The 144179-nt window shown below is 41.8% G+C and overlaps 7 protein-coding genes and 1 long non-coding RNA gene across 10 annotated transcripts; 2 read left to right on the plus strand and 6 right to left on the minus strand.

The window, feature by feature from the left end:
* The first annotated feature begins 458 nt into the window (after window positions 1-458).
* LOC118121880 (calcium uniporter protein, mitochondrial) lies at window positions 459-16585 on the plus strand. Its single transcript, XM_035178105.2, has 8 exons — window positions 459-1007; window positions 12638-12704; window positions 12811-12978; window positions 14653-14757; window positions 14875-15035; window positions 15174-15377; window positions 15673-15789; window positions 16280-16585. Exons 1-8 carry the CDS (start codon window positions 900-902, stop codon window positions 16355-16357), a joined length of 1008 nt encoding a protein of 335 aa, XP_035033996.1. The 5' UTR covers window positions 459-899; the 3' UTR covers window positions 16358-16585.
* A 125-nt stretch (window positions 16586-16710) lies between these two features.
* Window positions 16711-22999, minus strand: LOC118121887 (caspase-6). Its single transcript, XM_035178118.2, has 8 exons — window positions 22914-22999; window positions 22652-22693; window positions 20689-20731; window positions 20432-20581; window positions 20165-20241; window positions 19814-19989; window positions 19564-19714; window positions 16711-19002 (listed from the first exon to the last, which is right to left on the minus strand). The coding sequence occupies exons 1-8, from the start codon at window positions 22936-22938 to the stop codon at window positions 18767-18769; spliced, it is 900 nt and encodes a 299-aa protein (XP_035034009.1). The 5' UTR covers window positions 22939-22999; the 3' UTR covers window positions 16711-18766.
* A 1014-nt stretch (window positions 23000-24013) lies between these two features.
* pla2g12a (phospholipase A2, group XIIA) lies at window positions 24014-27443 on the minus strand. The gene is made up of 4 exons (XM_035144855.2): window positions 27021-27443; window positions 26261-26337; window positions 25701-25866; window positions 24014-24893 (listed from the first exon to the last, which is right to left on the minus strand). The coding sequence occupies exons 1-4, from the start codon at window positions 27241-27243 to the stop codon at window positions 24775-24777; spliced, it is 585 nt and encodes a 194-aa protein (XP_035000746.1). The 5' UTR covers window positions 27244-27443; the 3' UTR covers window positions 24014-24774.
* Window positions 27444-28507: 1064 nt separating this feature from the next.
* On the minus strand, window positions 28508-37111 carry dnajb14 (DnaJ heat shock protein family (Hsp40) member B14). Its single transcript, XM_035183947.2, has 8 exons — window positions 36925-37111; window positions 33247-33421; window positions 31525-31670; window positions 31066-31254; window positions 30463-30548; window positions 30181-30290; window positions 29546-29718; window positions 28508-29433 (listed from the first exon to the last, which is right to left on the minus strand). The coding sequence occupies exons 1-8, from the start codon at window positions 37055-37057 to the stop codon at window positions 29309-29311; spliced, it is 1137 nt and encodes a 378-aa protein (XP_035039838.1). The 5' UTR covers window positions 37058-37111; the 3' UTR covers window positions 28508-29308.
* A 1956-nt stretch (window positions 37112-39067) lies between these two features.
* Window positions 39068-44873, minus strand: LOC118121783 (tetratricopeptide repeat protein 39B). Its single transcript, XM_035177910.2, has 18 exons — window positions 44779-44873; window positions 44389-44420; window positions 43519-43623; window positions 43259-43390; window positions 42997-43073; window positions 42515-42644; window positions 42289-42394; window positions 42087-42152; window positions 41882-41990; window positions 41701-41768; window positions 41529-41588; window positions 41278-41439; window positions 40809-40900; window positions 40608-40728; window positions 40399-40510; window positions 40187-40304; window positions 39802-39918; window positions 39068-39551 (listed from the first exon to the last, which is right to left on the minus strand). The coding sequence occupies exons 1-18, from the start codon at window positions 44806-44808 to the stop codon at window positions 39437-39439; spliced, it is 1752 nt and encodes a 583-aa protein (XP_035033801.1). The 5' UTR covers window positions 44809-44873; the 3' UTR covers window positions 39068-39436.
* A 2870-nt stretch (window positions 44874-47743) lies between these two features.
* Window positions 47744-54143, plus strand: snapc3 (small nuclear RNA activating complex, polypeptide 3). Its single transcript, XM_035165788.2, has 9 exons — window positions 47744-48022; window positions 49756-49839; window positions 49938-50016; window positions 50148-50252; window positions 50392-50541; window positions 50659-50741; window positions 52815-52973; window positions 53652-53759; window positions 53844-54143. Exons 1-9 carry the CDS (start codon window positions 47790-47792, stop codon window positions 53989-53991), a joined length of 1149 nt encoding a protein of 382 aa, XP_035021679.1. The 5' UTR covers window positions 47744-47789; the 3' UTR covers window positions 53992-54143.
* A 1019-nt stretch (window positions 54144-55162) lies between these two features.
* psip1a (PC4 and SFRS1 interacting protein 1a) lies at window positions 55163-68014 on the minus strand. Of its 3 annotated transcripts, XM_035185227.2 has the most exons (18): window positions 67924-68014; window positions 67665-67735; window positions 67486-67565; window positions 66761-66837; window positions 65981-66119; window positions 65110-65199; window positions 64695-64832; window positions 63807-63866; window positions 63659-63719; window positions 63088-63184; window positions 62568-62751; window positions 62360-62436; window positions 62138-62193; window positions 61277-61347; window positions 60954-61055; window positions 60482-60683; window positions 58889-58979; window positions 55163-55909 (listed from the first exon to the last, which is right to left on the minus strand). In XM_035185227.2, exons 2-18 carry the CDS (start codon window positions 67681-67683, stop codon window positions 55879-55881), a joined length of 1575 nt encoding a protein of 524 aa, XP_035041118.1. In that variant the 5' UTR covers window positions 67684-67735; window positions 67924-68014; the 3' UTR covers window positions 55163-55878. The 3 variants fall into 3 exon arrangements, with proteins under 3 accessions (XP_035041118.1, XP_034997187.1, XP_035041127.1); XM_035141296.2 differs by lacking the exon at window positions 64695-64832; XM_035185236.2 differs by lacking the exon at window positions 67665-67735 and having other exon boundaries at window positions 67924-68011.
* A 17224-nt stretch (window positions 68015-85238) lies between these two features.
* On the minus strand, window positions 85239-93993 carry LOC118123393. Its single transcript, XR_004698577.2, has 2 exons — window positions 93815-93993; window positions 85239-87511 (listed from the first exon to the last, which is right to left on the minus strand). It is a non-coding gene; the product is annotated as an uncharacterized LOC118123393 (long non-coding RNA).
* Window positions 93994-144179: the final 50186 nt, after the last annotated feature.

A 144179-nucleotide genomic window follows, 5' to 3' on the forward strand; every position in this document is an offset into this window, starting at 1 on the left:
ACGTTGTAACTATAAGCTCATGAGTTACATTTGAAGGCAGCGAAAGATTTTATATATACTGCATTCAACCAATTAAATCTCACCACATCTGTGTAAACGTCAAGATGGCAGACATAGTTCTTTCTCCCCAGTGCAGTGTTTTCAATGAATGACTGGCTATGGCAGTTGAGGCTAACTGCTAAGAATATTTTTGTTTGTTTATTTTAGAGCTCAGACATTTACATTTCCGTGACTCATCCACAACTCACCCATCGCTCCAGGGCTCATTTGAAGAAGAAGAGGAACCAACAGTGGATTTGTGAGTGACATTGGCAGTACTTCCGGGTTCTTCGACGGAAGTTCCGCCCGTCGCCCGAAGGGTCCGCCAACCTCATGTTGTAGAGCAGCTGTCTGTGCATGGTTGCTGTGTAGTTGATGACACTTATTAAACTCGTTTAAATGAAACACCACACACACTAGCTGCTGTTTACACACGAGCACCTTTTAGCTAACTTGTGCTAATCGAGGTGCGGTGGTTGGGGACCCTGTAGTTTGAACTCCCCCGGTTGGGAGGGCTCATCCTGCTCAGCTGCTGCCCGGGCTCCCTGCCCTGCTGACGGGCCGCTTCATTGAACAGACCAGTGAGGAAACAGGGAGGGACGGACAAGGACAAATGAAACCGGAGTGAGGAGGCTCAGACGCGGCGCATGTTGTCAGTGAGGAGGAAGCGGACTGCGGCTCAGTCTCCGGGGCTACGCCTCCCTCTGTCCCGTCCCGTAGCTGCTAACACCGCATCTGTTGTTATTTACCCACCGGCCTGTTCTCCACCGGAGCACCGCGCTCTGGTTCCCTCGCCGTGGACGCGTTTTTCCACCCGGAATGCCCCCGAACCACTCGGCTGACACGGTGAACGGCTGACGATGGCTCCGGCGCGGATGGTTGGCAAAGTTATGGCGAGACTTTTGGGAAGTGTTCAGCCTCTTCGCTGCGGACTCACGGCCAAACGTCCGGCTGCATTTCTTCACACGGTAAAAGGCTCATTTGACTAATTATTGTAATTCGGCTTATGTTTTTTTTAATGTCCCTGTAAAACTATTCAAGTTGAACGACTTCCTGCTCTGGGAACAGTGGAGTTGGGGACACTTGGTCGCTTTGAACAGCGAAGTTATGTCTTTGTTTCGGGCTGGACGATAAAACGATATCGATAATTATCGCGATTTCATCAAAAACTAAATATCAAAGGTTGGATAAATATTGACGTAATACACCATGTCAGCACATTGAGGAGGGATGACACATATTTGATCTACCTCAAATTTGTTTATTGTTTAACGTGACATGTATTGATATAACTATTGTTTTGTATATATATTTTTATTTTCAGTGGTGAAAAGAAAAACATTATACATATTTTTCTCCATCCGTTATTTCTTTTCTCCAACACCTGGCCACGTTTATTTACATGTCTTGATGTAAACCTTATTTAAAAAGATCTAATTTTCACTTCATCCTTCTGTGTCCTGTTATTTTCATCCAGGACTTTCAGGAATCCCTCAGGTGCATTACCTACCTCCACAGGGGGGTTACATACAGTCTAAATGATCGATCAAGCCCATCTGCCCTGAAAAGTGAGCAGGACTCACCATTAACTAAACATTATCTCATCTCGAAAGCAGAGCTCATTCAATTACTCCCCTGAGAAAGCTGCTCAGTCAGCCGTTTAGAGAAAGAGACCATGAAAATGCTGCTAATTATACTCACAAACTTTAAGTAGAGACTTTCTTAAAGCCCAGTTCATGCTTCTGCATCGAATATACCTTCACATAGACGTGTACCCTATGCTGTACCCTGACATGCTTTTCCCGAAAAATGTAATTACGCATTGAAGAGCGAGCTGTGATTGGTCACCTTGGTAGTATAGACAGTACTTCCGTAATCTCCCGCTTCTCGTCACTAGGTTTAACGGTCGTACAGACTATCTCCTCCGACGTCTTTCTTTTCTTCGTTGCAGCTCTTCAACAAAAAGTAATTGCTCTTCAACATCCATCAGCTCCAACTCCAACATGATAACACTCGCCATTGTTCTGAAGTAAACAGATAACACATTTGTAAATAAGTGTAAACCAGAAGAAACTCTACACGGTAGCTTAGAAACTCTACGGCCACTAGAATTTCGGCTCCACGCCTACTAGCATTTCGGCGGTGTAATTGCAGAGCGACACACACACCTACGCACAACTATGGATGCTCACAATGGCCTAGGCCCCGTGTGTAGGCCACGTGCATAGGCTACGTGCGTACCTAGGGCCTAGCTTTGACTCAGAACCATGAATCAGCCTTTACACTACACAATCCCAGTAGGCATCACTAACATGGCTATGCTCTGCAGCATGCCCAGCAGAAGGGTCAATATCTCATTTTATCATATAGTGCATCATCAGGTGCAGGCCTGTATATATAGTCCACTATGAATCATAATAGGAGAGTCAAAGCTATGAGGAATATGTCTGTGTAAATCATCAAATGCAATCAGCTGTTAAGTGTAGTGCTGGACGGAGATGCTGCAGAAAGTGAAAACGCTCATTGCATCAAAGCATCAGCATGAGGTTTTTGTGGTGCAGATCTAACCACACTTGAATAGGCTGTTAAATTGGGCCACTTTCAATTAATTACATTTTATTATCCATGGTACCACCCCGCTGCAAAGAATTGCAGAGGTCAGCTGAGCCGTGAGCAGGCAGATCCCAACTGGACACTTCAAATCTCTGACAGTGCAGGGAGAACAGGGCAAATTGTGTTGCTACGCGCCACAACTGTCTTCCCACTGAGTGAAAATGGCAGCTTTCTGGGCTTGGGATAAAAACACAAACATTATATCTGGTCGGCAGGATGTCATGACTCACTCCCACATGCGAGGATGGCTAAGATGAGTTCTATTTTTAGACTTGAACATATGTAAAATCAGAGCTGCAGTTTGCCTATTTTCAAAGGACATAATAGCAGTGCTCTTACAGCTGCTAACACAACAGCAAAACCCATTTTGACCTCTAATGGTACAAACACACTCAACACATCAACTTAATAGTATGTCCCTTAAAAGTCATTTTTCACCAGAATTTGGTTAAGGTCATGTTGGGATCATATTGATGGATAGCAGATAAGTGGGTTATGCTGGAGACGTACTTTCATTTAGATTGTATACTGTAATGGTATAGACAATCTCTTGTTTTCTGCATTGAAAACTGCAGTCACCAGTGGAATCCATAGAAGCTGGATACAGGGTCTGTTCTCTGTGATGGATCCGACTTCAAAGCATTATTTTTGGGGGTATTTCTCTCCCTCTTTTGTAACCTATGCCGAGAAGGTTTTGTATTCACCACTGTCCATCGTTTTCTTTGCAAGTAAAATTACACAAATACAACTCAACGGAATTCCATGACCTGAAATCTTTGAGTGTGTGAAATTTGGTGCAGCTTGATTTAAATTAAGAGGACTGTTGGGCCTTGACAGAGTAATGTGCGCTCTAAGAGACAGTATAGACTACAGAGCAATTTCACAGTCTGCGTCTTTAACCCCTCCACAGCCTATGGGTGAGTGTTTAGTAATCAGAAGATAGATTTTAGGTGGAATATCAATTTAAAGCTAAAATGGGCGGATATTGTGCAGTTCCTAGAATCCAGGTGGAAATTTATAGGATTTTCCTCACAAAAAATGTAAGATTCAGATATTGAACATCATTTAAAACATCCAGGTCAAGTGTTTTATCAGAGTGGCGGTACTACAGTTAGTTTAAAATAGGCTGGCACAACATCTGTAGAAAACAGCCACAGACAAGTCGGAATTATACTACTATGTAGAAAATCAGTTTTCAGAATCCAGAGAGCAAATGACTACTTTTTTTATCAGGATCAAGTTTATTAACTGAGTAGGGTTTCCACATACGAGAAATTTGCTTTGGGCTTTTAGTGCATAGCACACTCAGAGAGTGAGGGGAAAGATGAAGCTAATTAAAGTAAAAGCTACAGTATCAAAATATTTTGTAAAATAATACGCCAGCTAGAGTTACATAGCTGTGCAGTTTATGAAGGAGTAAATGTGCAATGTAACCAAGTCTTTTTATTTCTAATAAGGTGTGTAGATTAGTGTTAGCAGAGATAATTTGATTGGTGTGTAGATGATGGTTCAAGTTACTCAGATACAATGTTTTGCTGCAGTTATTGTCATATCCTTTTTCACATTTCTTTGATAATATTGTAACAATAACCGAGTCCACAGAAGACATAATACTCTAACATCCGCACTGCCTCCAGGAAGAGAAAGAACCTTCAGGGATTTGGGCTTTTTATAACCAGTAACTTCTGGTTCTTTGAGATTATTTGTTTCTCTTCTGCAGACTGTACTACACAGATAAACATTGTATGATGCAGCTTGAAATACGACTTTGCAGAGCAGCAGCGCTTTGAGAAATTGAAATGACCTGCAGTGTTCTTAATGCAGATAAGTGAGATCGAGTTTGCAGCGACTGCAGATTTTTCATATCCTGTGTTAGCAGTAACACGTGAAAAACACAGTATAACATTCTGGGAAATTCTACCTTTGTTTGCAGTTTCCTTCCAGAGTCAGATGAAAGCATTAATATCAGCTTTTTATCTGAACATCCAGTTTTGAAAGTTTCAGGAAGCTAAACAAGATGAAGAAAGGAGATATTTTCCCTTTGAAACTTGTTGATTTGATGGCAATTCAACATATTTCCAAAGAAGTGACTCTGTTCCTCAGTGTGGAGTGACAACTCTGGTCTTTGTGAAAAGGCAAGAGTTCTACAGGTACAAATAAGGAGGAAACTGTTTTGTCGGTAGTTGGTGTTACAGGGTGTTACACTGCCGATGAGGTAATTGTCTTCACCCCTGTCAGTTGTTGGTTTGTGTGTTTGCTTGTAAGCCAGATTACACAAAAACAACTCTTTAACATTGTGAGATGGGCTATTTTCCAACATTTTCACAGATTTCCCAGTGAATAATTCATGGATCTGTTGGGCCTTGGAGGAGGTATACGCTCTACTGAGTGTCATTCTAGTTTTTTGTTCATTTTCGCATATAAACCAAAGTACGCTTGTTCATAAAATAGAGAAATCCAATTTGTAAAATGCTAATTGTCAATATTAGAGACTAAAGTCATAAAGGTAAAGCATTGCGAGTGTAGAACACAGTTGTGTCACAGAGAAGTAAAGTGATGCGAGGAGAGTTGGCCAGCAAGACAACAGCAGAGGATTTGGTGTCAAAGAAAATAACAAAAGTGCAGATTTGGCAACACTTCAGATTTAACCTGAATGCCAAAAGGAGCTTGATGAGGCAATGTGCCAATGTTGTGTGATGAAGGATTCTGCATCTGGAGATAACCCATCTAACCCACACACACACACACACACACACACACACACACACACACACACACACACACACACACACACACACACACACACACACACACACACACACACACACACACACACACACACACACACACACACACACACACACACACACACCTTCGGCACACCACAAGAGTGGAGCTGCCCACAGTGAAATCTGACATTAAGGATTAAAGTTAATGCACTGCAGATATTGAGCAGACTCTGTTTTTGTTAAATGTCAAGTGTAATCGGTCACAGCGATGTTGTCAAGAGTTTATGACCCAGTGAGCGTTAACACTGTGCCATCCCTACTCCCTACACCTTTATTGGCTTGCTGACATTTGAGTGTGATTAAATGAAAACTTGTTTTGCTGTAATCAAGACAAATATCTGTTAAACCTTTAACCCCACACAGACCTCTGGCTCCATATGCTGTCTGGTACCTTTCACCGTATGGACGGACAATTTGCTGTAAAGATGAACAATGTCATATTCCAGTAAACGTGACTGTTTTCTTAGTGTCAAGAAAAAGGACGTGCCCGCCACAGAGGCAGTTCTTTAATAGGACAGCTTCCCACAGAAATAGAAAAGGACTGGAATAAGCACGTGGACATGACCCACAGGGAGTTTGTCAGACATGTGTTTCAGAGTTGTGTAGATGTCAAGGACCAGTGCAGAGTAACACAGCGGCCAAGTTATCTTTGGTATTGACTGGGGCATCTGGTTGACCTAGTGGTTAAGCCTCATAATACCATATAACCACACCTATCTCAAATTTCAACCATAGTTTCATGTCATACCCCTCCCCACCCCTGTATTATCTTTCTACCGACAAAATCTGATGACTTTTTCTTTATCCGACAAACTAGTTCTGCAGCGTTTCCTGTCCTGATTCAACCTTGTGATGAAGCATAGCCTGCCGTTGTGTGAACAAAAGGGAAATATGATTCACAGAATCTGGCAGTGGAAAAGTTTTGTGTCTTTTTTTAATTCAGGGAAGTGGTTTTTTTGTCTTGCGGCGAGGCTGCAGATTGCAACCAGCTGAATCTCCCTTCCCTGAGTAGCAAAACCTGTGATGGCCTCCAGTTATTATAAATACGAGATAAAAGGCCCTCTCTAGAGCCAGTGTTTGTCCTTTCTAGGCTGCTGTAGAAACATAGTGGTGCAACATGGTGGACTCCAGGGAAGGGGCCCTTAGTTTGTAGATTACTGTATAGACTTAAATATCAGAGCGAGATCCAATACGGATTTTGACGATCTTAGCCAATCCCAATGTTGAGGAATAAAAAAGATCTGATACTGATATATCAGCTGATGGATATATATTTTAACTTAAGTTCACATCCTATCTGCATTGTATTGCATTCTGTAAAATAAAACTTTTCATAAATGCACTTTCATACCAAAATGCTCATATCGGCTGATATTATTGACAACCAATATATTCAGGCTCTATGATATACTGTATTTATTATATACACATTATATTCTATTTCTGCATACAGATCCCCTTAAACCTACATGCTGGTCCTTTTTAAATCTGTCTTTTTGTGGACCTTTGCAAACACCAAATCAATGTCCCCATCTTTTCTGCCAATCTTTTCAGCATTCAGCGCCGTCATTGTGTTCCTCTGGGCTTTAGAGTAACACACTTCAATTGGGGTCGAGTAGTGATTTACTGTGAACAAAAGTCCTGCTCTCAGGAAGCAAATAAAGAAATAAAAGTCCTGCCTCTGCTCGTCATCCTGCACCACACTCCACTTTCTGGCTGCAGTGAAGATGCAGATGAGAAGTTCTTGTTAGTGAGTAACTATTTGGAAAGTTGTCAGGGACTGAGAGGCCCGGCCTGTTGGACCTGCTTGACTAAAGTCCGTCTTCACACTCCTATTGTCTATCAAAGCAATTAAATCTGGCTTTGAATTTGCAGTAATTTTGTGTATACACAGTTTTACATCTTATTATCCTGTGTTATTTTTCCGTCTGCAAACATTTTCTTTCATTTTGACAGTTTTATAGTTTTGATTTTCAGTGTTTTCCAAACATTCATCAAATTGCAGGAGAGATTTTTCCTCTTCCTTTTTTCTCGATGTGCGATACAGAGACAAACCCTGTCTTTCTGTTCTCTTCATTCAGTCGTCAGCACCTCGCTCCGATTAACCTTTTGTCCTCCTAACCTGACTAGATCATTAACTGGATAACGAATGCTTCGTTGCAAATCTTTTTCATGGTAGAGGGCTGGCTGCTTCATTCATGATGTCAACGGGGGAATAAATCAATTTCTCCTCTTGGCAGCTGTCGTTTCTCACCCCAGCCTTAAGGCCAGTTTGTCGCAAGCATGTATACATTTTCCCGTTTCCTTCTTTTTCGAGCCGTGTCTGCAACAATGCAGGATCTAAATCATTCTGTTGTGATTACACGTGCATGCACAAAAACTCACTTTACCTTTGCATTGTGGCGTCAAACCTGTGATGAGGGGAGGAGGGGAAACAGTGCACACACAACAAGCCATAGCTCAGTTGTGACAGGATTCATAATGAAGTGACCTGCTGCGAGACTGCAGGGAAAATGAGGCTGCTTTTCACCGTGATAACCCTGATCATATCTCGAGCAGGAAGCAGAGACCTGCCCTGCTGCAGAAGAGGGACATGGCAGTTTGTCATTGCTCCGGATTTCACACCCCATCCTCTCTCCCTCCTCTGCCCTCCCTCCTCCGCCCTGTTGGCAGGTCATTAATAAGATATGTGTGTAAAGGGTGTAAATACACCTTCAGTGGATTGTATCGACGAAGAACGGTTGGGGGAAATTATGTGGCGCTGAGGAGCAGGTGTGCAGCGCTGTTCCCCCGCAGCGGCAAAATCGACTTCCCAAAAAATGTGCAAAGGACAATGAATAGCCTGCGACCACCCTGCACTCTGAATATTGAGCACTGCAGTAATGGGCTTTTGTTTCGATAAGCAGACAAACGCTCAATTGAGCAGTGAGGGGTGACGTTAGTCATCAAGTGTAGCAGAGTGTCCCGCTCCTCTCCACAGGCTCTTATGTGTCATGTGACGTGATGAGGGCGTGATGGCCTCTTACTCGTGGGTTCGCAATGTCGGCTTGTTCAGGCACTACAATGCTGTATGTGTTTAGAAAGGTGTGTCTGTCTTTCTCCATGAGAATAGCCACAATGAAAATTTTGATTATGTATGCAATTCTAGGGCTGGGCCATAGAACAATTTCAATGATTATCACAATAGGATTTTCATCTATCTAAGTATAAGGCTTATAGATGGTTTATATGTTTAAAACCAGAACCTTTGTTCAGGGGCAACAATTAGTCTTAAAACTTAAAATGAATAACAATGTAACATTTATCATGATGCCATAAATCCCAGCCTCTATTTATGGAAATGTATTTCATTCATTTGAGAAAAAAAATCTGCTCTGTTTTTCTGAATCCAAAAGATTATCTCAGGAGAAAAACTAGAAAGCACTTAGTAGAATGCAAACATCCACCGAGGCCCAGCAGTCTCCTCTTAAAACCACATTAAAGATCACTAGATCCAGATCTTCTTCTGGCTCTGCACCAGTTGAACACACTCTGACACAAATACCTGACCCCCAAACATGCTGGATTTAGCTAATCAAGATCCATGAATTATTGTTGTCATCTCGCAATGTTAAAGTGAATAAAAGAAATCCTGGATCCACACCAAAATGTAATGGGTTCTGTCCTGACCCATAACGCATCCTTCCACCTACTAACAATTGCAGATGAAAACATTACCTCCTTGGTGCATTTAAAAAAATCAGCTCTTGTTTTTTTTCCCCAAGAGAAACTCTCATTTAGCCAACTTTGAGAGCGTTGAAGCAAATATGTCCCTTAAGAGACATTGGGAGATGCTTGTGTACATATAGATGACATTGTTATTATTTTTTCGGCTTCGCTCTGGCACTGCAGGGATTGCTTGGACGGAAAGTACAAGATTTTGATCTCTCTGTTAATTCAGAAAAAGAAAATGTAGCAGAAGTTTTTTTCTCAAGTGAATGCAACCCTGAGATAGCTTCCATTTAATTGTGTTTGCTGCGATAAACAACATCTTTCTGCCGTGATGTGTGCGAGAGCATTTGTAACTGCCACACTTAGGTGAGGGAAGTAATAACACAGGGCAAGGCTTTGGAAAAATGACTATTATTCATCACGCAGCAGCATTGTCTGCCACACTGGCCATATTCAGTTGATTTAGAATGGGATTGGTATGTGTGCATCCAGCATATAAACTGCCTTGAGGCAATCAGTTGTGGAATTGACTCGAGTCACTGATCTTACACACACACACACACACACACACACACACACACACACACACACACACACACACACACACACACACACACACACTACACTCCCCTTCAGTAAAGAGACAAATAGCCTGGCTGTCCCCCTTGATGCTTAGCTCCATTTCTACTCTAGTCACATTTCCAGGACGAGAATGTGCAAATGTCGCTCAGCTCACTCCACTGCTAAACAATTCTAACCAGAGGTGTTTGCTTATGAGAGTGAGATTGTATACAAGCATTTTATGCCCATGCAGCTAATGTATAAGTCGACAGTCAGCACCTTTTTATAAGTCGACAGTCAGCTCCTGCGCCCACTATGGCTGGGGCAGTCGGGGGTGACCTATAAAATGCTGTGGCAGGTTGTTTATCATAAGCTGTTTTCATAAATGCACAAAGTCCGGACATTTTCCTGAGCTTTTCTTGAGTGAGCCCATGTGAGAATACAGCAGGAAAATCCACAGCCAGTGAGTGGGCTTGTTGATGACGTTTCTAATGTACGACAGAGGCAAAACTGAAAGAAGGGAAGAAATATCTCTGAATGCAAAAGACGCGCCAAACATGTAGAGGACGCCGGCAAAGATGTCAACATGGAAAGACAACAGGATTTGAGAGCTTTTGGCGATAAGGGCTGATACAGGTGATGATGTGCTGTAAACAATAAATACGTCATGTCCCGCCTCCTGCTTGGTCTCACCAGACGACACCCCCCACCTGAACGTTCCTGGGAAACGGTCCGGTTGTTGTGAACGCATCGGAAAAAGTCCAGGAATATGTCTGTACCTAAAAAATCACAGAAGATTTTCATGGGTGCTGTGATAAACACTGTGAGAAAGTACACATTTCTCAGTTGTCAGATATTTTCTGTACCATTTATATCGTGGCAGCTGTTACGGTTTTACATTCATGCCTCCCTCGGATTTCAGTCCTCACTGTTTTTTATTTAATGGGGGTCTGCACGGATTTAGTATTATACTTCAGTAAAGTCCGAGGCCTCACTGGAGACCGGGTGCACTGATGTGTAGGTGGTAAGGCTCTGACGGCTCTCAGCTGTAAAACAACATCTGCAGATCTCACACAAGCTGCTTGAATTTGTCTCTATGGGATCACTTGGTTTGGCTCTTGTTAGGATTTGCAGCATTCATAAAATCCCGTTTTTCCTCCACAGTGTGATGCATTACTTCATTAGCAAGCTCCCAAAACCATGCAGCTCAAAAATGCCTGTAATCCTCAGTAAACATCAAAAAAATATTTTCAGGCGTATATGCCCTTGTGATATTTCACCTCCTCGATCTCTGTCAGTGTGCGGTTCAGACCCGGGAGACAGAACCCTGTAGTCATGTGGACAGTTGCTCATTAAGAATGTGAATATTATTTTTCCTGCTCCAAACCATTGGAGTGTGAAGAACTGCACATCCGGCTTCTGCTTCGCCTCTGTGCCTTCAGGCTGGTCTGCTCTCTCACCACATGAAAATGGGCGGCTCTCTTCCTCCTCCTTAATGCGATATTGATCGAATAAACGGGGCAGGACGCAGGCCCCCACATCCCTGGTTGCTGGTTGGACTAAGACGTATTCAAATAGGTCCCTTCTGACCACTGTGGAGGAATCTGTTGTTGATGTTACTGTTGGTATATGTTAGTATATAACTGGAGGACGTATTATTGTGAATCATTACCCTGCTATGACTGGACCTACCATTTGAGATGTTACATCTGAAATGCCTCCGAAATGACTGGAAATTTGCATATTGGACATCGGCGATTATGCAGATCTATGTACTGATCCAATACCACGTCAGACATTAGTGCAGTGGCCATTCTAAACATGCCTGTTTGGAATGGGCTGTTTGCTTGGCCTGTGGTAATGCTGGTTACAGAAAACTGACGGTTTTCTCCTGTAGTGTAGTGTAGCGTCAGCCAGAGCTAGCTTAAATGGCAGCAATTTGGCAATATTAATTTATTAATATATAGACTTTAGTTGCGAGCTATTGATTGTTGTGTATTCCTATATTTATTTATTTGAGATCTTTTTCAGTTATGACTGTTAAACTAGATGATAAAAGATGTTCTCTGTTAATAATTCTGTGTATGTATTTGCTTTTCAAAGGGTTTAACCTGAGCCAGGCCAAACAGCAATAGTAGCAATCATCATCACTTCCATACAGGGTTAAAATACATTATATAGGCTGTTATTTTTTTAATGCATGGGCATAAGATTGGTGCTCGGTGTCAGCAGATGCACAAAGTCAAGGTCGGAATCTGCATTGGGAAGGGAAAAGCGGTCTTGGAACATCTTCAGCTCACATGCTTTGTGTCACGTCCCAGGGGCTTTAAATATTGAGTAGACGTATGCATTAGCGTTTAAAGTAAAAAAGGACGACGCCATAGGAATGAACAAGCACAAGACGGAGAATAAAGCTGTCTACAATAATCAAGTCTTCCTTATGAGTGGGTTCTCCATTACCTCCAGGAGTGTAGACACGCTCGAGGTCTTGGGGAGCGATAGCACTCGCACACCGGCACTTCATTAAATACGACGGCTTAAATTTAAATGAAAAATCGTGCATCAGCGAAAAAGAGCCGGTGTAATCTGCAGAGTAATACTCCCGGTTGATCAGGTTACTCACTGTTTGGAAAGGGAGTGAGAGGCATTTCAAAAGGCACAATTGTTGCAGTGGAAGAGAATCGTATAAAGGTAAAAGCTTTCTCAGAGCAGGGGCCAAAGCACAGAGAGCTTAATTGATGCTGCTTGCTGGCAGCGTGACCTCCTCTTCAAGAGGCGCTGCATCTATTTACTCTCCACTGTTTACTGAAGGAGAGGTTTACTGTTGAACTCTCATAACAAAGCTGGCAAAAGTCTTTTCACTGTGTTTTAATGTCCTCTTTGTCTCTGTCTTTCTTTCTGTCCCTCCCTCCTTCTCTTCTCAGGCTCAGCAGAGGTGGCCTCCACTTGGACATCAAGCTCTTTTCTACAGCACACTCCCGTCCTCCAGTGGTAATATACTGTTACTACATCCACATAAAGAACTGTTCCCTGACACACGGCTGTGGGACCAAACCCTCTAAAAGTACATTTCTTTTCCCTCCTCTTTGTGTTGCAGATGTGTCTGTGAGGTACAAATATGGCCGTTTGGTTCTGGAGGTCCCGTTGCCATCCAGGAACGAGAACTGTCTGTTCTTCCTCCGGCCCATGCTGATGAGCGTGGGAGACCTGATCACAGATCTGCAGAGAGAGGACCCTGGACTGACTGCTTCTATCATCTCCAAGGGTATGTATCGTAATGACGAGGCACGTGTTAGCTGCGCACACAATGGGCGGACCACATTCTTCAGGTGTAGTCAGTCTGGTCGTTTTTTCTGTTGCAGCCAGGTTCAGTGGGTCGTGTGTCGTTCACAAGAGTAAAGTGTAAAGGTTTTAAAAAGTTAATCAGTAAACAATAAAACAATAAAACCTGTAGTATTTTCATTTTATGCTACTTTATACTGATAATCTACTACTTACTCTACTACACCACTTCATTTATTCAAGATACAAGTTGCAAATATAAATCAATTAAGAAATGGTGATGTATTGTAATAGATTAAACTACCAGCCATATATAAAGTAGTGGAAATTAGCCCACTTCTACCAGCTGCTGCAACAAAGTCCTTTTATTGCATCAGAAATTATAATCCAGTGAAATATTCCGATCCTGTAAAAAGGCCACACTTTTGCTTTTGCTACTTGAAGCCTGTTTAATTCTATCCGTGTTCATCCTTTTACTTTTACAATGCGTGACATTTACTTCTAACAGTATTGTTCATACTGTGTGTATTTCTACCTTTTATTTAACTAAAAGACATGAATACTGCACTGCTGGTGAGTTGTTTCACTTTCTAGTACAAAAGGTCAGCACTGCTTTAACATGCAAACTTTATCATAGTCTGTTTGTGACCCCTAACACAGGTTAAAGGACAATTCCACTGATTCACATGTTTAAAGTCTGTTTACAGGTTTTGTGGGGAACTGCTGCGTATCAAAAAAAACGTTGTTAGAAGCCTTTTGTTCACGTGAAATCTGATAAACTTTTGGATCAGTCTTGGATCAGTGTTTGTCGAGGCTCAGGTTTGAAAATGAAAATGAAACTTAGGGTGTGGTGTGAGGAATATGCTGATCAGATCGCTGTCACCAGCTTTTTGTCTCTGCTTGTGCTTAGAGGCTTAAGGCTACGTGAGCTGCAAGAATAACAGTTTGGACAAAGAAGGATGGATTGAATAAACAAAATATAGCTCTTTCATTGGTTTTGATCCTTGTCCTTTACATGTAACCTCAACCTCTGTAATGTAGATGTGCTTTATTAACTTGAGTGATTTTCCATTTTGATGTGCTTTTATATGAAGTATTAAAAAGGTCAGATTATTTTACATTTCACAAGAAAAAACTACAGAAAAGGTGCAATACAGGCCAGATGTATAACATTGTGTTCAGTAAATGTTTACAACACAGTTCCAGGGGTGTTTGTCTTTGTCCGCAATGCAGGACAGTTTCTGGAAAGACTGGAAAAACGTGCTTTTAATTCTTTAGCACTCTGGCCATCGCCTCCACCTTACCAGTACAACATGCAGGAGCATTGTTCAGAAGCTGCTGAACCGTATTTTTAAGTAGATAAGGGAGGTTCATAGGTCGGGTTTTATTATTTCATGAAATGGGACGTGGTAGAACTGCACAGCATAAGTTTATTTTCGCCCATATATCAAATTTCTATACAGGTACCTTTATTGAAGCTGTAAATCACTGACTTTATGTCTGGCAGTTTAATGTCTGAGGTTAATGCTAGAGTGAACTATTGAGCATTCCATTGTGTTTGGTGTTAATGTGAGCAGTCTGTCTGAAAACTATTCCTACAGAAAGTTGTTTGATCGCAGTAAAAGGACTGAGTTCTCTATTTGTCTTCTGTCGACAGACGGAGAGCACATACCCAGCACCACGCTCATCGATGCTCTGCTGGAAAAGGAGTTCCAGCTCGTCATCAACGATGCCGTCTACGGTGTCAAAGCACCTGAAAAGGGTATGAAACACATTTCATCCCCACCATGAGATAATTTTGCCTGCCTCTCAATTACACATGATGATAAAAAGCAGGATTTATCTCTCCATTCCTGACTCCTTGTGCCCACTATCGCAGTGTGTGCATCCAGCGAGCTCGCCATGGAGCTGGAGGACATGAAGTACGTTGTGCACCTGCTGCACACAGCGCTCCACATGCCCGAGCACCAAATGCTGAAAGAGAGGGAGCTGCTGGAGAAACTGGACAACCTCAAACAAGAACTCTCGCCTCTAGAGCAGGTAGTACATGCACCTTTCTATCTGCCGCTACATGCATTTGTCAGTCTTTCTTTTTAGGACAGTGTTTGGAAATTGAAAGATTTCATCTCTGTCCCGAATCAGCCGTTAAACAGTCCCCCTTGTATAATTTCCTGACAGATGAAGGCTCAGCTGTCTCAATCAGCAGAGTTCCACAGCTCCAAGGTTCTCTGGACCGGCATGGCCCTGCTGTCTGTGCAGGGTGGAGCTCTGGCCTGGCTCACCTGGTGGGTCTACTCGTGGGACGTGATGGAGCCTGTCACTTACTTCATCACCTACGCCACCAGCATCGGAGTCTTTGCCTATTACGTCATGACCAAACAGGCAAGCCACAGGGACATATATCCCAAATATAACTCAAGGAATAGTTTGACATTTTGGGAAATGTGATTGTATCTTGCCAAGAGTTGGATGAGGAGATGGATACCAGACTCACACCTATCCGTTTAATGGGATAGGTGGTTCTCATCTATCACTAAGAAAGCAAATTATCACAATCCACAAAGTGTATTTCTTCAAAGTAGTTAAACCAAAAGTTCAGTTGTGCAAACTCGTGCATTTGTTTACAGATGTTTTCTTCTCCACATTAACAGCAAACATCATTTCTTCTCTCCCTCAGGATTATATCTACCCAGAGGCTAAAGACAGGCAGTTCCTTCATTACTTTTATAAAGGGGCCAGCAGGAAGAGATTCAGTGTGGAAAGATACAACGAACTGAAGGATGAAATGGCTCAGGTTAGTTGATGTGTCGAGTTTTTACTATCTCCCATTTAGCTAAATCTTTAGCTACAGATACACAATGAAGAGTCACATTTAAAAATTAAAAAAAATATGGATGTAGTCATGGCTGAGAAGCAAATACATTTTGCAGTTCAAACTGGAGGCGAGTTGGAGATTTATTGTTGTTTTTGGTCAGCTCTCACTGTCTCGCTCTCTCACTGTTGTGGGTTTCTGTCGGAGCCGATTATCGGGGAGGCTCCGACTCAATTGGTAGCATTAAGATTATATTGTAAACCCCCCCACACTTCAGGATTATTTGGGCACATAGTCGGCAAAATTGGGTTTAACATTGGCTCGATTATCCTCCAGTGATTATGCTCCAGCCTTAACATGTAACCTTCGAGAAAACAGTTTTCAAGAGGGTTCAACACTTGGATGTTTAAATCCCAGAGAAATAATGATTAGTAACGACAAGTGTTCTGTGTGCGATTGTTTTCTGTGTCAGGTGGAGGAGGATCTGAGACGCCTGAAATATCCAACTGAACTTCAGCTGCCACTCGAACAGATTCAGCCAAAGCCATGAACCAAAGTCAGGCCATGAAGAGTCACTGACACACACACACACACACACACACACTAAGGAGCAAAAACACATTTTCTTTTGATAATGGTCCCTTTTTAACCAGGAATCAATATCATTCTGCGTTTTGTTTACAATATTGATAATGATGCCATTAATATCTCTGAGAAAAATACTAACTCTGAAGACTGTTGAAATAAAGAGTATTTCCCCAGCACTGGGAGCATCTCCTGTCTGTCTCTGACGTCTGTTTATTGAAATCTCAGAGACTTTGATGCCAGTAGACACAATGACGCTGTTTTCTTTTAGTGGATGAAGATTTGCAAACAATTTCTAAAATAATCACATGAACAAAATTGATGTCACACAGATTTTATTGTAAAAAAAGAAAAAAAAAAGTCAAAAGATTCAGACCACAAAAATACAGAATTAGCGTTTGCTGGTAGTTATGTATTTCCTGAGTATTGGTCATGCAACACAGCTGAAAGTGTTTTAGGTCCACAGTACGTGTTTTAGAACAGGACACCCCTTCTCCCTGAGGTAGTTTTCCACATTGTCGTTTGTTGCTGTTTTGGGTGCAAATACGCAATATTAAAACGTAGTACTGTAAACTGCTACGCCACACAAAGAACAGCACAAACATGGATTCCCTTTTTGGTGGCGGGGGTTTGGACAAACAGCTTGTTAACGTTGTCCCTGGATAATGCGTTTACGTGATCATTGGTGCTTATAGAGACAGTTAAACCATGATGTGAACAATATCATCCGTATCATCAAGCACTGGTACCTGGTTGCTGTGCTGTGATGTCAACTGCCTCGCAAAAAACAGATTTTACAGCTTAAAAAAAACAAATGTCATTTGACATTTTCAGCAGAGACAAAAAGAGAATAAGACAATATTGTTGTGGCACCACAGTGGTTGAAACTGGATTAAACAAGGCAATGGAGACTCGCTAACACAGAAGGTGGTCCTTGGTCATCTTGCAGTTAAGTGTTACAGTGGTTGGATAAAATAACAGGAAGGAACATCTTACAACATGTAGCGATACAATACATGACGACCACGAATTAATATCTCAAGAGATTAACCATTGATTTCACATTTCTGGCATAAAAAAAAAGCCTCAAGCAAAATTGCATTCACTTCATTTTTGTCTTTATAAAGTTAAAATTAAATATGGAGTCACCCTGAGACTGGACATTTTGGGCCAGACAGCTTCTCAAAGGGTAGAAAATGAAATCATCTGGTAAAATACATTTACTATAAATATGTAAAGATGCATTCAGGGCTTCCACCAGGAAATAGCACAAGTGGAAATTTGCCCAGATCCTGAATTTAATCACTAAATAACAGCGTATATAACATATATAGCATTTGCTATATAAGATGCTTACTTGGCTCCTTTCCCTCCTTTTTAATATTTGATTTCTTAAAAATTATATTAACTTTAATGATGTTACACATGTGGCCTTTGCTAAAGGATAATCGAGTTCATACACTTTTACCAACTCATTAATCTGAGTGGCTGTGCTACAGTACGCTGAAAACACAGAGCTGTGCCGAGTATTAAAGTTGAGTTTGCAGGTAAGACTTGTTAAATATATCTATTGCACACATGTAGCTGTGATGAGTTTCCAATATACTGATTCAGCTTTAGAAGGCACTCAGGGAGAGCATACCTACACCAAGGCTAACGCTCCATCTCGCCCTGTGAGAAAAATACTAGATCCTCCCTTTTTGTCACGCCATGCCCCTGCACAATATAATGGAAATCTGTTCATTAGTGTTTGTATAATCCTGCTAAACAACAAACTCAGAAGAAAACATAACCTCCTCTGCCGAGGTAAATACTGCAGGGCTGCTGTATTGGATTACATTATAACCTCATCTTATCTACTTGTTTCATGTTCACATTAACACGAAAGAAACGGTAAAGTACAGTAGATAAGTCTGCAAATCATTCACTGATTTACAGGCACCTGGTCAGTAACCACATCGCCTCTACCTCTGATATTATCAGCATCTTGATCCTCCTGTCACGTTGATGCAAACCTTTAAAATCCCCTTCATAAACTGAGTCATGGTTCAACCCAGATATGAAGACTGATTTGTCAATGTGAAACTTGGGAAACAGGTTTCAGGTGCGATCGCCTGAGCCCGGGAGAAACTTCACATTTCACCTCTTCAGGGGAAATGCACATTCCTGTTATTTTATAACCACTGATTTGATTGGAAATTCTACACCTTTAAATTAGCTGATTGTTGAGTGCATCGTTCAATAATGGTGCTCAGCAACAACATACAGAAGTGGACCACAGGAAAAACATCATTTATATCTGGATTTAACAGAACCTGTTGCACAGGAAACAATAAAAAAAAACAGCTAATTGAATGACTGAGATCAGAGACTGTTACTTTTTGGGTCTGAAGTATAGTTTCTTGGTGAGCATTGAAGCAAAGCAAGGTACTTGCTTCTTCCCGATGGCGTTCCGGTCACTAGAGTTCCCAACGCTCCTCATTGACACTTTTCTGTTGACCAGCGTGAGAAGCTCTGTGAATTCGAGGGAATCCCCGAACTTCTGAAGCAGCTCACAGAGATCCTGGATATACCAGGATCCATTGATGGTCTCCCGGTGGGAATAGTAGCCTTAACAAAGGACACAGAAGAGGATGCTTACTGACTGGACAGAAATACAGTGACTTTAAAGCTGTTTCAGACACAAACTCTGGATGTTGTCCGGGTCAGACGTGTTCACAACAACAGGAAAATGTCCAAAACCTTATCACGAAAAGCTCTCAAATCTCTTTGTCTTTCCAAATTGACTTCTTCGATGGTGTCTTCTACGTGAGTGGCAACGCTTTTTCATCCTGAGATTTCCTGCTGTATTCTCACATGGGCTCACTCTGACATTTTCCAGATATTTTTCTAAGGGTTTGTCTGGCAGGAAAATGTCCTGAGCCACTGACTCAGATACTTGCGTTCTTTGTTATTTACGACACCTCTAATTAATTACGATATTTTTTCCACTTGTGCATCGTTCATTGTGTTAGAAACTTAATCAAAATGCCAACTAACCTGCTGTGAATTTGTATTTTCTTTTGATATTTTGACACAAATGTTCAGACTTCAGTGCATGTCTGAGGGCAGCTTTAGTGTGAATCCCCCCCCGCCCCAGAGCAGATTATGACTGTTAAACCCACAGCTCACCTTCAGCCACAGAATAGCACATGAGGAAATCAGCTCCAGCAGGGAGGGTGTAGACGGCGCTGGCATCCACCACCACCTCATTCGTCTTTATTTCACTGTCAACTGCATCGAAGGCCGTCACTGGGTCATCGTGCTTGTCTCCGCGGCACGCCTGGTGACACACACAGCCACGGTCACGTTTTAAGTTTGCGAAGATTTCAAAAATCAAGCTTGGTAATACTGCATGTTGTCATGTTCTTATATTAGTTACCTGCAGTATAAAGATCTTTGGTTTTCCTACAAGGCTCTTGCACTTGTCTCCTTTGAACATGGCTGTGATGTCCTGGATGGCGATCTTGCCGTCGAAGGTATAAACGTGGTTGTTCTCACCGTGGCTCAGGAAGATGAGCAAAAAGCAGTCTGCGTCTGAGTGATTGGCGCCGGCAGCTGGTGGGACGGACGGTAATTGTTAATTGTAGAACTGAATGAGACGAGTACTACAATACAGCAAGGAAACATGTCCGAATGAAAACTAGTAGTTTAGATAGTACTAGTAATAGTTAATTATTATACTACCTCATGAATATACACGAGTCATTGAGAGGCGATCGTGTGTGTTTACCTGAATTGATTATTTCTAAGACCTCCTCCTCTTTGTAGTTATCATAACTTTTCACGTCAAAGTCCAGAGCAATCAGCCTGAGGGAAGTGAAAACTGGTTTAGCAAGTGAGAAAAGACAAACACAAGAAGCACGGAAAACACTGGTAATTCAAGATGTTACCACAGACTCTTAAACGTAAAGCTGCAAAACAGGTGCAGACAGGTTGCTCTTAAGCACACAGTCATTCTAAACACAGTGTCCCCCCCCCCCCCGCAGCCAAGTGATACCTTCTCTCCAGGTTGTAGCGGTCAGCGTTAGTTCCGTGCCGGTCGTTTAAGCCCAGGCGCCAGAAGAAACGCTCCTGGTTGAAGATGAGCGCGAGGCCTCGTCGCTTGTTGGTCATCTTGTACTCCTCTGCAGGATCCAGAGCTAGAGAGCTGATTTCAAAATAAAGCAGTTGAGTATTACACGAGTACCGGACCGGAGTGAAGTGAGAATTTCATGACAGTGAACACACAGTAACAAACAGAAACCTTTATTTTACCTTCTGATAAAGGCATCTGTCTCCGTTAGGTTCTCCGTGCATGCTATAAGAAACATAACATATATGAATAGTCTACGTAACGAGGTAGAATACAAGTATAGTAACAAGACAAGTCTGGCTTTATACAGGGTTTCTACAGGTTTCAACGAGATAAATTAAAGACTTTATACGACCATAATGAATACAAATTCGAGATCTATGTCAAGTACGACAGATATAAATGAATACCGGAGTCCGAGAATTATTTATACTCGAGTGGAGTGGAGTGAAGAAATACATTAACATAATCAAGACCTACCTCAACATATTTAAAACCTATGCAGACCCCTGCATAATATTTTAACATATCTACGACTTTTTATAAGGCTTGAAATTTTGATTATTGAATTTTAGACTTTTAAAGAACCTGCGGAAAGCCCTTTAATAGTTATTGTTGAAAATACATTACGCTCATTGAAATCATTTTCCATAATTTTTATGGCAGACCAGGTGATAAATAAAGTATTATAATTATATTTTATGTCACATCATTAGAAGTGATTTATGTGATGATGAGGATTTGCAGCGTCAAGGCTGTAAACTGTTTGCAGACAAATTTAAATATGTGTACAGATGATTTAAAGTAGTACTTTTTAGAACCTTTTATGTATAAATGTATACAACCTTAACAGATACGACACTACTCTTCATGTGATGATTCTATTTCTGAATGTTTGCTCTGTGTTATGTTTATATTTTATACTGCTATGGACCTGAGATAAAGCTAAACCAACTAACATAGGATGATTGAGCCTTTTTCAGGCTGAAGTGAAACTGCAGGTGCGTGTGGTGCTCCACTGCTGCTGGGGTTGGGGTCAAGCAGCCATTGTTCCGTCCTCAATGGCTGGATGACAGGTGGAGAAAGTTGGCAAAGACCAGAGGCCAAAAGTGACACCTCCACACACACCACCCTACAAATATGTAAACTGTGTGTGTGTGGAGGCAGCAGCTCGGGCGGGTGTTTGACAAATTAGAAGGTTTTTATCCCCCGTCTGTTTGATTCTTGGTTTGTTTGATTACGCAAAAGATTTGGTGCAGCTTGTTAGAATTTAAGTGGACTTTTGGGCCTCGGTGGACGTATGTGCTCTACTGAACGCCATCCTAGTGTTTTGATCTGTCTGTTAGCAGGATTGCAGAAAAACTACTGAACTGATTTCCATGGAATCTTTTGGGGATGGGTGGGGCATGACCCAAAGAAGAACCCGTTAAATTCTTGGTGTGGAACCAGTTCAACGGGAGGATCCCACATTCCTTTTCACTTTATTTAACATTGCGGGATAGGGTGTTTTTTCAAAAAATGTTCCCTGACTTCACAGAGAATAATTCATGCGCAAATTCATTATGTAGATCTAGATCTAGTGAATTTAAATTGTAGGGCCTCGGTGGAGGTATGGGCTCTACTGAGTGATTTATACAGAGTTGCCAGTTTATTAGGAACACCTAGCTAACACATACACACGCACAATAACACAATATACCTCCGCCTTCATGAAAGTAGCTTTTGTTACATTTGACATACAATTCATAAACTCAAGATAATCAAAGCAAAACAATCAACAAAGCAGGACAGTGACAGTGTTCACTCCAAACTTTGTTGATTCCTGTTAAGTTTCTAGATGACAGGAAACGAAAGTGATATCCTGACATATCTTGACATGTCCTGACATATCCTTCTGCTCCTTTTCATTAAAAATGTGAGATTATGTGTTTGCATTTAAATTGTTTTGTTTGGTCGATGAATAAAATAAACTTATATGAATAAATAAGTAAACATGCAGGAATAGTAAAGTCTGGGTTGCTGATTGATCTCACTGTTTGAATTGACTGTACTTTGACCTTATGGGTAATACAACCTGCTTTCTCCAAACATTTACCTGGGCTTGTTTCACTTTTGTTTGGTTAATTGAATGTGGACTTTACTCACCAGCCCTGTCTGTTGCGGTGTGGCTGTCTCTGGCAACAGTTCCTGGTTAGATGACACAAAACACCAATCACATGCTGACACTGAAATGGTTTGGATGACATTAGAAACCATTGTCGTGGCTTTGAAGACTCTGATCTAAGGCGTCGCGGCGTTTGCAGGAGAAACAAGTCGGGAAAATGCAAAGTATTCACTCGTGTATTTTTAAAATGTCTCAAACAAGAGTCCAGAGAGGACGTGTTTACTAAACGTGTAGAGGTGTTACCTTCCAGTGAGTCTCCCGACGACATGATCCCAGCTCCTCTCTCCTTCCTCCGACAGAAAAATGAAGTCCCTTCGCCAAAAGAAACACCGACGAGCCAAAGGTTTAGCCCCTCCCCCCACACGCGATATCATTGGCCGACGGAGACCACCGGAGAACGCGGTTGGCTCTCGCCTCCGTCACTCCAAGGCGGACGGCCGGGACTTCCGTGTTTGCCACATTGCGACGTGAAACTCAGGTAGAGCGATTTAATAAATCAATTAAAGTGACCAGATGAGCAGAGATTAACATCTAATCCAGACAACTGAACTTCAGACCTTGGTATTATCACGTAGAATCCAGTTTAATGCCCGTTCACCAGCCGAAGTGTGGAAGACAATTAAAAAAAAACAGTGAGTTTAAGACAAGATCTACAACTAATGACATTTTAGGATTTACTTCCTGTTCTATTCCTAATAATTATCAATTATCATTATCAATAATAATACAGATTCAGTTTAATTTGATTAAGATCACGTTAAATGTAAGTTTCACTTCTCTACGAAACATCAAAAACATGCCACATATATTTTGTTTTATTATTAAACAGTTCAAAAGAAATATATTACTATTTTATTATGATTGTGGTTACTGTTATTTTACAAAATCTTTTATGACGAAGGAAAGTAGCAAATCCTCAGATTTCAGAGGCTGGACTTAATGTTTGGTATTTTTTAATAATTTTTTTGTGTGAAAAATACTGAAATGATTACTTAATTATTTTTAAAAAACAGCTGCTAATTATTTTTGGTTGAGCAACTTATTGGTTAATCGATTAACAAATCATTAAATCATCGATCATAAAAAATTACCTGGATAAGCATGGATGGGTGAATTAACTAATATCTGATTAATTTTAGATCAGAGGCCTGGAACATTGGGGATCGTAAAGGAAGTTTTGCTAAAATTCACATTTACGAACACTTTAACTTTAAATAAATGATAGCGAAATCCTGTTTAATTGTTCAGACCCCAAACTTCAAAACCATCTGTAATAACATGTGCTGCATAAAAGAAAAACAGTTTCTCCAAAAATGTCTATTAATGACTGTAGTACACAATGATATGTTTATTTATTTTAATGACATTTTAATCCAGTGCGTCTCCACAATGTTATCACATAGTGCGTTCCCCTTCATGCGATACTTTTTGATTTTATAAAAGTCAAAAACAAATACAAAATTGTTTTAGATGCTGTAGAGACACATTCTTTACTCACTTACCAATCACATGTTCCTATTAAGCCCATGGGTGATGTGGCTTGTTTTACATCATAACTTATTGAAAGTTTCCTGCACATAAAGTAAAGTGACGATAATTATAGGGGAAAATAAAGATATGGTGAGATCGTTAAATCAGTTTGTTGTGCTGAGTTGAAAATCCTTTGCTCATTCACAGAAACAAATGCTACATTTAAACCTCAGAAAACCTTATATATTATAATATTTCCTCTGTATTCTTACACCAACTCAAATCCTCCAGGTTAAACTGACTTAGCTTTGTTGGTCCTTCACATTCAAAACCCAGGAAAACCCACAAATATCTCAAAAGACAAAACACATCACACAGTTTTTAAAATATAAATAATTAACTGCACAGGAAATATATTAATTGACCAGAAAGATAAAGTAGTGTAATTTCACATTTACTTGTCAAACAGAAGGGTGTTTTTCAAATTCAGACAAAAAAAAGGGGCGGAGCAAGACTGTCCACACTCTGTCCCTGAGAAAATCTTCGAGTGTGAACCAGAAGGATATTGCTGGGGTCCCTCTCTCGGAGTTGTGCTTCTGAACCAGTCTTTTATAATCCTGTTTCTGTGGCGGTGTCACAGTTCCTTCTTCATTTCATACTGACACACACAGGAGTCTTTCTGGCTGTCCAGGTATGGTTTACATCCCAGGTGCATCACGGCATCGAACAGCAGATTCACCGTCGTCTCACAAGCTGCCGAAGTGGAGAGAAACAACGATGAAGGAGCGACGAGGAGAACAGGAGCATAAACACACGCACTGGGCGTCGAATACAGATTTTATTCTATTTTATTGTAGATTCAGATTTATCAAAGAACTATCTTCATTGAAAGCTAAATCAGATTTGCTAGATCAAATTTGGATTCTCAAATATAGATCTTGAGGCATTTTCAAAACCTTAATCCTGATCAGAATAATCCAGATGATTTAATCCAGTGTTTAAAACAAACGATTGGCAGGATGTCGCTGATTTCAGTCTAGATTTTAGGAGTAACTGCCAATCAGACTGTGATCAGTGTAATTCAGATGACAGATACCTGTGTCCAGATATGCAGGGTTTAAAATAAAGCCCTCTATTGCCCCCTGCTGGACAAAAATAAATTTCAACAGTTTGTACACTTGACCAGCATAAGCACACGTAAAATACAATCTGTAACTTTCCACAATTACTCATAAACGTACTTATGTGTACATTAATTTTATAAAGTGTAAATGTCAAACATGGTAATAAGTTCTGCATCTACAGAATCTTAATATCCAGTGGTGATTAAAAAGATGGTTGTGCTGACTAATTGCAAACACTGATACAGTACAGAGCTCTTTAAAAAGTAAAAAAAAAAACATCTCATAATCACCATCAGAAATAGAAATAAGTGAAATAAGTAAAATAAATAACAATGAACAGAAACTGCAAAAGCATAATCACAGACCTACAGATCGTTTGTAGGTCTGTAGGTCTAAATATGGAATTAGGTCACATGACGGTGCCTCAGCCTCTCACCTTGGACACTCTGCTCCAGTCCCAGAGTTTTTTGCACGTTCCTGCAGATGGTCTCCAGACAGTCCTGGAACTGCTCATCGCAGTCGTGCTTCTCTTGGCCGCATGTGTCGTAGCAGCGGTCATGCTTGTTACAGCATTTTGTCATGGACGGGATGCCTATGTCAAACTGGAAACAACAGCTCGGTTACTCTTTGAATTTATTTAGTGTGTTTTCAACCTGGTTCAGTTCAAAAAATGAAACTCAGGAGCTCATGAGCTTCAGAGACAATGAGAACATAGAGTCCTGAAACAGACTGTTTCATATTTCCTTACACTTAAGTATTATTATCCTCAGCTTAAGTACTTACTGATGCCTAATTAGACTCTTGCTGGTGTAATATTGCAAATTTCCCCATTGTGGGACTAATAAAGAATTATTTTATCTTAAATGCAAATGTTCTCTGTATCGTTCAATTTGTAAAATAAAAGATTGTCATATCTGCAATCATGAAAGCAGATAGAGATGCATCTGTGAAAGGCCCCACTTTTGTGTTGCAGCAGACACACAAACAACACACTACCTTGAATCCAAAGAGCGGGGAGCCACATCCGTTGGGTGGCGGCGGCTTGTACCCAGGACGAGGCACCGACTTGTAACCTGTGAGTCAGGAGCAAAGGTGAAGACGCGTTCTCTGGTTCTGCCACTGACAGTTATCTTGTTGTCAGAGATAAACACGTCAGGTACAGACAGTTGAATGTCTAACTGTGACACTCAAGGGAGGTAACACGTGTATCCTATAGCTCCCAATGGATAAATGAACTCAAATGTAATAAATATGTCTCATTATAATGATTACAAACTTATTTATTATTGAATTAACAGGTTATGAAAAACACAGGTGAATAATATCTCCAGCTGTGATGTCTGACACAAAGTCACTGTTAATGTTCTTAAAGGTCCAGTGTGTAAGATTTAGGTGAAAGGGTTCTATTGGCAGAAAATGAATATGAAATAATCCTAGTGATGTTTTCACTTGTGTGTTTCATCTTAATTGTACAAATTGTTGTTTTCTTTACCCTAGAATGGGCCCTTTATATTTAAATACTTTATATTTACATCAGGAGCAGGTCCTATCTACGGAGGCCGCCATGTTTTTTTACAGGAGCCCAAACTAGACAAACTAAACACCTTTTGAGTTTTTGTGACAACTGAAGTCTACCACAGGTTGTCTCTCATGCAACTCCACCACTAGATGTCACTCACTTCTACACCCTGAACCTTTAACAACAGCTAGGTTTTATAAATCACAGTTTTTCAGAGTAAGACAGAAGCTGGTTTACCATCACTACACCTGTAATGACACAGCCCGTCGTCTCCTCCGAACAGATCCAGCGCTGCGTTCAGGTACGTGTCGATCTTGTGAATCCCGTTGCGGATGGTTTTCAGGGTGGCCCTCCAGTCCGGAGTCTCCGGCTCCTGCTTCCAGGCGAACACACGTGGGAACCCCCCGCAGCAGAGCAGCCCCAGCAGGACAACATGGCCCAGGCCCCTGTGGCACAACATGGTCCACGTCACGTCCAGCTCACAGACCCGAACCCGACACGTTGGCTCGACTTCACGTTGTTTATTTGTCGGTGATTTGTCTCCGCGTCATCTCAAGTTCGACTTCAGCTTGTTTTCATGTCACCTCGGCTCGGAGTGATCTCACCTGACGCGGCCGGGCGGTTGACGTTTCCGGGTTTGACGCTGTCACGTGACCGCTGATAGGCCAATGGAGAAGACGTCAGCGGTTGCGACGTCAGCGGTTGCGACGTCAGCAAATAAATAACGACTTTATCTTAACATTCTGAGTCGATGACGTAATACCTTCTGATAGAAATGTTATTAACTGCCTACCTCTCTGTACTATTCGTAGTAGTAGTAGTAGTAGTGGTATTACTGTTATAATTAGTTTCATTAGGTCTATGTTTTGTTTTCAGTTTACTTAAATTTGTCATCATTTATTTATCTAGATTCTTTACACATTTACTTTATTGTGAAGACACTTATTTTTGCCCATGTGTTTGTAAGCAATTCAATAAAGTCGAATAAAGTTTTTCAAAAATATCTACATGTCTGTGATATTTTAATCAATTAATATAATTATATATTTTATTTGTATTTATTAACCACTGTTTTTATGTTATTACAGTTAGTTTATTATGGTCTTCTATTTATCTTTTAATTATAGTTAATATATACATATGTGCAAGTCTATTGCCATCAGACCTGAGATTATGCCTAGAATATATTTTATATTTATCCTATATGTTTTCATTTGTAAGTGAAACTGTTAAATAAAGATAAAAAAAATATTCAGATAGTTAAAATATTTATTAAGAGGTGTACAAAAATTACACTTGTTTTAATAGTTATAATAAATCAATATTCTGATCGCTTTGTCTTTAATTGTCTACATATTATGAAACTGTTTCCCGAAGCCCAACCCCCTGTTATCAACTGTTTATCTAAGGGTCTAAAAGTCAAATGTTTTCAGTTTATCATCATATATGAGAAAGAAATGCATCAAAATCACCATATTTGAAGAAGCTGTAATAAATAAAATTCATCATAAATTGCTAATTCATATTCTGTCGACAAACTAATCGATAATTGACATGTCACTGCAGCTTTATTTTGTAGTATAGAAATAGACCACAATCTACTGAAATGATCTGTCACAAAAATCTCATGACGCATTTTTCACCACTTGATAAACTCCAAGTAAGAAAAGAAATGATGAACTGAGGCTTTTACAACTGAATCAGAGAAACAAATACATCCAGTCTATGGTAATAATTTTACTTTATTTAAATGGTTAGGCGAGCATTAAAGAAAAACCCTTTTCTTCTATAGTTACTGAAATAACTGCATAAATTTCAAACATTCCAAAATGAAAATATACAACCATTTATGAACAACAGTTTCAGTGTCCTTCTGTGATAAGTCCCAACCATCTTCACATTGTCAAGCAGTCAACATAAAAAAGTTTTCAAGTGGCAAAAATCATACATAGCTCCTCATAATCCACCGATCTCCATCCGCACCTTGAATTAAGGAAGCTAAAAGATGCATTCAGTGTTCTTTATTTTCTTCTTTTGTTTCTGGGTTCTTCACAAGTGGACTTTCTCCGGAGGACACCACCAGCTGACGTACCTATAAAGTCTCCCATCTTATATTTATGTCACGCAGATGATGATGATGAAAGCTGTTGGTTGATTTTATAGACAGTGATTTTCTTATGAGTCACTACTCGAAGCTCATGCCTTTACACAATCAAGAGTCCTTGTCCTTCTTGTTTCCAGGAAAACACGAGAAAATGGTGAGTAAACAAAAGAATGTGTCTGGAGCGTTCTACGGTGGGTGTGTAGACTGGTTCATGAAGTCGTAACAAGGCGATTCCTGGGTCGGGCTGGAGTGATGAAGGAGCGTAGTTGGTGGAGGATACGAGGAGATCGACATTTTTAAATTTCTGACAACAGAGCTAAATTATATTAAGATTTTGCTCCTAGTGTAAAGACTCTTCCTTAAAAAAACATGAACATACACATCTATTCATATACATTTACATGACCTAAAAGCGTCCAGCTCATCCTCCTCTGAATAGGCTATTTAGTCTGTCCAGCTCCTTGCAGTTATCCATGGTCAGGAGCTCTGCCTTCTTGCGCATGCGGTCATCCCTGTACACCTTGGCAGCGTACAGCAGGTCTGTTTCTGGATGAGGCCACAAGGAAAACAACATGAGTGGTACGACAAAAGAGACACTGTTAGTGATGCCATTAGTGAATTCAGAAAGTTACTTCTGAGCGTGTGTTTAACCACTCACTTGTCTGTCTCTCCTTCCAACAGTTATTTCTGACATTAGCTACGTAATCCTCCTCCACATTTTTCTCGATCTGGTGCAGCGCTGAGCCTTTAAACTCAGACTTGAAATCTTTAGAGACATAATAGTCGACACGCAGGTTTTCTGTCTGTCGCTTTAAGGTCTGACCCGTGGACCTGGAAGAGATGGGGGGGATGAGGTGTGAAAATGTAAGTATTTCTAACATCCTGTTCTGTAAATTATAGATCACATTTTCTACAAAAAAAAAACAGAAAAGAGCATTTAATTGGGTACAATGAATGCAAATGTGAAAGAAAAGTTAAATAGAGGTAGGATAAGAACAACCTCTGATGAGTGCATGACACATGGTCCTGTTGAGACCTGGTATTAACATCCATCCTAAGAGATCTGATCACAAGTGGCTAATGAAATGATTGTTGTAATCAATTCTTAAGATCGGACAAGTGAATTTCACTTATAGGATTTGGGAATTTCAGCCTACAGTTGCAGGCATCAGTAAACAACTAACTCTCTGTGTGTGTGTGTGTGTGTGTGTGTGTGTGTGTGTGTGTGTGTGTGTGTGTGTGTGTGTGTGTGTGTGTGTGTGTGTGTGTGTGTGTGTGCGCGCGCGCACTTACGGTCTAGAATAGAGGCTGTAAGGTTGAGGGGAAACCATCATCTGGCTCAGTATCGATACTAATATCAGCACCACAATGGGCATCAACTGGATAAACATTGAGAAACCACCCTGGAGACAAACACAGTCCTTCATTTTCAACAGCACAGGCAATATATAGTGAAATTAACACATGTAGCTTTGCAGAGTTGTGTTATTTTTGTGTAGTATTACACGTGTGCTAATAACAATGCATGTATTTCTTAAAACATTCAAGATACAAGGACTGAAACCATCTACGCACATCTCCTCTTTCTTCTGTTCTCTCTTGTCGGTTATCTGTCTGTTGGCTGAAGGTCGTTCTGCCGTTGGTGAAGGTGTGTGTACTTGCTGCAGATAGAAATAATATTAATAAATAATACCGTACAAAAACAAGTTTAAATGATACGTCAACTTTATGTTCATGCTGGACACATTAGGCCAGGAGTGTAATCAGGGTAAACAAATTAGAACCGAACCTTAACGAAACAGAACACATTTATCGGTTTGATGTCAAACCAATTCTCAGAACCACGAGTTGTGGCAAAATTTAGCGTTATTGCCTAGGGCACTAGACTAGAGGTACTAGATCCTGTTAGTCACAAATTAAGCTCTACAGAGAGCTGCATTCAAGTGCTTTTGTCATGCGTGGCCATATAAAAGGAGTCCATTCATTTTTCCTTCTAAGTGTAGGTAGGGTGTGCACCAATAAAAGTGCAAAAAGTACTGAATTGATAACATGGCATCAAAAAGAATGATGATTCTCAGGGTCAAATTATTTATATAGTTAAAGGAAAAACAGCAAAAAGGTAATAACAATAAGTGGAAATGATGAGTTATGAAGCCCTTTATGTGTTCGAGCACTTACAAGAAGGGAAACCTCCTCCGAAGAACATGTTGAAGAGGTCCTCAGGAGTGATGTCGGCCTCAAAGCCCCTGTGGAAGTCGAAGCCTGCTCCGTGTGAGTGACCCGGGCTGCTTGGCTCCTCCCCTCCCGTCACGTCATACTGCCGTCGTTTGTCCGGGTTGCTCAGCACTGCATACGCATTACCAATCTCTGGAGGACAACATGGTTAAGATATAAATTCTTAGATAATGAAAGGACTAGGTCACATGTATACACTAACAAGGTTTTTAACCGGTCATGAAAATCTGTCTCTCTAGTGTTTTACAGGTGATGACGTCTTAGGTCCACAAAATAGTAGAAACTTTACTATAATAGACAGCTGTGAGTCAGGGGTCAAATCTATACTAAACAAGCTGACTCATTTTACATCACATACAGTATTTTCAATATCACATGCCAAAGATGCACCACTGCACCCACTTTTGAAGGCCTCTGTTGCTCCGGGTGCATGATTTTTGTCCGGATGGAACTTTAGCGCTAATTTCCTGTAGGCTTTCTTTAGCTCATCCTCACTGGCTTCTTTAGTGGCGCCGAGCACTTCATAGTAGTCCTTACACCGCTTTATTCTGAAAGAGAGAGACAGGAAATGTGAAAATAGAGGACTGTGGATTATATTTGAAATGTAGGTGCTCTCGTTGTTCTCCCTTTCTTTCTCCCTTTCTAAACAACAGTGTCAGTCAAAGAAACATGTTGATGGTTCTGATTGTACTCACAAAGACTCAAGAGACATTAAAACATATTTCCCAGAGAAAAATAGTTCACAGCATGACCAAGCTTTATATCCCCTGTGGTTTACTGATTTGAAGTTTCTACACTCAGAGATGACACTAAACATTTAGAAAAGCTGTTTGTCATGTAAATGTTGCACTGCTGCATTTTTAAAGACCCAGAGATCATCAGACATAAAAAATATTTTAGTTTGAATTTGGACACAATTTCATGGGAATTCTCCGACACAATATAAGGATATGACCAAATATTGCAAACGTTTAAAGTTATTACCAATCACAAAATAATGACAGCAGTAGGATGACTGATGAAGTCACAGGAGACTCTAATGAAAAAACAATAATTAACAAGTCTGTTTCTGTTGTTGTTTTTAATAAAGACATGATGCAATTTGTAACCCACTGAGTATTCCTTGAGGACTTCCTTTAAACACACCAGGGAAAGGTTCACTGACTAGGTTTAATAATAATTCACCGGCAGGACTGCGTAACAACCAGGAACATGTTCATCTTAGAGACAAACACAAATTGCTTCAGACACTCTTGTTACCATCAGCAATTTTCTGATGTAACTAGAGGGTATATGTGGGTGATATGCAGCAACTGCATTACACGTTCTAATTCTGGTCTAAAATTAGAGCATGTAGTGGTTACCTGCTATCTAGTTCACACCACTAAATGTCTGTAACTCCCCTCGTGGGCAACACACAACATTCCCATAGCAATAGCTGTGTGCAAAACACTGCAGCGACGACAGTGTCCTCCTTAAGCCCCAGATGAAAGGTTTAGTTGAGTGTGATAGAAACAGTGCTGCTTTCACAGGGCAGCAAAATGGCCGACTAAAGTGTAACAGACTCCAGTACCAATTATGCTGCACTCAGACATGCACTGAACTCGGGACATTTACCCGAATGTATCCGGAGGGGCTCTGTGTGGGAACGCAAAGGTCCCGAACTCCCAAGTCAGTTGCTACTGACATTTTCTAGGAATTTTCTTGCCAGAAAATGTGAGAGTACAGCAGGAAAATGTCCGAAGAACATGCAACGGAAAAAAGACAAAAAGAATACAAATGTCTTATGATGAAAAAGAGGAGCCATACATGTAGAAGAGACGCAGACCAAGATGTGAGCTTGGACAGACAATGAGATTCGAGAGCTTTTAGTGATACGAGCTAATCTTATCAGCAGGATTTATATATCATGTCCTGCCTGGTGCATGATAAACCCTGACGCCACGCCTGAATGGCCTGAATACGTTCCTGTTGTTGCGTCTTACTGTTTTCTTCATATGTTAAATGCAAACTGTCTGGACCCAATTTTCCAGACATTCTCGAGAGTTCACGTCTGAAAACAGCTTTATTGTGACTGAACTACATCATGAAAAGGGAGGACGTAGTAAATGCTTGAATTCTTACCTATGCACACCTTCCACCTGGTCTTTGGTGAAGCCTTTAGATGAATCACTTCCACCAGATTCATGGCCTTCCCTCTCTGGCCGGCCGCCGGTGCTTTCTGAGCTTTCTGCTGGTCTCCTTCTGTATGCGCCATTACCCGCCGAGCTCCCATTCTTCGTTAATGCATCCAACAAAGCTGAAGAAGAGAGGAAGAAGCCATGAGATGAAGATTAATAGCAAATCATTATGTTCAGTGTCTTATAAAGTACATGTCCAACAACTTCCTAAAGAAAAACCTGCCATATAAATTTACATCTGGAATAACCTTAACAGTACAGTAAGACTTCATCTAAGAACTCTCACTTTGATGCCACCAGGCACTTTGCTGGTTGAAAAAAATGTCAGTACAGGAGGTTCGATGACAAATGTTCATGTTAGATGCGATTCTGGGTTTTACGAACCAAAATTCAAAGCAATTCTAATACATCTCTCTAAATTAAATAGTAAGCACAGCTTTACTCAGGAAAATACAAAGTCCAAGTATTCACAGTTAAGATTTTCAAGTAGTAACTTTTTTGCGATAAGCTCCGGCTGGAACATCCAGACCTATAAATCTCGTAATTTTAAGCTTTATCAATAAAAGAAAAAAGGTCCGAGCCAAGAAAATAACCAGCAAAATCAATTTGGGAAAATTTGTACAAATAAGTGTGAGGGAGGCCCTGGCTCTGGTCACCCAATGGGGAAACTTGTGAATACAGAGTGGGAAAGAACAAAAAACCAAGAGGTCACAGAGTTTAGTTTATTCTAAAACTTAGCATCAGTCACCAGCTCCAGGTCACTGTGAATGAACGGCATGATATTTTTCAGCGGGCCATCCTGTGCAAACTGCTGACTACAAATCATTCATCATCCTCAACAGGATATCAATGATTAGCCAGTTAACATGTTAACATGTGGATTAAAACCTAACTTTATGGTGAATGGTCAACTGACAGCATTTATATCCCAGTTTTTTTAGTCTTGGCGACCACTTCACACTACAAGTCTCATTCACTAATTCAGACAGCACATCTATATGCTGCACTTCTTTATCACACACCATTCACCCTCACAGAGAAGCAGTCAGTGGCAATCTAAGGTTTGTGTCTTGGGCATGCGGATCGAACCACCGATGGTTAGTGGACGGCCCACTTTAACTCCTGAGCCACAGCCACGCTAATGGCAACTCCTAAGTAGAGCTTTCTAATTTTTTGTTCCAGTCAATGACTAAAAGGGTGAATACAGGAGGTTGTTGATACATATATATTTAATATGATATCCCTGGTCGTATACTGTATCATATACACTCTTCTTGATGCTCTATCTTTATATATTTTTGACAGACCTCCCTCTTTAATGTGAGCAAATCCACAGTAAAGCATAAGGGGGTTAACTGAGGCAGTTGGTAACCAGCCTACTGACAGTTTGACATACAGGAAAGCACTGCGTAACAGGTGGGTCGTCCCCGTGTAGCTGCTGTGCCGCCTTGAACTGCCTGTAAACCATCAGTGGATGTAATACACCACCATGTCACCCACAGCCAGACCTATCTACACTTTACATTCAGCTGTTTCAGTGCATATGTAAACCAGAAACCTTGTCAGGCCTTCTCAGTGGATGAAAACATCCCACAACAGGAGATACAGACACACATTGTCTGACCCTTAACACCCCTCCTAGGTGATGCACTGTTTAACACCTTTGGTTTCTCTTTTATACAACATCTTTTGGTACTGGACATGACTTGTTACTGGACTGCACAATCTTGTGATGTGAATTGCTTTACATTTCAATGCTCATCCTGTGGTGTGTGTGCATGGGACCTGTCAACACAAACACGCCACAACTCAATCTCTCTCCTTTGGCTGCAATTTCTCCTGTCCCTGGTCTGCCCCTGGTCTCTTGGAAGCCAATCAGGTTCATAATTATAACGTATATGTCGTATTATATGTATATAGATTTTTAACCTCTTCACTCTCAAAACTGCCATTGAGATCAATATTTGTTCAATGTAAACGCCATCTAATTTGTCCGGTTTATCGGTTTCAGATGAGGGAAGCACATTTCTCTCACAAAAAGAAGAAGTCAGATTAGTACAAATATAAGTATAATTTTGTGGGAAATCTAGTTTCAGCATCATTTTCCTAAACAAGCATTCACTTGCTAGCTATAAGCTGCTAGTAAACGCAGACACTAACAGTTCAAACTGAGGGTGCAGGCAAATATCTAGGTTGACGTGTAGTACAATGGTGCATCTCACTATTTTCCACCTCAACGGACAAGGTATGATGCAACAACCGATGAGCTGTAGATCCTCATCGTGGCGAAATGAGTGATTAACTCATTAACCATGTCACCAGGCTGCCAGACTGTCACTACTTATGCCTATGATTATCTTTATTTCACTTTATCTTGTATTTTAAGTTATACTCTTGCCCTGTTTTCACTTTTTTTTTTTTATTCACTCACATCTGCTGTACTGTAATTTTCACAGGCTATGTTAGTCCAATGCACAACTTTGTACAGCTTCAGTTATTCATCTTTAAATCTGAATTTATATCTGGCTTCAAACACTTGTGTCTTTAAACCACCTTATACTTGAAACATCTGTACTGTCACTGTCTCCAGGAGCACATACTTCCTTACAGTGACATCTTTAATAGTAGTTCTGGTGGCTGGCCTTTCATCTCACTGCAGGGAACTTCTTCTCGACTCATAAGATAAGAAGTCCTTTATTAGTCCCGCAATGGGGACATTTGCAATGTTACAGCGGCAGAAGACAACACATTAGTAGCATGCAGCACTTGGATGAAGGAATATAAGGAAATAGAAATATACAACCTTTTAATATTCCCATGCTCTTGTGTTTGACTGTTCTGTGTGATACTGGATGCCTACATCTCCCTCTGGATCAGTAAAGCATCCATCTATCTCACAATAACACACCATACTGAATATTAAAGAGCCTTTTGTGAGTCCCACCACAAACATCTGTGAGTCCTGGATTAACCCATCACATGGAGGCTCTCTCCGGGTCATTCAATTTAAAGATTGGCACCTGACTCGGTTGATCCCCCCCCCCCTCATCCTACATCCACCCCCGGGCTCCACAGGCCTGCTCTGCCCTCACCTGCACACCGAGCCTGCACAGCACCCGGCCTCTCCACTGCACCGTTACCAAGAACCAGCGAGTTAAAATGTAAGCTAGTCAAAGGTCAACCACTCTTCAAGATGCTAACACAAGCAGCGGCTAGCGTTAGCACTGCTAGAATTTGGTCTGACGCGAGCGTAGCCAACTATTTTTTTACCTCTTGCCCTAAAGAAGCATTATTGTGCGTCACTATTAAACACTCTCGTCGCCATATTCACTGACATTCACCTTTTGTAATGTCGGTGTACTGAGAGCAACGCTTTAGCTAGGTTAGCTAGCACAACACCGGAGGCCTCCCACTGAGCCCGGTGTGTGGCTCCGTTTCCTGTTTCCACGCCACAGTTCATTAGTAACTCGTGTTGACAGGTGAACACAGTATTTTGTTACTGCCACACAACGGACAGCCGCGGTTCTGGTGCGAGCCGAACCCGTCATGTTCACCGACGTTAGCTGCGTGCTAACACCTGGTGTTACTGACACTACATGCGGGAGCTGGGTTAGCTCTGTACCTTTGGCTCTGTCGGTCGGGAACAGCCTCTGCGCTTTGTTTAGAAACTTCACCGCCTGCTCCTTGTCTCCAGCTTCCAGGGCTGTGGTCGCTATGTTTAAACATCTCTCTGCCTCGTCCCTGTTCCCTTCCATCTTCTCTCTCCTCTTCCTCCTCCTCCTCCTCCTCCCCCGGCGGAGTCAGCTGATCGGCTCACACTCACTCACACACACCACGTGGTCTCCAGCAGCACTGACAGCTGTGTCACAGAAACCTGAAGGACTTCCCTGCACCATTACACTCTCATTTTATTCCCTGGTTCATGATCTTTAAAGATTGTTTTAATAAATGATTTTAGATCCATGTTAAATTGTCAGTAGTGTAAGATATTTCACTTTAAAGGGACAGTTCACCCCAAAATGAAAATGAACTCATCATCTACTCACCACTATGCAGATGGAGGAGGTGGGTGAAGTGTTTGAGTCCACAAAACATTTCTGGAGTTTCAGGGCTAAACAGTGTTGCAGTCAAATCCAATACAATTGAAGTAAATGGTGACCGATTCTTCAAACGTAAAATAAAAACAACAGAAAATAACATAAAATGCCTCCATACTGCTCCTGTGGTGTCATCCAAGTGTCCGTAAACCCCGATACTCATATTCGAATGTGAAATATGTTTTGGTACCAGCTTCTCAGATGAGATTATTTGCTAGTTTCACAGTTTTCTATTCAAGTTTCGAGTTGGTTCATTCATTTATGATGTAGTTTGGACTTTTTCTCAGTGCAACACAGCCATTTTAATATACCAGCTTGGGTTTAAGGGGAAAACTACATTTTTATACATAAAACAAATCAATCAAATCAAATCAGTTATTGGAAAAATGTATGTATTGATAATTTCAAAAAATGTTGGGGTACAGTTGTGATTCTTTTTTTATTCAACAGTACTACATTACTCTAAATTTTCTATTATTTATTTACTGTAATTTATTCAATCACTTCACAACCAAAAATATAAACTACAACATTAAAAGTTTTAAAACTAGATTGTGAAACAGGGTCCCTCCTCAAGACCAAGGGAAGATCTTCTAATGCAAATTATATAGACAAAAACTGAACACTGTAAAGGTACAGGTCTTTCAGGGCCACTGGACATTAGCCCACTTTGTCCATTACAGCTTTGACCTAAAGTGTCCAAAGTAAAAGTACTTTAACCACCTCCTGGAACTCAATTAAATTATTGATACTGGTTTATCAATGTGCTGGTCAATGTCATTTAAATTACTTTACATAAAGTTAGGTTGTTTGAGCCAGGAGTTCCCAAACGTCTTAGCCGACAACCCTCAAAATAACCAGTGCCAGATATTTGTGACCCTCATTACATGGCTGAAGCATACAGAGGATACTGATTTGAACTAGCAATTGGAAAATAATATAAATTACCAACGTGATTATATTTCCTGCGGTTCTGTAATTCGACTGACGCTGTCTCTAATCATCATCATCGTCGCCTCAGGGGTCATGTGGGTACAAAGAAAATCAGAGGCCTGACCACTTTAAACAAATATTTTCATATTTTGATTTTAAGCTATTTTGTCTTATGTAACAGTTGTGGCTAACATACACTTTCTGCTCATCCCTAAACAGTTTGCAACCCCCACCCCCCTTGGTGTCTTGCAACCCATGAGGTCCCGACCTCAACTGGGAACCAATGGTTTAGGGTTAGGGGTCGGTACCTCAGATCTCAACTTCAGGGTGATAGAGCCCCTTAAGAGCCCCCAGACAATCGGAGGGCTCTGAGATGATTGAACCCAGTGACTCCAAAAGACATTGGTGGTCTTTCAGTGTCAGAGTTGAGATTTAGCCAAGAGGCCAATCGTGGTTTTGTTTTGTAAACAAAGAAAAAAACCACAATCGTCTTCTGACCCAGTATTGACGAAATGACATAAGTCTTATTGATCTGTATGAACTTTTGTGCCACATTAGCACATATACATGGAGACCTCTTCTGAACATCTGGAAAGAATCTAAATTCCAGTGTGAGCGGTTGTTGATAAAAATCAAGAGGAAAGTCAGATACAAAGACAAACACTTTGCATATAGGCAACATGTCATTTAATTACAAGACTCACAAACAAATGAGTTACTAACAACAATATTTATTTTAACTTGGCTAAACTGTACTGGGACATGCACATTTATAAAAATAGCATCATCATCATAATCGCAAGCAAGCGTTGATATAATGTAAAAACAACTAAGACAAGTAAAATAGCATCAAACTGAATATCAAATTGTTGAAGTGCGATTCAATGGAAACAAAGACACTTTAGGGAAGTTCAGTAGATCAACATCTGAGGCTGCTTCTACTTCTATGTACTTTTTAGACATCGCTCTGTGATGGCTGCGTCGAGGCCCCATCTGGAGGAGGTCAAGTTCAGTCACAACACAGCTTAGGGAGGCACAGAGAGTTGAGAGAGCAAGAGTCTCAGGCTTTACCACCTTCTTTTCGTGAAGACTTTCCTGGGGTCTTTATGCAGGAGTACGTGAAGGGGGGAGTTTGGCCGAAAAGGAGCCCATTGTGTTGAGCGCCGCATGGATGCGGAAATGAAGCCTGGACTCCATGTTGTAGTCTTTGTAGTTCAGCCTACAAAGAAGAGCACATATTAGCACCTTGCGTAATACGTTAAAACCACAACAAACATGCATTTGGCCTCTTTGAACAAACATGTTAGGCAGGGTTCACAATAGTGCAGCTAAAATCTCCTGCTGCTTTCTTCATGTGTAAAAAGCAAACTGGAGAATGTCTGGCCTGAAAAAAGCTCCAGTGAAACGTGCGACAAACTTAATGCTGGATGCATGAAAAACAACCCACCAAACCTGGAACCAACACTTACTTGACATTTTCGATCACCGTGATGGCCTTCTTGATGTCGCCTTTCTGCTTGTGCACCAGGCCCAGCTCGTACATGCTGAACGGCACCAGATAGTTCTCATGCTTGATCTCAGTTTCACTGGAATAAAATAAAATGAAAAGTCACCTCAGAGTTTAAAAGTGCAGCGTTATGAAAAATATAATAAAATGTCATTGCAGTGATTCCACTGTCACATTCTAAAATGTTGTTTTGCTATCACCGTCAAGTCACTGACGACATTACATTGTGATCATTCCCAAGTAATTCAATTCAACTCTATTGCAGACACAAAAGGCCCATATCTATAAGTCTCTGTTTGTTGTGTGTTTGGATCAAATGTATGCAGTTGACTTTAAAAGGACCTCACCTGGAGATGACGTGGTTGAAGCACTTCTCAGCCTGGACCAGACGACCCAACTCTCTCAGACACAAGCCCTTCAGCAGCTGGACGACGCACTGGTCGTCTACGTGATACTCCGATGGGTCTACACGTTACACAAAACAAAATGCTTGTTAGTGTCACTTTAGTATGATAAAAGAAAATGTAAAACACCATTAAAGTTTAACAGTCTCTCTCACTTGGATCATCTCTGAGCTGCTGCTCTGCTCTTTGCAAGGTGTTCAAGATGCCTTCAGTCTGCTCAGGCCTTTTTCCAACTATTGTGAAGCCGTTCCACACGTACATCATTTCCTGTGAAAAACAACAAGGAAAAACATGGCTATGGTTTGAAATGGTGTCATGGTTTTGTTGATTTCCTGAAAGTAGCAGAGTCTGCGCATGTTCTTACCAACGCAGGGACGACCAGTTTCACAGGGCTGGAGGAAGAGTATCGCTGGGCCTTCTTGGCTGCAAACTTCTCTGTTGGAATCGATTTCCCAGCGATCCTAACTCTGAGACCCTCCACCTGCCTACGAGCCACACGTCTCACATTAACTGCATTGATAAACAAAAGAGTAGGGATAGATTTTGTCCTGTCCCCCAAACACACCTGAATAAGTCCGCCACGTTTTCTCCCAGTTTGGTCACTTCTTCCTCTGGGAGCATGCTCAAGATGGCAGCCTTCTGGTACACATACGTAGCCTACGAGAAAAAAGTAAACAACTCGTTATGAGGGTAAAACAAGAGACATCAGAAATTCCACCTTATGGTAAAGTGAGACTAGAATTACTGTTTTATTTGTTACCATTTGTTTTATGTGATAATAACTACTGTTACAGGACAGAAACCATCTTTGAGAAATCTGTATTCGATGTGTATTTTGACTTTTTAGTGTGGCTCATGCCCCAGCAGATAACATGGAGAAGCAGCTAGCCACCAGGGGGTGATGGAGAGACACTTTTGCCTCATTGTTGGACATTTGTGTCAGATCTGAGAAAATTCCATCAGATATCACATTCATGAGAAATACGCTGAGAACCGTTTCTGGCTCAGAGGCATAAAATAGTTCCGTGAGATACCTGGGACCACTTGCTCTCCTTGCAGAGGAGGTCAGCGTATCGATACGCCTCCTTCCAGTTCTGTTCAAAGGAGTAGGCCCACATCAGCTCCCAGTAGCAGAGGTGGTGAATCTGATGCCACTCCTGCTGTGCTGCGATACACGCCAGGAACTTCTCCTGGGCCTGCAGAGCAAACCAGACTCAATGAATTTCATGACTACAGCTACACAAGAGGAGCGTGCATCTTAAGTCAACACATTACAAATACTCACAAAGGTGAAGTTTCCTTTGAGCAATGCAATTCTTGCAATGTAGAAAAGAATGAGCGCCCCCTAAGGACCAAATACATAAAATGTATTCAAAATGATATGATTTCACTGGGCAGGGCAATAAAAACACAGTATGTGGCATCTTCAGTCAGAATCAGCAAAACAAACTGCTCACATTAGGGAACTTTTTAATGTAGGGTTCAAGCAAAGCTTCAGACTCGGTCAGGTCTCCTTCACCAGTACCTGATGGACAATAAGAGAGGAGGGGAATCAATTTATAATGAATCATTCCAAAATAATGAGAAAATTCTGTTTTATTTCATATATAATGAAATGAAAAAAGAAAATACACAAACCGAGTATGACTGTGATGTAGAGATGAAACATCAGCAGGGTCAGGGTGCTGAGGATGGAGCGCAGGCTATTGCTGGCTGCTCCTTCTCTCAACTCTGACAAGCCCAGCTCCTGTTAAATGATTAACAAATTAATCTTTGATTTAACATAAAAACATTATAAAAGCACTTATTCCATGAGGCCAAGACGTGATATCAGACGACCCACCCTGTCTCCTGAGAAGCCCAGATACTCCATCAGCCTGAGGACTCTGGCTGGAAGCAGAGACAGCATCTGATAACAAAAAGACATGGTTGGTTTGTTTATTACGAGATGACTTAACACAGCATGACAATGCTGTTTTAAGTCCACAGACAAGTTACTTAGGTTTTGCATTCCTGCATAACAGCATACTTTCTGGAGCCCTCACCAGGTTAAAGGATCCAATGCCCATGTTGACGCCTCCTCGAAAATGAACGTGTGTACTCTTCTGTTTTTCCAGTTCTTTTGCGACAGTGGCCATGGCCTGGCATTCCCTGTTTGAGGAAATGACACGTTAAGACCCATTGAAACTCACTTAAATATGATAAGAGCTTTAATTGTCTGTTAAGGACCTTTTCACCACAGAAGTCCCTCCCCCCCTCCGGGTGTCTTACTTGTAAATCTGATAACTGTTACGTATTCTCATTCCGCCCTTGATGAAGCCGATGATACTCTCATCCAGGAACGTGAGCGCTGCCTTCTGGAGCAGAACCTCAGCATAGCACAGCTCCGCATGCACCTGCTCTGTTGGATAAGAACAAATCATTCATCATTTTGAAAATAAAGAAATTAGTAGAGATTCATTTGAATGGAAGTGCTTCTAATAAATTATTTGGATCTGCTAATGAGGTTATATAATGTGGTGCAGATTTAGATAAAATGCAGACCTAGTAAATTTAAATGTAGTTTCGTAAGGGCCTCCGAGTGCCATTCTAATAATGTCATGCATTCAGATCTCGATGTGATAAGGTCCAGTTAAATGGGTGGAAGTATGTCATTAAGAAACGGCCATTGAAAGTTTCCGGTAATTCAACATTAGCAAATCTGTCATGCTTAATATCCAAGGTGAAGAGTCTGGAGACAGTGGTTCACTCACCCTCTGTCATACTGTCAGCTGGTTGTCTGTACCACATGCTGGTCAGAGTCTCCATGATTCCCGTTTTTTTCCGAAATCTACCAAAGTTAAGGAACACGCAACATTTTAACTAGAGACCAAGTGAAATGTAGCGGGACAGTGTTTCCATTTTCTAAATTACAATCTGCATTTAATATCTTACATATTGCCCAGTTGTCCCAGTATAGAATTATGAACTTACAAAATTACAAGCTTTTAACATTGTTGAACTATTTCTCCATACCCTTGACACGTCTGCAGGGATTCTCTCAGTGACGTCATGGCAGCATCCATGTCGGTTGGGTCAAAGGTCATGCCTGCCTGCATCACCAAGATGCTGCTGTAGCCCATGGCGTGGTACATGCTCTGGTGCTTCCTGACGGCGACAGATACAATGATATTTATTTTATTAAACGAAATGAGAATAATACCAGCAGTCTTTAGAATCAGCGGCATGTAGACATCAAAAGTCAGCTGGAGTGTGTTACACGTGCCAAAACTTACCAGGGTTTCAAAACAGCCAGTGCATCAGCAAACCTGTTGTTCAGAAAGAGGTCGAGGGCGGAGGCGCATTCCTTCAGAGCGGCATCCAGATCCATTTGAGGGGATCTGAATGAAAGGGAAATGGGTGTTAGGCTTCTAAATAACAACACATGTAAATCTGACCCGTTATTCATGAACATCAGGAGGCACAGTATCGCCAAAAACTTCCACCTCCGACTTTCGTGTTACCTCTGTGAAACTTTGGGTCATTTTTCTTATTTCGCAAACATTCTCCCTGGTACGACTCGTGTTAATCTGAAGATGTGAGAAGTGCATTATGTCGCTGAGCAGATTGTGAGCAGGGAGGTATGAGGAGGAGTCAGACAGCTCATCACTTCAATGATCCCGGCGTGTTTGGGTGTGTCAATAGAGCACACTGGTCAATGGGCTGCCTTGGAGCCTCCAGAGCTATTTCTCGCCATACACGGTGAAATGCATGCCCACAGGGGCCAATGTCAGCTTAAGGGCCCCAGTTTTCTACATATGTAGTGAAATAATTATTTAAAAAAAAAAATATAATAATCACTATGTGTTAGTTCTGCAAAGGTATTGTACAATGCTCAGATGATAAATCTCCTCATTTGACCAGAGGCAGCGTGTGAGATTACGTGGGGGGAGATCAAATGACCATGTCACAACTAAATCTTTGTTTAAGACAGTGGTTTCTTCTTAGGTTCGGTCAAGACTGAGAAATAGGATTCTCCACGTTTTCTCTTATATATGAAACATAATCTACTGCTTTAGAATAATCAGCAGTGTGTTGTTACACATTAAAAATACTTCACAAGTAAACATTAAGTAAATAACAGACAGCATTTAAATGTCACTTACATCGTTTCATCACTGGGAAGGTTTAGGTTCACCTGGAATAAAAGAGGAAAAAGATATACAGAGATTAATTTTCCTAAACCCTGACAAAGCCTGATTATTATCAATAAACCTCTTTCATTAATTCAAAGCAGAGTACAAAGCAGACATATGGTGTGCAGACAATAAAATACCATCACAGCCAAGCATCTGCGTCAGTTTATCCCTTGCTGATCAACTACACTACAGATGTTTTGCTTTGTAAAAAAAAAAATTCAAACCTGGCAACACTGTGGAATTTTGCATGTGATCAGTGAGTGGTGGGTGACGTTTGCACGCAGCTGCCTGATCAAATTAAACAAAAACGCCAAGTGGTCATGCACAGAGAGGACGCACCTCGCAAACGGAGCCTACCTGCGTCATTGAATTATCCATCATCTCCATTGGATGCGCAGTTTTTTGTAGAGTTGCGCAGAACTGAAAGTGCGACTTAAATAGAATAAAAGCGCTTGAACCACGCAGATAAACTGATAATTAGACCTCCCGCCGTATTTATGGGCTAAGAAAACGGGAGTGGCCACATCTGAAGTCCAGCCCACGTTTTTCTGGTCCTCCTCACGCCACAGAACATGAAGCAGGACGGCATCAGGATTTCTCTTCTCCTTAACAGCACTGAAAAGATTTATCTCACCACATCCAGAGTTGATCGTTTAAGGAACAGTGGCAATGCTGTAATATGAAATAGTCCATTTCCAGTTAAAGCTGCACTGGACATAATAATTAGATCATTTTCTGGCTTTAAAATATGAAATAAATATGAATATATGCTTATTAAATATTTTCGAAAACTCTGCAGACATCTGAATCATGATAAGAGGCTTCGACTACCAGCTGTTTACAAGCCAAAGAGTTCTCACAAAAATGTCATTGTTTTTCTAAAGCTTATAATATGTTGTTGTATTTAGGATTTTATTTTGTTAAGTAACAAGTAACCTCAGCTGTCAGATAAATGAACCTGAGTAAAAGCGCAGCGTTTCTTCCAGGAATAAATACATAACACGGAAATAGATATTCAAGGCACTCAAGCTACGTACTTGATAAACAGAGGCAAGGATATGAAGGCGTCTCCATCACAAATCACCACCACGTCATCAAGGGTCAAATTCCCCCAGTTGCTCCATGACCAGTCAATGGTTTTACTCATCTCTATCAGGACGGGGGCTGTTTTACTTTTTGATCACTATTTCGGAATATGTGCTTACATGTGATGTCCCTTCATAACTAATTCTCTCTGGTGGTTTTGTCATTTCTCCTGCTGCGCTGCTCTTTGCTCTTTGAAGACGATAATTTCAAGAATTTCATTAGGGGTTGAGGCCTGAAACAGTTTGCACAAGCAAAATAAACAGTTAGATGATTGATAAAAAATGTTAAACAAACTTTCCAGTGTATTCTCATTGTGTTAGATAAGAGGAAGTTTTGATTCAGTCTCACACATTTTAATACAGTTTCAGCTATTCTCTTGCAGTGGGATCCCCTCTCAGCAACACTGGCAACAGAAATATTGTATCTTAAACACATGCAGTTGTTTTATTGTCCTGATCATCACCAATAAAAAACTGACAAAAACCTCCTTGAATAAATGTGGCCGTGATATGCGTACACTACTGTACAGATTTGTTCCAGCCATTATTTAAACGTTTCTTATTCTACCACATAGAAACATCTTATATCTGGTGAGAGACCTACTGTTACTAATTCGTCATACTAAATACATATATAAACCATGATGGAACTAGTTTATTTAACTGGCAATGCACAGAGAGGAAGCTTGGATGAACTGGGACCGTACAGCTGACTTTAAGATCACCTGGACAGAGCTTTGGAAGTCAGAACCAGCCAGACTCAAGTTCCTGATCCAGGCAGAGTATGATGTCCTGCCAACCTGCATTGTTGGGGTCCAGCGGATAAACTGTGCCTGGGGAGAGGTTCTCTGGAGCATTATCTTAGCTGCTGCCCGAAAGCCCTGGGAGAGGGCAAGTACTGCAGGCAGTAGCTGACACCATCTCCACAGGGATCCAGCACAGAAGGCAGCGCCCATAGGCACAACATCACCTTTGTCAGCCTGGGAGAAAGACATCAGGTGATGCACAGGGCCTCAACTGCTAGTCACAGCCCGCGACCGGCAGCTGAAGGTCGACCTATAGGGAGGCCAGATGTAGTTCTAACATCAGAGTCGTCCAAGCAGGTGGTCATGATGGAGCTCACTGTCCGTATGGAGGAGGCCCACGAGCGTAACAGTGCTAAGTATCTCGATCTGCTGTGAGCCCATTGAGGTGGGCAGCAGGGGCTTCTGCACCGGACACTTAGTCGGGAGTCCGAGGGTTGCGGGAGAGAAGAGTCACCAAGAACATCATCACAGAAGCTGCAGTAAAACCTCCCAGGTGGCTGTGGAACCGGAAGGGAGAACCATGGTGCAGCGAGCCACTTGGACACACGCCAGGGGATGATCACCCCCGGCTGGGTCGCCACAGTGAGGGTGTATGATGATCATAGACCCGAAACACCTTGTGATCCTGGTGTGTCTAAGTTGCACCATCTGGTGTTGAATAAACTAGAAACTCTGTTCTACCCGCAAGGCAGCTTAATTCGAGGGATCTCTGTTTTGGCTGTTTAATACTCAGAAATAGTGTGTTTTCATGTTTGAATAAGTTAATTGGAGACAAATTGAGTCATATTTTACCTACATCAAGGAGGTTATGTTTTCACCCTGTCCAATAGTCTGTTTGTTGTTTAGTTTTTTTCTCAGCAGGGCTACGCAAAAGCTACTCAGCGTATAACCACAAAACCTCGGGGGAGGATATGACCTGAGCTAAGAAAGAATCCATTACATTTTTAAGCGGATCCAGACAGACATGCAGATCTAGATCTAGAACCTTCTCTGTCACATTGTGACACAGTTTTTTATTATTTAATTCATTTTTTTTTTTTACAATTTTGACACTTTTCCCTGGGAATTAACACATCGAGCTTGATGGAAACAATCTGTGAGTGTTTGAAATTTGGTGCAGTTTGATTGAATTTAAGTGAACTGTTGCCAGTTTTGACCGTATTCCAAAAGCCTTTTATATAATGTTTTGTATAATCTAATATTTGAAAAAGATTTAATCTCTACTCTCTGTAAACTTTCGATCAATTTCACTCAGTGATTTTACCACAATTTAAATTTGTATTTAATTTAATTGTTTTTATAGGTTTTTCTTACCCTTTTGTAAAACACTTTGTAACTTTGTGAGGCGTTTATAACGCGTATTATTATTATTATTATATCTGAACTCCAGACGCGCATATGAGCGCCGCAGCCGCTTCATCTCAACAACTACATTGCCCATAATCCCCCGCGCACTTCCCACTCTATCCGGGACAACATGGCGGCGTCCAGTCGGTCCACGAACAGCAACACAAACATACCAGAGTACGAATATTCCGAGGTCAACACCAACCCGTTTCACATCGGCGGCTTCAGGAGCGAGTGGCTGAGCAGACTGAAGCCCGAGGACTGCTCCTACGAGCCGGAGGAGGAGGACACGTTTGACGCTAACTTCGCCAAAGAGCATGGGGTCGGTGCGGAGACCATGGCGGAGCTGAAGTCCGTCTGCAGGTCCGTTACCTCACCGGGTCATCAACTGTACTCTGGGTTCATATTCACTTTATTCTCTCGTTCAGTTTGACTGGGATACGCAGCAGAGTTTATCGTGGTACCTTCCGGTTTTCAGGCCCATGGAGCTGCTTCACCTTCTGAGCGGGAGGAATCACCATGGTAACCCAGAGTTGGAGATAATTGATCAATCAATCAGATTTTGGTTGTGTAGCCTCATAGGACTTAAGAAGGTGTAACATCCTCTGTTCTTAACCCTCAACAAGAGTCATGAAAAAAACCCCAAAAACATAGTAAAAGAGGAAACATGTAGAAACCTCAGAGAGAGACATGTCACGTGTTCCTGAACACATCAACAAAATAACAACATTTACAACATTGATTACAAGAAACAGTTTTTAGCATAATGGAGAAGTGTGTTTAAAGTGTTAATACGTAAGGAAATGTCTGATGGAGATGAAGGGAGCCGCAATGACAAATGAATTGAGGAGTTCTTGTCAAGTAATGGTAAAATATGTGAGTGGGCGTATTGTATATCAGGCAGACTGGTTGTGATCATAGTCCATGTTTCCACAAGCGCGTTCATGTGGAAGAAGTTGAGTTGTTCATTTCAAGCAACATTGTCAGAACCATGAATAAAGCACCTTTAGAACCAGGGTTTACAAAGTGTGTTGACAGACAAAGCAGATACAGCAAATTTACATAAATAAAAACAATTTATAAGTAAAAGCAATAAGAATACAGGACCACCTGAAAGCAGTGAATACAAATAAGAAGAATAGGAACAATTAAAAGGAAAAATGAAATGTCAAAAATATCATGTAACTAGAATAAAAATAAGCACCAGAAATGATTTCCAATGATTAAAGTCAGGCTCAGAATATACTGTAAATAAGCAAAATAGGAAAACTCAGCGTGAGTATTATGAGACTGTTTCTGCTGACACAGTGTGGAGGATTTATCCTGGAAGACCATCAAAGTATCATGACTATCAGGAAGCTGTGGTTGTTTTGATGGATTTATTTATTCCCACCCGGTCGCTTGAAGTGCTCGATGACTCGATCAGTTCTTAGAAAGATCTTCAGTTGTGATAATCGATTAACGGTTCAAGTCATTCATCAAGCTCGAGACTGTTGGTTGAGTAAGACCTGGAAATCCAGTGACGTCAGCTGCTACTGAAGGATTTGTTAAGACGCACAAAGTGAACCATTGCATGTGTCACAGAGTTGGGACCAAATCTTTTTTTTTAAAACCATTGATAAACTAGAGCGTATACCTCCACCAAGGCCCAGCAACAGTCCCCTCAAATTCAATCCAGCCATGATTATTTTCAACAAGAGCCATGTTTTACTCTGTGGGAAATTGGTAAAAATAATAATAATCCAATAATTGGTGGATCTGCCCCTTTGTTTTGAAAATAATGGCTTCTTTCTTGGCCCATGTCTCATCCTTCAACCAAGTTTCATTGAAATCTGTTGTGTGTTATTTTTGCGTAATCCCACTGAAAATAAAACAAACCAACCAACAAACAGATGGGGGTAAAAACTTGATTTAAAAGAAGCCCTATTAACAAGTAAAGGTCCCTCATGAAGCAGAAGAACAATACAAATGTCAAAAACTTTCCTCCTCTCCAAAAACAATCCTTTAAAACAACTTGAATTTATATTTTTGTTCTACTTCCTTCAACGCTTTGCAAAAGTATCACAGGACTTTGTTTTACTTTCTGTCTCTTTCAGTATCGATTCACTCCGTTGCCATCCTGAGGATGAGGAGCCCGACCCAGAAGTGGTGCCTCCGAACCCGACGCTTCAAACACTGATGTAGGAACCTTTCTCCGCTGTCACAATGTACAGTATAATATGTCCCATCGGCGTGTAATCAAATCCATGTTAACCTATCTGTGTTTTGATTGTAATAGAGAGAGGAAAAAGAAACAAGATTATAAGGCTTCTCTGAAAATCACCAAGAACAGACATGACCTCTACGCCAATGAACTGGTGAGTCCACTGCCATAGATTACACAGAGGAGATTTGAACAGTCCTCTAGGCTGAGAAACAAATATTCCGTTTGACAGAGGAGGTGCCAGACATTCGTATCACTCGGCTTGGTTCCCTGTTTGATTTCCAGGAGCGTTTAACTTATGGTAGGAAACCAGAAGCAGTGGATGACATGTTGCCGGAAGGAGAAGTCATTCTGACCGTCAACGTCTACTATCCCGCCATTTATGATAAAGTGAGTGTTTGCCATTTTTTCCCTCAGGGCTTCAAAAAGCGTCAAACCTTCAAACGCCTGCATCTTCACACACACACACACAGTTTCTTGTATGTTACTCCTCACGGCCCTGAAAGGTTTTTGTCCATTTTCCTCTCAGTTTAACTACGTCAGACCCCACATGACTTTGCTGATGACGGGCTCCCACAGCTTGGCGGACTTTAGGGACGCAATTTGCTGCGTCAGCGACCTGCAAGTGTGCGGCGAGTTCAGCAACACGCCAAACATCGCTCCAGACTTCATCAGCAAAGTGAGTAAACACGTGCACTTCATCTGAAACTCCAAGCACTGTGCAAGATCCGTCCATATTTATTTTGTCTTACGCTGGATACACAGTGGTTAATATTTCCATGTGTTGTGTTTTCAGGATCACTACAAGTCAGCTTTCTTTTTCTTCGAAGGCGTTTTCTACAACGACATGCGGTTCCCGGAGTGTCAAGACATCAGCATGTAAGTTCTGTCTCTAACCCTAACCCTTTAAATGTGGGTGGGGTTAAAAAAAAATTAGGTCAATGGACGGCTAGTGCTGACATCCAAATATCTGTTCTCATATAGTTGAAAGGAATATTTCTTACCCTCCAGTATCTGAATGAAAATCACCCAAAATCCTCATCATTATCTGGATCTGTGCTAAATTTCACTTGTTCATAGATCTCTGAATTATTTCTTGATAGATTTACAAAAATATCGGGGGGAAAAACGCCCTCACCATAAGTTCCTCGCAATGTTAAAGAAAGAGGTGGAAAATAATACCTAGATCCATCACCTTTATCAAATCCACTCCAAAAGTTAGCAAGGTCCTGCTAAAAGTCAAACAAACCGCAACGGAAACTCTACTTCCTCTGTGGAGGGGATCATTTGGGGGTTAGCGTTGGGGGTGTGAGAAATTTCTCCTCCAAAAAAACCCATCACAGTCATTTTTAGTTGAGACACAACTGAAGCATCATGCTCCAGCTTTAAGGTCACTCCACTATTAATGTAAAGATAACAAATGATTGTCTCAGAAAGGTCGCTGTCACGCTGCTGTTAACGGTGCAGCTTATGCATTCAGCATGAACCAGGAGATCTCAGCTGGGATGTCTATATTTACTGACTCCTTGTGATTCCTGTTCGGATTAAAATGTCCCAGCCTGCTGCTCATATTATCTACAATAATCGCAGTCATAAGCAGACTGGAGACGGTATTTGGGGCAGAACATTGCTGTTGATCCGCATCAATTCTCACAATAAAATGCCGTAAAAACTTCAGTTGGGTAATTGTTGCAAGAGAAGCAATTTGCTTCTGTGCAGTCTCATATATGTCGGTCTGTGGCAATGTTACGTAAAAGCGCCTGATGGAGGTCATGTGCTCTGTTGTACATTTGCGGCTGATGCAGCTCAAGCGTTTGCAGGCGCCCATGTTCTCACTTCAATGTGGTCACAATGCGTCCCCGACCATCCCAGGAGGTAGTTTGGCTGATTAGATCACAACCTGTCCTCAATACGTCTTGGACGCATTTCCACCTGTACTTTCATGTGGTCAGGTGCTATCGGATTGAATCTGATTGCCAAAAACGCATGTTAATGCCAAGTGTGAATGGGGTGTGAGACTGATTTGCTTGGTGGGGTCGCACACAAATATGTGTATTTGCAAGATAAAGTCATGAGACAATATTCACTTCGATTTCCCTTGAGGATTAGATAGATGGCAGCGTTTCCGCTCAAATTTTTGCCCCCTCACCCAGGATCCTCAGAAATGGACTCACCAAGAGAAAATCGCAGGACAGACGGACAGTAGAGTGAGAACTGGTGCGTGTCCTGATATGAATGGACGTGCGCTACTATCAATTGCATACACATTTAACCCTGTGTACAAGTTTCCCCCTGACTCCATGTAATTGAACTGATAAGGGACCCGTCCCGACTCTGCATTAACTGATGATACAGCAATTAGAGTCATGTGCAGGTCAACTAATGATCTGAACTTGTTCGGTTTAGAATAATATAAAATGGAGACAAGAGGCAAATCAACTTTGAGGTGTAGGGTTCAGCACATTTTTGGAAAATGACCTAAATGATCAAAAAAGCTGTTTTCCTGTCGGCCTGCTTATGTAATGTTAATAGGCCAAGCACTCGTTCTCCGGTTCATGACTGTAAAGTCAAGGACAAATTAGCCACGTCAAAATGGAAGTGCAATGATTCAGGGTCATCTCAGCTTGTTGCAACGAATCATGAATTAGATGTGCTGCAGCAGAATACAAAAAATGCTCTAGGGCAAATTACTCTTCATTCATTTACTTTAAATCCAATATCACAGTATTCAAATGATCTGTTCCCTAGAGTCATATATCCCTTGAAAAATCATGAGTCTGACTGACACAGAAAAAAGTCTGACTGACACAGAAAAAAGCTTTGTCACTGAAAGACCATTTCATGAGAAAGAAATGAACATGATGCCAGCAGAACCTCTGGATTGAAACTGAGTATAATGTGATGCATAAATTCAAATGTCCATATCTGTGATCTACTTCCTTTTCACGACAGGACGACGATTGAATGGGCAAAGACCCGCAACTTCCCGTCCTACAGCCAGGCCAAGATGGAGGACACGCGCTTCGCGGATCTGAACGTGAAAGTGGGCTTCCCGTACCTCTACTGTCACCAGGGAGACTGCGAACATCTCGTCATCATCACAGACGTCAGGTCATTACTGCAACTAGTACTATGTTCTTCAGCTGAAGCCTGAGGTGTTATGTTTTCAGATGTCCTGTCTGTCCGACTGTCCCATGGCAGGAGACCAAACTGTGGGTGAAGAGAGTGTTGAGCGTCAGCCATAACAGCCCTTTCCCTCTGAGCGGCTCTAACTTCAAAAACATGGCGAGGGTTATTAAAGTTAGTGCAGACAGTGTTCTGTCAGAGTCGAACAGTCTTCTCCAGCTCTAATCCGATGTATTTCTTTAAAATGTTATTGTCAAAACAGCTGATTCAAGAACCCGTTGTCAGGTTTATGAACTTTGCAAAGTAGAAATTTGCCACTTCAAAATATGCAGATCATCTAGGATCAGTTTAGCCTGTTTGAACTAGGGTACCTTCATGAAATGTTAAACCCCTGATGTGAACAGGATACTGTCTGAATCTCCACAAGCATCTTAAAAAGGCACCTTGTGTTCAGACGGGATTCTTCTGTCACAAGACTTTATTGCTGATTCGGTGTCATCACACTAACGGATGCGTAAATGTCTACGAGTCGATTAGCTGGTGCGAAAAGGGCAACCACACAAGAAAGCAGCTCTTAATATTACAAATGTCAGACAAATCTATGTTCGCATCACTCACAACCTCTAAGAAATGGGCCTGGACCCTTTTTCCCCATGTTTGCAGGCTGACACACAAGAACGACTGTCTGGACAAGGAGCTGTATCCGCTCCTCACTCACAAACACAGAGTCACCACGCAGAAGTGTGCAGTTTGCCATGTCTTCATTGGAAGGTGTGTATTAAAACAAGAAAAGATACACGATATGACAGCTTTGGCCTTTTTTTAAACTGCATCTCACATCTTTGGTTTCTGCAGATGGTTTACTACCAACGACGAGTTCGCTCCCAGTCAACCATGTCTCTTCTGTGACAAGTGTTTCCGGATGCTTCACTACAACGACGACGGTTACAAGCTGGGAGACTTTCTGGCCTATCCCTACGTGGACCGAGGGGCCTTCAACTGAAGCTTCTCTTCAGTGACGTGGTCCAGTCACTGATTTATTGCTGTATAATACAGTTGAATCTCTGTTTTTCACAAAGAAATGTTCTTGTGTATATGTTTATTTATTTAATCTGTTTTTTTGATATTTCTGTTTGAAATAAATGGTAACATGTACTGCTTATTCTTTATTGCATTTCAAATATGGAATTGTTTAAACTTCTTCCCACTGATAGCACAATATCAATAATAATAGAGAACATAAGACTGAATAAAGAGACAAGGACATTCTTTTTATGTCTGCATTAAAAACATTTAACTTCCTTAGGAAATACAAACATTGCTTCTTACAAACTGCCTCAGCATTAACATTAAATTTCAGTTTGTCAATGACCCAATGCTTCTATGACTGGAAACTTAACGAGCTGTATCAAGTCAAACCAACAGCAACCATTTCACTGAGTGGTTCATTTAATGTAAAACATACTCAACATTGTTTACTCTTTTAAACAGCCCAGTAAACAGCGGTTTCGCCTTTTGGAGTACTTTACAAAGTTAGGCTGTGAATCTTGGTCCCACATTTGATCCTAAATGCCCTGAAAACTTTGTCTGAAAGCTGAAAGAGTAACTTCAGTCACACCCACTGGAAATCAAGGTTTTGCTGAAATCCGGTGGAAAAACCTCTGACCTTTGATGCAGTGATGTAAAGGTGTAATCCAGCACCCTGTGACATCACTGTTGGGTTTGAATATAGGGGCAACTAAACGCACACCTGTCCACACGGTCAGAGGTGAAATGGGCTCGAGACTCAAGAGATGGTGCTACACCACTTTTCAGCCTGGTGTTAGATCATATAAGAGGTTGTTTTAATTTCCATTTGTTTGTCCCCTTTCCGGGAGGATAACTCAGAAACTGAATTGATTTCCATGAAATCTTGTTGAGAGGATGTGTCGTGACCCAGAGAAGAACCCATTACACTTAGGAGTGGATTCAGTTAAATGAGTGACTTGTCCACTGAGGCCTACACAGAAAACTGCCACACATCCAAGTTGATCAAATTTAGTGTCATGGATGCAATAGAACTCCAGTATAGTAAGAGCAGCTCGAGCAGCAATAACTGCTACAGTCAGATTTAATTGAGAATCAAATGAATGAACTCTGAGATCCTGTCCAAAAAAATGATTACAGACAAAAAGTGTTAGTATATGTTCTACTTTATTAATGGAGGCTGAAACAGGTCGTCAGACAGGCACAAAAATACTCTTATTTACATCTACACTTTGTTAAAAGGAAACAAAAACAACAACTTTAAAACAGACACTTGGACATGTTTGAGAATAAAGCATTTTCTTGGCAAAAGAAACTTTGGCAAACTCGAGGATCTTCAGCGTGCGTATCTGAAGTGATGCTTCTATGAAACGATTATGCGGACGTGGCGACGGTGTCTGTGGCCTCCGTACTTCAATATAACTTAAGCTGAAGATGAGATTAAACTATTGATTGTGTAAATGTCAAAAAACATAATGAAATGTGAAAGAGAGAACATCTATTGGGTCGAAGGTCCTGCTGGTGCTGACCTGCTCTCTGTGAGCGTGCCCATTAAGTACTAAGTTCTCAGCGCTACAGATCTACAAGTGCTAACTCTTCACACCGTTAACCAGATTCAACAGATGCTTGTAAGACGAGGAGCCAGAAAGGTAAAGAAAACACAAAGTACAAAAATAAACCGTGTGGTCAGTCGTTATCAGGGCTGGAGGGTCACTGAAGCCTTAGAGCAGCAAATCCGACAGAAAGCAGTCAGGAATCTGGAAACCAGTGTTTGTCATTAGTCATCGAGAGGAGGTGGACAGGAGGAGATCCCAGTGGGTGAGCTCAGTGTGGACAGAGGAGCAGCAGCAGCAGCAGACCACACTCAGGTGGACTCTTCCTGAGCTTCCGGGGCACTGCAAAGAAAACAAACAGGTTTCAAATGTAGACAGTTTTAATGGAAGAACAAAGATACAGCAGGTAATATTTGATGGTTCTTTTTGTGAGTATGTCCCATTAAAAGACCAAAACCAAGAATTAAATATATACGTTTCCTGTGCAGTCAGTCGAACCACCAAAAACAAATCTAGAATTGTTATTTAACAAATATTAAAACATTTCCGCAGAACATTGTAGATTTAGCGTCGGTGCTCAACAGAAGACACGAGTCCGTGAGCGAGTGAGAAAACTGCAGGACGTACAGTGCATCCGGAAAGTATTCACAGCGCTTCACTTTTTCTACTTTTTGTTATGTTACAGCCTTATTCCAAAATGGATTCAATTCATTATTTTCCTCAAAATTCTACACACAATACCCCATAATGACAAAGTGTCTCTGTACATTGCTGCATTCCTCTTTCCCTCGATCCTGACTAGTCTCCCAGTTCCTGTCGCTGAAAAACATCCCCACAGCACGATGCTGCCACCACCATGCTTCACCGTAGGGATGGTATTGGCCAGGTGGTGAGCGGTGCCTGGTTTCCTCCAGACATGACGCTTGGCATCCAGGCCAATGAGTTCAATCTTTGTTTCATCAGACCAGAGAATTTTGTTTCTCATGGTCTGAGAGTCCTTCAGGTGCCTTTTGGCAAACTCCAGGTGGGCTGTCATGAGCCTTTTACTGAGGAGTGGCTTCCGTCTGGCCACTCTACCATACAGGCCTGATTGGTGGAGTGCTGCAGAGATGGTTGTCCTTCTGGAAGGTTCTCCTCTCTTCCCAGTGCAACGCTGGAGCTCTGTCAGAGTGACCATCGGGTTCTTGGTCACCTCCCTGACTAAGGCCCTTCTCCCCGATCGCACAGTTTGGCCGGGCGGCCAGCTCTAGGAAGAGTCCTGGTGGTTCCAAACTTCTTCCATTTACGGATGATGGAGGCCACTGTGCTCATTGGGACCTTCAATGCTCCAGAAATTATTCTGTACCCTTCCCCAGATCTGTGCCTCGATACGACCCTGTCTCGGAGGTCTACAGACAATTCCTTGGACTTCATGGCTTGGTTTGTGAATTTAATCCATTTTGGAATAAGGCTGTAACATAACAAAATGTAGAAAAAGTGAAGCGCTGTGAATACTTTCCGGATGCACTGTAGAAAACTGAACGCTGCTGAGTTAAAAACTGAGAGACAGAAAAATACACTCAACTCAAAAGTGTTGTTGAATTTTATGGACATGGAAATAAGTCTCAACACTTGTGCGTCGCTGTGCCGGTTAATTTCCATGGGAGCGATAGATCCTGTCCTCACAAACCACTCTACTTTATCATAATGACGAAGGTTTAATTGCTAGCGGATGTGCAGTGGAAGCTAATATATCTCAGGATATGAGGAACACACCCTCGGGACCCGTTTATATCCGCTAAGAAACCCTCAATGAGAGATTGCTTTGAAGGACAGGAGGCACAGAGCCCGGAGTCCTGACTCACACATTGTTGCTTCTGTGCTTTCTGTGAGTTTGGTTGACGTGCCGAGAAATAGACAGTGATTAAGCAGAATGTCTCCGAGCCAGCTGATGTGGACTTTCATTTTTACAGCTCTTCTTGTGTAACATGTGTGACACACTTACGTCATGTGGTACTTGAAGGGGAGCCGCAAACAAAAAAATGTGTATCCACTTTTATGGGCCAATTTGAAAACATCACGGAGCAGAAGCGTGATTCTGAAACCTACAGCAAATGGCCCGTCTATGATTATTATCCATATAAATGTCATGTGCATTTTTTTTTTTACAGAGCAACCACTGAGTCCATCCTGCATTATGGTATCTCCAGCTGGTTTGTGAACAGTCAAGTGTAGAGCTCAAATTCTCTGTCTGGTTAAAACAGCAGGCAAAATGATGTTAACGATCATTCCACTCTCTCCCCAAGACAATTTTTGAGCAGTCCACTATCCGGCAGGCCAGTTGTAGCCCTCTCGTGTGTTGTATTCTGAGTGTGTATTAATGAACTCTGGAAAGAGGTGCAGGGTCCCTCTGTGTGAACATAACCGTTCTTAACATATATTTGTGCTGCTGTCAGTTAAACTCATTCACGGGCAGCTCGAGGGGAACAGCAGAACAACAGCCTGTGGAAGGTGTAGTGTGTTGTTTCAATTTTATAAATTGAGATGTGTATGTCTTTGACAAGCACGCCTTAGAAATCTAGGAAATTGCTTGTGAATTTTCTCTAACGACTGAGTTGTTTTATAACAGGCAAATGTTCTGCCTTTATTTCATGGATTTGCTGTATGTTATGTTTTTACTCTGGTTCGATGGCGCAGGGAGACAATCAAGTTTTCAGACATGACTTCTGGTAAATGTCCTGAAAATTGGGTCCAGACATTTTCTGCAGATTGCCTTTCTCATATGAAGAACGTAGCACAGTCACAACAGGAAAATGTCTGGAACACTCCTCCAGCAGCAGCGACACCACCTCCGAGAGTCAGTTGCATTAGAGAATAGGCTACACGCTGCAATTACTTCTACTTTTAGAACTTTAGGTTTACTTAAAATTACTGACATTTACTCAAGTAGAAAAGTCAATATTACTCTTTTACTTTAGTACATTTTTGTTTATTTATTTGTACTTTTACTTAAGTAAAATGTTTGCGACGCCCACACACACCAGACCTTTTCCTACTGTATTCTCACATGGGCCCAGTGTGACATTTTTACCAGGGGACTGGCAGGAAAAGTTGCAGAAAACGTCCGGAGCAACTGAGTCGGACATTTCTTTTTCACGTACATCCCCTCTGGAAACTTCAGTGCATGCCTGAAAGCAGCTTAAGTGACTCTTGATGTACTGAATGCTCTCAATGCTCACTTCTTATGATATTAAACAGAACACATTATATTCACCTGCACCTCAGTGTTTGTTGAGACTAAGTTCATACAATGTGGTTTCTGTGTGTTTCTCGTTCGTCTACCTGTGATTTTCTCCCGCTGAGGCGTCTTCTAGCAGCTTCTCCGTCTCCTGCTTCTTCTCGTCGGGGCCCGTATCACCATTTGTCATCTTGTCTTTAGGGCAGAGCACGGAGACACACACAGGCTCAAGTCAGGCAAAAAACGTAACTGCATAACCTAAACCACCGCAGACGCGAGAACTCACACGGGCATGTGACGACACATGCCGAGCCCCAGACCCTACGGAGATAAATAGGATTTTCCGTCCATTTGTCATGCCTTGCTCTAGAAAGAGACCTTTCACTGAGGCAGTCATTTGGCTGGAAGAACAGCATGAGCAGCTGTTAAATGAGACATTAGGCGAGGATGTGGCTGCTCCGATTACTGCCCGTGTTTCTACTAAATGTGAATGTCAACCACATATGACGTCGACCTGGGGACAAGAGATGAAACGGACCAACAGCACATAAAGGTCTCCTTTCTCCGCTGGGGTCTCATATGTCACAACGGATTTACCAACATCCGAGCATCACTTGTACACTTCCTGTGTCGATCAAGAGCATTTGAAACATACATACAACAGTCGTCATTATCAATGACCATCAGCACCAAGATTTACACTAAGTGTGTTATTGGAATATACAGTAAGATTGTTGAAAGTTGAAATAGTGAGAATAAAATCGAACTAAATCAGCGGAAAGAATGATTTTGTATAATTTCCAATATAAATTTGTTTTTAGCATAAAGTCAACTCCTCCGGTAATAAATCCAGTTAGAGGAGCGAAGACAATCTCTTCACAGAACTAATACTGATTATCTCACTGCGTTTATGTGGTGAAAGATTAATAAGTTACTCGTTGTTTTCTTCACTGAGGAGGTTCTGTTTTCATCTGCGTTTGTTAGAAGGATTACGCAAAAGCTACTGAGCAGATTCTCACGAAACTTGGTGGAAGGACTTGTAATGAATCAGAGAAGAACTCATTACATTTAAGTGCTGATCTGGATCAGGGGGCAGATCCAGGAATTCTTTTTCACTTTCTTTAACATTACAAGATAAGACGTCTTTCACAATTTCACTGATTTCTCGGAGAATAATTAACAGATCATTACGTAAAAAAATCAGACATGTTTTTTACTGATTTATGAGTTTGTGCAATTTGGGGCAGATACAAATAAAAATCCAGATCTTGTGACTTTAAATGTGGTTTCATAAGCAGCTCTGATCTTCTCTACTGAGCAACATTCTAGTTAAAACTGATTCTGAACAACAGTTTTATTTTGTAGAAGCAGTCATGTATGTGTTAATAGTGTAGTTTAAATATATTCTTAAAATCTCGAAATTTCAATTTAACTCAGTCAAAATAAAAATAACCTCAGATTTAGTTCGACTTTATTCTTAAAATAAAATAGAAAATATGTTTTCCTTGTGTCTGGCCCTAAAACTCTTCTGTAGAATTCTAACATAGTGGCACCTTCATAGAACCCATTAGAGCTATCTTGTAATATTAAATCGGACCAAATGAAGTTATCTATAATTAATGGTTAGTCATGAACATCCCTGGTTGCAGCCAAATACAAGAGGCAGCATGAACGAGTGAATTTAAGAGGAGTAGTACCTGAGTTGTTTTCCTTGGCTTGTTCAACTCTCTTCATTGCTCCTTTCTTGGCATCTTCGTGCTGCCGTTGTTCAGCTAGGGACTTGTTCAGGACCTGGCTGAGCACACAGTCACCTTCTCCAACCAGGAACATGCTCTTAAACTTGTTATACAACATGGTGGCCTTGTCCATGATGTCCTGACTGGCCTTGAACCTGCGGATCTGGAACATGAAGTAAAACATGCATCACCACTCAATCAAGGACAGAACACAAAACGCAAAGCCACAGATTTAAGACATCTTGTGACTTAATTAAAGCCAAAACGCTGTTACACCAGATACAAAAATCTCAAAGTCAAAAGGCTTTTCTGAGACTGTGAATTGCTTTCGTTCATATCAGCCACATAAAAGCAAACCTCACATTGTCTAGTGTCTGTTTCCATTCATTTTGTTTTCTCGTGGTTCTACATTTATTGAGGGGAATCATCGTACCTTTTTGAGCGTGGCAATGAGTTCACTGTGTTTCTGCAGGTGCTGGGTTGTGACCTGAAGGGCGCCGATCTCATCTAATGCATCCAAGCACTTCTTCACATCCTGCAGAGGTGGACAGGAGATGAGAGGAAAACACATTTAGTGACATAAAGGAACCAACTAGGGAAAAATAATATAAAGCAGCATAAACAGAAACACAGCAAATGATCAAATAGCTGAGATGAAACCCTGCACAGCTTTGTCAGGTCACTTCAGACCGGACATATGGACAAACACCGTTTTATAGCAGTTGCGAGCAGCTGAATGATGCATGATGTACTTACAGGGTTGTCAATTTTCAGTGAAATCTTGATTTCACTGTGCAGTCTCTGGAGTTTCAAGTCAGTCGACAGCTCTGAGGGAAAAAGAGAAAAACAACGTCGTCATGGAAATGTTTCAGCTGACAGTATTATTGTTCATAGAACTAAGCAATGACACGTTGATTTAACAAATTACAGAGAAACACCTTTACACAGAAATTCTCTGAAATCAAGACTCCAAAAACCATGTGAGAGAATTATGAGTCATAACAAGGGTTCACATTAACTTTTTAACTAGTGCAGTGCCTGTTCTAAACCTGCCTGTCTGGAACGTTCTGTTTTCTTGTCCTGTGTAAATGCTCCAGAGCCACTTAAGAATTATTCCTCATCATTAGTGACTCCTCCTCATACAGTCCTACAATATAATGTCACTTTGTAATTGTTTGTGCGCTGGACGTTGTGCTAAACAGTCCATGGTTAGAAAACTTTGTGTTCATCCTACCTGGTTTATCTGCAGCGAAGATTATATAGTCAATGTTTTTCATGTGGTTTATATAAAAGTTTAATGGATTTACTTAACTGCAAATTTACAACTTTTCAAAAATAAAAGCACTCAATATAAAGCATTGCAGCAACAAAACAAACTTTACTTTGAAGAGATATTGCTAAAGAGGTGGTGATTCTATAAATGTTGCTGCCATTAAGGAGATCAGCACCTGTGACACCTGAGACTGTCTGAGTCGGTAAGATGTGGAGAAATAAGAAATAAAAAAAAATCGACTCCTCAAAATGATATGATGTGCCTGTTGATCCAGATCGGCTCCAAACAAACAAACAAACGACAATGAAAACATCACCTCCTTGGTAGCTCCAATGATTTATTACCTTTTTTCTTTACTCCCGTCTTCTCTTCATTTTTCTTCCCATCATCCTTGTTCGGCCTGTAAGACAACAACAACCGTCCTCTCCTGATCAGTGTGTTTGAATGCTGAGTCATAAATAGTACAGACACACGTAGGTGACAATTCATATTTAATAACGTTAATATTGAGCTTTTCTCTCCATATAATTGTAAATGTTAAGACTTTCACTCATTCGGTCACTCACTCTCTTATTTCATCTGCTTTCCGCCGCCGGGCGTCTTTGTCCGTCTCTGAGCTTTGTTTCTTTCTGCCTTTATTTTTCTGAAGTGGAAAATAAATCACATCACATGAACCAAAACCAGACACAGATTTCCTTAACATTTCCATCTAGTTAGAAAAAAAACAATGCTGGTGTTTCACTGCTGATGAATTCAAACTGTGAGGACACCTGCCTCTTCATCGTCAGAGCCAGACGAGCCGTCATCCTTGGACTGCTTCTTCTTCTTGGCTTCCGGCTCCTTCACTTCTGCCTCCTTTCCTTTGCTGTCCTCCCTCTTCTTTCTCTTCTCCTCCTCTCCGCTCTTGGACTTGTCCTCTGGTGCCCTCTTTCTCTTTCTCTCTGCCTCAGCAGTTTCCCTAAGTCAAGAGAGAAGGACATTTCTCTTAGAGGCTTAAAAGGCAAATGGAAAGCAGTTTAAATAAAGCTGCTCCATGAGAAAAGTCCACATCCACCAATATGTTTATGAAAGAAAGTTGAGAGCAAACTTAGTTTCAAGCAGAAATGTTATGCTTTGGGTGTCTATACCTCTTGTACTCTGCCTGTGCATCTTAGAAAGAAGCTGAATATGTTTAATTGTCTTTGACAAACTTGAAATTGCTATAAATATAAATTTCTTTCCTTCCAGAAGCGAAATGTTAGAACCTTGGTAAAGGTGTACGAATTTTGTGTGTTCAAAATATTCCAGCGTTTACATTTCACTTCCTGAGCCCTGCAGGTCGTTCTGCTGCTGGAGCAGAAGCATCTTCTCACTTTTGGGCTTCCTGCCTCTTCGTTTGGGACCCTCTGCACCTGATCACCACACACACGCACACACGCACACACACACACACACACACACACACACACACACACACACACACACACACAAAATTCAATTAATGTAATTAGATGAAGTAAATACTATGAAATCCACTCACATTTCTAATTAAAATCTGGTGCTGTGCTAATTTCCTTTCATTTTACAGAGCAACATGTTTGTCACAGAGACTGTATGTAGAGATGGCAACATGTGAAGTTGCAAGTGAAGCAAAATCCTGTTGATCGCCCCCTTGTGGATGGCTGCAGTATACATCATAAACCCTGCCTCCAACACATTTCTGGGTGAGACATGTACCAAACTATAAAGTCAAATTCCAAGTTAAATTAAAAGCTGTCTCACTGTTACTCTCACGCAATAAAACAAACACGAGATCATTCATCTTCTTCATGGCACAGAGTCATTAACAGTTTTATAAGTGCAGGATCAGAGGGGGCAGATTCTACCTGAAGGACTAACAGGGCTGACAGGAGCATCGTCCTTTTCAGGCTCCTGGTCAGGGTCAGTCTGGGGGAAAAAGAAACACCTTCATACAAAATGTTTCCTACATATTAAAACTTTTAATTGGCAAACATATTGAAAGTGTCTACCAACCTTTTTCTTTCTTCCTCTCTTGGGTTTAAGAACATCTGTGGGTTCTTTCGGAGCAGCTCCCTAAAGTGTGACACCTTCGTTAGTTTTGTCTACAAGCTCTTTTCAAAGATGCAAACAACAACTGCAACACTAAGAACTAAATAACATCTTGATACAGATGTTTACATCTATCCATCCCCTTAAACTGTAAACAAATCTAGTTTGAATTACATTTCTTTGTCATATGATTTTCTTTACTCTATAGTATAGTGTATTAGCATCAGTCCCCAAAAAACAAGGTCTAGCTCATTTGTTTTGTTATACTTCTTGAAATGCTCTGACTTGTTATAATATATTCAAAATATATATTTTTAAATAAACTGAGCCCCTGTCAACCTGCAGAAAACACATGGAGACAGTAAGTGATTTACAACTTACCTTAATCCAAAGCACAGAGAAAACCATGCAAAAATAAACTTCTGTCAACAAAATGCAAACAGTAGAATAGAGAAAAAGCAGGAAATGGAAAACGCCAACACAAGTTGTCAAGGTGGTAAAACAGAGAGACAAACACACACGTATCCTATTAGTCACACAGAGCTGTTGTACCACTGACATTAGCACAATTTCCAGTGAACTAGCATCTTACCTGGCGTTATTTAACCTTAATCATTTCACTGGAAACAACAGGGACTGATTTCTCACATCACTCAATCTGTAAAACATTCATCACCTCAGGCCCAGGCCAGACACTTTAATCCAAACACCAAGCACCAGAAAAAGTGTGGCCACCAACAAAGAGTTTAAATCCAAAACAGAAACAAACCAATTCAAAGAAACCACCAAGTGTCACATGCTTTCCAACGGGTTTCCACGGCTTTACAATAACCCAGCATGCAAAGTACGTACATCCTGGTCCTGAGGACCCTGCTCAGACATCAGAGACCCTTTCTCCTCCTCCTCCTCCTCCATCTCCATCTCCATCTCCTCCTCCTCCTCCTCATCATCATCATTCTCATTCTCCTGCTCAGCCTCACTTCCTGGAACCTGAATGCACCCGAGACACAGCATAGGACGCAGTGTGGTGGGGTAAGCCAGTCTTGAAAGGGAGAGAAGTTAGCGGGGTATCCTTCTCTCAATCTATCAGTATAAGGTGTCGTTTGTCTGCTGTGTAGTTCAGTAAGAAGCAGACACACATTAGAGAGAAAGATAGCAAAAGAAGAAAGAAGCTGACAACACAGGTACAAACCACTGGCAGCTCAACGCAGTGAAGCGACTGGGTTCACGTACACCGTTCTGAGAAATGAAAACAAAAATAACTTACTTTGGATTTTACCCCCTTGTCGTCAGCGTCCTCCTCTCCTTCAGGACCGCTGTCTGAGTTCTTCTCAAGAAAAGAACCAGGAGGAACCGGCTTCAAACGAGAGGGAAATAAAGTTGATTAAAAATGGAAGCTGCTGTCAGACCGACACTTAACTCCAGATAGTCTCCTGATATTCTCCGTAGGGGCTGAATGTGAGAACGCAAATGTCAGAGTGAGAGGGATCGGACATTCTCCAGAGTTTCTCCTGTCAGTCCCCTGGGTCTAAACTCCTGAGACTGTCCGGATGAGCCTGGAGATCCTCCAGAGGTTTCACAAGTGGGGATGTTGATGACGTTTCAAACACACGACAGACGCAAACATTAAAAAACAAAAAGGATACAAACATCTCAGGATGAAACAAGCTGAGGCACACACGTAGAAGACGCAGACGAAGATGTCAAGAGCGTGTCTGGTGATAAGGGCAGACGCCAAAAACAGGTAGCAGCAGAATTTATAAAAATATAGAGAATCTCCTGCTGCTTCGTTCATGTGTGAAAGGCAAACTCTGGAGAAAGTCCAGACTCAATTCTGCAGACGTTCTCTGGAGTCTGTGTCTGAAAACTGCTTTTTCATCGCATGTTCAAGTTATTTTACCCCAAACTTCTCCCAAGCAGCTGAAAATAATCTCTTTGGTTTCCTTTCAATATTCAGGGAAAGGAACCCCGGGTCAGAAAGTGATGATAAAAGCAAAAACAAAATCCACAAATCGTCTCAAAAGAAAACAAATCGGGAACGTAAATCGACATCGGAGCTGCAGCCGAGCTTTAGACTGACTTCTGGGGGATGAATATCAAAACTTATTTTGGTGGAAACAAAGAGGAGGCAGACAAACCTTGGGCGCGGTGAGCTCAACTTTTGGGTTGTTCTCGATCTCCCACAGTCCTTCGTTGAAGCCTTTCCTCTTGTTGGGCTTGGCGTACTTCTCTTTGTTGAGCTGGTAGGGGAAGACGTCTTTCGGGCCGAGGAAGGCTCTGGTGGAGGGAAGATCATTTTGAGGGTGTTTGTCCATTTAATACTTTCTGAGGCATTAAAAATGTAGCGTGTTTACTGCGAGACGGCGGAGCGGCACAGACAGAACAGACAAGGTAACTCTATTCAGACACTCATCAAACATTGATGGCGTTAAAGAAACACATTCAAAACGCCACAATAAAAGCTGAAGAGACAAAATCAGATAAAAGACTCTTTTGAACGTGGTCATTTACCAGTTAAATTCATGTGGATAATGTGGCTTCATTTATCACCAGTGCTTATAGTCTAAAAACTTTTAATTTACACTTGAAATAATAAAACAAAACTTCATCAGCCTCCATAGAACTACTCACTGCTTATTTATTCTCATGAGGATGTATTCACATGCATCAAGATGAGACAGACTTCTGGTGATTTATCTTTACTTCCACATGCAAATCCTGTGGTAGAAGCAGTTTATTGTGTGAACTATCTATATGGAAAACTCAAATTTAATACATAATTTAAATAGCGACATGGTTTTCTTGATTAGTTCACCGGATGTTTCCTGACCCCTCAGACTAATCAACATATTAAAAACTACTTCTCCTGATCAGATACAATGAAAACTCATCAACCACAGGAGAGGAGCTGTACTGACGTTTCATGGGTGCCGAAGAAGAAGATGGGGAACTTGATGTTGGCCGGCTTCACAGCTCCGTCTGGGACTTCATCGATCTGATGAGGAAGAAACAAGATCTTCTCTTACAGCCATAAACAACACACAGAAAAATAATACGTTTTCTCAGGCGTTTGATGTGTTAACTGCATTTATGATTTTTGCACCAGTGTTTCAATGGAAAGTAAAAGCAGCTTCCTTCTGATGGAATGTCGTGATACAAAAAAACTATTATTTCCACTTTCTGCAGATTATTTTCACGAAAAATCAATGAATCATTCTATCCATTAAAGTCATAATATCATTTCCAACAGAACAACCAACAGTGTGAAATCCAAAAATTGGTTTCTTGTCATGCGTTTTCATAGTTTGATATTTTACAGTTTAACCATAAAATTTATTATAAATAACTACAAATATAAGGGAAATACAAACACAGCTAAATATGTGGAACTTTTGTTATTTACATTAAACATTTTGGGATGATTTAAAGCTGTGTCGATTATCAATGTAAAGAAAAACAATGGGCAAATAACAAGTTTAAAGAAAGTATTTGATATGATATTAAACTGAATATCTCTGAGGTTTGGACGAACCCTTGATTGTTGTAACTCTTGATTAATCGAACACTGATTATTTTGGAAGTTACTCGACTAATGTAGAAGTGCTGTGATCTGATTTGACCCGTGACCGAGCCGCAGACTTACTCTCGCGGGCCAGTGGGGGTAACCCTTCATCTTGGCGAAGATCAGATCACCTGATTTCCAATCTCGAGTCATTTCTGCAGCTGGAGGAGAAAAGACGAGAGGAGATGAGGATGAGCAACGTGCAGTGCCCCTCCCCCTGAACCCCCCCCTGACCCCACCACCACCACCATCATCATCACCTTCATCTGGTGACTTCATTTAACACAACTGATGCTGCTGAGCAAACACACAGTGTCTCACCCGGATCTCACTGAAACACACACACACAGACACACACACAGAGTTAAGCATCGTGACCAAGAAGAGAGCACAGCCCCCCCACACACCCACACACACGTCGCCAACAGCTGTGAGAAGCAACACAAACCTCAACAACAACTTCTACTGTGACACAGAACCGAAAATAAATCTGAAGAATATAGATCAGCACGTTTTTACCTGAAAACACACGATTCCTTTTCCGCACAGTCGGGCGCACGTTTTCCGCTCCCGCGCAGGACGTCAGCGGACTGTACCATTACGTGGCACAGGGGGGGGTTATCTGTATTAATTGATATCGTTTCTTATGTTTTATTTCAGTCAAACAGAATATCCTCATACACACCTCGCATATAATTCCTAAAAATATGTTACGGCTATAAAAATATCGATAATTGTTTTTTATGAAGTAAATATATTCGTGAAAATAACCAGGCTGAGCATCTCGCCGCTACATAGATCGTCTATGTTGGACTTCGCCTTCAGAAAAAAGTGGGCGTCAACTTCCACGCATGCGCACACTCACCCTACACTTAAATACATGTAGCCACGCATGTAGCCGTTACCATAGACATCGATGGGGTCGGGCACACCCCCACAACACATGCGCAAATTACAACAAATATATATTTTAGTAAATTTTGTATTTGTTACTATTTTCTTTTGTTCCCTGAAAATTGGATCAGAGTGGGAGGTCTGCAGCTGCTCCTCACATCTATGTGACGCAGGGTGCATCATCCTTTATTCTAACACCTGGATTTAGGTTTGAACAGTGAAAGTACTTCTTCCAAACTTTAACAATACTGCAAGTAGAAAGTCCTGCATTCGAAACCTCACTCAAGGAAAAATATGTTAGTAGTATCTGTTTTGAACCATGTGATGATGTTGTAAAATTTACAAATAAAGAACTTTTAAATGTCTTGATTCTGACAGTTAATAATTATATTGTTTCAGCGTTGTGTAGTAATTTTATTATCATATATGAAAATATAAAAAATGTATGACAGTATAATAATATATGGTTCTGAAATCAACTATTATGAAATCCTGCATCCTTGTAGGTTATGGATGAAGTCTGAGTTGATGAAAATGAAATAAATAAATAAATAAAAAATACAGAAACTAAAATCCTGATCTGGGCTGACAAGTCAAGATTTATATTTATATTATATTTATTATATTTATATAAGACACTACTGCTGCGAGGTAGGAACTTCAACCACTAGAGGTCAGCAAAAACATGTTCTGCTTGAGTTGTTCTTTGAAAGGTCTGTTCACCCAAAATTACATCTTCTCACATCCAGATAGATTTGGTTTATATACATAGGTTTTAAAAGTACACACATTATTACTCAAGTAGAAGTATAGATACTTGTGTTAAAAAGTAGTACAAAGTACTGAACTAAACTTCTTTTCTCAATGAAAATCTGCCCATGAGGAAATGTGAACAATGTATTGAATGAAGTTTTCACAATTAGTTTATTCTCTATTCTGTAAAGTAACAGTATATCAACATTTGATGTCAAGTCCAATTCATCAGGAAGTTACATAGATGTAAGTTCATAGCTTTTAAGACATATTATATAATACATATATATTATATAATATATGTATATATATTCAAGATAACACATATTTTCTACAAGGCCTCTTGGTAAATATGTGAATCTTCTGAAGTCTTGTTCTTCCTCTGATTTCCTGACTCTGTTTCATTGTCATTCAGTGACCTCTAGTGGCAAAATCAGACTTTACACATGAAGTGAAGGCACATGTGGTTTTCATTTTTTTTCTTTTACTAAATCTGTGTCAATTCGCACCATATCTGATCCACTAAACTCATTTAACCTTTTATTGTTCGCACAAAATTACTTTAAATTGTAGTTGGGCTACAGCTAGTGCTCATTTAATTGTCGATTAAACTGATATTGAGATTTATTAAGTCTTAAATGTCTGAAAGATGCCAAACATTATTTTATAAATCATAAGGTGACATCCTCCATTGTCACATTTCGTCAAACCAACAACCCAACACCTGGAGATATTACATTTACAATGATATAAACACAGGAAAGTGTAAATCCTTAATAACATTGAAATTTTTGCCTGAAACATTCATTCAATTATTAATCAATAATTGTATCTATCATTTTTTAAATAGTTCGGGAATGCATTTATGTTCATTATAATTTAAATATTATTTATTGTATTTATTTATTGAGATTATTAAAATTTATAAAACTAAAAATGTATCTTTACATATGCAGGTTCTGAAGTGCTTTATATAGATAAAACACTGTAGATGTACATGAAGAAGTATGTAAAGGTGACCTCAGCATTTATGGCCACACACCTACACAAGTAAGCTTTTGTCCAATGTGTGTGTGTGTGTGTGTGTGTGTGTGTGTGTGTGTGTGTGTGTGTGTGTGTGTGTGTGTGTGTGTGTGTGTGTGTGTGTGTGAGTGTGTTACAGACAATAGAAGATGCTGATGGTTGAAGGACAGGCTGATCAGCCACAGGGTCCCAGAGAGGGGGATAGGGGAGAAGAGGAGGCCAGGATGGGCCGGAGGAGGGTGGACTTGACAAAAGGAGAAGAGAGAAGAGGAACCCAGGAATAACTCACAGGAGCTACCCGGCCCCCTGCCCAGCCTGCGAGGTGAGAGACCTTGGTGTTGGACCCCAGCCAGCTTGGTGGGGTTCCTGCTCAGACACACGGCTCTGACGGAGGCCGGGGATGGAGCTACAGAGAGACGACAGTGTGTGTGTGTGTGTGTGTGTGTGTGTGTGTGTGTGTGTGTGTGTGTGTGTGTGTGTGTGTGTGTGTGTGTGTGTGTGAGTGTGAGTATCCTTCACCCTGGCAGACGATATGTTGGCAGAACATCCCGGCCCACTCTGTCTCCGAGGGCCACACAGTCCTGCTATCCTTCCTCACTCATTTGTTAACCTGCCTTTCTTCTTTGCAGCGTCCTCGCTCACCTGCTGGGGGAGGCTCCTTTATATATGACCTGTGCCACTCAAAATCACCTCGCCACTCTAACACTGCACCCATTCATGTAATTTTATACTTCTACTCCACAGGGAAGGTACAGCACTTTTTACGCCACTGCAGTTTCTGTTATAAGGTATTTTACAGATTAAGATAATGGCCGCTGAAGAAATAATTATTGTAAATTGAATTAACCAAAAAAATATAAAATAGCTAATCACTTACACGTTGACCAGCTCCGACACTAAAATGCTATTTACACGTGAAGTCTTCATAGGACTTCAACAACGATTAACAGATAATTTCTCAGTAATTCTGAGTCAAAATGCCAAATACTTGCTGGTTTCAGTTTTTTCTAAGCAGAGATTTGAGGCAATACTTTATCATTTATGATCTGGTAATTGATGGGTTTTCTGCATTGTGAAATATAGCCCCAAATCACAAATGGGCCACAAGGGGGCTTCACAGTCTGTATAGGAATCAACGTCTTCTTTTCTTTAAAAAATAACAAACAACTGCTTTTGGAATAAGAATAAGAATGTAAGAAATATAAACAGAACAAATATAAGAATGTTTTTTATGTGTAAAAAATGGAAGAAACCTCCTCCTCAGTAACATCTTCTGATATTTCTCAGCCTGAATATGAGTGATGATGAAAATAGATGAAGGATTTTCTTCTTCAGACTTTGTGCAGAATCATTGATTTGTTTTTTTTCCTTGTACACACTGACTCCTGTGTGGCATCATCTGAAGGGCACCTTTCCTCGACTTGAATGAGCGATGGTGTCCTTGAGCTTGTGTGTGTGTGTGTGTGTGTGTTTTATGTGTGTGTGTCATACACATAGATTGGCATCTTTCCCCTTTCTGCTGGCAAACCTTCAGCATGTTCGGGGAATGGACGGGGGTGCCACTGGAGAATGATAAAGTAGTCACAAGACAGGTCAGTACATTCATTAACACTACTGCAGTATTTGTTAATGTAGCACAGACAAAGGAGAATAAAGTAAAACATTCCTCTTCACATGATGTGCCATAAGATGCATGAAAACACATGTTTCAACCTTTTGTTTGAGATAAATTAAAACCAAAAAATCATATAAATTCACCAGCATAAATCATGTCTTTTTTAATAGAGATATGCATGTTAGTTTCTGTAGAGCCGGCACCGACAGCTGTAATTCACTGATGGTGAATGTGGGAGAAAAGTACAGTGTGTGTGATTTCTACAGGAGGCGTCCAAGAGCTTCACACAACCACCAAGAAAACCTCAGGGAGGGAGGAGAGAAAGTGGGAGGGAGCAGAAAAGGGGGAAGACAGTACGAGTCCGGCCCTCGGACAGCAGGTGAGTGTGTGAAAGCAGGGGATGACAGATGCTTCTGTCAGCGTTCCAACAGTCGCCGCTTTGTGGGAGCAGTGCAGATGCCTCCTTCCACCCCCTCCGCCCTCCATCCCTCCTTCCTCTCGACAGGCCGTGATGTGGGGATAACAAGACAGGAGCAGTCCTCTCAGCAGTAAAGTGACCACACTGGCACGGTACTACACGAGGACAGGGGAGGGGGTGAAGTGATGGAGAGGTCCAGGCCGGGGCCCAAGGCTTGAGGAGGTCTCGGTGGCGACGGGGGTGGGTTTATAAATGTGGGGGTCAGCAAGCGAGGACAGGGGAAGGGCTCTCTCGCTGGGCTGTGGGAACCAGCTGCGACGTGGGGTCCGTGGCGGTCCTGCCTGTGAGGAAAGCAGATGTTTTCACTCGGGGGTGTGCCAAGTTTGCAGAGCAACCTTCAGCTGCTTGGAGGTCAGGTCTTTAATAAGGGGGCTGGGCGCGGGACATTTCCGAGGCAAATGCTTCAACTTTGATACAACAACATATTAATTATGACGGCAGACCATAGGGCAGAGGGTTGTAGCGGAACATCCCACCCCACTGGTTTGGAGCCTCCGTCAGGCCGACATTAGCCAAGGCTGGCTGGCAGATTTAGTGCTGTCCCAGCACTGGCCCTCTTTTTCAGCTAGACCTCACTGATGCAGAGGCAGCAGTTTGGACCTGTGTAACCACAACTGACTAACTGTTATGTCTGAGCTGATATCCAAAAGCAACACATTGTATTTGCATTAAAAACCATATTATAGTGTTGAAAGCTGCTCTTATAAGTATGTTTATGGTATAAATTGATCAAATGACGATATATAGCATTTAAAGGAGTTACTGACCCACAGAGAGAAACCTAAACTCACATTTTTTGGCCATTTTATGCATTGATTGTACAGCTGACAGGAAATCGGGAGAGGGAGAAATTGGTGAAGATATGTAACTGAGATCCTTGTCAGATGTGAACTGGAAACATTGTGGTTCATGGTCGGTGCTTTGACCTTCAGGCCACCGGGTCACTCCTCTTTGGAGCTTTTAGCATGTTTCTCTTACCTCTGATAAACTGTCTGCTACCTTGGCAGACAAAGCTGGTTCAAATAATGGAGCTTTTATCTGCTAAATAGTCAGATTTTTCCTTCAAGAGGTGTAAGAGCCCCAAAAAGCTAAAAGGAAAGTGGATGTTGAACTCAAATTCACCCGGTGGCCAGAAACACACCTTCAAACAAGACATGCAAACATTACAGCCCAGTTGGCTTACACAGTTATTGCAGATTCAGGCTTGCGACTCAGAAAAAAAAAAAAAAGTTAAGCTATTAGTTAAGCTAATATTTGGCTAATGATTGACAGGTGGTGAGAAAGACGACTCCAGTGATATATACTATTGTTGCTCTGTTAATAAGATAAGTAACCGTTTACCGTCACATTTGCCAATGACATCTCAGTGTGTTGTCCTCCGTTTGTTTTGGAGACTTTATTCTGCTTGTTTATCTAAAATCCCTTAATTCGGCCGTAGTATCAGTAACTTATTCATCAAAGCACCAGCATGTTCTCCACTTGTTTTTCTGCGTGTTGATAAAGGACAGTTTGAAGCTGCATGAAATAGGACAATTAGTTTCATCATGGAGCCACAACGATTACAAAAAAAAGTGTTCCTAAGACTTTATCACTTCCCAGCCCGATGAGTTAAGAAGGGAGTTTCACCTCGTCTCAACCTTTGCATTGATTTTCGAGAGAGTGGGAGATCTGGGGATTACTTTGGAGAGCAGCGATGAAGACCTAGCTTACTGGGCCTTTTTTGTATTTGGCAAATGGGCTTGACAAAGATGGAGGAGACAAAATCTAGGGCTTACAGCCGCGGCACCCAATCGGGGGGAACTTGAAAGCAGCGCCGGGATGGGAAGCTGGGAGAGAGGGTGCCTCATTTAGGAGCGGTGAATTTGGACAGGGGGCATGGGGAAATGCTTAAAGTAAACCACAGAGGCCCCAACAATCATCAGGAATTGAGACGTTTTAAACCTTTAACGGGGGACTGTGATCAAAGCGCCAACGGATCCTCACTTGAGTGTGAAAGCGGAACCGGAGGGAAAAGAGGGGATTGTGGGGGGATCATGGCAGGTTGAAAACGTAAAATCAGCACATTAGCTTTATAAGGGCGTCAGAATATAGGATGATCTGGGGATCATTGCACCCATGGGGAACCGAAGAGAATCGGGTATGTACCAAGCTGAGCGGAGGAGAAACCAGGCCACTGCTGACGAAAAAACCTCCCTCATCAAAGATGCGTTCAGAGGAGGAATAATGTTGCTTAATCCCCGAAGAAAACGACTTCATACACACACGTTTGTTTTGAAAACTGGAAAAAGTAACTGTATTTATACGTTGCCGTTTGCAAAGACATCTGATGCGACCGTGCACGCTGCGGCTGATCTCAGTGTCTCGCTCATCAAATCAAACTTTCCTGTCTAAAAGTTCAGTTTCAAAGTCATTTCATCTCATTAGAAAGAGAGAGACCCTACGAAATACTGCTTCCCCAAACCTCGCTACGCCATCTTCTATGATCTATTGCCGACCAAGTCCAGGTATGGACCTCACGTCTCCATCCCTTTTTAAAACTCACCTCAAACAGAGCACAAATTAGTCCAGTTTCCCCCTCTCTCTTTGCTGCAGCCTCTCCCAGTCGCAGATGTAATGCGGAGGAGCACTAGCCTTGGGTAAGCAGGGGTTCTCGCTGTTGCTGAATTATAAATCAAACAGCACTTACATGAAACCACTTGCTAATTACATGTTCAACCTGGCTCCGTCTTCTCCTTACCGTGTCACTTTGTACTGGCTGTGATCACCGGGGAAGGTACAGGAACCTGTATCCGACTTTGGAATAATCACGTCTAAGTGACCCAGCAGAGATGACAGCAATTATTTTCCTGTGATTACCGTGCGCCTCATTGATGTTAATGCTCGCGCTTTGGGCTCCGTCCTTGAGTGTGTGCTCGTGTGCCCAGGAGAGAGGCCAAACTGCGCGGTTACCAAACCACCTCCTGCATCCCTGCCCTCCTGTACCTTCCGCTTTAGATATTTTTATCCTCAAAATCCCTCCTCTCCTGCACTGTATTTGTGACTTCCTCATCCCCTTCATGTCCTCTGAGTGTCATTCTCCAACCCCCCCCCCCACCGCCTGCGAGGCGAACCAATTTATCACCAGCCAAAGGAGGGCCTTCAGCGTGTCTGTTTTCACGGCTCTCCCTCCATAAGTTGCTCTCCTAATGAAAGGAGGTGCTGCGTCCCAGCCGGTCCGCAGAGATTTGAGGGGGCAAGAAGTCCAGTTCCAAGCCCAACTTGGGGAGGTAATTACCCCTCTGGTGGACCGCGGTGAGGAGCCCTGCCAGCCGGCCAGAGCAACTCACTCTGTGGACTTTCACTTCCAGGCCTGCGGCCCAGCCCCCATCGTTAGGAGGCCCCTGAAGCTGGATGTCACATGACCCGGACAGGGGTGAGGCGAAGGGGTCGACTCAGCACGCCTTGGCCTGGGCAGCCTGCATTGGCGGAAGGACCAGAGGACCGGTGCCAAACTCAGCAGAGGAGAGGGGAAAGTGGGAAGATGGAAGAGGAGGGGCTTTGACAGGAAGAGGAATGTGCTGTCAGGGTGAGATAAATAATGAGCGGAGAGTGGGCAGCAGGTGACCCGCGGCAGGGCTGCCTCGTAGGGACAGTGACTGGCTGACCTCTGGTCCGGCCCTCGCAGGGGCCACCCACTGGTCACCTGCATCTACGCTGTCACATCACACCAGAGGCTGGAGGTGGATCCCCAACACAACCACAGAAAAGAAAAGAGAGATCGTGGTCACCAGCAGAAAGACTTGAAAAAAGGATAAATGCAATGGTGAAAAGTTTGGCCAGCACGCTGGCGTGCACAAACACACACAACAACACACACACACACACACACACACACACACACACACACACACACACACACATAAACTAACACACCCTCTAGACAGGTTTATTTGAGGTTCTTTAAACTACTTTAACAGGATTGAGAAGAACTTATTTGCTTAACATTTCCATGAGCAGTAAAGACTTGAGGTACTTTTACTTTTGGGTATTTCCATTTAATGCCTTTGCCTTGACTTTAGTTACTTTAAAGATACTTAACATTTTTAAATAAAGAACATATGATGATATCTTTTCCACAGTCATTCACTGTAGATATATTGTTTTAAAAGCATGAGGTAAATATGAAATTGTGTTTCATAACCAGTTACAAGAAGTTCTTGATGGATTCAGTTTTGGGATTCAGAGAGTCAGCTAGATTTGTCACATTATTGGGTGGTTGTGGCTCAGGAGGTAGAGCGGGTTGTCCCTGGCAGTTCGATACCAATCACCCCCAGTCCATGTGCCGAAGTGCCCTTGGGCAAAAATCTAAATGTGCCGGTCCCATGCTGTGCCAGCAGTGTGTGAGTGATGTGTAATAAAGATAACACTGTATAAATGGGTGTATATGGAATAATTTACCATTATTATGTATTTCAAACAAAACAATGACAACAAATATAATTTTTAAATCTCTTTACATAAAGATCCTCACACATGGATAATCTGACATGGAAGAATTACACCGACTTTATATAAACACTGAGGGTCCGTACATTTAAGAGCAAAACTAAGGCTGATAAAAAAAAAAACTCCTCCCTCTGGCTGTTTTTTTCCCTTGTCTACTTTTTTCATCGTGAATCAGTGTCTGAGTTTCTAATGTAATTTACTTCAGTGAGATGCCCGGGATGCCCATCACTCTCTCGATCTGTTCCTGGTGTTATTGATCCTCCTCTCTGACCAGTTTGAGATCTGCCTCCACAGGAGCTGTTGCCTCCATATCTGCACCACTGGACCAAACCCAGCGTCCGTCCAGCTCTTCTTCACTTACGCTGTAAAATGAAGTGTGTCTTCTGGAAACGCTGGACCCTGGATCATCCAAAATCACATGACATTTGTATCCATGAATTCACTAGGTGTGAGTTTTATTTCTACATGATACCACTATATTATTGTTCTTGTTGTATAATGTTTCTTTGAGTTTTTTGCAAACTATCAATCTTCAATGTTTTGCTTTGCTTTTTTAAAAATTTAATTTTTCATTTGCCTGTCACGATCACTTCCACATTTCCAATGTGGGATGCCCTCTACTATTTAAGGGATAAGGATGGTGATGCTGTGCTGTAAGTATGGTGTGATAATCTAATCATTCTTCTGTGTGATAGAGTTTGTCCACAAACTATTAAAAACACTTCAGTGAGGAATACGGTTACATTGGCTGATATGTTACTTATCAATAAAAATACACTCTTTACTTTTGTTTGAGTTACTTTTGCTGAAAACTACATTTTTCTAGTGTTGTTTTAGGAAATAACTGATGTGTTAAAAATGTGTTAGTTTCAGGCTGAGTGGCACAAACTGGAAACGAAAGCAGGAAAGTTTGGAAGACAATGATCTGTTGGTTTTGGTTCATGGACGATCACAGCAACCATTAATTACCCTTTTAGAATAATGCAGAAATGTTTCATGACATGATACTTATAGGAAATTTAATGAATTCGACTTCAGGTGGAGAGAAACTGGGGAAGACAGAAAGAAAAAAAAAAGATGAACACTGATCATTTTGTCTTTTCATTAAATTTCTTCAAAAATAAAAAAGTATGGAAGACCACCAGCTTAATTCCTAAACAGTAAGCCCACTATTAAAGTCATTCCGTTTTGAGAGGCACTTCCATTACTGAACAACGTTGCTGCTATTTCTGTTGTTTTGATTCTTAATATTTTCCTACTGCATTTTGGAAGGATCCTGGAATTTCTTTATCGTAAAAGGTGTCGGCGAAGAAGTGATTTAAAAAGCGGCAGATTGGCGATTAATTAAATCTGATGGGTCACAGTGAGTAATCTGATGGCCTGTTGGATCAATGCAATAGGATCCGGGAGAGTTGCAGCATTAGTTTGGCTCACAATCATAGTCTTGATTAGACTGTAGTGTGTGGTCTGAGGGGGCCCCTGGGAAACAGTGGCTCACTACCGTAAGACAAGAGGGCCCAGTTGAGAAGTTTATGATTGTGTGTGTGTGTGTGTGTGTGTGTGTGTGTGTGTGTGTGTGTGTGTGTGTGTGTGTGTGTGTGTGTGTGTGTGTGTGTGTGAATGGGGTTCTGTGCAGCTCCTCCAAACACATCTTCTTTGCCCAAGGCAGTCAAATGAACCCTATCCCATAATAGTCATGGTTCTGCCCTGAGGAGAGGTGACAGCAGGCCAGGCCCAAGTCGTCATGGCGATGGCCCGTGCAGAAAGTCGATACTTGGAGAGTCGGGGAATTGAGGGGAGGGAGCGGAGCAAGGGTTGAAGCGAGAGCAGATCAATTTTGCTGTTTGATCTCGCACAGGCTCTGAATAAATGTATATTTTAAGACGTCTTTTTTTCCCCCTCTCTCTGCGCAAACATTGACATTCTTCATGTTGATTCTTGACTTTTGTGGATAGAGACTTGATTTTATCCAACATCTTGGACTTGTTATTCCTGCAGTGGTTTTCCTGTACTTCTGCAGCCACAGGCTAAGGTGGCCGGGCATGGGCAGGGCACTGGAGGCTGTGGCCGCGACGCATTGCACGCTCTTCTTGCACAAACACAGGCAGCGACTATTCTGGCCACCGTCCACACACACCCACCCACACACACACCCACCCACCCACCCACCCACACACACACACACACACACACACACACACACACACACACACACACACACACACACACACACACACACACACACACACACACACACACACACACACACACATCAACCACTCCACACCCAGCCAAAGTCATCCGGACCCACACTAGACGAGCTATCAAATAACAGTTTCCTCTCCATCAGTGACTCCACTTCACTCCCGACCACACAGCCGTGGATTCCTTAAGCCTCATTGTGTCTGGTCAGGAGTGCACACTTCACCTTCTCCTTGCTTACACTTGAAGCCCAAGACACACGCAGGAGAAAAGACAAATATTATTTTTTTATTCAAAGCACGGTGATGCAAGGGTGATGCAAAATGCTCCAATGTTTGGATGGTGCCAAATACCGAGGCACAAACGGTAAACAGTGTTGCGTTGGGCTGGTGCTTGGCTCCAGCGGCGCTATCGGACAAACTGAAATGAATGTTGACGTTACAGTGAAACACAAAAGGGCCTGAGAGCCTCACAGGGGCCCAGATTTACTTTTGTACTTTCTCCTGTCAGGCCATTAGAAGGTTAGATTTTTAGTCCGTAGACACATTGATGGTCCGTGGGTTTAAAATACACCCTCCACCTTGAGCCAAAGGTCTTGGAGGATTTGGCCCATTTACAGCCGCCCCCACCTCCACCTCACTCCTCCAACTACATGGCTATCCATGCCACCTCCCTCCAGCCCCGAAGTCCTTTTTGTCCTTGATCTGGTTTAAATAACAGCCACTGCTGCCATAATTACGCTTTTATCTCATTTAACATCGCTGGATTAAAGTGTTTCAAGGTTTTACAGATTGGAAATAAAGAGGGATTTGAGCGAGAGTTAATGAATTATGCCGACTGGACACGTGTCTAAATAATTCATAGGTCTGTATGATATTAAAGCTATGTGGTGATTACCAATTTAAATGTCTTGAGAGGCAGTTTTATAATGTGCTATGTAGGGTATATAAAAGAAAAAAACTGCTACTTGACAGGCCGTGCCTCTGTAATGTGTGTTCAAAAGGCATATTTATTGCCTCATTGCTTCAGATGCATAAATTATGAAATTGACTCAGTGTTTATTTTTGTGAAATACATCACAAGCAAAGCTCCAATGAAATCACGTGAGTGAAAGGGACACAAGGTCCCAGCTGCCTCGACTACGGTGCATCTCGTCAGGTTATTGTCATTCACATATTTTTAAAGGTTTGAAAATAATATAAAAACTGTAACAACTGATCAGCAACAAAGATCGGACGTCTACATAAATAATGCTGTTTATAATAATGCACAAGTTCTCTTTTTACTGGGACATTAAAGATACTCAAAAGTGAGGGAGAGAACTGATGCTAATAAAACAGCAGCTAAAATGGACATTGCGTTGAGGCTGTTATCTCCAAATTCAAGAGTGAACTTTGTGACTCGTTTCTATTTTGAACCAAACAACTGACTTTAAATTGGCGACGAAGCTTTTTGCTTTAATGCTCCAAGTCGCTGGAACCAAGTCGCTGGAACCAAGTCGCTGGAACCCTCACCTGAGGATCTGAGAGCAGCCGGAAAAGAGTTGAAATCTTTGAACGCAAACTTAAAACCTCTCTCTTTAGCCTGACTTTCGATCAAGTCTGGTTTATAGATAATTTTACTACATATATGTTTTAAATATATTCTATTTGTTATTATCACTAGTATGTGTTTTCATCCCATTTTACTGACTCTTATGATGATATGATATTATGATATGATACATGATATTATTTACTGATTATTACATTTTTTATTGATTGATTACTGTGACTGATGTATTTGTATATAGCATCTTAATGTGGAAGTGTACTGTGAAGTGGCCTAATCTCTGCATCATAAGATATATTTTACAAGTATTTTTGTTGTAAAGAAGCTAATATTAGTGTGGAAATGTAAAATAACATGAAATATAAAGACTGAAGTAAAGTACAAGCACCTGAAAACTTCAGTATCATGTTTGAGTATTACTAACATCAATCACATCTCTGACGCAGCTCTGTATTTTCACTTACCATCATCTGAACAACACACAAAGGTATATTTTCTCATCTGTAAGTCAAACTCCTGAAATAAACTGTGAGTGGATTTACCTTAAATTTATATGGACTCAAAAACTGGGAATTGTTCCTTTAATCTCTGTTTCCCTTTGTCAGTAGGGAGGCCTCCAGAGAACGTGGGTAAGTATGTATGTGTGTGTGTCGTATTCCACCAAAAGACTTAAATCTCTCGAGCAATTGAATTTTAAAGCAAGGTAATAAAACTGAATGATCCGCACCTAGAGGAATATTTGACATACGGAGAGAAGCGGGGTACTTATGGGATTCCGCTCTGTCAATATAGATCTTAATACCACTCAGCCTTTCCATTTTATGTAGGCTATATGTGTGTGTGTGAGTGTGTGATTCGGAGTGTGAGTGCATGCAAGTTTTCCCTCTTTCTGGGAAGTACTCTCTATGAGTGTATACATTTTGTATTCTAGAGTTCACAGCTTTGTGTGAGTGTGTGTGTGAGTGTGTATAGGATCCTCCCAGGAGCTGCAGTGGACCATAGTGTGCGACCTGCACCGGCCCCGGCAGCAGACTGTGAGCTAATAACACAGCAGCGGGGCCTGCAGGACTGCCTGCGTGTCGGCCCCTGTGCACCGCGGTGCCGGCGTGCTGCAGCTCTCCCCTGCCTGACCCCCTGACCTCCTCCTGAGCTAATGAGCAGGTAGGATGGCTGAGCTGGGGCCTTGCAGCAGCTGAGCTTTACTCCGGGTTCCAGATGATGACATTCGTCCTCATCGCTAAAAGAATGTGAAGGAGGCAGCGCAGATGAGGCTGCAGGTACACATGCAAAATCACCTTGTGGCCTTGTGCACGTACACACACACACACACACACACACACACACACACACACACACACACACACACACACACACACACAAGTAGAACAGCTGCATTAATAATTCACTAACATTAATTATGACATGCCTGTATCTCAGTTTGGTGCCATTGCTGAGGGCATGTTAATGTGACTGTGTCTGTGAGGACCCCCCCTTCCCTTTCTTTTTCTCTTCATCCTTTTCCCCCTTCACGGGACCAGCCACTGCTACAAGCCAGCCTGAGCCACAGGGACCTAATTAACACAACATAAATTATGGGATGCTGATAAAGCAGTCACTGGTGCCATCGCAGGGCAGCACGCCGCTGCGCTGGCTTTCACTGTCCACACAGCACACCGACGTGGCCGACTGTGTTTACTTGGTAGAGTGAATCTGTTTTGCTTGCCTGCAGAGCTGGGGGAAAGAGATGTGTGTGTGTGTGTGTGTGTGTGTGTGTGTGTGTGTGTGTGTGTGTGTGTGTGTGTGTGTGTGTGTGTGTGTGTGTTCATCTACATCAGGCCAATGCCACCTCAGTGAGGGTGTGATTAACTGTAGCCTGGCAGTTCAATGTGCTAATTACTGCCCCACACATTTGAATAATTTCACTGCAGACTTCAGGGTTCTACTCCAACTGAACAATAAGCTTTATTCACATCACAAGTTTACTTTTACTTTTACTTAACAAAGTTGCAAAGGATAAAACAGCAGTAAAATTAATTGTAAATCAAATTCATACAGAGGTGAAAGCTTTCGTAAAAGAAGAAAAATTTTTTACAAGCGATTTAAAAGACGAGCTTCTTGTAACTACTCTACTGTGTGCCGTTGACTGGTTTGTTTGTTTGTCAGCAGGATTATGCAAAACCTACTCAACAGATTGCCACAAAATTTTGTAGGAGGATGAGACATGGGCCAAGAAAGAATCCATTAAATTCGCCGTAGATCCGGAAAAAAGGGACGGATCAGGGATTTTTTTTTTTATATCCCTTCATCAAACATTTGGGCATATTGTGACATTCTCCCCAATTTCTCAGAGAATAATTTATGGATCTCGATGAAAAAAGTCCGGCATGTTTAGGGGATTGATATTTGAGTGTGTGCAATTTGGTGCAGATCCACATAAAAATCCAGATCTAGCAGTTTTGAATGGGTTTCATAAGGGGACTGTTGAGCCTTGGCGGTGGTCCGCGCTCCATTGAGTGCCATAGTCCTGTAAGATAATAAACAGTGAATATCTGTATTTGTGTACAAAGACACACTGACCTACGCAGTCAGAAAGGCTTGTTCTCCTGGACGGTGAACAAGGGGTGACTCTAAAACACTGCGACAACAGGGAGGCCCTCAGCGAATACACTCCAATAAACTCCTCAGTGAAGCCCCATATGTTTGAATGTATCACTAAACAAACACATCAATCCACACTGGAACACGGTGGCTGCTGTGCTCCTCTGTGGGTTTACTGCACACCCCCTCACACCCTGCTATTGTTGGTAATTTCCTGTGAAGCTTGTCTTACTGTTGGAAATGTAATATCTAAGAAGAAACCTCCCTGGTGGTGTGTTTGCACAAGCCTTTGCATCCTCTTCGGCTTGATCCCGAAAACAAAAGGCCATTTCACCCACGAAAATATATTAACATTGCATGACCAACCGAGGAGGGGAGGGGGGAGGAGGGGAGGGGAGGATTCACTGTAAAATCTGAACGGCCCAAACAACTCAGTGTGCCCTCCCTTGAAAATACTTCTAAATTGATGTTGAACAGTTCAGCTCCAGAGGAAACATGTTAGATTATTGCATTACTGCAGGTTAGAATTCCCCCCACTGTGGAAGAAATGGGATTCACTGACCGGTAAAATGATGTCTCCAGAAAGTCTCTTCACTCCTCAGCAGAACGACTGTTAAACCTGGGCCATGCACATCTCATGTCTGTCAGGCAGGTGAAGATTCAGCTCAGGATACAAACACACGGGGACTGGGCCTGTAATGTATTTCAAGTATTGTAGGGAAGTGGTGGTGAGGAACTGTCTGGAGAGCCGGTTGACATCAGATGAGCTGTCATAACCTCGCAGTACAAATACATTAAAGGGAGCGTGTTGTAAACACAACACACTTTGAAAGACATTCAACGAAAACAACATGTTATATTTTGAAAGTGGCAAATATATATTAAATAAAATAAATTATATAATAAAATATTTTACAAAATATTTGAGTGAAATTACATCCACAAAGGTTATTCTTTCATCTGCGTTTGTTTATTTGTTATTTTTTAATTGCAAAAACTACTTTAACGATTCTCATGAAATGTTTTGAGGGGTGTGGCATGACCCAAAGAAGAACCTGTTTACTTTTGATGCGAATCTGGATCAGGAGCCAGTCCAGGAATTGAGAGATTTGGCGTTTTTCAACATTGGATATAGTGAATTTAAATGTGGTTTCATTAGGGTACAAAGCGACTTACAATAAGTGCATTCAACCATGAGGGTACAAAGCCAGAACAACAACAATCAAGTAAGTACAATTTGCTTAAAAAAAAGCCAAACTACAAACTGACCAGCTCTACACACACATGCACATGTGGCAGCTTTAAAAAAAACTGCTGGTGATGTGGCTTCGCAGTCCTCCCAAGCATGTGGGCAGCTGTCCCAGAATCCATTGTACCTGGGGCAGACCCGATGCTGACCCATCTGTGCCCCCTGTCAGCGACGGCAGGGAGCCAATCAGAGAGGTGGGTTAAATTGCTGACCCTTGGGTGAGAGTGGCCATGAATCAGGGCTTTGAGGATACAGAGACGCCTAACAGGCCACGAGAAGAGTGGAGTCTTTTTAAGGAAATATAACATTTTAATTTTAAGTACACACGGTATCTACAGGTTATCTTGAATGTATGTTATTCTTTAATGTTTGGTATTTGAAGAGAAACGTGCCAGGCCTCTGAACTGCTGCCCACAGCTTTTAAATATAATATTTATTTAACCTCCAAAACCACCTGGAAAGACACAAAGTTACAAACAACATTAGACATAATACTGTAATGTAAAATGTTTCATGATTAAAACAACAAAACAAAAAGAGAAACAAGTATTAAAACAACCTTTTTGCAGTAATTCAAGTAGTTTCCTTGATGGGAAGATCAGCTTAATGAGGGCATTTACATGAACAGAAATTTTCTGATTCTGATAACGATGTTTACATGATTTGTTAATAGAATATTTCATTAATATTCCTGCTTAATTGTTACAGAGAACAGAGTGATTATGAGATCAAGCAGTTGGCAACATCAATGCTGTGAAAACTCCAAAAAGATGTTATAACGTGATAAAGACGTATACATATATACATAATTAGACTAATAGTCCACGTTAAATTATTGCTGATTCTGAGTATGACCTTATTAGGGCACTAGGTAATCAGAAAATGAGCGCATACCTTGACCTAAGGTCGAACAATCCTACACACGACCATCTAGTTCTCAGTAAAAACATAAAAGTAAAGGAGGTAAAGAAAAAAAGGAAGTAATCTGACAGTTTAAATTATTTATTTGCCATAAAACATAGTTACAGAGTGTTCAAAACTGCAATCCTTAGTCTGTCCGTTAATCCACGTCCGCACCAAACTCCCTCCAGCACGTTGTAGTGGAAATTGGTTCAGTAGTTTTTGTGAAATCCTATAAATAATCCAACAATCAAACAAAGAAACAGACACGGACGAAAACATAACCTCTTTGGTGAAGGTAACAGGTTGGATTTATAGGTTCTACTCATTAGTTATGGTAAAATAAGACCCCTCCAAACACAACATTTCTCAAATGAGCACAATATCAGGCTAAATGATGATGTGAAAACAAAATGTCGATTTAGTTGTTAGTTATCAAGCTATTTTAAGACAGTATGACACACGCATCATTGAATATGTGACTACAGCACAATTAAAGCAGAGCCAAAAAGGCTTGAAGTATTTCTTGTCTGATTAGCTGCAGTTCCCGGTGCTGGATGTTTTTTTGGAGCCTTGACAAATACAATAATAATATTGAAAAAAGTCTGCATTAGTGTTGGGAGAAAGCCTGGGAGTGCATGGACAGACGGAGCAGACGGAGCAGACAGCCAGGCAGCGGTCGATAAACTAAGACAAGATGAGAATGGAAGTGTGGAGCCATATTTTTAACCTCCAGCACGCGAGGAGACAAACCTCAGCCGTAGTTAATGTTGACATGTTGGGGACCAGTGCCGAGCGGCGGCGGACTTAAACAACATTACGAGCATGAAAGCTCGGTTGCGAGAAATAAAGTGAACGAAACAATGGGCTAATGAGCCATGAAAAGATGGAACCCACGGGCGCCGACACCGCTGCCAAAAGAGAAGTGAGTAAATAAAGTGGGTGGGGTGTGGGGAGAAAAACAAACAAACAAAGACTATTTCAGCAGCTCTTGGCTCTTGAGGAGAATCAGGCAGTGCTCAGGTAGCCTTGTTCTCTGTTTATCCGAGAACAACAGAGAAATGGGCCGAGGTGTGTTCCTCCAGGTGCATTGTGGGCATTGCCCACGGATGCGCTGTTTGATTTGCGCTCGGCCTTGCTGTTGTGCTTGTCTGTGAGCTCTTGACATGTGCACTGCCGCATGAATAATTGAGGCCTCGCACACAGTCAGGGTCCAGCAAGCACTGCGCCCTCTCTCTCTCTCTCTCTCTCTCTCTCTCCCTCAGTCCTCCTCTCTTCTGTCTCCCCCTCTCTCGACCCTCCCGAAGTCTCTTTGTCTCCCTTTCCTTTCATCTGGACTCAGCCAGTCCTTGACAGATGTGTCTTGAAGACGTTGTGGCATCATAGTTTTAGTGAGATTATAACTGAGCCAAATAGTGTGTTGACCCTCTGTCATTCATTACTTCTTTCTTCGCCGTTTCTTTTCCTCATGTGAAAACCTGACTCGATCATCAACTCAACTAATGTCTGACACTTATTAAAAATGAACAGACACACTAACATAGATTTTTTATCTCCCGGGTTATCTTTTGCTTAAAAAATATCCTGGGATTTTACTATGGAGTCCAAATGTCCCTTTAAATTGTGTCCTTGGCTTGGTTGAGTCAATTTTCCAGCTGCTTTGACTGACACGTGCTTGGCAGGTCCTCCCTTTGAGTCCATACCAGAGGTCTGAGCCGGAGTGTGAGATAAAGAAAAAAAAAAAGGCGTACCTGGGTCAGACTGTTGATGAAGACATGCTAAATCAATGAGAAAAGACTGGAGGAGATGAGAATATATGAGTGGTGTGTCTCTCTGTATCTCCCTCCCACTCTCTGTCTCCCTCCCCTCGCTTTCTGCTTCACACTCAGGCCAGTACAGTTATCAGCCCCAGCAGATAAACAAGTCTGGCTGCCAGATATAACTCCAATATGTGAAACTCAATCATAACTCCGGAAACCGGCTGGGAATATGAACGGAGGAAAGAGGAAAATGAAAGCTGCCATGCCCACAGGGCAAAACCCAAGGTCCCTTTTGGCAAAGTAAAGCACCCTCACTTCCCTCTTTTCTATCACTTATTTATCTTAGGAAGTCAAAAAAAATCACCATGCAGCAAACCTTTTTGTCTAGCCCCCCTCTAAATTTTTTGTGAACATGTTCTCACAGGTTTTTATAGTATATAGTGGAGGAGATGCGCTTGGTGTCTTCATTCTGGAGTTCAGGACACTGATAGCTGTAGGGTACACGTTTCTGAAGTCTTCTTCACTCTCCTTCTTTTGCCAGTAGGATCTCTGTGATTTCCACTTGTCAGTGAGGGCCAGTCATGCAGAGGGGATGGGACCTGTGCATCAGAGGGAAAGAGAAAACTTAAAGGGAGGAAGGAAAAAAAACAACAAGTGTGAGTGTGTAGAAGGAGAGGAGGGAGGGGGACTAGCTTTGACTGGACTCACTCAAGCTTTGACATTGACGGCCCTGGGAGAGGAGAATAGGACCGGCTACCCCAGAGGACCGTAGATAGAGGGAGAGAGGGAGGGAGATAGAGGAGGGGGTGAACTGCCAGAGGCTGCGCTCGGCTTTGAAGCGGGGACTAGAAAGGGCTGAGGGCACTGTTAGCCCCCTTGAAGTGGTTTCAGCACTTGTCACTCTTTCGGGCATCGCCTAGAGCTGTGGACAGCTCGGCTTTCAGGATGCGGTTCCACAATGGACTGTGCAGCACTGATGCTCACCTTGATGTGGTGACTTGGATCAATAGTCAGACCAGTGAGCCACTGGCACCAACATGTTGTGATGTTAAAAAGTAGCTGAAGTGCCTCTCAATGCCGGGGCGCTGGGCGAGGGAGAGGAAGCGGTTCCTGTCAAGAACATCTCAGCAGGCTACAAAGTACTGAGGAGCCACAATGGATCCAGCTATAAATAAGGTTTCTGTAAAGGGATGAAGGTGACGGAGACTTGGAAACAAAACATATTAAATAACTTGTTATATTAACAACAGGTCATATGATTCTAATCATGACAAAAACACCGATAATTACCTCTGTCAACAAGGAGGTAACGTTTTCACCCCAGTGTATTGGTTTGTCAGCAGGATTTCACAAAAACTACCAAATGGATTTCTACAAAACGTGGTGATAGTGTGGGACGTAGGCAAAGCAATGAGAAAATACATTTTGGCGCAGATGCAGACAAAGGCATGGATGCTAAAATTATTTTACTTTCTTTAACATTGCAGTATAGGGCTTTTTGAAAAGAAAAAAGTTCCCACAGAGTATAGAGAGAATAGTTCATGGACCTTGATGAAAAAAAGAATCAGGTATATTTAGGGATCTGATCTAATTGCATGTGCGATGGGGAGCGGCTTGGTTGAATTTAAGGGGACTGTTGGGCCTTGGTGGAGGAATGTGCTCCACTGAGTGCCACTCCTGTTTGTTTGTTGGTTTCTTCGTTTGTCAGCAGGATTACACAAAAACTACTGGAAGGACAAGACGGACGTGGATCCGGAAAAAAAAAAGAGATCCAGGATTTGCAAGATAGGGCCTTTTTCAACATTTTTGTTGATTTAGCAGGGAATAATTCATGGATCTTGTTGAAAGAAATCAGATACATTTAGGGAACTGTGGGCAATTTGGTTTAAAAGGACTGAAAAGGCCTTGGCAGAGGTGTGTGCTCTACTGAGTGCTACTCCCTGGACTCTGCAGTTTTGGGGCATTTAAATGTCATTTAACTGATTTATTTCTGTTTAATGGTCCATAAATGCACTATTTTCTTTCACTCTGACCGCTCTCATCAGTGTCTAATCAGTCACTAGAATGTCAACATAGTGGAGCATCCTATTTCTGCTGCCCTCAAGTTAAAAAGTAATAATTCATAAGATATACAGTCATTATTCTCTTTATTAGGTACACCTGTAAAAGCTTGTAATATTTAATCAGTAAGAATTTGTCTCACACGCAGCACGGGATGTTTTCCATTTTGGAGGACAGTCTTATTTATCATATATCTATAAAAGCCTGTATCTTTGCTTTAGTAGCCCAGCTCAATAAATAGCCTGAAATACTCCTGCTCCCAAAGTACCCACTAAGTACTATTAGTATTTACTGCCTGTGTTTCCTCTGGCCCCTCTTTCGGCCTCTTCTCTCCCCAAAGATAGATTACATCCAAGACAGCCTATGACCGATGGATGGGGGCACAATGCCTGGGCCTTTGGAGAAATATGTGCTTATGAAATCATAAATATTATCTCAAACACTAATTAGCATTAAGAGCACTGGTGATTTTATTTATCAACTTTAGCCACAATTAATAACCACAGCCTTGAGAAGAGGCACGAGGCAGATAGGCAGGACATGTTTGCCGCGTCAAGGCCATAAACCCATTACACACATAGACTGATTGAGGCGGCCCCACTGGGGGAATAAGTAATTGTGCCTGAGAAATTTTAATTGCCCTGAAATGCATTCTAAATTACACTACCTTGTTCTCAGACAGAAGTAACATGGCTGAAGGGCTGGGATAATGGTGGAGTGCTGTGGGCTGCGAAACATCAGACTACCTTGCTTTCTTTTTCCTACAGATTTTATCCTGTTTCCGAGACTGAAGGTTCACTGTTCCGTGTCGTCTTGTAAACTCTTTTATATCAAGATTAAACCCGCATTAACTAATTATTTTAGCCAATTGGGGACAGAGAAAAAAAATGTTTGGCATAACATCCATCCATTTTAAGTTGAAATGGCAAACTCGTTGGCATCATTTGCTTATTTACACAATATTATCATTATTTGCTAAATTACGCAAAACCTACTGGGTGGAACAACACGAAACTTGGAGGAAGGATGTGGAATGGGTCGGGGCAGAATCCATTAAATCTTGGTTCAGCTCCGCATCATGGGACGGATCCAGGTATTCTTTTCCACCTCCTTAAACACTGTGAGATAAGGAATTTTTCAACATTTTCGTAAATGTTTAAGAGAATAATTAATGGTTCTTGCTCTATACAAAACGTAAAAGATTTTCCAAAATGGTTAACTACTCCAAGAGTAACCCGTTCATTGCTTCACCAGCTGAAGACATAAGCGCTCTGCATGCATGAGACGCTTATTGGTCCGACAGATCGTGCACACAAACGGGGGGGAACGGCGTTGACTGGAGGAGCGGAGATGAAGGGGATGAGTTAAGCGCAGTTTGAGGAGGAAGGGGGTGAGACATCCAGGGGATACCGAGCTGGCGGTGGTGGGTGGTGGGTCGGTGGGGGCAGGGGGGGGACTACGGGCGGCTAGTGGTCTCATCGCTAATTATCTTTATTGTGCTTCCCTGGCAGTTTTTCTGTGCAGGGCCTGTCACTGCAGGCTCCTGTGTGGGAAGCTCCACAGAGCCCTCCTCAGTGGCCCTTGGCTAATAACCTCTTAAGGAATCACGATGGGGTCACAAGGCTGGGCTCCGTGGTGTTTTAATTCCTGTTGGATTCATCGCACTGCCAGGAATATGTGAGCGAGGACAGGTTGTACCCTTATGCTCAATGCTTGACTAACAGTAATTTGTAGCTTATAGGCTCGCAGTCGGAGGCGGACACCCAAAACGTGCACTCCAGATTGGCCCTGGGCCGGTAGAAAGTCCTGCCTGGGAGCGATTTCTGGGTTAGGTGAAAAAAATTCAGGCCCTGCAGGTGAACCTCTACCTCACCTGCTTCACAAGGCTGAACCGCCTGTGCCCTGGTGCTCACCCGCACTGTGTGTGTGTGTGTGTGTGTGTTGGGGGGGTGAATGAGTGAGGTGGGGCTTCTGGACGAGCCCTCCGCCTTGAAAAGTGAAGTGACTACTGGGCAAAAACACAAAAACAGTCTCTGACAGCTGCGATGCTGTAGGAGGCAACAGCTAGATGTTGTTTTTCTTTGCGATCCGTGACAAGCGCTGTGTTGAATTACCTTTCATTCAAATGCTCACATGCGCGCCCGCTCTTTGTCTGCTACTCAGAGCGCTCAGAGAGATTTTTGATGATTTGTGTTTCCATGAGATCTCACAACCCTGTTTTGACCCAGCGCTTGTTGCTGGGGTTTGCATCACCTCCAAATATTTTGGTGAAATTCAAGAGGGGAAACCTTTCAGATGGATGGAGATTGGACTGATGTGTTTGCAGAAAATCAGTAAACAACATTAATTTCATATGAATTAATAAGAAAGTATAAAGTGGCAATTCTCACAAGGGCTTTTTTTTTTTTCAAGTGATACTTTTAACAAGCTGATGAACTTCTGAGGTAAATGTAGGATGTAAATCAAAGTCTTGAACTGATGACTCAAAAGTCATTTGACATTAGGAGCTTTTCCAATGCTTACTTCTTTTCCTTATTTTTATCCATTTCATTCATTCTCTGGCTTTTGAGAGACCTCACTGAGGCTACGTGCGGAGCGGTTAAATGCCGAAGGAGCGGGGGGGGGAGGGGTTTGCCTGCCAACTCTGTAGCGGAGACTTTTGTTCTGTACACTTCTGCAGAATTAACACAGGAGTCAGTTGATCTTTGTCGCTTCAGGGGGAAAACAGACACCAGAAGTAAAGCCAGATACAGTTTGAAAGCACCCCGAGATCATACACTGTCTTTAACATCAAAAAAGTGTCCACACGGATATTCTTAATGGGTTCTACTGGCATGAATTATTCAAATCTCCCCCCAATGCCTCTTTCTGGCAAGTAAATCCACAACGCACAAATGGTCATAGCTAAATGCTATCACTCCTCTAAATCTTTTTTATATTTTATTAATCAGAGTAATCTGTCTTCAAAAACTTGGTCCAGAATTTTCTAAAACTAATTGGACTGTTGAGAGTCAATAGAAATGCAGAATGTTGCAAACTGTTTTCCTTATTGGGAAGTAATGTAAAATCGAAACGATGTCGTGAAATTAAAAGTCCACTTGATGGTGGGATTATTCAGTGCGTCTTAAACATGGTCACAGTTCGATTATCACACAAATATCAAAATATCACACAATTACTGTTTGCTCCTGAGTGAAGGTTGTGGTTTTCAACTCTTCTTTATGGACAGAGAATGACAAACACACAACATTTCACAAGTCTGAGGTATCTGCACTTATTGCTATTGATACAAATGATATTGGAATAATTGTTGATATTTATCGTCCGGCCCTAGTTCACATAATATCTCAAAACTTTCCAATCTAAACTCAACGATGAGCCACACATGTAATAGATGCTGCATTTATATATACGCCAGTGTCTTTAACTCACTGATAAGGGTCATATCTTATTCCCTTTATCACTCAACATCACACAGTGTATAGCACATACTAAGAATTTGGGGCTCGGATTATTACATCATTAATATCTTCGTCTGCTAGTTGGCAAATTCAATTTGAAGCTGAAAACTCTGCAAAATGGTGGAGAATCGACGAAGAATTGGTCTCAGAAATGAGCAACACTCTCGCCCGCTGTGAACCGTCAAATCACCCTGATTGCTTGACTTTTTGAAGATCGTGCCACATGGGGTCTGCTTTACCAGGCCAATAAAGACGGAGCTCCGCTAAAGCTCGGTGGGGCACCCACTTTGATAGCCAACCCAACATGGCTTACTGTGACAACGCGTCACAGGGGGTCTCTGCGAAGCTAATCTCTAATAAGGGATTCAAAGCTGGCTTCTGATGAGGCGGCTGAATGCCAGGTTGCTCAATGCACAAGTGCTTTAAGATCGACTGTTAATGATGTATTAAGATGGTTGAAGTAGAAATGTTAATGATGGGGCCACTCGGCTCTGCTCCTGTTCAATGAAATCCTGCATGTAATTGTTTTTTCCATGACACACATGGATTCACTGATATATTTATAGAAAAAAACTAATATGAGCTGGTCTCACACACGTATAAGAAACGTTCTCATGACACATCATGAGATATTGAAACAATAATCCATAATCATTAGGCGGGTGAATTAATTAAATATGTTTCTGCTGTAGCGTAGATGAGTGGACAACAAACTGGTCACTAGAGTAAATTGTTATTGGCAATAAAACAGACTTTGGAAGAACTTATAAAGACAACTGGTAACAGCTGGTATCAAATGAAATAGCAGGATAAAATAACATATTTATACATAATACAAAGTTCTTTGGACTCTTTTTGGTTATATTTTAGAATTGCCATACGAGACAAACCAGACAATGCCCATGAGAACAAAAATGCCTTAAATACTTTGTGTTCCTATAATTTGTTTATTTTGAATATTTTACTAGGGAATGTCCATAATCATTCCCTGAAGTCCACATTAACATATTGTAATATCTTATTTTGTTTGACTAGCAGACGAAAAGCCAAAGATTTTGAGATTTACTATCATGGACTATAAAAATGAATAAAGAAAGTATTTTAGGAATATTGATTAAAAGTCAGTCATCAACTACGACCACCATTTGATTAATCAGCGGATTAATCCAGCTCTTCAGTCTCCTGATGGTTTCTGTGGGGTTTCCTCAGGGGGTTGGTCGAGTTTTACGAAATCATTTAACTGTTTATTTGACAAGTTTTCACAATGGATGAATTAATAATGGTTGCTAGGGAACCAGTCCAAAGTGAAGCTCTGTCAGTAAAAGCAGAAGATTCCCTCGTGTTTGACTTTAAAGGAAGAAGAAGAAGAACATTACTGACCTGATATAAACTTGAGGCTCAGTTTTGCCGCCATCTTTTGTCCGTCCATTATCAGGGTCCCCCTGCAGGTCCTGGGGCTGTGCTGCCACTTTGTGAGGTCACTGGATCCTGGATCACTTCCGGTAACACAAGGACCCAATGGGAAGTTTTCAAGACGTTTTCAAACTGTGTGGTCGACTTCCAGCGGAGGAGCAGCAGAAACCAGAGGAAAGATACTGTGTGAGGTGACAGACCAACTGTGGCTGTCAGAGGACGAAGGTAGGCTAATAAAACAGTCATAACTCCGCCAATATTAAACACATAAACACGGTTCACACGTCCTTAGATTCAACACAATCTACACTTTCCGACGGTATGTGTACCTTCAGTGTCCGTTTCCAATTCGGGTCCATAAAGCCGATTAGAAAACAGAAAGAAAAACGTACCTCGCAGCTGCAGAACTTGCCCGGGAATTATCAGGTTTTTAAGTTTTCACAAGTTTTTAAGAAATTCGGTAGAAGTTACCAGCACATATGACATTTCATTTCAAAGAATAAGCGTTAATAGCAAATTCGGCGTATATATTTTTGAAATGTATAAAAAGAATATAGGTTAAAAACGGGATTTGGTGCACAGCATTACTTTAAGCACCCATGACCATTATTGTGTACTTCCTGGTTCTCTTGTGTGACAAATAGAAGCAGCTTTGATTGTGTTTAATAGTTTTTGGATCCATAAACGAAGTTGGAATTATATTTACTTGACAGGTAAGAAACCTATAATCTACATTCCAGCCAATATATATGGTTACAAGTTAAAGTGAACCTGCCTTATTGTCCATAACCAGAAAACAAGCTCGCACAAACATATTTTAAAGACACTTAACACTACGTTCATTCTTAGCTGATGTTACACGGATGAAGTTAACTTTATATTTTACTCTTAGCAGATTTTAGACAATTATTAATGAATCATATCGTGAGGTAATATATCAGCAGCGGTGAAAAGCAGTTTACTGTACTAAAATGCAATTAAGAGACGCTTTCGTATAGTTCCATTTTCTTTTTATACTGGTTATCCTTTTTTTACTTTACACTCCACAATGTTTCAGAGACAACTACTCTATTATATATTTGACAGCTTGAGTTACTTTCCAGATTTTATATATGAAACATGATGAGCTTGAAATATGACGTGGGCCTCCTGTCATACTCTAAACTACCAAACAGTAAATAAATCAGACCTTTAATATAACCAGATGATCGTGAAGACCAAGTTCTATTTATTGTGATGGTGATGGTTGCTGTATTTATATTATTTATCATTGTTGACTGTATGAAAAGCCTGAATTTGACAACTCCGGTTGGTAACTTTATTTCCTTTCTTGTTACGAGTGCCAGTTGTATGTGTTTATCTGATTGATATTAAAGATTGAATATTAGCAATATGACTACCACTATCAGCCTGTAAAACAACTGTAAGTCCAAAACTCCACGATATTCAGCTTTATTTTTGTACACGACAAAGACGGACAACAAATGATATAATATAATATAATTTTTGAATTATTTTACATGTCAAAGCAGATAATGATAACAATAATCTGAACAATGGCTGCATTCCTTTCAGGGGAACATACAGCATCCTAATATTGTACATGACGGCTCCCTGGAATATTTTATTGGGACAATGATTGTTTGTCCAGTGCTCTTACTGCTGTCAGAATAAGAAACTTTTAACCACTTAAACTTCAGTTGTCAGATTCAAAAACGGCTTATCTGCACGCAAACAGCTAATTATTCTTAAAGCTACATTCATCCATCAACTCATTTTCATTATATTTTATAATAAACTAGAACAATAGCGATGGCAGTCTCTTCAGCATGATAACTTCTTTTTGTGTTTAGCTGAAATGTGGATCAAACCGACAATAAACGCTGCTGATGATCTTGCTTTCAGAGCCTGCCATTTCCTATGTAACAGATCAAATTATGAGAGACCTTGCAGTGCAGTGCCGGGGCTCAGCACGGGATTAGGGGGCAACTATCTCAAGGCTGTGCTTCTCAGATAAACGTACCTACAGCAACCTTTTCTCAAACACACAATTACCCGTCCGCTCCCTCCCCCAATCCCCTTCACCACCTCCCTTTTGAATTTCATCAGGGGCTTAATTAGTATACAAATAAAACTTCCCTTATCTCCCTCTCGCCCTAATTGGCCTGTCTTTAGTTATGCCTGGTGAGTGTGTGTTGGTGTGTGAGAGAGCTGGGGCCCCTGTAATTAGGGTGACCGTGTTCACCTTTCCTCTCAGACGCACGGGTGCTCAGGCAGCCTATGGGGAAGGTGGGGCTCACATGAGTGTGTGTGTGTGTGTGTGTGTTTGTGCATCTGAGTGAGTGTGTGTTTGTACGGGGGTGTTGGGGAGGTGCGCTTTGGATTATTGCTCTGCAATCATTCTTGGACAGTCTCAGCGGCGTTCTCATGAGCCAGGAGGGCTTTGGGTGCTGCCGGTTCCCACTGAATGGAAGGGGCATCTTACTTTTTTCATTCTCTCCTTTCTCTCTCCCCCGCTCCACAGCGAAAGTATTTATCGATCATCTCGGCCTGCTTTTCAACAACTTAATATTGGGCGACAGTGCTCTGTGTTCTGACTGTAATTAGAGTTCAGCTTTGGGCTGGGTGGGGGGGTTGCAGGGTTGTGGGGGGGCAATTAGAAGCCTTTGTTATTAAACTTGATTCATCTTCCTCCTGCACAGCTCTTCCCCGCTCCGCTCGGCTCTTGGATGCTTACCAAGGGTATCGGGCCATCCGGCCTCTTGAAATTGGCTAACCGACAAATTATCACGTTTGCTGCTAGACACCCCCCAATATGCCCCCTCCCTCCACCCTTAACCCTTCCTCCCAGGTCTGCTCCCCTCACGATGCCAATAACACACAGTAATAACTGTAAAGATCCCCAGTCAAATTCACTCAGATGCCTGCACTCATACGATCACAATAGACGTCCTCAAGAGCCACCCAGAGCACATCTTTCCCTCTCTGACTGAGAACCACTCCAGATGAAAGTGTTCTTATGTTTGATCCGGTTATTCGTGACCGCTCAGGTTTTACTTTCAGTCTAAATATGAGACCTACGTTTCTTGTAGCCTCTTTTGTTACCACCGTCAAGGAGGTTTTGTTTTCACCCCTGTCAATTAATTTGTTGGTTGTATGTTTGCTTGTTTTTTTTAGACAGATTACAGGGAAAGCATGGAACGGATTTCCACAAAACTTGGTGGAAGGATGTGTTATAGGTTAGGGAGGAACACAGGATTTGTTTCACTTTTTTAACATTGCAAGACAGGGCGTTTTTCAACATTTCCCCAGTTTTCCCAGAGAATAATTCATGAATCTTGATGTGAAAAAGTCAGGCTATTTAGAGAACTGATATCCATGAGTGTGCAAGTGAGTGCCGTTTGATTGAATTCAGTGGGACTGTTGGATGCACTTCACTGAGTGACATTGTAGTTGTTTTGATGTGATCTGTGTTTTGATGAAAGATGCAGATGGAGGCAAAAACATTGGAAAACTTTTATATAAGAATAACATTAAAGTAATTGTAGTTGTTAGTTCGTGCCTTGGTGGATATATGCTAAGTTTTTTATTTCCCTCGTATCATAAATCTGAGAGCAACCTTACTCAACCTTTACTCAAATTGGGTCAAATCTGTTTCTATGAGCAGCTGCTGTGCTTTCAAGCATAATCAACATTATGTCAACTATTTAGTTTATATCACAGTTCATTATACATGGATTTCATCATCAGTCCAAAGAACAAAAACAACACAGAAATCAAGGATCGCAGCAGCAAAACCAGACTCACTGGATGTAGACTATGTTTGGCTATGTGAGACTAAGAGAGTCTACAGCTGCAGTTACCTCTCAAATATTAAATATGTACAGAATTCATAATTTTTTTGTGAACATTGCATTAAGTACTATACTGAGAGGAGTGATGTGTAGGGCTCATCTTTGTGCATTTAAAATGAATTACAGCTCTTCAAAATTGGAAGTGATACTGTCACAGATACAATCTGTTCATATACTTGATTGGCCAGTGTTTCTTTCTATGGTTGTGTCGGGACCTTCATATTTCATAATGTGAGTTGAACTATGTTTTACTTACACTTAAAAGCTTTTATTTGTTTTGTTCCACTTACAGTAAATAATGGACTAACTGTACTTTGCACAATCCAGTCTCTAGTGTTTACTTACAACTATTGCAAAATCCCTCCCCTGGTGCTTTTAGTATTTTTTTTTAATTTAATTATGTTTCCTATTTTTATATGTTTCATACTTTTTATATTTATACTTGCACAAATGCACCACAGCAAATTCCTTGTATGTGTAAACCTGCTGAGTCTGATTCTGATGCACATGATCTGTGTACGCACCAGACACACGACCTTCCAGCAGTAAAGCTGGAAGACTATTAAATTACTATTAAAAGCTTCACTGGTTATTATGCCCATTATGCTAAAGACTTAACAAGTTACAGTTTAGTTAGACATTAGTTTTTTTTCTGCCTAATTAAAAGATTTCATTAAGATAATGAACATTTACCATAAGAAGAAATCAATACCAAATAAGTTAAATTTAAACTAACGAAACAACCCTGAAAGTAATAAAATAAATAGTAGAGCATCTGCAAATTATTGATGAAACGTAGCTGCTGCTGGTGGCTTGAAGAAATCTCTCTGCTTGTGTTGTGGTGTCACTGGGAGCAATAATTCAGCAAAAAAGAGTGAACTTCCTTCTACCACCACCAATAAAACTGTCAACTTTGTGTTGTCTCCGTTTCTTTGCTGCACCAAACGTTGTTAGTTTGAAGAGGTGATGTGAGTTGACAATATTCTCCCTCTTCTCCCTTCCACTCCGGCCGCTTCCCGACCCCCACCTCTCCCCCCTCATCCCTCCACCCATTCTTTGTCTCCTCCAGAGTCTCCAGGAGCTTGATATGGAGCTTATGGGGAAAAGGAGGAAGATCAATCCTGGTGTCAGCAGCTCAGCACACATCTCTCCCAGTAACGGCAGGACAAGTGTCAGCTGGAGGAGAGGCAGCCGCCATGCAGAGACGGGAGGAGAGAGAGAGAGAGAGAGAGAGAGAGAGAGAGGAGAGGGAGAGGGAGAGAGCAAGTGAGTGAGTGAACGAGCGGAGGGGGGGGGGAGAAGAGGGGATGGTGCTGCGGGGAGGATGAGAAAGAGAGCCCTCTGCATGGCAGCCAAGCGAGTGAGCAAGCGAGCGGCGCAGCCCAAGGGAGTGCACCTCCAGTAGACAAAAGATCAATTCTCTCCATTTCACTCTCAGCTCCTGATAACAAGCAAAAGTTCAGCAAGCCCAGGAGCTGTCTTGCCTTTGAAATGTGCATTGTGGTGTGTTACACACATGCCGTTGCACAGTTACGCTCTCATACAAGTGGCCTGCACACACAAACAATCACTTACTCATACGTTTAAATTGAGAGGCCCAGTGGTTTTGGTCGTGATTAGAAATGACTGTTGGGTATTTGTTTTCTAGACACGAGAATCAATTAGGAGCAAAATCCACGATGGAACAACAACATCTTGATTTTCATTGGGTTAAATGAACACAACTCTTCATGTGTTTGAAAGAGTCTGGATACAGTCATTGTTTCCTTGATGAGGATACATGTTGGAGTTTGTCATCAGCAGCGTCCGGCACTTTTGATATGTTACCAAATGTCCTTGTTGCTGAAAAACAGCAACCTCGTCGCATTCGGTTGAAGATAATACAACCGACAGCAAGAGAAAACATCACCAGACAGGAAGCTGTTGCATTTGGTCACAATCAAAACATAATTTGTGAAAGCGTGCCGTGCCAAGGGAGTGCGGTTTGGATCGTGATTGCGGGTAACATTGTTATTGGTGGAGGGCTACGGTCAGTCAAACCAGAAACATGCATTCTGAAGAGCTTCAGTTTGTTTTTCCTGCAGACACAAGTGTTATTGATAACGCTCTCATTTGGGGGAGTTTATGGAATATATTGTTTCCTTCCTGTTTGTGCTGGTACTCAAGTCACAGCACCAGATTTTAAATAGCTCTCCCAAAACCACATGTTTGTGGGTGAGCCCTTACATGTTCCTCATTAAAAGCAACAACTTTTTCAAACTTCCAAATTCTTGAAATAAATATGCAATGAGATGTCACTTTTATATCAAACACTAACACGCTCGCTTTAAATTCGGTATTTCACAATCTGAGCATCTAAAGCTTTTGTATCTTTTTCAGTTCCCCTAAAACTCACATTTATCTAGGTCAAGTGAGAAAAAAAGCTCTCGTACATGTTGCCAAAATTCTCGTAACTTGAAAATCAACAACCAAACCGAGTGGCCGGTTTATTTCGTTTCCCCTGTTTTGTGTTACCTGATGAGTCGTCATTGTCTGTTTTGATTGTTGCTCTGTCTATGAAGGTCCATAAATCTCTGCTGAATTCCAGGGAGGCTGATGATGTGTGACAGCTCCGTAGCTGGTTCTGTTTAAGACAACCACAAACAGAGAGCAATCCTGTGGAGGTTAGAGCCTTGCCACTTCTCATCAGAGTGAAACCCAGAGGGAGGGTCACTCTCCGTCGGTATTCAGGACAGCCACTGACCCTCTGTACCAGAGCACACTCTTTTCTCAGAGGCTGCTCGGCCTGCTATCCAGCCAAGCTGATAGAGTTTGGAATTAGTGTTATTTCCAACCGCTTTCGTCTGGAGTCCAAATGTCATAACAGTGTCAGCGTAATGTACCCAATGATTAGGTTTCTCTCTGGGATCCCTGTCCGTGGCCTCCAACAGATGGCCTGAACCTCTTTGCATATGCAGATTTCTTCACTGGAAATGTTTACAGATATCGTCATTATGTCCACATCCATAGCTAAATAAGAGCCAATTTAAGCAAACGCTGTTAACCAGTCAGGGTTGTTTTTGTCATGTTCTGGCTGAAAGGTACAACTTGCAGAGAGGGACAGCCAGTATCACACAATTGACCTTTTACATGATTTTCAATTACTGGGGAGAGGAGAGAAGCGGAGGGGTCCCTGTAGTGCAGCTGTCTCTGCTGTCTCCTCTCCAGAACATCTGCCCATCGAACGTGGCAGCGGCTCCTCTTCCTCCCCGTGAGGTCGCCTGCCCTGCCCAGGACGGGCAGGTGTGTGCTGGGCCTGGCCCCTCTGTCATTAAGCGGCCCAGCTGTGCTGTCACGTCTGGCATGGAGGCAGGTGTCATCCATGACCCTGTCTCAGCTCCCTCAGAGGGGCATACACAGACCTTGACAGGGCAGCTGAGGGTAAAGCCACGCATGGAATATCTATGAAGGACGACCACATCGTCCCCTCCTTGCACCCTGGTGGGCGCCACCTCCGCATGCTTGCCTACCCTCCTGCCAAAGTGCAGGATGGGCCCTCATCAGCTGTGTCAGTCAATAAAAAGAGACAGCATCACACCTCCCCTCCTGCTGTGTCCTGTGTGTCTTTTCAAAGGAGAGGTGCACACTTGGAAAGAAGGACAGAATGCTGGTAGGCATTCCCCAATGCACTGAGGACATGGAAAGATATTCAGTACAAACCAAACTGCAAGTTTTATGTGATAAAAACAGAGGGGATCACAGTAAATGATTCAAATTGCAACTGTGCAGGGCTTAATTTGTTCATATGTTCTTGATCAAATTTATATATTTTATGATGTATGTTTTCATGGAAAACAATGTAATCAGTGACCCCCTTCCCACCGATTTCAGACAAACTACACCTCAGTCAATTGCAGAGCATCGTCTGGCATATTTCCCCACTTGAAAAAGACATTGACCACGAAAGCTGTTTGTTTCCTGTTTCCTGTTTCCTAAGGACGAGTAAACTGTAACTTAAAGGTTAAAAAACGTACACTTGCAGCAGTGGGGTTTGGATAATTCTTTTTTTTTTCTTCTTTAGGCTGCACCAGATTTATCAGCAGCTCAGTACTTCATGATATCATTTAGATTCAATGCCATATTTCATATGTTTTGAAGTATTTGATTTTGCTGGGACAAACACGTTACTGACCACAGAGATACTGACAGTCCTCTATCTCCTCTCTTTAGTTTCCACACAAGCCATGGAAGAACCCATGCATCCTCAATGAGAAGCAGTTTGACTCGGTCCTGGGAGTTGATGGCCCAGATGCCTCCCTGCATGTGAATGTAAGGAACTGTTTCACCTCTGGCCAGTATATTTATTTACTCCATGTTACCGACTGCTTCTTATCCAGCTGCAGAATGGTAATTCCACTCAATGACTTCATGGCAGATAAGGCAGAGGAAGGGACAGATATTCAGGGAGACGGGAGGGAAAACAGAGTGTGGGATTGAGTTGGACACAGCTGAACGCAAAGGTCAGCAAAACAGAGCTGAGAAGTCTGTACATTAAGTGACCATCATTCGTTTAGTTCAGGTCAGATTGAGGGAAGTGTGTGAAAGCAGTTGTCTCACTGAAACACAACAAAGCGTCTTGGTTGGAGCTGTGACAGCAGCAGGAAAAGAGATCAGAAGTAAATCAGTGACTGATTCTTAGAAGAGAGGAGGTGGATTTTTATTTAGACTGGTTATGTTGCATGGATGCAGCTGTGCCAAAAGCTGATTCAGAGTCCTCAGGTTTAAAAAAAGAAGGTAATTTTGTGCCAAATGAGGTGCAAACAAAATCACTTTTTATATACATCTTTATCAATTAAAGGGAGAACATATAACCAAGGATTTGTGACAGAAAAACAACAATTTGTTGATCAATTGTTGGTTTATGCCCTCACATTGATAAAAGAAATTACCATGTGGAAGAATAATCCTGTGTATATAATGGCGTCTGATTTTACGCACAGTATATCTGCAAACATCTCTTCTTAAAGCAAAATTTGCAAAATGAAAGAGTCGCATTCATCAGTGTGAATGCGTGTGAAAGGCGGTCCCTGTCTCTGTGTAGTGGAGCTTGTGATCGACCACATGCTGCCATTTGCTTGGTCCTGGAGGTTCAGTCATGAATGTTTAGCTCCAGGTGTTTTGATTTCTGTGAACTGGTGGATGTGGTTGAGAGGTTCATCGGAGGTAGCTGCTGCTCTGCCCTTTCTGGTCGGCTCTCGTCAGTGTTTCCAAAGGCAGCCGCAGCTATCTACAGTGAGTGAGAGCCAACGTGGCCAAAAGTCAAATCATCATTATGAAGAATGTTTTTCTTCCCTTTTAAAGTTTAATCTTGAATAATGATTGAAGTGAAATGGGTGCGAGATGCTGCAGGTCCACACTATATTTAAGTGTCAAAGGGAAACGGCCTAATCACCCCTGTGAGCAGGCCTGCGGGATAGATGAGGAAAGAACAAACTCAATTTGTTATTCATTGTACTTACAATACATTATTAATATCTTCACACAAAACATTTTGTGTGAAGATGTTATGGATACTGCAGCTTTTCTATGTAATCATACTTTTAGATGTTGCCCATTGATACCGAATATGCAATTCCACAGATTCAACAAGTTGCAAAGGTTGTATGTGTTTCTGTCACAGAGTTTCTACATATCCCGCCATCTCCAAAGTGTTGCTTACAGCTGTCAAGTCTTCCTTGTCTGTTTTTTTTTTTTTTGCAGGTCAGGCAAAATACATTTTTACACTTCATAAATGTTTAATTGCTGTGGTTAGTCCGTCAGCTGATATTAAGGAAGTTGCCAGAAATGTAGGAGTTATTGTGGATGGCAGTTTAAAGCTTGAATAACTCATGACAAGGATAAGACGGCTGCTGTGTCCTTAAAGATATAATGTCTTTGTTTGTTTGTGTCATATTGCGTATATCTTCAGCGATGTTAGAAACCCAGGGTAAATCCCCAGTTTTATTCAAGTTAATGGAACGTTTCATTTTGGTTGCATTTTAATTGCGTCATATCTGTTTTATAAGTGGCTTTGCGTGTCTCTGCTATAACTTCTGGGGGAAACAATGTAGATTTAAAAAAACGAACTAGTGTTAGCATTGGTAACTCATAATGAGTTATGAGTTACCGTTTGCTGTGTAGCGTGAATAAAGCTTTAATACATTACCTCATCCTGCACAGGATTTGGCGAAGACGACTCCCATCATCCCACGCTGCTTCAAATTGCACGTTAACTCCATATCGTCCCAAAATATCAATTGTGTCGTTAGCTTGTTGAGAAAACAATTTGCTGCAATCACTTCAATCCCACTTGTTATGTTTGTGTCGGGCTTGCAAAGTGAGCTGATCATTTTCAAGCCATGTTTGGTAAAGTTACACCTGCAGCACAGAATGTCTTAAAGTTTATCCTCGGACTTACAGTTACTTGGTGACTAGATAGGAAAATCCACCTCAAGATAGAACTTCTTCCCCAAAACAGTCCGTACTCAATAAGTAAACAGCTCTTTCTCCATCGTGACAGGACACGTGACAGCTTGTGATTAACACTGGGGATTCCTACTATCACAGAAGTCTCATATGACTTCATGGATGCTCAATGAAATAGAGAAACACCTTCTATTTGGAGAGGCCCCCCCACGAAGCTAGATAATTAACTTCATGAATCTGTCATGCATTCCAAAAATCCAAACCCCCTCATGTCCACGCTGCTGCATCCAAACCAGAATGCACACTGCATATTCTTTTGACCGGCAAGAAATCAAGAATGTGATGTTTGTTTGGTCATTTTTGAGTTATTGGATTTTTTTTTTTGCCAGTGTCAGTAGTGTAATTCCCAGCCTCACCTACAGTGTATACACACACACGTCTTGTGTTATTGGCAGCGCGCCTTCATCCACCGACACCTCCAGCGTCCCTGGTGGCCTTTGTCACAGAAGAAAGAGAATGATCAATATCCCAGTTAAACTAGACTTTCAAAGCTGATCGCAGGGCCTCGTTCTGGGGCCTTCTTCTTTAATGAATTTTCTTTCATTCCGCACAAGTTTTTAAACATCAAACAATAAATCGGCCAGGGCACAGTAAAATATTTAGATCTATTGACTGTGTTTGAAAAATGTAGAGGGCAAAAACTCTAGTGGTTTGATGCTGATACATTCTGAACACTTTAATCCACCCGAGTGTTTCCTTTTATCTGCCTGGGTTTCTCTAAAAGAGGGGGAAAGGGCCTCAAGAATGTTCTCAAAGATCCAGCAACTCTTTCTTAAAAGCTCCTTACCTTCAATTGCTCTTGTCTAACACAGTGATTCTCAGTGTTCCTGGTACCAAGGCACAGGTTAAAGAAAAATAAAATAAAACGTCCACGCCACACAAAATCATTTATTCTGTGGGAAGATCAGACAAATTCTCGAGGTTTTCTTTCACCTTAAATGACAGGACCTGTGTCGGGGGAAGAAAAAAAAAAAATTGGATTTGAGTTAAGTGTAATTTTTGTTGTTGTTTAATGATTATTTCCCCTTTGACATTAAAATCTTGCATGCGGAAATGTGTTGTGTTGTGCACGGCAGTGTGACTTTACAAAGGTGGAACACATCTGTTTTACGGCATTGATAGTTTTATTGTAATAGCGTTGCATTTCGTCATCTTTACCTCAAAACAAACCCAGAAACAACGAGGTGATAAAAATTACATCTGTGGCAAGAACACAGGTTTGTTTTTTTTGGGTGGAAACAAGTTTTGACAAAAAACATATTTATGAAATGTCCCTTGAAGAAAAGCACCTTCTGTCTATCAATATTGACAGGTTGTTGTCAGATGGTACGAGCAAGAGATCAAAAAGAGTCTGAAGATATATGATGCTGTAGAAACATTTCATTAGTCAGCGAGTTTCACTCAGTGTTGAGTGTATTTAAAAAAAAACTTATGTGTAGGTTGAGTAAATCTATTTTGTTATTTTTGGTCAAAGTCACATCAAGGTGACCATTGGCCTGACCCCTTGTGGAGCCAATCTTCCCAATGTAGTAATAAATTGTACTTTGTGTGTGTGTGCATGTCTTTGCATGGCTGGTGTATCCGTGTGTGTGTGTGTGTTTGGCTGGCGTGACAGCCTGGCCTTGACGTTAAACATCTGTTGGGTGATTCATTCCGCTGCGGATGTGGAATGACACCAAGGCACATCTGCCGAGGCGCGGGCGATCCCTGCAACCTGCCCCTCGCAAGGCCCCAGCTTCACCACCCAGACCACTGCTCTGAGGATTGCGTCATTCTCCCTCCTGTCCACCGCGGCTAGTTCACAGAAGTGACATCTTGCCTCTCTCTCCAGTTGCGCATGTGGAGCGCAGCAGATGCATAGCTTTGGGGAGATTTAGAAATGGCAAACACCATGAAGCTCAAGAACCTGGGAGGAAAGCGATCCCAGATAAACCTCACTTTGTCCACTACGTTTCCCATGGCAGAATCAACCTAGTACTAAAAATACTCTTTGCCCTTTGCAGTTTTAATGGACTTAAAACATAAGAAAATAGTGAAGCAGACTAGTGCTTAATTAATCAATTACTTAATAAACAAAAAATAAATGTTGATCAATGAAGAGTTCTAAATATTTACTGTTACAAGCTTCTCAAGTGGGACGATTTGCTACATTTCTCTGTTATATATCATTGTAAATAATAAGGGGTGTAGGTCTTGTAGGACAAAACAAGCGATTTCATATTTTATCATAGAAGTTTTTATTTTACTATTTTTTAGACTAAACAATTATTTGACTATAAACAAAAAGACAGTCTGCTTTAAGATAAGACTTTTTTTTTTTTGGTCTAATAAATTCCAACCACCGAACGGAAAAGATTGAGAAATCATTTGAGTTTAAGTGACAGATGCTTCTCTTCACTACTGTGCGGCGCATTGTAATCACTTGAATGAATACAGCTTGACTAATTAAGGTTATGTAGTTGGCTGGCTCTCTCCAAACAAAGCCCAAGTAATGTGGATTGTGTTGTGGAACAGCCCCCATCGTATACAGCGCAGATGAGAGTGGAGCTGATGTGCTGTTCAGTCGGATGTGTCACGGAGAAAACTGCAGGAGAGATCAATCAGTCCAACACTTGATTGTCAACATCACATTCATGTTTCCACTTAGCCTAAGATATAATTCTGTTGTGGGATAATAAGCTCGTAAATGGATTTACTGTATTGCGTAGCCGCACCGCTCTCTGCCCTGCTGTTACCATGACGAAAACATGCAGGAATATGACTGTAACGAATTAAGCAGAAATAGCTGATGACTAACAAACGCAGCCAGTGCAGATGATGATCGCTGAAATGTGCTGTGCTCGAGCATGTTTGGCACAGATAGAGTCCAAGGACGCACAAGGCTTTTGATCCGGTCTCCGGGGCGTCCCAAATGTTCCGAACGCACGGCAGTGTAAACTCTGGTTTATTTGCAGAGGTATTGCCCAGCTATTATATGTGCAACCCATCCATCAAACAAAAGAACATTTCAGGAACACTTTTTTTCCTCTTTTGCACGACTGAGCAGTTGGGGTTTGTCAGTAAAGGGAGTCTTGATAGACCATAACCACATCTTCAGCTCCGTGTGCCTTCAAGGGCCAAGGACACGATGTGTAGTGAGGGCACCCGTGGGACATTCCCTCTCCTCGTCGATGCAGATGTCTGAGGATATTATCTATCATCTGATGTAAAACTAAACGTGATATTTAATTTCCGTGGATGTCATAGAAGTTGTCCGTCCTGAATTCCTGAGTAATTTTAATCATAAGGAACTCATTTGAGTGCACTCTGACTGATTGAACATCTTTTGAAAAAGAATCTCAACCAGTAGGTGGCAGTATGATACTTGGGTCTACAACTTTCCAAATCAAGACTCCTCAATCTTCACTAAGAATAAGAGCTCTAAATATTTCAATTGACTACTTGAAATAAACAATAATAATGATCCAGTTATTATATACAAAGTGATATTTGATATTATAAATACAATTTTTTTTTTATCATTATTGTTACGTGCTATTACAGATGAAACATTTATATTCAAATACAAAATTGGATTTGTTTCTTTTATCACATTATGGAATAAAAGCATGTTCTGTATATAAAGCTTTATTATTCTGCTGAAGAAAGATTTTGACTTAAGTAATACATTTTTAAAAACAAAGGGGAAAACATATTTTTTATATAAAATAAAATCGCGTTGCGTCTGTATAAAAAAATCTGCCTGAATTTCAGTCTGATCTATTGAATAAACTGTGAACGACAAACTCTGTGTTACCAATCTGCTTTATATAGTATGATCTATGCTAATATCTGCATAAAAACCACTACATGTTAAATTACTTTAAAATATTACTTGATGAACTACACTTTTTTTGATTGGACATTTGTCTTTTAATTTTTAAAAGGTTCCACAATTATGAAAAGAAATTGTTTTTATAGAAACATTTGGTTTTGTTCTTGTTCTGGTGGAAAGAAAAACAGTAAGGCGGCTTTCTTGAGCTTCTAAATATAAAAAAAAGGTCACTTATCTGAAATGATTTTTTTCTTTATTAATTTAAATAAGGTCAGCCTCGTGATATTCATCGTCTTTCACTTTTCAACCCCAGTGCAGTATTTACACTTAATGCTTGGAATCTTTTTATAAGTGTTTTTTCCTATATTGACTGTATCACTCTTCTAACTGCCAGGGTGAAGGGATCGGGAGCTCTGGTAAATGCATGTGCGACACCATTTCCCCTCCAACTATAGCTCCAATCCCCACTGAAAGCAATTAAAAGGTAGCTGAAATCCACAGGACCTAATGGGTTAATTTCTGGGCTTGTTGCTTCTGCAATCCGAACAGAGTGAATTCTCTTTGTTTGTTTAGCAGCTGAGATAAAGGTGGACTTTTTTATCGACTCTCCTCGAGTCACACGATGATGAAACCTGTGGCTTCACTGAAAACAACAGGTCTCCTGGTTCAGGCAGAATGAGAGGACTCTGAAAATGTTTGCAGCTTTATTAAGTGAGTTCTCTGAGTGAATTTCCTTTGCTTTTTAAAACAGGGAAGGTGCTTGTACAATCCACAACATTCACCGCCTCTACTCAGAATTAGAGATTTATTTTCTGAGGAGGAAAAAAAAAATCAATTAGTGCTAAATTTATTCATGGATTTCTGCGATCAATGCGAGTCCACTCAGAGGGGCTCGCTGGGACCCAGTTCATCCCAGTTAATGTGTTTGAAGGGGAATTACCATTGATGTTGTTTTCCCTTCCTCTCAGGTCAAAGAGCATCTCGGAGCTGTCACGGCCCGCCCGCCACACGGGAGGAACTTCCCTTCAGTCCTCGCCGTTACCCACAAGGCACCTGGACAGGACAGCATCGCGAGGAGGCAGCGGTTGATGTGAGGGAAAGACAATCAGGTCGGTTGGCCGTGCTGAATCTAACATGCCCACTGTCAGGGAGTCTCTCGCTAGAGCTAATTGTGAATCCAATCAAGGCTGGGAATACAGCCTATTGATTTACCCCACTAAACACACACAATAAACAAATACAGGGGGGATAAATTATGTGTGGATTCACTCACAAATGGCTTTTATGTCTGCGGAATATTCATATAATCTAAACTCACACTCCTGATTATCATGAGCTGCCAGGTGAAAAGCAGCTGCTCCTCACACTCTCCTAATTGGCCGCAACCACTGTAATCTTAATTCACATGACCTATTATGACTTCTTGATTGTTTTCATAATTCTTGCATACTTCACAACGCCGCTGCGAAACACATGCAGGGTTGATCCTGTGAAATGTTCCTTCAAGGATATTCTTTTCTCTCCGTATTGATTTCAAACAGTTCCTGCACACAGGCTATATTTCAGGTCAATTAGACATATTTGGGCATTTGCAAATCATTTTTTTCTCTCTGATCCTGGGGCTCTAAAACTGCACTTTTGGCCCAAACAGCACTGCACAGATTCTCTGTGGAGCTTGACATTTTGATCTGCAACAGAGACTAAATGATAACCGTTTCCTTGTAAATACTGTTGCCTGCGGGGGAGGGTTTAAATAGACCAAGAAGGACTTTTCACTCACTCACTTGTTTATATTCACAACTCATCTAAATGTGAACAGCTAAAGCATTTAGAACATAGTGTGCGTTGCATGAAGCAGTGTGAGGCTGCGGAGTAAGTAGTGCGAGGGGAGACCCGTAATTACAGCAAATTATTGTCCGTAATTTCCTAAATTCCTCTGCTTTTACACTCTCAATTATGCAATTATGACCTTTTCCCAGAAAGATAGCAAATATGTTGTGATTGTTCAGCTCGGACTTTCCTCATCAGACGCTCTTTTCTGTCACTCTCTTTGTTTTGTTTTTCTATAAAGAGAATAGCTTTAAAGTTTTCTTTTCTCTCATCATGTATGAAAGAACAAGCTCTCTTTGTTTGAAGTGTTTGGTCTTGGCATCTGTGATCACTCTCATTAAGGCTCTCCCTCTCACTGAGAGCGAAAACACTCCAATTCATTTATTTTTATTTCAAACATATCATTGACTGTGTCTGATCTTGCATCCACATCTGAGAAAAAGTATTTATTTGAATCTTAACAACCTCTCCTCTCTCCAACAATTTTAAATGTAAATGGAGGAGGAATCGATTAGTCACGCGTTGATTTTTGTATGTTTTTTATTACCCCCATGTCTGAATAATATAAAACAAGTAAATAATTTCTCTGACCAACAAAGTGCAGAGATCGGATGGAAAGTCAGCGCTGAAGCGTGACCCCTGCGCATTGTCATGACAACCTAAGGCCGCTGACACTTCGCGGCAAGTAGATGACAACATCCTCCTACTGCCGTGAACGTGGTTGAACCGGCAGCGCCCACACAGGGGAAGATTTACATAAACACTTTTTTAATTGAGCTGCAAATGTTGTCATAAGATGGAGTCATTATTTTAGCACCCCTGAGGGGGAAAATGTGCTCATGCAAAAAGAAAGAGAAAGTCAGCCAGTCACATTGTGCTCGATGTGAGGCTGCACAGATAGGATAATATTACATTTTTACAGTGGCGCTCTGAGCCTTTCCCAGATCGCTGATAGTGTTCAGCGCTTAGCGGCTGGCTCCAGGGAAAAATTGCTCCATGTCACATCCTTATCAAAAGAGCGTTTTGTTCCTTCCTGCACATACAGTTCTTATTCCACACGAAAGGCCTGTGATCTGTTACACTTGTGTAGATCTTTCTTCAGCGCCGCCACCCACCCCCCCAATGCCCCGCTGAAGATCAATTGTGTTTGTACTGTATGTGAATGTGTATCAAAGAGTCCCCACAGTCAATGCCTCCACTTATAAGGTAATGTACTGACACAGGAGATTCCACGGGGACTGTGCCGAGCGCTCCATGTACAGAGGCTGTGCAGCAGAGGGAAGGGTTGGGAGGAGGGGGAACACAGCAGTCATATAGTGTGGGAGGAGGGAGCTGGATTGATAAAACACGCCACTTACACAATGCTATCTTCAAGTGGAAGTCAAATATATAGCTAGATGCAAAGAAACAAACGCATATGCACATATACGCTGTCAGTGGCTGCTTTCGACATGAAGGGCTCCTGACCTGAGTGTGAGCAACGCTGATTAATCTCCCATCGAACACCTCTTCTGTTTCACTGAGCCACGAGGGAAAACGCTGTCAATGAGAACTTTCATAACAGCAAAAACACTCACCCCGTTGTTTTATTAATCCTTCAGACTTATGAAGGTAGCTGTCCGTGCAGAGGGGGAATTATTCCCATACATTTCAATGTGATATTGACCTTATAACTAGCCAAGTTTAAGTCATAAATCCATAGTTGCTCTTGTCTGAGAAGTGGGTAGCCCGGCGCTCACCAGCTCCTCCTTCCTGCACTCGCTCTTTTACAGCTGAAGTGGGAGGCAGGTCAAATACAAGGCTGGGGTTTTCTCTGGATTTAACCCAGCCAAAGGAGAGAAGTGGGAGGATGCAAGTGATGGTGTATGTGTGAATGTATGGGTATTTAAACGCGATAAATTGTAGGGCCGATTGTCCATTTTGATGCGTGTATAGCGATTTTCTGTGTGTGCGTACGAATGTGTGGATACGTACGCGGTGACAGAAGGTGACCCCCTGTGTCAGCGGTTTATTATGTCCGGTTCATTTGCCGGGCCAGACTCCCATTGGCTGTCAGTTTTACTGCCTGACTGTGTCAGCTGGACAGTGTTAAGCCTGATGGAGTGTTTTTGCCTCTGAAGCCATCCTGAGCAGAAAGGCAGCGAGCGCTATATAACAGGCTCAGTGACAGGTTCTCAAAACAGGCGGGCCATGAATATGCAAGCGCTTCCACAAACAGCCAGGAAGAAAAAAAAAAGTGCTTGATGTGGCTGAATCTGAAAATAAGCAATTTTGCCATACTCAAGCAGCAGCTCTGACACTTTCAGCATATTTCTCTGAGACTCTCACTGTCTGCTCAATTTCCTCTCTGCAGCCGGAGTTGGAGGAGAGAGTTTCTCCCCCGTTTCATCACTAAATATTAAATAATGTTTCACTTTACTGTCACAACATAATGAAAACAGGAAAGGCGTGTGTTCAAGGGATAAAAAGAAATCACAATCAGATATTTTTGAGAAGTTTTGATATTTGTGCCTTTCTTAATTATGTGATTTTACACAAGTAACTTGTCTTGAGTGATTGGGATGAGGACCTCCTCTTAGCTTCAAATGGGCTTCCACCCTCCCCTGTTAATGCAAATGAAGTGAACATGTGCCTTTGATATTGAAATGATCTCACTGCATTCCTACAAACATTTCAGGAGACGAAAAGTAACTGTGTGTGCACTTTCTTATACTGTAAGTTACCTCACCACAGCCCCAGGTTTCTCGGGGACACGGAATTCGTGTTTTGTTTGTTTAAAAACAACCGATGTTATATCGACAAATTATGTAAAAACAAATTTAGGGCTGGAAAATTTCACTCGCATTGTACAGTTTTCCGTAAGCGCTGGCTGACTACTCCTTTAACTCCACCTGGCTACCTAATTATTTTCATTTAATTGTTTTGATTAGTAATGCAATTCACTATATGTGTATATTTAACAACCACAACCCTCATCTTTCAAAACAATGCGAGCATGATGATTGGAGAAATGTGCCCATCTGTCAGTGTGTGCACGTGTGCATGTGCAGCTGAGAGGCGAGTAGAGAGCGGAGAGTCGTCCTCGGTGTTTGACAAATATATATTAGCAAAATAACTGATGACAAAACCCATTAAGAATTGCATTGATTGCACAGACAGGGAACATCCTCATTAGACGTGCTACTTCCAAAAACACCGGTGGCAGCAACTCCACCATTGCGCAGTAAGCATTAAAAAGTCCACTGAATATTTCATATATGCCAATCAGGTGTGTCATTGGTTTAATGAATGAAACAATGAATGAATTATCTTTATTATGTTTTTTTTAGCAGAGCCATGAAATGGCAACAAGGTTAAAGGGCGATATGAGGATAATATTGTTATAGTTCAGCCTCACACTGTTTTATTACAGTTTAAAATCTCGTCATCAAAATGCTTTGGTATTTTGTTGCCTTTGATCAATTATGCAAATCAATGTCAGACGCTTCAAATCATGTTTTGGAAATACAACATGATGTCACAGAACTTCCTGCAGTAATATATACTGTATGCGTACAGTATGTACTACACAGGTATTTCCACACCAAACATTTTTATCCATGATTTACATGCTGACCTCCCATAGGTATAGAGCATATCAATAGAAGCCTAATTCTCCGTTACAGTACCACAGGCCTCCAAATTTTGGCTTTCACGGCCACATTTTTTTTCTGGGTGTGTGTGTGTGTGTGTGTGGCTGGATTGTGTGATCCCTCTACCACACTTCCTCCTTTTTCCCCCTGTTTATTTCCGTATTCTTGGAGTAATCCCTGCATTATAATTTTACAGCTGGAATAAACACAGCATAGCAGGTGACTAATGTGAGACAGTTGTGATGTAAGGAGAGAGTTTTGGTACAAAGACCGAAACAAGGCTGCAACAAATTATATTTGTCTGTATATTTATTGTTTTGGTTTTGCAAAGAACATGATGCAAAATGCTCATTACAATTTCCCTCAGTGTCCTGCTTCGTCCAACCAACAGTATGACACTTGTTTTTTACTGTAAGTTAAGAAAAGCAGCAAACTCACATTTGAAAAACTGGAACCATCAAATAATTTAAATTTGCATGAAAAACTGAAGACGCTGATTATTTTTCTGTAATTCATTAGTTGATTTTTTGAGTAATTGTTGCAGCTCTAAAACAATATTTTTCATCTCTTATTTTGAAGAAGCCAAACTCTTAAATGTTAAATGTCTTTACACAAGCAGATATACAAGACAAAATTATAAACATAATAAAAGTCAAGACGAGTCATGTGAAAAATGTATCAAAGATTTGATTCCAGCTTTCAGTTCATGACTGTTTTTCATTATCTGAGCTACACGTGCACAAGAGACTTTCACTAACCCGACCCACAAGGGAATCATTGGCTACAGAGGAGTTACTCAATCTAGGGGATTTTACTAAAGTGGGTTTCTGCTGGGATTTGTAAAAGCATGAAGTCTATGATATTGTTTTGGTGCACATGAGCTTAAACCAGACAAATACAGTGATTATACTACATGTAATAGTAGCCTTTGTGTGGGTCCCCGGAGCCGAAGCCTTGCATGTTTTTTCACGCTTAGTGTCTTTTCAGGACACAGTGTTGTGCGACCCTTGGGGTTGCTCTGTGAGGTGATAATAGAACAGTATGTGTGTGTGTGTGACTGGATAGACGTGTATTTGTGTTAGAAGGACCATACAAAATACACACAGGTCCAGTGGAGAGCTCAACACACACAGCAGTGCTAACCTCACGGCCCGGCTCTCCTGCAGAAACAACACACTGACACGCTAATTACCTGCTATTGTTTAGATAAGCGCTAGTGGAGTTATTGGCTTGTCCGTCCTTCAAATGTCCACTTCTTTTTCAGCGGCCTTATTTTTGTCTCATGCCAGGTGCTTTGAAGACGGAACTCTGGAAGTCTAACGTTGTGTCAGATTAAAAGGGTCCAGGACAGGATCAGATTGGCCCACGGTTACAGTTCGTCTGGTCTCGCCACCGTTCTGTGCGAGGGGAAAGGGTGGTGATGCTATTAACTGTACTGCTTTCCTGTTTAGAGGAAGGGGCTGTACATTCCAGGACACACACACATACACACAGGCACTTAAGAAAACATTCTTGCACAAATACTTTCATGCGCACCACCTAAACAAACTTTACACTTAGTGTACGTTTTATGTCAGATACACACGATTGTGCACTCACACATCTAAATGCATGCGCGTGCCTTCCTGCTCTGACACACTCCCTCACTCAATGACTCTATCTTCCTCCCCTACTTTGTCTCTCTCGCACTCCCTTTACTGGAAGGCCACTCTGATAGGCCCCCTCGTAAGGAGAGACACACCATCCCAGTTGATTCCAGGGGGAGTCCTTCAGAGGCAGCACTTCCAGTGGCTTCAGTGCATTAAAGCTTTTACCTTTTGCTTCTAAAGGCACCGGGACAAAAACAGTCCGAGCTCTTTCTCTCCACTAGGGAGAGAGAGAATGCATTGTCTTGTGAGGACACTGATTACTTAGGAATCAGTCATCAATTATTCAAACGATGGCATACTGTATTGCCTCCACCTTTAGTGACAAGACGGCCTTTCAAGGCTGGGAAATGCAGAGACACACCCTGCCTGGTCCACAAGAATCAATACAGGCCTGGGTAGTTTGCTTCCTTGCTTTCGTTTCGGTCTGTCTCCCTCTTCATACCAATGTGAATTTGGGGCCCTGGCATTACACTTTTGGGAAACCTTGAAGTGCCAGCTGCTGAAGAGGCCACACGGGTAAGGCAGGCCACCATGGAAGCCCGCAGGCTTTGGAAACTCGCCCTTGGCTTGTCCCTCGGTTAGCACCACCGCCTTTTTGTCAAATTCTGCGCACTGCCGTTGGTCTCTCGACTGCCTCTTGTCTTAACTCAGCTGATTAGCTGTAAGTGAGCCTGATGAATGTCCGCCGTTCATCCACAACACCTGGTTCTCAGGAGAGCGGAGGTTGAAGCCGACTCAAGGATGGAGACGGATGAAAAAAGGGGACTTTCTCTTATAGCAGTCCAAAGATTGGACCACCCAGGATTTGCATACTTGAGGTTTTTACTTTGCTTTTCTTCCTTGCCTCCACTCAACGGTGTTGCCGAGTTTTCCCTGGACCAGACTTCTGGCACACCTCATGCTCCTACTCCTTAGTCACTGTCACTGAAACACAAAGAGCCCAACACACAGCCTTGTGTCCTGTCCCAGACTGTCTGACCTCCCCTCTCTGGAAGCCTTTACTGCCGATAGAATATCCTCTTTCTCTGCTTTGGAGCCAGAGCCCTTATATTGAACAACCATAGACCACTAACAAAGGTCAAGCATCCCTGGCCAAAAAAGCCAATTAAAGAAATTAAGTGCAGTTTACACCTGATAAGATTAATTGGATGTTTTTTTTTATTCTTTGCTTCTTTTAAGCTTTGGTGACCGGGTCAAGGTCGATATTTTCGTGCGACTGCTGTTTGTTTGCGAGCCACTTGGCCTCCAACAAATATGCCTGTGTTGCAACTTGCGACATGAAAGAAAATGTGAAGGGGAGAGGAAAATAATCATAAGCGGGAGGGAAAAGTATGGGAAGAGGCAGAGGGAGGGTGAGAGAGAGAGATGAGGCGGTGGGAGGAGGTGGGGGCCGGGTCGCTGGAGGAGTTGGATAACAATGGCTAGAGTCCAAGGTTGGCTAATAGTATCTGACACACTGCAATTTTGAGGCTTATATCAACATTGTTTTTACAGCTGTAATTAAGCCACCTAATCAGAAGCACATTGGTCGGGACAGTCTGGGGTTGTGAGGGGGCAGACACACAGTGAGCTGTGTTCAGCCCTGCGGCGAGGCAGCAGCAGCACCGCACTGGGCTTGAGCTAGGTGGAGGCCAGCCAAGGGAACTGTGGGTGGGAGAGCGTCCCGAGTGTGACACACACATTGCACACAGACGTACACAAGGGCCGTGCATTGAATGAGTATGGATATGGGGAGGGAGCAGTTATTTTTCTGCTTGTAAATGCCTAGAACTGTGTGTGTGTTTTGTGAATTGTGGTACTGTATCTGTCTATAATTGTGTTTTTGGCTCCGGGTGTGTTGCAATAATCTCCTGGTGGCGTGCATACCTGTGTTTATCAAGCGCTCCGTTATGCCCAAATCTTACTAATGCACGCATGTGTGCTCAAGTGCATTTCCATGTTCTGTGGACGTTTTATGGCGTGCGCCCGTGTGCAGGAAAGAACGGCGAGCAAATGTGCATATGAAAGGGAGAGGGAACATGTGCATGTGTGCGGTCGCCTCCGCCACACAGAGGTTCACCCCACCCTTGTCAGGGCCCGGTGCCGAGTCACCCAAGTCTCAAATGGCAACACACACACACACACACACACACACACACACACACACACACACACACACACACACACACACACACACACACACACACACACACACACACACACACACACACACACACACACACACTCATACAGAGCAGGACGCGGAGCTCAGCTGGGGCCAAAGTCAACAGATGAGCTGGTCTGAACTGGCTCGCTGTGTGTTCTGATTGTAAATTGCGCTGGTGATGATTAGAGAACTCCAGCACAGGATGTCGACTCTTAAAACTGTCCAGAGAAAATAATTTTCTACTATGTTCAGGAAACTTTTTTTTCTTTCTCTCTTTTACACTGCTCCCCACTCCTACCCCCACCCCCTTCCCTCTTTAATTTAAACATCATGGGGCTGTATGTGAGTAGGTGGAAGGAGTTGGTGTGTAAATTGGTTTATAGCCTCCAGGGTACAAAAAAAAAAGGCCAGACAATGGAGGCTGTTTGGAGTTTCATCTTATCTGTGCAAGCTCAGACACATACATTTTTTTAAATGCACATACGTAACAATGCAAATTCCTGTAATTACAAAATTAAGTAATTCTGTAAACATTTGCATGCATTTCTCTTGATCTGTGCATTCGAAGAATAAGATATTTCACTGTATGTGTGTGTGTGTGTGTGTGTGTGTGTGTGTGTGTGTACATTAACATAATCACTTAGCTTTTTATTTCAGTGTGGCTGTCACAAAGTGGGAAGGAAGATCAATGAGGGTTTGTGTAACAGAGCCAGAGGTTGATGGGGATGAATGATTATTGTTCTGCTCTTTACCTCCTACTCACTGTGTCATGATGTCATCATCGGGAGACACATAATACTATATGCCAGCCCGGCTTGTTGTTGTCTCCTACATCCACACAAGAAACACACAGTTTTCTGACTCATCACTCACCGACATGGATTGTACGAGAGAGGCAAAGCTAGAAGGATGGAAACCTTTCGTTGCATCGATTATTAATACAAACAACTTTGTTTTTGATATGCAAAAGTCTTTCGGCTTCAACACCTAAAATGACAAGCCACTAAAGTCAGTGCATTAGAGTGGACGGCAGAGTTTGCTGAACGTCCTGCAGTCCTTAGCCAGCTGGCAGACTTTGTCCCACATTCTTGCACCCCCGCTGCGTCACCCAGCTTGGTGACCATGAATGTGTTAGCAGCTACTGAGTCCTCTCAACACGTCCTTCAACTTAATTTGGATTTATGTCCCTCTTTAAGACTTTGCCATTCTCTCCTTCGACAGATGACATTTTTGCTTCTCGGAGTCGTATAGTAAACTGTAGAGCCTACACCGATTCCTTTTTTTTTCAACTGGAAAGCTCAGAGAAAATAAAAGGGTTGAGACAAAGGAGGTAAAGATAGAGCGAGAGAGAGAGGAAGACAAGTTTGTGTGACTTGTCTGGAACAGTGCGTGGATGCTTGCCTGGAGTTTGGCAGTAGTTTCTCTCTCCCTCCTCTCGTTCTCTCCCCCCCGTCTCTCCCACCTCCACAGAAATGTCCAGCTTGATTTAATCAGGGACGCAGAAGGGAAATCAAACTGGGCGTGGGACCAAAAGCCTCCATATGGGGACAGGCCCTGTTCTGCGACCTAATCGACCCTCGGGGGCAAGCAACAAACAGTCAGCGAGTTTATAAAACAGAGTGTGTTTATATTTGTGCAATCATGTCTCTGTATGTGTGTGAGCGTGACCTGAGGAGGGGGAACGAGGCTGGAGGGGAGCATTTTAATGTGTCCCTCAGCTGGCAGCAACAGCACAGTCACACACAGACTTGTGTTTGACATGAAGGTGGGGAGAGTATTTCCTATCCCGCCATCCCCTCCTCCTCCTCCTCCTCCTCCTCTTCCTGCTGTGCGGTTCAGACGTTACAGCCGACATTAAATTCCTGTCGACAAGCTCTGGGTGGGGAATCGTCCAGGTTTGCCGCCGCTGTGCCCCCAGGCCCTGCAGAAGAGTCGCAATCTTTCCAAAAACACGCTACACCTCTGTCTTCCTTTTGTTCCAACACATTTTTTTCTCTCTCTCTCTCTCTCTTCCCGCTCGCTCCGCTCCCTCGTGTTTCATGACTGTTTACGCCAAGTGACGGTTCCTCCTCAGCTCGCTGGCTTGTGGTTCAGCGAAACAAATAAATAAAATCCATGAGGACGCACACATTCATTCACAAGCACATAACAAGATGAGAGATGGAGAGAAAATGTAAGCTGTGGGAAGAGAAAGTAAATTCAAAACAAATCATGGCGTGGCTACGGAATACAACTGGCAAATGGAGGAGACAACCAACTAAACAATGGCCATGGGATTCTCTGGCTCTCTCATCTGTGTTCAACAATAATCAGAAATACTCCAGTTGAAACCCGCCCGCAAATACCTCTGACGTACGACTCATTCTGCTGAGTCTCACAGTAGTAAAGATGACATGAGATTCCTAATTTAACTTGGTAACAGGAAAGTTTAAAGAGGACCAACACCTTGTCTTGCTGAGAGCATGTTATTATAGTCTCGGCATAACCCACTCGAGGCTGGCTCCAACAAGGGCACGCCAGTGTGCAGCGTGTATTCAAACTGCAGTCATGGGTCCTGTGGGACGTTGTGTGTCTCGGTGTGTGTTTGTGTGTGTCTATGTGTGTGAATTCAGTGTTCAGGAGAGGGACTTGGATGTGGAAAGACCCAGATTTATACGTTTTGCTCTCGGAATATCCCAGAGATATGTTGGAGGCGGTGGGGGGATTTTATAAAAGTCTTCTCCGGTTTCTCTGGTTCAGCATTTTGTCGTATTGAGGACATTACGTGGTGACAACAGGCATTAAAATACTGCCCCCTCCTCCTTTTTTCCCATTCACACCCGTCTGTCTCCCTTCCTCTCCCCGTCTCTAGCGTAGCACTTTCCCAGACTGCTATTTCGTCCTTGAAAACAGAGTTACAGCCAAGCCACAGTTGAGCTGTGTGGATGCTCGTATTTTTCTTGAATGTAAAATGAAATTATTAACTCAGCTGTACTAAAAGGACTTTTAATGCTATGGATGACCTGAGCACTGTGAGTTATGGGAAACACGGGGTCAAAACACACACAGGCCACTGTATGTAAAGTCTGACCTGAGATTGTTCATAGCCGCAGCCTGCTCCTACAAATAACAAGTCCTTCCCTCTCAGATATATTGCTACTTCTACTATTATAGCGAGGGCTTCATTTCAAAGGCTTTTTCCTTGAAGCTAAATACTTGTTTTATTCTAATGGTACTCCTGAGAGCAGAACGCTTATCCTGATATGAATTGAAAATTCACTAAAGGAAGCAGCCGTGGCATGGAATTCGAAAACAGAGCATAATACTTGAGAATTCGGATGCAGAAATATTTACACTAAGTTCAACTTTTATTATTGATATACAATATGTATAAGCAAGGTTCACTCATAATGCATGTTTGAGATTCTAGGAGAAAAACACAGTCAAAATTCAAATGCACAGCCTGTCAGGAGCATATTTTATTATTTATTATGTGGCTACTGTATGTGGCATTGCACATGTGTGTGTGCGTGTGTGTTCATATGTGTTGTGGATGCATGTGTTTTCGTTTGAAGACTGTTCTGACTTTCAGCCAGATTAAATCCCGATTCATGACTCGGGTTGCTGTTTCCACAGCACCATAAAGAAATCATTTAGGTCAGAGGAAATGATTAAGTGTTATTAATATTGTGCCAGTGCTCTCTTTGTGGATATGGATGTTAAAAGGAACTGGAAGACCAAAATGCTCTGTTTGGGTGGTTGACTAGATGTGAAACCGCATGAGTGTCCTTGGGACTTGTGTGTGTGTGTGTGTGTGTGTGTGTGTGTCTGGGCAAGTGCGTGTGTGCATAAGTATGTGTGTGTCTCCACCAGCTCTGGCAGGAACTTGGGAAACCACTGGGAGCTCCTCCAATAGTACCTAGTGTGGGCTCATTTGTTGACTCAGTGATGGTTAGAGGGGCAAGTGTTGCCATCTTAACACCAGCACAACTGACTGGGATACAGACAGGCGCACACACACTCACACACACTGAGAAAACATCAAGTTGTGAAGTAGTGCTTTTAAGAGGCTTCATAGCTTTACAGCTGGAGTTCAGTCTGCCTCCTCCTCATGGTAATCCACAGCAGTTTCATGCAATTTGAATGACAAAATACACTGGAAGCCAAAGGGCCAAAGGACCAAAGGGGTGCGTTTGATTGAAGAGAGAAGAGAGACTGGGACCAGGCTCCACCGCAGCTCAGGTGCGCTGTGGATGAAACCACATGCCGATTCTCCAGTTGCACTCCTGGACTCCGAGCCTTGAGAAAGGACTTTTTTCCCCGTTACCTAAAATGATCTTGGGTGCAAAAGAGGCTCTTGACTCAAACATAGCTGGCCATGTTATTTTAAATTTATTGGACAAAGCCTCAGCTGTGGAAGTCATCAGAGAGATTGTGGTGGTTCAGGCGTACTCTCGTGCAGCTCTGGACCGTGTATTGATAGTTAAAACTCAACAGCACAATCAGATCACCAAACCAAACAACACGTAGGTCTCAGTAACAGTCAGGTTTCTGAGTCTCTTACTTTGCTCTCTCCATCTATTCAGTCCACAGCGAGCAGGATGCCCAGAGGCGCAGCATTGAAGATGTAAAGGTTCAGGAGTGTTAAGTATTACAAAATCCAAACAAAATGAAGTGGTGTTATTGCACCGAATAGTTATATTCATTGACATTTCAGTAATTTCCATCTGGGTATTGCAGGCGGTACAAATTTATGCATGTGTAATGGTTACTAATGTTAATTCTCACCTCTCATATTTAGTTTTGACTTATCATGCAGTAATGCAGGCCACTGGGGAGCTTATTGTTTAATAGGAAGTGCAGATATAATTCCACTGCACTGTGTTGAAACACAGGGAGTTGCAGCTGGTGAATGGTCAATATCCTCGATCGATGCTGTTAGGCCATAGGGCCTGACAGCTACGAATTGTATTATTTTGGGCAGAGTGAAGAATAGATGAATTGGGTTATGCTGTGGGGATTTAAGCCCAATATTTATTTGCTGTATATACACAATTTGGAGTTTGGGGTATGAGGCATTTGTTTTGGGTCAAATCACTACAGGCGCAAAACAGCTCGAGTTCCTAATTTCTGAAACAACTCCACATATAAAATTGGAACTATTCAATACCAGCTACATACGTTTTTTCCTTTTGCTTTTATCGCTGCAGTTTCTAGAAGAACCACTGTGCATGTTTGATAATGCACTGTGATTAAATAATGATGAGGTACTTCATATTTCTTCATTCTTCGGGAAGAAGTTCATCTCCTTAAGAAGCGAAATTAGACGGACTCGTTCCAATGTGCCCTAAATTGGAAAAAAAGACAATTATGTCGGTGTGTGGCTGTCAGTCAACCCACGGTTTCAAGGTGTTTTAAGAGGTGGAATCAAGCAGGCGAACTAGGGGAGAGGTGGTGGAGTGAGATGGAGAGGCCAGGCAGCCAGGGGGCTACACTAGAGTAGCCGAGAGCTGGGGAGGGAAACACCATTGTACTGTTCGTTTGGAGACATTCTGTCAAAGCCCGGCCCAGGCTGACACCTCGGATCACAGTTTGATAGACGGAAGAGTAGCTCTCGCTGACTAGGTCCTATTAAGGTGGATGTTTTCAAAGTTTGGGCCTGGCACTAGGGAAAAAATAGGAAGGACACAGAGGGGAAGTGGAGCCTGAGCGGAGCTGACATGCTTCAAGACCCTCCTCCCCAAACGGGCAGTCGGGGGTCAAATCGCTTTCTTTCCTTCGCCCAGTCTGGCTTAGTGTCCAACTTACTGAATGCCTCACAGAGGAGAGAGTGGTGGAGCCACACAACGCTCCGCAAACACACACTTTCACAGTCACATTTGGAAAAACACCCACAGATATAATGCACATACACACGCCAGACTACAAAGCATGCATGGACGCATGTTAACACACGCTCTCAAGCGTTCATGCAAGCATAGAGCCACACAAATGTGAATATCTGCATATGTAGTTTTGTATTCCAAAAGTGAGCGGACAGAGTCATGTCCAGTAGGATTAGTGTACGCAGGTTTCCATGCAAGACCGTTTGTACCCCACTGCATCCGCCTCTCCTGGATCAATGCTCTCCCGCTGTCACAGTGCAGTGAACAGGCGGAGGCAGCCAAGAGAGGCCGGCCAGACCCGCAGTCACAAAAGCATTGAGAGCAAGTCGAGGGGGGGGCGGGTGGATGATGGGGGCAACACTTGAATGTGTGTGTGTGCGCACGGCCGGTCGTCAGAGAAGGCCGAAAGCAGACACACTGCACCTTGACCACCTATTATGAAGCTCTTTGCCGCGATGTCAAGTGAAAGCAAGTTAATTGGGTGAAGCTGTAGAGCATGTTAGGGCGGCGGTTGAGGGCTCGCCGGCTTGACAGTTGAGTGTCAGTGGGACCCAGTGAAGTGTGGCTGAGAGACAGAGCCCTGTCACCGGGCCTAAAGCAGGGCCGCTGGGGCTGTTAGGGAGAGAGACCAACCCCTCCCAACACACACACACTAACACACACGCACACACACACACACGCATTGACACCCAATTATATCCACTCATCCCCTCTGGTGTACGCCCACACTGTCACAAATGAAGATTATTTCAGATTAAATTAAATAATGATCTTTTATTAGGTTAAAAGAATAAACCTCATTTTGTTCTATCAAGTTGAAGTGATAATAAAGTATTATTTGTAATCATCAGTTGTCGACCTGTGAGATAAAGTTATTTTCTCTTTCTTTGCTTTAAAAAAAATATAGTTTGTGCAGTTAATGGTATGTTACAAGATATTTTTTATAATTATATGAAAAGATAATAATATCTCCAATAAAAATATCTTATTCTTTCAGAACAAAATCTGTAAACCATTTGGCTTTCTTGAATGTTTTTCTCTAGATATTATCAGGTGATCGCTGTCAATCAAAACTTAGAACCATGACTCAAATTGCTATTTTATTTGCCAAACTGACCAGTTTATTTCTTATAGTGGTTTTTCTCTAACTGCCAAACCCGGTATTTTTCTCCTAATTAGAAAATACCAGTATCCGTGACTGTTTTGAACATTATCTGCATTTTCAGGGGTCTGAATTCCTCGTCTCCGTGAACGTACTCACTAATTTAATGGAAGTGCGTGGGCGACCTGACAAGTTATCGACAAACCAAAGCAGAACTTAACAAAAGAGGGCCCAAATATTCACTGTTAAGCGATTTCCCCAGGGGGGGGGGGGTTATGGAGCAGCTTTGCAGATAGTGTCGGAGGGTTGCAGGATGCCCATTTATCTTCCTAAAGCTCACATTCAATCTCCATCACACTGTCAGATGGAAATGAGACCCCCTCTTTTGTACCATTGACACCCCAGAAGTGCTACTCAGTGCCCCTCTCTCAGTATGACAAAAAGACCCTAATTAGAGAGGATGGAATGATAGATGAGGAAGATGGCCGTGGCCCCGGGATCATTGTGTTTTACACCATTTATGGCTGTAATATTTGTGCTGAGAAGTGTGGGAATCAAGCATGGCAGCAGATCCCCTGCTATGGGTGTCTCAACACACTCAACGATCCATAATGTAGGCCTTATGAAACTGATGGGCCAGAACACAGTCTCTATTCTGAAAGGCACAAAGCATTTGACAAGGTTGTTAGGACTTTGTCCGGGCCACAGTCACAGATTAAGCTAATTCTGTGGATTCCTGTTTGTATCTCACAGTGCAGGAGCACAGACACTCAGAGCTCTGCCCCTGAGTTTAAATACACCTGCTCCATGTCAAGGTGTTTTACAGAATTTACAATTTATTTAGCCAAAAAGTGTAAAAAAAAAGGAGGTAATTTAATGTATTTTTTTTTAAATATAAATTTAGGCAGTTGACTTTAGTACCAGGATATAATTGATCAAATCCAACCCTGCAGCTAGACACAAACCCTTTGACACTGAATGAATCACTTGCCTCGGGCAGCTCTGAAATAATTATGTTAATTTGATGATCCTTCTAACAGTACAATATTTATGAAGCAACCACATTGCTCAATTTTAAAGGTTTAGACTCATCTTAAAAATATGCTTTGGAACAAAATAGTTGGATAAGCTTCATTGGATAAGTCCTCTAATTGGTCTTTAGCACTCACTGAGCGTTTCATATAAACCGTGCAGTTACCGGCTGACCCTCACACCTATCACCTCGAGCCCGCAGCACCGGCTTGATGCAATCAGATACACTTTTAAAATCGAATTCCTCAAACATTTCTACCATTGTCCAAATGTTCACCCCCTGTCTGATTCAACTTCATGACTCCCTACTCTTCTCCTAACAGCTTTGTAAACTGCTTAAAGGACCATTACTTCTCCTTACTTCCTCCGTCATAATGGGTTAAATGTACTATAAGCAGTCAAGTCAGGCAATTAAGTTAAAAGGCTGCAAGCTGTGAATCGTGAACTGTACCTCTGTGATAAAATACTTTTTCATTGCTATCTCCTGTGTTCTATTCATCTCCTATAGTCTGGATATGAATAGAAACAAACTGTATAAGCAACACTAAATTCACCTCAGAATGCAAAACTTATATTTATACTCTGCAAGGCATATTTTGGTCACCACAAAACTACAGTATTCACATTAGATCATGGTCATAATTATAGTCAGATTAGCCACTGACATTACATGATAAGAAGCTCATTATTATTAGTCATAATTATCATATAAAACCATATATTTTGTATTGTTATTCTAACCTCAGCACTTGGCCTTTTCACTCTGTTATTACTAATAATATATCCTGGATCACTTGTCTTTAAGTAAGTAAACTAATTATGGCATAAAACTATGAATTTTATTAAAGCAAAAATGACACTAAGACGATACACAGAGAACCAAATGGCATCGTAATGAACTTGTAGAGGTTAAAAAAAAACTATTAAAGTGAGGTATAATGTTTAGGCCACCATAATTTTATATTAATGTTAAATTGCCTTTTTTTCACCCTCGCTAATGATGTTGTACCATGTTATTTCATCCGAGTGCTCACCTCTTAATTCAGTATATTTATACTGTACTAACATGACAGTCTATTACCATAATGTGGTTGTGTGTATTTCCTTAATTGCATCACAATTTAAACATTTCAATGACTGTAATTATACAGAAGCAACCGCGTCACTTGGGGCCACTTTTTTCTTATTTTTCCAATCCTTTGTAATTAAGAAAAAAAAAGAGATAAGTTTTGGGGGTAATTTTTAAAAGTTCCTAACAAAGAAAAAAGGGATGAGAAAATCAATAAGCCATTTTAGTCTCTATCTATCAAAGCGGATTCCTTCTTGTCTGTTTTAAAGTGGGGATGTGGCACTTTAATAGGATAGCGCGAGGCTGTTTGAAATGTATGCCAATGATTCCTGTCATTTCATGGCAGCCCGGCCATGGTTCACTGAGCGCCCACTTCTCCCCTGTCAGCTCGACTGGAGACAAGCATTTAGTTGCAAACTTTGAGCAGGTTGCGCAAACCAGAAATGATGTGACTGCTACTTCCAATCCCCATCCTTCTCTTTCATGCTGCAATGCCACTGGCGGTCAAAGAAAGGGGAGAGGAGTGCGCTTCTCCTCATTTAACTGGAGAACATGCTGATTTAGTAAAAACCTTTAAGGTGAACAGACAAGAGAGAGGGGGGGCGAGATGACAAGAAAAGAGAGGATGGGGAGGAGAGAGTGAAAGTGGCGGCGGTAGAAGGAGGTTGGAACTCAGCACTGAGGAAGTCAAAGGTTATCAGTTGACCTTTTTGCCATGTGCCAAGATCCGAGGATACCGACATTGGTAAGGCTGTTGTCGTTGTAATAATTAAACCAAACACTGGATTTATGTTTGTTTACTCTTGAGGACCACGGCTTTCATTTCTCATTCATGGCCAGCGTTATTTGTGAGGTACTGGCATAATGTCCCAGCCACTTATATTTTTTTTAAACCAATTTCTGTGTTTTAATACTGGGCCAGTAAACCAGTAACAAGTAGTCCTGCTGGCTTGCTGACAGTTTGTGTGCGTCAAGGCCACGGCCCTGTATTTTCTGCCTTGTAGCACACCAAAGTAAAATCGCTTGTCAGGCTGAGGTGTCTGTGAGCTGACAAGATGCCCCAGTGACATTTCAGCTCGAAAGAGCAAGTGTCTTGCAACCGAGTGGTCAAATATCAGAGAATAGGTCAAGCAGGGCGGAGCTGAGTGCTATCCGGAAGGCCAGTCTCTACCAAACGCCAAACGCCCCCTTGACTTTGACAAGTGGGACTGCTGGGGGGTCAGTGAGGGCAGCAAAGGGGCGTCCGTGCGACGGAACAAAGTGATGTTCTGTTGGGCATGGCCAGACAGTGTGCACCTTATTGGCTTCAAAAGGGAAAAGACATTGACATTGATTAATCTTCTTAACCCTCTTGAACATGAAGAGAGTGGTGGGGAGCTTAGAGTGGAGGGGGTTTGGCAGCCCCATAAGATGGGCCACTCCAGTGGTTTGTACGGAGCATGGCCCCCTGAAATGTACTCTGACATTCATTAGAATATCTTTGACACCTATCATGGGGGAGCCAGCAAGGCTAGAGGAGAGGAGCGCTGTCTCCAGTGATTTCAAGTCACCCCCCCAAAATCGTTCATGTTGCGTCATGTGAGTGAAATCACTCCCAGCTAAACAATGGTATTTAATCAAGGGAGGACATTAAGACATGTGCTGGCTTCACATTAGCAGTTTGGCTTATTTTACTGGGGCTATGTTAATTATAACCCTAACACACACGGAGTCGGGTGAGTTGTAAACAGATCATTTCATCCACAATCTTTGGGACAGTCCCCAATTGGCCTTTGCCCCAATGAACACTGATGAGTTTACGTGAAACAAAGTACCACCTGAAAACAGTGCATGCCTTTGCTTATACAGCAATGTGTCATTTCAAATGGCTCTTTCCTGTTATTAGAACATGAAAGCCTCCACTCTCAGTTCAGGCCTTTTGTGTTTCTGTGTCTTTCTGCTGTTTCCGTCTGGTTTTTGTTGAATTTTAATGGAAACAGAAAGAGAGAAAGAGAGAGAGAGATAGAGAAAGAGAGAGAGCATGTGTCAAAGTCTTGACAGCCATCAAGGCAATACGGTGGTGCTGACATAAATATTTAACACTGAGGGGCAACCTACAGCATGTCATGTCACGGCCGTGATTAGGGTGAACGGTGACCCCCTCTCATATAACATGGTTTCATGTTGGGAGAGTGGTGGTGGGGGGGCATGTGTCAGCGCTTCATAGGCTCCATATCAGAGGACGGACAACGCTCCCTTTAACCCTCATTTCCATAAAGCCATTCCTTTGGAACCGTGCTCCCCACAGGTCTCGACTCCTTACCTGCTTATTCTCCATCTCTAGGTGGTGCAGGGTCCGCGCAGAGCGAGCCGCCTCCGAGGCTACGAGATCAGGCCTGTTGGACGTGTGTTTATGTGTCTGTGTGTTTGTGTCACTCCACTTGACATCAGACCTCTTAAGAGCCCGATGGTGCAGATCCAGGAAGCGGAGCTGTTTATCATTCAGCCGACATCATTTGGTTGTTTCCCATCGATTGGTTCAAAAATGTTTTTCCAATGTTATGTCATTGTTTGCAGGCCGTCAAGGGCTGGCCCCCTGTGAATAATTCCAGCCTTAATTGGAAAGAAATCCATACGTGGAACTTCACTTGCGCACAGGATCACAGCACCTTGAAGAAACAATTACAAAGCATAGAGAGGTAATCAATGGCTGAGCCTCACCATGAAATGTCACCATATGAAACTGATAGGGCCCTGTAGCATTGGCATTAATTATTGGCCTTTTTCCAAAGTAGGGAGGAAATAATGTACAGTAAAGACAATACAGAAGACAGTGACGGTTAGACAATTCCATATTAGCTCAAAACTAATGCTTGTATCAATGTATATGAATGTAAACCTCACTTGCAGAGTCTAGAGCCTCAGGTAATGAATTATCCAGTCACTTTCTTTTTTTAGTCTTTAACCCTCTGGTGTTTTTAAAGAGTTTATTTGTCTTCTAATAATCCAATTTAAAGCATCTGAGAAGATGATGGAAGCCGCTGTAACAGTCATATGAAATTATCCATTATTTAAACACACCTACAACTTCATAGATAGAGAGAAAGTAATGAGCTGCTCTTTTTTGGATCCTTCAATAACAGGCCGCAGGTGCTTAATGTTATTTAAGGGGTTTAATAGGATCAGGCTTCCCTATTGTAAATAAGCATGTTTGCCACATTTAGACTGATTCCCCCTGAAGAAAATTGATAATTATAAATAAGTTAGTATCTGTGTATATTTGAACTGAAATATATAAATATATATATATATATATAAGAATTAATTAACTTTTCAATTATGAAAACAGTTTATATGGGTGTTCTCACACCCTTCACACACACTTTTTTATTGTGGCCAAATCTGGCTCTGGTTTGTCTCCACCTCTCTCTTACCAGTTCCAAATGAATTATGCAGTGGTTTGTTTGTGTTATCAGACCCTAATATGATCCAACTACCGGGTGCACAAGTGTGCATGTAAAATGGCTCCTGTAGCCCGGTGTGCTTTGCATTCTTCAGCAAACTCCTGCTTGCATAGTAGTAGCAGTTTCATGTTAAATTGCATATCAACCCCTCCGACATCGGATCAGTAAGCGGAGTGAACATGCTTGCATGGTTTGTTCTCTTGTGTTTTGGTTCTGTTTCTGTGTGAAAAGAAACTCATCAGCTGACCCGGACCACAGCAAACGTGTCTGTGTTGAAATGAGCACAGAACTGCAAACAAAAAAGTTTACTCTAATGAGGCAAAAGTCATGCTCTGTATCAAAACAACAATAAAAAAAATGCCACAAAAGTAGGACAGAAGCCCTTGACACAATATAATTTGCCTCCAGCACTTGGGAGTTTACTCCTTTTCCAGTAGGCTGAGCCGATAGCTCTTCCGGTAGATGACATATTACACCAGTCCTGTGGTCATGCCCAGGCTCCATCTCTCCAGTTCTTTGTTCAGTCACAAATCATTCTGTGGGCTCCCTTAAGTGCATCTGTGTTTGTTAAGTGCCCGGACCATAGACCGTGGTGTTAATCCAATTTGCCCTTAACATTTTTTTCCAGCAGTTGCCATGTGGTCGGGTGGTTAAAGGAGGATAGTGACACATCTGGGAGAAAATGAAATAACTCTCCCAAGGTACAGGAACGAGATGAACTTGAAACAAACAACACGAGAGGGGATGAAGATGGGGCTGTGAGTGCCGTTACCTGTCCCTGTAGTCGTTTAGACACACCCGCGCACACACACACACTCACACAGATCGTCACATTTAGTGAGAGACAAAAGTCTCTGATTAAATTTTAATGGGAAGCCTTTTTAGGCCAGCCCTATTGTCTTTCCCATTAAAGTCTCGGGGATACCGGTATCTCTCTAGTGAATGGTGACAATAGAATGCCCTCATATACTTTCCTCCCCACCTCTCTAACAGGGAGACGGAAGTGGGATGTTATTATTATTTCATGTCTCAGAAGAGTCCAGTGCTCACTTTAGGGCTTGGTCACAGCGGTGGAGCATCCTGCACGGGGAACGCTCTGAGAGGTGCTCTGAGTGCACATACTATTGTTCACTTCAGGTTGTGTGCCATTTTCTTACATGCCCCCTGAGCGGAAGAGAAGCGTTGTTATTTCAGCCTTGCTTCGCATGGTAAAACAAGAAAAGCATTTAGTGCTCCAGTGCAGGTCAAAGGTGACGGGCAGAGTAATGGACAAGCACACTGTAGAGTCCCGTTCACAGGGCTGACCCACAACAAGTGAAACACCATAAAGACTTCATTACTGCAGAAATATGATAACGTTCAGTAAATAAGTGTCAAGTAAAATTTTACAAGCTGTAAAATTTTTACAAAGGCCAGAACCTGTGTGGAAGCAGGTGCAACGGACCTGCAAGAACCAGTGAAGAAAGGTTTGTGAGGATTTCTTTCCCCCCGTATGGCCTCTAATTTAAGGTTATATATATATTTTTTATAGAATAACTTAAAGCTCCTAAAGCTTGCAGGTCCTATTACCTCTACAAGTTCTACATTGTAGGCGTTACCAGCTGTGATACAAGGAAAACCAGTCAGTGAATCACTTGTGTCATCTGAGTCCTGAGGCCAGGATCTTATGGAGCAGCCGCATGAATCCAAACTAATGGCCTGACTCTCCCTCCCTACTGCTCAGATGGGTTTCGTCTGATTCTGTGTCATGCGGTCACTTAGAAATTCAAAGACTCGAAAACAAGGCTCCAAAGCACAATACTGTCAATGAAGGTATACTACGTTTATGTTTGTGATAATCACATCCAACAAAAAGAAATGACTCCCTCAAAGACTGTTAGGAAAATTCCAGGTTGAATACAATGCAAATAAAATAGTCCCAAAGCTGCTAAGTGATTGGTCACCAGCCTCTCAACCTCTCCTGTCCTCCATCTAATTTGATCAAATGGAAGCCTTCCGTCTTTGTCGTTGCAGTGGACCTGCTCCCCATGCTATTAATTTTTCATGGGAATGTTGGCAGAATCAGTAGTAACTGTAGACTGACTCGTTTGTTTCACAGTAAAAAAAAAGAAAGAGCCATGTGGGCCTGAATATGGCTAAGTCGAGTTCCAACAGTGTCCTGCCTTTTCTCCAGATGGCCTTTAGCTCCCAAATGGCTCCCCAGATTCGAGCAGTCCGTGTGTTCAAGTCTGATTGTGTAAAACATGTGGTCGAAAACAAGCTTGCAGATGTTAGAAAGCAGTTATACTTTAGCCCTCTGACATTATGTGTCACTATATCTACAATCCCAATAATAATAAATAAATAATACAATAAATGTTTTCAGTGAAGACTTACATGCAGCTACTTTGAAGTAGTAGTTTAAAGTATCCTTTGTGGCTCTCCTTGGCTTCCACGACGAAATGCTTTTCTTCTAAACTTTACTAATACTGTTGCTTAAATTTCAATATGCACGGATTAGACAAAATTTAATAAACTTGTAACTCTATATGATCAAATGCTTGATTTAGAGAGGGAACATTATTTGGCTTCAGCCCATGTCCTGACGTCCTCTTTAGACTCCCTTTTTTTTTTTACAATGGCCATGCTTCAGAGCATCTGATAAAAATTTCATGATGTTTACATCTGATTACTTGGGAGTCTATGGAAGGCATTCAGTTCATTAGACCACGCTTGTAATTGAATTCCTGGAATATGTGGATGCTATGAGGGGAAGAAAAGGGCGTGAGGTGTAACTGATGGTGTAAAATGGTTTCAAAGTTCTTTTGCCATTACACAACATTGCAGAGCAGCCTTCAGGGCTCATGAGTCCAAGTAGATGGCTGATTTTATTATTATACAGTAAATCCACCCTCATATTCATGTTTGCAGACATCTTTAGCTTTTTTAAAACGTATATATTCTTTTATTTGCATGAAAACGTTTGGTCCTGCAAATGAATCTTGAATCTTGAATGAACACTAGACTATAGAAAATGCTGCTTTGGGATTGTTGGCTACAAAATAAACTGCAACTGTGAAGCTGCACTTATTTCAAATCTGAATGATGAAGTTCTGCGCAGGATTTAACCAAAAACCTCAACGTTTCTGATCATCATTGTTAAATTTTTTGGTTTTAAGTACCCGTTGTTTAGAGTAAACATAGCAAAGATGATCAATTTTAACGAGCTCATTTCACAGAGCATTCATAAGTTATCAGTATCAGTAAGCCGTCAGTGCAAATGCTGAATTAGAAATTCATGTATGTATTTTTTTGTTGCAACCTTTTAGCGTCCGTGGTTTAGGGAGCGGCGATTGTTAGGTGTCTCTGAATCCTGAAGACATCTGAGGGTATAATTAATGAAAAATAGACCTGCTGTGACCTTTGAGCAAAGTGACTGACACAGATAGACAGTTACAATCTTTAACCTTCATAAATGTCAAGATAAACCTAAACTCTGTGGCTGGGCCTGCTGACACCTGTCCTCCCTCCTCTCTCTGCCCGCACGCCACAGTATGAGTCTCTGTATGTTTACTATCACCATATTGATTTGTTTGTGAAGAGGCTGCGGTGCCCATTAAATATTCACTGCTTGTTTTTTCCCTTTTACCATCACTTTATTCTAAAAAGCAATTTGTCTCCGTGACTCTTTATAAGTCATATTTGGCTTACAAGTTGTAGAAACATGAAGGAAAATCCTTTCCACCATTAATTTTTAAATCTCTATTCTTTTGAATCTCTAAATCCCTTTATCTCCTTTGGCAGTTAGCTCATTTTGTCTGGAGCAGCACTTCAAATAATAATGTGAAAAGAGGCCCCTCACACTTACAGATCTGATAGCTATCACTGTCTGCGCTGTTAGTCTGCACTCTGAGGCAGTTCATAGGAGGGACTATCCCGTCCACCCTTGTAATTGATTCATAGGATCATGCTATAATTTTTCCACTGTGAAAATATCAAAGACCGCAGCCAGAGTCAACTTCATCCACTCTTCTGTCAACCAACACAAAGTTTCCTCACATTGATTTCAGAGGGCGGCAAAACTTTTCTCTCCTTCTGCCCCTTGTTTGTTGTTTTGTTTCAACAGAACATTGTTAAAACCAGTGGAAAAGTAGCTGAGGCAGATTAAAGCGCTCTTCTTTTTGAGTTTGTTTCTCATTCTTAATTCCGATTTTCCCAGTAGAGCAGAGACTGAAGTCTTTGCTGCCGTCAGAGTGATTAGGTGTGGCTGCGGAGGCCAGCTTCCTACCCCCGTCTTCAGCAGGTCCTAATTTCATGTGAGTAGCTGAAAGGATGTGTTTGCGTTTATTTGCGCCTTTTATGTCGAAAAACTTCAAAGGCGCCCCTCTCCTCTTCACCTATCATCAATGACAGATAGCGCACCCTGGGAGAGAGAGGGAATCACCATCTTTCCTTATTTATTTGCTCTCCATCTGAAGATGAAATGCACCACACATATCCCGCAACCCCTCCCCAAAAAATACAGGAGCATGGGACTGATATTAAGAGGGCTGCAGGTGAGGGGCGTCCGTTAATATGTTAATGTAATCCTCCTGTTAGGTGTCTCCAATCCCCTGAAGATGGGCAGTAATCAGTTTGTTCCTGTCTGCTGGCTTTCTGGGAGGGAAAGGCGGCACTAATCAGAAGTGGCGTAGCACTCGCAGATGCCAAGCAAAGGGGAGGGGAGTGAGATGACACCTCATGGATTTATTACCTCCCAATCTCCTGAGCTGGGCGAATCCTGCATAAAATGAGCAAAATAAATAAAGCTAACCACCATGTTAACCAAACATGGCAAATGCGAATCGGGAAATTCCAGAATCAAGAGACACCTCTTGAGTACTGAATTTCCTTTGTGCTATAACTGTTTGTACTCATCTGCTTTGCATATGTGGATTATGATCCTCAATTCATTGTTACTGTTTCTTCATCATTTTAACTTTGTTTCCTGTGAACCCTGGAGCAGAGTGTAATTGATGTAGTGCAGTGAATAGTAATCATATGTTTGTGTAAAATGTTGTATTCTGGGCAATTAATCGAAAATGTATCAACACCGGCATTTATAACTTCTAACCAACTTTATCTTAGCGGTTCATTTGGTTAATACTTTTCCCAATGCGTGCATTCATGAACTGTTGGGTTTCCACCACGTTCATCTTGTAGCGGCCGCCCAGGTTACCTTGTCTGTGCCGTATTACCCCCCCGACCTGCGCTCACTTTACACATTAACAATAAACACCAACACTAATTGGAGGTTATTAGGACATGTCCTCCTTGAAGTTGACTTTGTGTTTATGAGACAAGTATTTAAACACAAAAAAAAAAAATCGTTCACTAATCGTAATCAAGGTAAAAGTTTGAAATAATCAGTCATATCGCCCAGCCCTAAACTGTATATTTATATTCATATATGATAACAAAACTACCTAAACCCAAACAATATAATTTCATCCATAGCAATATAACAAATGTTCAATATACATCTATTAGCGTAGATCTATTGCATTCTGCAAGCACAGTGAACACATAATTTGCTTTTTATCAAGTGCTTGTCATTCTCTGCTCATGAAGTAGAGTTTATAGAAGAAATAGAAATAATAATATGACGTTTATGGTGATAATGTTCGCTATATTGATATAAACATATCAATATAAACATTTTTATCTAATAACGTTTTTGCCATCTCATTTATCCCTCACTCAACATGCTTCTGATCGTAGTGAAATTGCAGCTTCCCCTCTTTTGTCCTCTTGCTTCTGTTTAGTTTTCATTATCCAAAGCGATGTAACCCCACACTGTGTAGTTTGCTTGTTAGGCCATGCCCCTAATAAGTTTTGCAATTGAGCCTCACATTAAGGCGTTGACCTTTCGATGTAACTATACTGGCCTTTTCACCCACAGATATTCACCTCTGACCTCTGTCACTCTCAGCGTTCTGAACACAGGTTATGAATTTAGTATTGATTATCTCTTGTCTTGAAGATGTTCAGACATCGAGCCCTTTTCAGTTTGTGCTTGATTGAATGCAAGATTGCATATTCAGTTTCATTTGTGTGACTCGAGGCTCGTGTTTGTCAGGCATCAGCTTCCTTGATTTATCTTTTTTAGAAGCTGACATATATATCTACTGCAATAATTCTGGGAGTCTTTTCCCTTCATGGTGTTTTCCTTTAGAAAATTTAAGGTTATTTACGGTTATTTTTTCAGTCATGGGGTGTTTGCTTTTTGTCTTCACCTGTCTGTCTGTTTGGGGAATGTGTCCGTCTCACTTTTTCTCTTCTCGGGTCAGGCAATGAGCGGTGGAGTCATTTTAGCTGTATATTCTGTGTGTGTGTGTATGTGTGTGCGCACATACATCGCATGGCAGGACACGGTGGTAAAGGTCACTGCGATGAGTTCAGGAATGACAGGAAACAATGAACCTTCCCAGGTCCAGTAAATTAACCCATGTCACGGGCTGCTCATTCTTACTGATCAATACTGAACACTTTGCTTTCAGAAAATGAGGGTCATCCTCCTTGGGCCCCAGCCTCCCCCGGGACAGACAGGAACGCTGATAAAACAATCACCATAAAGAGGTTCCAGACTCACAGCTAAAGAGTGAGTGCAAGAGGCTCCTTCACTGTCAGCATGTGTGCTAAGAGCCACTTGCTCTCCTCCAACCCCCCTACCACTGCTCGCTCCGCTCTGACAGGGGAACGGTCGATAAAGTGGATTTGAGATATAAATGTTTCCCAGAGCCCTCTCCATCACTTGGAAACACCTGCAGACCAGGGCACAGTGACACAACAGGGGAGGCTCCACTCCACCGTCTCTGTCACCCCCTCGGAGCAACCTGTTTTGAAAGTTATTCCCAGAATGGAGCCTTCACAGGGCTACGAGTGTGGCTTGTAATCTCTGCTTTGGCGCTTACTTTTATCTCTCACCAAATTTCCTGAAGTAATTGAAGAGCTTAAAAAAAAACTCCTTTGAGAGTAGTATGCTATGGGAGCCACGGGACTCAGATAAAATGTCTTGAAAACTGCAAAAAGTATAAGCAGCATCCCTGTGGCAGCAGCACTTTTATACAGCAATAACCTCCTCTTTATCCATGCCAGTGACTGGAAGAATGGGAATACAGGTTGGTTGAATTGTAAAGTATGTTAGTCCACCAGTCCAGGGCAAAGTGTCCCTCTGGATTCTCATGAGATATGGTGCAGAGTTCACGGTCCACAGAGGATAAACCTGAAGGATTTTGATGATCCCTGGTTTTTCATCTAGCACCACCAGAAGGTCAAAGTGTTTACCTGTTCAACACCTGGGACTGGATCTGTATAAAACCATTGAATTTCTGTCATACTCTTTATATTTTGAGATTCCTGACAACATCAGCATTGCAAGATACTTAAAGAACTAGTGGCACGATGGTGCAAAGATGCAAAGTTCATTATATGTCAGTTTGTGTCCTATTCAGAAAAATATTAGGTGCACTGTTTATAACACACCAGTGTCAGTGAGGCAGCGTGGGCCAATACAGACAGGAGACTCTATTAAGACTGCAGTAAACAGAGTTGTTAGCCGTTAGCACCAATTACAAGTTGCAGACTAAATGTCAATACAGAAACATTCAACAGTTAAGTTTCATGTTCCCGTACCAATGTTAGCATGTTAGCATGACGACTAATGGAAAGTGTTGAAAGTCTGTGGTCCTGAGCCTGACAGACTTCCCACAATGCAGAGAAATAAATACATAAACCCTTTTGATTAGGATGAACGTAACTTTTCTTGCACTGTCCTCAAATAAGAATTTACATATTGTTGCTGCACTGGTAGTAAGATATAAGAAAATATTATCTTTTTAGTTTTCAGGTGTGTAATGAGCATCACAGTCGTCTTTTAGTGGGTTTTTAATTTGTCTGCTATCTCGCTTATTTTTTAAATTTTAGTCTTTGGTGTTGACATCACGACAGTATACTTTTGTCATTCCCTCCAGTCTGGTTGCTCACGTATTGATAGCATTTCCTGCTGCAGTCCACTCACAACACACAACACACACACACACACACACACACACACACACACACACACACACTCTCAACCATCAATGCCTCCTGACCTCAGCTTGCGGTCGCTGCTGGCTGCCCAGAGCATATTAAAGGCTTAGATAAAGGGAGCTGGAAACTGGTTGGGGCTGGCCCATCGGCCCGGAGAAAGTGCTTGGAGCAGCAGATGCAGTGGTGGCTCGGGGAGCCCTTTTTCCATTAGGAGTCATTTCCAGGTCCACCCTCAGCCAGTGACAAAGTGGTCTCAGTGTCTTCATTTTTTGCTGATGCCATGTGAGCCGGAGGGAGGGAGGGACTGTCATCAGTTACTGCTGCCGCCGCCCCTTAATTGCAGCCAACTGTCGATGTGTGCATTTGGACCTTTTTCAAGCCTACATTATTTATTGGGGGAAAAATATTGTATTGATTTTGGATGGCATGGTGAGATATAAGCGATGTTGCTAAAGAGCTGACAAGACACTCTGTACACTTTTATAACAGTGTCGTAGCTGTCCTTTGCTCACATAAGATTAACATGTTTGAATGTAATGTTGAACATCCAGTGACTGAATTGCAGGGAATCACAGAGTTAAACCTTCACAGTCTTCATGGCACTGCTGGTGGCTAAGATATCTGCTCTTGACCTTTAGTGGAGTGAAAAAAACCAAAAACACATAAGACATAATGTTGTTAGTCTGTGGTCACACTATTCTTTCCATAGGCAGAAGAAACCTTGGAGTGACTTCGATGTGTTTTTAAGAAAAACCACAGTTATAAAATCCCCAGATAACTCAACCAGTTGCCAAAACGTTGCCTTAGACTTCCTCAAGCTCAATGAGTAGAGTCGAACTTTTGGTCCATTTCTACTAATGCCATTTTCGTACCAATTTCAACGTAACACCATAGTGCCAGCGAGACCACAAGCTGTCCTCTCAGTGCTCTAAAGACCCGTGATACCAGGTCGTAATTGGGGGATTTTCAGAATTTAACAAAGCATGTTCTCTTCGATATCCTGCACGGAAGTCTTTTGTGCGTCTGCATGGCAAGTGAAGCGAGCGTGTGTGACAGGGATCAGAGAGTAACGCTTGTGCAGAAGGGCCGCTGCTTGATTTGAGCATGGCTGGTCACAGAATAGCTTATTTCCAAGACAACCTATTGACTCGGATAACATCTCATCTTGCATTTATTTCTTTTTTATTTCATCTTGCTCTCAGGTGATCAGAATCCTTTGTTTTCACAGATCCCTGCCTGAGATTTGCTGAACAAACAATCTGACTAATTGTATACATACCGTAATGGTCTCACAACCTTACCACAAACCTGGCTGCCATATTTATATTTTCTGCACCCCTCAGCTTTGTGCCTTCTTTTTGTGAGTGTGAGCTCTCTTTGTTTTTCAGCGGACCGATATGCCGTTACTGTCTAATTCCCTCCAGTTGGGTCACATTATAGAAATGTGTTCAGGATCTCTTTCCAATGCGGTGACCTCATTACCTGTAAAGACTCCTGGTAGATGTGCGAGCCCATTAGAGCTGTTTAGTGGTGTAGGGGCAATGAGGTACAAGGCCTTATTTTGGCACCAGCTGCGAGCACCTCAGGAGTCCCGAGAACCACGCAAACAGCCAGGATGCCGCTCCGCATATCGCAGATCAGCACAATGTTCATGCATGTGGGGACTGACACGTATAATCTGACTCTAATCTTTTTTAGATGTTTTAACAAGGCAGACAAGTCACGTAAAATCAAAGGAACCTCACCATAAAATTCAGCATATAATAGTCAGCACAGCTTTGTTGGCGAAAAAAGAAATCACATTGTTACCGAAAGCACAACTGTTTGCCAACCTACCACTTTCTTTGGTTTTACAATAGTTTTCAAATAAAACAAGGCCGTCTTTCACAGGCGAGGGCCGTCAAGGGCTTTGTGAACCGCTCTCTCCCTCCCTTTCCCCTCTTTCAATAAAGACCCTGTGCCTAGCATACCTGCAATGTTTGATTCCATGTAATTGAAACAAGGCGAGAGCGGGTCCTTGCCAGCACATGGCCTCACCATTTAAGGTAATGTTTGCGCTGCTAAAGCGGCTAATGAATCCAAGTCTTGGGAGCTGGCACAGCGACTCCCCTCACCAGGCCCGAAAGCGCCTCGGGATGCTGTCCCCTTCCCTTCCACACAGCTGTGAAAAGTTTAAAAAGCCCGACCCCATAACATGAAACAGTGAGGGCGAATACAACTACAATTAAAAAGGGGGGGAGAATATTACTTTGGCATCCTGAGGTCATTATCCGCAGTTTATTGCCATTTGTACAGTGCTTTTATTTTGCTTTATATGAGGAGGATTGGCCTTTAATTGCAACGCTTGCTTGTTTTTCCTCACAGTGTTTTTAATTTCTGAATCCTTGTGCGTCAGGGGGAAAAAGCTTGTGTACCTTCGATGACCCCATGAGTTCCCCCCCCCAACAAAATCATGTGTCCAATCCTTAAACCCAAAAGCTCCGGAAAAGCTCTTGATTCTTCAAAATGTAAAAATCATAACTGGTGCTAATTTAATTGTGGACAGACAAGGGATCATTTCTGACTTTTCTTTGGAGCAAGACACAGACTGTTTATCCTGCACTTAAGTGTCCGGGTAAATTGTAAGTTGGTATGCTTAAAATCTCTGGATTAGAAATGAGTTTCATTTTCAGATTCATAGGTCAGACCAGAATATTTGACAATTTTCTTCTGTGATTTATTTGCATGATTTATGGAGAATAGTTGGACAATCCACGCGCTGCTTTAATCTGATTTCATCCAACAGCAGCAGTGCCACATTGTAAATGCTGTTTATTTCTCCCAGCGTTTCTGCTTCTGCGACCGGGGTGTAACACAACACAGACTCGCTGCACACAGGACCAGACCACAGTCAACCAACAGTACAACAATTACGTCTGTCCTAGAAATTAAGAACACATTTGAGACCACAAGCCACAAATACTACACAGAGGAAATGCTACTTTTCAGCTATGATACCTTTCTTGTGTGGCTCGCTGTATTGAGCCTTCGGAGAAAGGGTCTTAATCCACTAACTCGACCAGAGAGCACCCTAACTGGCCTAATCTAGAGGCTCTCTGGGGCTCTCTCCCAGGTACTGATTGACTGATTGGTGGAGATGGATGCTATCTGGTGTATCGCAGCTCCTTTGGGCATTTAAACAACATTAACGTTGCTGGGTAGGCAAAGAGAGAAAAGAACATTATGAACTATGAATGATGGTCTCCTGACAAATCAGCGCACGCCATGACAAATGCACATTTTATGACACTCTCCAGTGCTTCTGTCAGCTGGGATGACGAATGGAGTCGCTGTGTTTGTATGTGGTCGGGCTGACGCATGGACGTTGAGTGAAGTCCTCAGCAGCGGCCCTTTTCTGGCATTTTAGGAATTTTTCTCCAAATGTAATATGATGGTTCGATAGAGTTTATTTTAACCTGAATAATCTTTATTTTACAGCCACTCTAAATATTCTGACAGCAATAGATTTTGCCTGATTTTAGCAAAAGATAGTAAAGTTGCTGAAATATTAAATTGTTTTTGTTCATTTCTTCCAGCTTCTGGGAAATTAAAGGGTTGCACAACACTTTAAATATACTGCAGAATGATGTCTGACGGATTTGTACTGACCATTCAATATTAACTTATGCTTTTGCATGACATGGAAGATAATGTTTGATTTTTGAGTCGTGCTACATGTGATTTAAAGCTGCACAGAATTACATAATGTTTTTTATTTTGCCCTTCATTCAACTGACACATTTTGTTATTATCCATATGTATAAATCAGTTTGCGTTAAATATTTCACAAATAATAATCATATCTGGTCATACAAAATTTGCACTGATTATCCACAAATAAGATGTTTTTGCAGGATGTCACACATGATCTTGCTTTAAACTTTCACTTTATACTCCAAATACAATAACATCCTGAACCTTTTCAATTTGAACATTGAGAACCTTTTATTTCCAGTTGATATGTCAAACTTACTCGGATCTTAAACTAAATCTAAGAGGGGTGGGATTATGTCGAAGAAATTCCTCCTTCTAAGGTTTGAGTTCCTAGTAAAATATGTCTATATCCTGTGCTCGGATCTCATTAGAAGAGTGTGCACCCAGTGGAGTGTGCGAGCCCTCGCAGAGCTCAAATCTGAGGAGCACCGCTGATGTAATTAGAGACTGGTTCACATAGCACATTATAGTGATCTTCCCTTTGTGAGCCGAGCAGCAAAAACAACTTCATCTGACATTATAATCTAAGTGATTTTACTCCCAATTTTTTTATTTTTTATTAAAACATCACAATACTTCACTGTATTGAAACAACAATTTTGATAATAAAAAGGAACTTGTCTTGCGGTAGCATAATTGAGCACAGCAATATTAGACCCTAATTAAATTACCCCCCTCCCCTTTCATCGCTAAATGATAATCGTCATCACAAAGATTCACATGCCCGTTTGCTAATAGATATGTTGAAGTTATTAAAGTAATCAGCAGCAAAGGAAATCCATTCAGAATTGATTGTGGAATATGCTGATTGAGGCATGGTATTATTTGGAGGTTGAGTCCAGTGTGGGAGTGATCATTAAGAGATCCTCCAAATGAATGGGAATTATCCTTATTCTGAAGAGAGGGCTTACAGGAGTGAAAGCTTCTCACTGAAACAGACCTTAATTAAGAGCTCCAATGTTATTATCAAGCAATTGCATTTTCTCTACTGGCAGATTCCTTTCTGAGGGAAGTTACCTGGATACAGTGATAGATAAAGTCTCTTTCTGAGCGTTATTTTCAGTTAGAACAAAGGAGCGATCTTATTTCCAAACTTCAAGTCAAATCTGTCCTTCAGATTCCACGTGTACAAAATGCCCTTTATTTTCTCTTCATGCCACCTTTTCTATCCTGATCCGAGTAAAAAAAATCAATGCTGATTAGCCCGGTAATATGATTATGTGCATCTGAAATTGATGTTTACTCTTAAACCAGTCAATGCCAGTTAGGTATGGAACCATGCATTTCTTCACATTAAATCACATTAATGCCCAATCAAGCAGAACGAGGGAGAAATTCACTTGGTGACAAACTCACTTTAAATGGAAGGTTGCATTGCCAATTTAAAACAAAATAGCTTGAAATAAAGGATTCACTATAAAAAAAAATATATATATATATATACATATATAATTAAAAATATATTTTCTTTTAATTGCCTCTATTTACTATCAAAAGTATCCTGCCCTGCACCATCAACATTACTCAGTTTATCTTTTTGGTAGATTGAAGATTTTACATTTCTGAACCTAAATTTAAAGGTCCAGTGTGTAAGATTTAGGTGATTTAGGTCTATTGGCAGAAATTGATGTTTTCACTAGTGTGTTCCATCTAAATTGTATGAATTGTTGTTTTCTCTATATTTAAATACTTTATATTTACATCAGGAGCGGGTCCTCTCTACGGAGGTCGCCATGTTTTCTACAGTCGTCCAAACTGAACAAACTAAACACCTTTTGAGTTTTTATGATATCTGAAGGATACAGGTTCTCTTTCATGTTTGGAAGAGGAGGGTGAGGGGAGGGGTGTTCAGCTGCAACATGCAACTTCAAATTCAGATGTAAATTCTACACCTTAAGTGTAATTTGGGGAAGCCAATGTCTTAGCTTATAATAATTAAAGAAATTAGAATGCAAGGGGATACGGTGTTTTAAGAATGTGCAAAATAAGGAGAATAGGCTATTCTAGGTGCTCATTCAAATAAAGTGCAGGTGATTTTAATGTCAAAATCATCCCATGAAAAAATTCTTAAATATTCAGTTTATCACATTAAAAAAATCCATTCAGAGTAAACACAAAGTTGCTGTCCTTTAATAGTAGAAACAGTAGCATGTCTTTTGCATCTGTGCCTCGTTTTTCCTCTTGCGCTGTTCGAGCCCTGCAGAGAGAAAAAGGATGCGATAGCGTTTCAGACCGAGCTGCTTTGCATTACTGTACCAACAAGCCCAGATGCCTCTTAAAATGCACAGGAAGTCCAGACGAGCAAAATGCTCAGGAAGGGGGAAAAAAAGAAGCAAGTGTAGGCACACAGTCCAGTCTAATGAGATCTGTTATTCTGGCCCATTTTATACCGTCCTAATCACACGCTCAAATAGATTCTGTGAAACCCCATCTCCCTTTGAAGACACTCCCACCACTCATGTGATCTGATTAGTATTTTACATGAGATACCAGCCCGGGCCAATTATGAGAGCTGACCAGAATGTTCCACTCATTTGATGGGGTGGAGACTCAGTGAGGTGGAATCATAATTTAGGGCAGTTAAAGAC

Source organism: Hippoglossus stenolepis, chromosome 2 (genome assembly GCF_022539355.2).
Source record: "Hippoglossus stenolepis isolate QCI-W04-F060 chromosome 2, HSTE1.2, whole genome shotgun sequence".
NCBI lineage: Eukaryota > Metazoa > Chordata > Actinopteri > Pleuronectiformes > Pleuronectidae > Hippoglossus > Hippoglossus stenolepis.

Bases quoted from the DNA above. Each gene is read 5' to 3' on its own strand.
- psip1a (XM_035185227.2), bottom strand. The intron at 66,120-66,760 runs GTCAGTACAGCT...TCCCTCCACCAG, and splicing joins TTCTTCGGCACCCATGAAAC to AGCCTTCCTCGGCCCGAAAG. The intron at 63,185-63,658 runs GTAGAATCTGCC...TGTGGTGATCAG, and splicing joins CAGCCCTGTTAGTCCTTCAG to GTGCAGAGGGTCCCAAACGA.
- snapc3 (XM_035165788.2), top strand. From the start codon at position 47,790: ATGGCGGCGTCCAGTCGGTCCACGAACAGCAACACAAACATACCAGAG. The intron at 48,023-49,755 runs GTCCGTTACCTC...TGTCTCTTTCAG, and splicing joins GAGCTGAAGTCCGTCTGCAG to TATCGATTCACTCCGTTGCC. The intron at 50,542-50,658 runs GTGAGTAAACAC...TTGTGTTTTCAG, and splicing joins CTCCAGACTTCATCAGCAAA to GATCACTACAAGTCAGCTTT.
- LOC118121880 (XM_035178105.2), top strand. From the start codon at position 900: ATGGCTCCGGCGCGGATGGTTGGCAAAGTTATGGCGAGACTTTTGGGA. The intron at 1,008-12,637 runs GTAAAAGGCTCA...TTCTCTTCTCAG, and splicing joins CGGCTGCATTTCTTCACACG to GCTCAGCAGAGGTGGCCTCC. The intron at 15,790-16,279 runs GTTAGTTGATGT...TTTCTGTGTCAG, and splicing joins TGAAGGATGAAATGGCTCAG to GTGGAGGAGGATCTGAGACG.
- pla2g12a (XM_035144855.2), bottom strand. From the start codon at position 27,243: ATGTTGTGCCACAGGGGCCTGGGCCATGTTGTCCTGCTGGGGCTGCTC. The intron at 26,338-27,020 runs GTAAACCAGCTT...CCTGACTCACAG, and splicing joins TCATTACAGGTGTAGTGATG to GTTACAAGTCGGTGCCTCGT. The intron at 25,867-26,260 runs GTAGTGTGTTGT...TGTTGTTTCCAG, and splicing joins CCCCGCTCTTTGGATTCAAG to TTTGACATAGGCATCCCGTC.
- LOC118121887 (XM_035178118.2), bottom strand. From the start codon at position 22,938: ATGTCGTCGGGAGACTCACTGGAAG. The intron at 20,732-22,651 runs GTGAGTAAAGTC...TGTTTCTTATAG, and splicing joins CACCGCAACAGACAGGGCTG to CATGCACGGAGAACCTAACG. The intron at 20,582-20,688 runs GTAAAATAAAGG...TTTTGAAATCAG, and splicing joins ACAGATGCCTTTATCAGAAG to CTCTCTAGCTCTGGATCCTG.
- dnajb14 (XM_035183947.2), bottom strand. From the start codon at position 37,057: ATGGAAGGGAACAGGGACGAGGCAGAGAGATGTTTAAACATAGCGACC. The intron at 30,549-31,065 runs GTAAGTGCTCGA...TTCTATCTGCAG, and splicing joins CGGAGGAGGTTTCCCTTCTT to CAAGTACACACACCTTCACC. The intron at 29,719-30,180 runs GTAAGTGCGCGC...CATCTCTTCCAG, and splicing joins TACAGCCTCTATTCTAGACC to GTCCACGGGTCAGACCTTAA.
- LOC118121783 (XM_035177910.2), bottom strand. From the start codon at position 44,808: ATGGAGATGATGGATAATTCAATGACGCAG. The intron at 42,395-42,514 runs GTAAGACACCCG...TTCCTCAAACAG, and splicing joins AACAGTTATCAGATTTACAA to GGAATGCCAGGCCATGGCCA. The intron at 41,991-42,086 runs GTGGGTCGTCTG...ATCATTTAACAG, and splicing joins TGGGCTTCTCAGGAGACAGG to GAGCTGGGCTTGTCAGAGTT.